The 100983-nt window shown below is 40.1% G+C and overlaps 3 protein-coding genes across 10 annotated transcripts; 1 reads left to right on the forward strand and 2 right to left on the reverse strand.

Moving 5' to 3' along the window:
• Nucleotides 1-335: 335 nt before the first annotated feature.
• atxn1l (ataxin 1-like) lies at nucleotides 336-8949 on the reverse strand. Its single transcript, XM_074618015.1, has 3 exons — nucleotides 8819-8949; nucleotides 4212-5411; nucleotides 336-2729 (listed from the first exon to the last, which is right to left on the reverse strand). The coding sequence occupies exons 2-3, from the start codon at nucleotides 5286-5288 to the stop codon at nucleotides 1269-1271; spliced, it is 2538 nt and encodes an 845-aa protein (XP_074474116.1). The 5' UTR covers nucleotides 5289-5411; nucleotides 8819-8949; the 3' UTR covers nucleotides 336-1268.
• A 3238-nt stretch (nucleotides 8950-12187) lies between these two features.
• On the reverse strand, nucleotides 12188-33376 carry mtmr10 (myotubularin related protein 10). Of its 7 annotated transcripts, none has more exons than XM_074618063.1 (17): nucleotides 33260-33376; nucleotides 32853-33122; nucleotides 29792-29852; nucleotides 27096-27232; nucleotides 26058-26130; nucleotides 24261-24403; nucleotides 21624-21717; nucleotides 20748-20895; nucleotides 19211-19298; nucleotides 18886-18974; nucleotides 18500-18630; nucleotides 18273-18342; nucleotides 17862-17932; nucleotides 17390-17562; nucleotides 17123-17293; nucleotides 16459-16641; nucleotides 12188-15416 (listed from the first exon to the last, which is right to left on the reverse strand). In XM_074618063.1, the coding sequence occupies exons 2-17, from the start codon at nucleotides 32907-32909 to the stop codon at nucleotides 14805-14807; spliced, it is 2301 nt and encodes a 766-aa protein (XP_074474164.1). In that variant the 5' UTR covers nucleotides 32910-33122; nucleotides 33260-33376; the 3' UTR covers nucleotides 12188-14804. The 7 variants fall into 7 exon arrangements, with proteins under 7 accessions (XP_074474164.1, XP_074474143.1, XP_074474173.1 ...); XM_074618042.1 differs by having other exon boundaries at nucleotides 12188-15419; XM_074618072.1 differs by having other exon boundaries at nucleotides 33273-33374.
• Nucleotides 33377-38985: 5609 nt separating this feature from the next.
• Nucleotides 38986-100219, forward strand: myo1ea (myosin IEa). 2 transcript variants are annotated; one of them, XM_074618085.1, is made up of 29 exons: nucleotides 38986-39266; nucleotides 56674-56814; nucleotides 57833-57922; nucleotides 59730-59824; nucleotides 64420-64507; nucleotides 66790-66879; nucleotides 67809-67940; nucleotides 68248-68382; nucleotides 68676-68808; nucleotides 75224-75420; nucleotides 75535-75615; nucleotides 76768-76854; nucleotides 76957-77040; nucleotides 78649-78816; nucleotides 79899-79984; nucleotides 82660-82741; nucleotides 82955-83061; nucleotides 84835-84933; nucleotides 86294-86438; nucleotides 89557-89671; nucleotides 89759-89928; nucleotides 90008-90153; nucleotides 92599-92745; nucleotides 93016-93173; nucleotides 94595-94687; nucleotides 94781-94985; nucleotides 95882-95917; nucleotides 97690-97859; nucleotides 98722-100219. In XM_074618085.1, the coding sequence occupies exons 1-29, from the start codon at nucleotides 39264-39266 to the stop codon at nucleotides 98796-98798; spliced, it is 3360 nt and encodes a 1119-aa protein (XP_074474186.1). In that variant the 5' UTR covers nucleotides 38986-39263; the 3' UTR covers nucleotides 98799-100219. The 2 variants fall into 2 exon arrangements, with proteins under 2 accessions (XP_074474186.1, XP_074474194.1); XM_074618093.1 differs by lacking the exon at nucleotides 95882-95917.
• Nucleotides 100220-100983: the final 764 nt, after the last annotated feature.

A 100983-nucleotide genomic window follows, 5' to 3' on the forward strand; every position in this document is an offset into this window, starting at 1 on the left:
GAGAACACCTCGTCACTGACTCACCCGCACGCAGGGTTTCTCTCTACAAGGCAAACTTCCAGTCTTCTAGGACTAAAGTGGCCTGCAGCCAGTGATGTGACAAGGTAATGTCTCATTCCCACAGGTGGCTTTGGTGATGACCAGCCAGTGCCTCCTCCGTTAATTACGCCCGTTTAAAATTGCATTTAAGGTCACCGGTCTGGTCGGGAAAGCTTTGAGGTATAGTGAGGAGGAGGAGGGAGGGTGTCGCTCAGGATGAGAAGTGATTCTCTAAAGGAGAAAAAGTTAAGTGATGGATATTCTCACTGATGATACTGGAATGCAAGATATCTCTAGTCATTAGAGAGCAAAGCATTAATCCAATCTGTGGCATTTATGCAAACACACTCACACGTTAGGACCCTCAGCCTACACCAGAGGGCATGAGCTGAATTCGTTTTTTTGAGTGGAAACTGATTGCTGAACAGACACACTGATTGACTTATCACTATTTCGATTGTAAGACAAGCGGGACGTGCCACACTTGGCCTGAGAGGGGACCCCGTTCTTTACAGACCGACCTCCTGAAAAGGAAGGAGGGGGGTAGGAGGGGGGAGTATCTCTGCTGACAGCAGAGGTTTTAGACTCCTGCCGGAGAAGCATAATGTAACATACACTGACAGTTAGCGTCAACAGTGCCAACATCACCGCAGGAGCTGCTGATGTCAGCAACTCCGCTCTTTTTTTGGGTAAACGCTTTTGAAGGAAACAGGATCTTAGGAATGGAGGAGATAGAAGATCACTGGCTGGGATCTTTTAAATGCATCAGAACCTGCAGAGTTGGTAGCTTCACCGTGCTACAAACACATTCTTCATAGTCCTTCCAAGGAGACGGTTTGGTCAAAAAGGAAGCAAGAGTGTTCTGAATGCGATGGTAACCTCCAAGCATGGGTATGAGGAAGTGGCGACAAAGGAGGGAGGGAGGAAGAGAAATGCAGTGTGCAAGGACTATGGTAGGCATTTCATCCGCTACATACTTTCTACTCGGCTTGTAATGTCCCCGTCAGACCTCAGCTGGCTGGGAAACCACAGGCTCGTATCCTTTGGCTGAGTGACAACCGAACCAAACCAGAACTCGCCAGATAGATCTTGTATTTTTGTATATTTTAGGTGTGCAAAATCTCAAACATTCTGAGGCTACATTCGCACTCTTTTTTTCCTCTTTCTCTCCTTGTCAGACTCATTCTTACTCATGGCAGTCTCTTCTATATTTGCTACCAAATGTGATGCTACTTCCCTGCATTAGAGCGCCCCTCAATGGACAGTTTGACCTCCTGGGGGATGAAAGAGGGCCTTGTGTGGCCGGAGGTGCTTATTTGAGGGCGTGGCCCATCGTCTCCCTTCATATTGCATCTTTGGAGGCCAGGTGAAGACCAGCGCCTCTGAGAAGCACCTAGAGCAGCCTGCATTGCTCCCATCCCTGCCCCTGCAAAAGCAGAGCTCTCTGTGTGCAAGTGGTAACTGCTCTGGCTCCTTGGATGCTCTGCTGAGGTCCTACTGGTTCTGATGGGCGACTCAGAGTGCCCAACAACCCCAAAATGTGTGGCTTCCTCCTTATCGACTGCATTTTCCCCATCCCTCTGTCTTTCTCTGTGGATGCGGTCTAGCCTGAAATGAGACGGAGGCCGTGACTGCTGAGGGGCAGGAGGCCCCATGAGCTGGTGACCAGGTCCTGATGTAGCGTTGGTTTTGCTCAAAGTCCTGGACAGGTTCTGCTGTTGTTGTTGTTGCTGTTGTGAATGATGGTGCTGTGGTTGTTTCTGCTGCTGTGCCTGAAGCTGCTGCTGCAGGGTGATGGACACACACACGTCTCCTACTTGCAGATGATGGCAGGCCAAGCCGTAGAGCTGGGCGGTGCGCTCGGGGCTGCAGGACGACCAGCCTTGCCCGAACACAAAAAAAGGGTGCTCCGGGGGAACATCGATGGTCACTTTGCTCTGCTGCTCCCCCACAGTAAAGTGAAGCGACACAAGACCTGGCCTCTGTTGGCTGGCACGGATGTCCACCACCATGCTGGAGTCAATCTTAAGCCCCCCACTCACCTCGGCGCTCCTCACAAAGTCCTGAGTCTGCAGGTCCTCCACACGCTTCAGTTCCCCAGTAGCCAGCTGGATAATGGCTCCCTTCATGAAGTGTGACGGGTTGGAGGGAGCCGAGGAAGGAGCGAGGCTCGAAGCTAAGGCCTGCGTCACATCTGCTGTAGGCTGGACAGGAGGCTGATGGGGGACCTGATGGGGGAGCTGCTGCTGAGCTGCGGTCGGATCCGCCCTTTCAAGGAGGCACACTCTGGCTGAAGAATCAGAGGCTTTAAAGCTTGGGTTAAGGGAGGCCATGGTGGTAGAGGCATGGCTGGCTGAGGCATCATTAACCTGCCCTGGGTAGTGTTGCTGTGGTGGTTGGGGGTGATGCTGCAGGTGATACTCCAAGGGAATAAGAACTGGTTGCCCGTTGGCAAGCATGACAGCATGGCCTGGTTGTCCTGATTGCTGCTGGAGACCGGTCAGTCTGGGATCAGTGTAACTCGCAGCCTGGGCCGTGTACGCAGTCCGTCCGGAAATTACACCTGTGCTCTCTCCGTGGACATCTCTGGCTCTCTGGGCACCCTGAGAGAGATTCAAGGGAGCAAAGGAGACCTCTTTCCGCACTCCACCTTGGCTAGAGGAAACAAAACGACCAACCACCTGCTGCACCTGGAAGTTAATAAAAGGAATGAAGTGTTAGTCAGACAACTTTTAGAAACACACATAATTCAAAAATGACTTGTGACACAACTTCCAACGAGACATCAATTTCCCACAAGAGCAGCCTGAATTACAGCATGTAAGTGTGAAATATCTGTGTGTATCAGTAAATAAATAAAATAAACATTTTAAGCATCTCATCCTTCAAGCCTCAAATTCAATCCAACGCACGCATGACATGCCTGAATATTGCTCTTGACAACAGAAACTTTTTTTTGACTTCTCAATTAGGCGGCCATATGTAAACTATAACGGCCATTTATGGCACATTGTAGCTAAAAATGAAAAATTTCGGTCTTACGAGTTTCCTTATTTTAAAACATTTTCCTAAGATCACAAGAGAATCTGCAGCTACTCACAGCTACTTGCACTGGCCTTTATTTGGTATTGTTAGTGTTTCTCCCTTGGTTGATTCAAATAAGAAATTAGCCGTTGATTATGCCAGCCAGAACAAACCAAGAGGACTGAAACTATTTTACTTATTTAGGAATCAACGTTCTTCCTTCACAAAAGAGGTACTTGGGGCTTCACTGAGCATCTCCGTGCAACCACAAATAATACAGCTTTGGCACAAAGTGGCAAATGTGGTTGTGAGAGATTGCCCAATTACCTACAGACCCACAGCACACGATAAAGGAAGGAAGCGGAGTCTAAAATTAACACGTGCGATAGAGTCCCACAAATACTGAGGTAAGAAGGTGTACAGTTAAGACATTGACATACTCTAGACTTAATAATAATGTAGGCTACTGAAATGTCTATACAAAATAAACTTAGATTATTATAACATTGAAAAATTGTTATTTTTTATTATGTTAGATATTTTAATCCTTGATCAACATGATGATTGTTTCCTTTTGGTCATGCTGCTGCTTGCCGTGTTGAATGATGATAATGATTTTCTGACAATTAACACTTCCTTTTCATTCACATGCTCACACTTGAAAACTTTTAAGAAAGCAAACTAATAAATGAACAAGTAATCTTGTTTTTTCTATCTGAAATTTATTAATTTTAGTGTACACTTCCAACACAAAATTATTCACATAATATGAGTTGCAATATGTAATAACATCATACACATGCAATGATTGAAAATGAGCAGGGAGAAGGAAAATCTTATATTACCTGCCCTCTGTGTATTTCATTTTTTCCCTGTTTTTTGGGGTTACATTTTTCCTCATCCGCTTTGAGGGTCATAAAGGACAGAGGGAGTCGTATGCTGTACAGATTGTAAAGCCTCCTGAGGCTTTATAAATTAAATTGATTAGATTAGACTATTTAGAAGTGTTAATCAGGTTATTCTTATTCCCTTACCATGTAAAATGGTTTTGCATTTGCATGATTCTATCACTGTTTTACTGCTAAAAGTTGGGAATAGAGATAAACAGAAGTCAAAAGTCACATTAGGAGGAAGTCAGTGTGTCTTACCTCGAGGTCGCTGTCTGGAGTGCTGCACTGGCCCGGTGAGCTCCTCTCCTCCAGCCTTCGGTTCAGCAGGCCTCTGTCTTGGCTGTACTCCTGGGCAACAGAGTTGGATGCTACCTGCAGCAGACGTGCATTTCTGGCAGTGTAGGCCGAGTCGAGTACGACCACCCTAGTTCCCTGCTCTTTATCGCCTCCATTCATCTCTGGTTCATTCTCCTGCTGGGCACCGTGGGGGTCTCTGGTGGCAGTGGCAGCCCTGGCGCCCTGGGAGTGATAGAAGACCGGCAACCCTCGAGAGTCGAGCTCTGTCGCGGGCAGGACTCCTAGGGTACCAAGGTGCTGCTGGGCAGCTTGCTCTGAAGGCAGCATCAGCGGGACACCGCTGATTCTGCCTTTGGCAAAGGTATGAGCAGCTACCTGGGCCTGGGGAGGTGGGGAAACAACCCCTTCCTGTATGACAGATGGATAGGGAACAAGGTGGGACACAGCATGGGACTGAGGAATGGTGCCTGAGGGAGAGATTAATGAACCCGGGACAAAGCCAGGGGGTAGAGCGTAAGGTACCGCTGCATAAGGGGAACTAACAAACTGGAGAGAGGAATGAGGGATCTGGGCGTAACCAAGAGGAGGATAGGAAAGGCCTGGATGCTGCAGGAGAGAAGAGTGTACAGTGTAGGCTGGAGAGATGTGGCTTAACACTGGGTGAAGACTGGTAGGTGAGTAGGTAACAGATGGAAGAGCCACTTTGTAGAGCATACTGTACTGGTCAACTGGCACTGCTGGTATGCCCTCAGGATTATCCACTCCATAATGAAGACCTGGCTGAGCTCGCAGCCACTCTCCAGATGGGGTCCCTCCCTGAGTGTCACAGTTGGCTGCAGAGTTCTGGATGGAAACCACTTCATCTTCTCCAACACCACCACCAGCACTACTGCCACCTCCACTTCCGCCACCGCCACCACCCCCTCCTGCAGCCCCAACTCCTCCTCCTGTCCCTCCAGCTCCACTGTTGTTACTAACTAGGAGGTCCCTCTTCTTAGGAGGCAGGCACTCCTGGTTGCGCTCCTGACCTTGTTTCATTGCAATCCTCTGACCCTAGCGAGTGGCTTTACTGTACTGCACAGGAACTGAAACTTGCAAGCCAGTCAGCCCGCACAGGAACCAGTTGTGAAATCACCTGGCTGACCTTGTCTGCCAATTCACCTGGAACAAAGAACAAAAAACAAAAGGATCTATAAGTACAATTCAAATCTTTTCCCAGGTTACATACTGCCTCATCACATCGGCGTTAAAATGATTGATATACATGTCAAATTAGATGAAAAAATATAACCATCTTTAGCTTCAGGATGGAAAGCACAAGGGCTGCAACTAACGATTATTTTCATGGTCGATTAATCTGTTGATTATTTTATCGATTAGTTGTTTGGTCTATAAAATGTCAGAAAATGGTGAAAAATGTTGATCAGTGTTTCCCAAAACCGAAGATGACGTCCTCAAATGTCTTGTTTTGTCCACAACTCAAAGATATTCAGTTTACTGGCATAGAGGAGAAAAGAAACCGGAAAATATTCACGTACTGTTATAGTATCATAAAAGACGCCCATCAGACCTGTTTCCCACCCCAAATTCACACACCTTGATCCCTTTATCCAGTTGTTCCCGTCTATTTGGGAGGTGGAAAAACCCTCTTATTCCACACTGACAGTATCATATATTCTGTATCTGTTTGACCACATCTTCTCTGAAGAAACACAAGAACAGTTTCTTCCACACGCCGTCACTCTGATGTACACTTAAATCAGTCATAAACTGTCAAAAACACCCAAATATTCACTGCTGCTGTTATAGACTATTACTTTACAGTCTTTAATGCCCATTTTTGTATATGTACATATCATCTGTCACTGTCAATATATATCCTACTCACTGTACATACAGTATATAGACATCTCCAAACAATCTTCCAGTCCATGTATATCCATTCAGTATTTATTTCTTTGCTAGTCCTGTCTACTTTTTACCTTCATTTGTCCAGCTTTCTTGTCCTTGTTCCTAGCTGTTGTTTATATTTCTGTGTAATTACATGGCAAATCAATCTGATTCTGAAGCTGTATAATGCTTACATAATATAATAAAGTTTTAATTAGTGAAACAATCCCAAAGGTTTTTGGCTGTACCATTCCATCAAAGGGACATTTTCTAAATGTCTTAAGCATGATTTACACTGAATTCAACAATAAAAATAAGAATATTCAGACACATTTGGTATCTTTGGAGTCTTAACTAGGCTTTGGCTTGGGTGGAGAGCACGAGTTTAAATGACTCACCCACCGGAGGTTCAAATACAATTTGCAATGGCGACAAGCGCATGTCTCCTTTTCCTTATGCAATGTAAGAAGCTAAGATGTGGTTCATCATGATCTGAGAGGGATGTAATTCCAGTGAAAAACGTACACCCAGGAAATAAGTAGGTACAAGTAACTGCATGTTAGTTACACTGAACTCACACACATGTAGATCTACAAATACTGCACCCTACAACAAGCTCGCAAAATAATGTCTGACCACTGACACCATTACCTCTCAGTTTGCTGTAATTAAATTGATTCTATTCTAACATAAAAATGACAAACATGCTCCAGTACAGCTGTGACTGGTCCACTAAGTCTTGGCAACCTTTTTAAATATTTAATTTTTTTACTACAGAGATCAGAATCTGAATCAGGTTTATTTCGCCAAGTATATACATACATGGAATTTGACTCTGTTTTTTATCCAGCTCTCCCAATGTAATCACACAGAATAGAAATAACAGAATAAAAGAATACAATAAGAAAAATAAAATGTCTATATACAAGTCAAGTGTTCGGGAGTTGTAAACAATATAAATAGTGCAAAGAAATAAATACCGGATGGATATACGTGGACTGGATTATTATGTACAGCATGTAGACCACAAACGCACCAAAAAACTGACAAGAACTGCACTTTACTGTACACCAGTGGTCTATCAGTACTATTCGGGTGTAATTCATACTGTGCAATATCATTTTCCACTTGTGCAATTTTGTTAATAGTCTGTTTATTGTCAATACTGTATATACTGCTCCTTTTTTTATACTTCCTTCTATTTAAATGGTTCATATTTTATTACACTTTGTTTAGCTCTTTTTTACTGTGTTAGCTGATGCATCTTGTTTTTTGTACTATCCCCTTTGCTGCTGTACACTGCACATTTCCCCACTGCAGGACTAATAAAGGAATATCTTATCTTACATGTGGAGATGTCTATATACTGTATGTACACTGAGTAGGATTTATATTTACAGTGACAGGTATGTACATATTACAATATGTACATAACGTGGCAGATGATATGTGCAGATTACAGAAAAATGTGCATTAGACTGTAGATTAAAATCTAAAAATGTGCATTAAAGACTGTAGATTATAATCTAAAATGTGCAAAAATGTGCATTAAAGACTGCAAGAATTATAATCTATGGGAGCAGCAGTAGATATTTCGTGTTACAGGGTTACTGACAGTGTTTGACTGATTAAGTCTTCATCAGAGTGATGGCCTGTGGATAGAAACTGTTCTTGTGAGAGTTAAAGGTCCCATATCGTGCACATTTTCAGGTTCATACTTGTATTATGTGTTTCTACTAGAACATGTTTACATGCTGTAATGTTCAAAAAACACTTTATTTTCCTCATCCGGTCTGCTTGAATATACCTGTATTCACCCTCTGTCTGAAACGCTCCGTTTTAGTGCATTTCAACGGAATTGCATTGCTAGGCAACAGTTTGAGTCCATGTTAACTTCCTGTCAGCTGATGTTATTAACATACACTGCAACAGGAAACAAACTGGGACACATTTAGACATGAACACCTCACTTTTTACAATATGGGACCTTTAAGGTTGTGGTGTAAAGTCCCACCTGATTCAACAGAAGTAAACAGAAACATGCGTAATTAATCTTGAATTAAGTTCTTGGGCTCGATCCAAGAAGCAGGTTTACTCATTTATCACACATTGTACTTGTTTTACATCAGTCATCATGATTCACACTCAGCTGGGTTCCTGGTTTCACTAAAGCACAGTTGTCCAGAAAACTCAGTCAACCTGCTTCCTGAAACAAACCCCTCAACAGCACCACTAAGACATATACACCTCTGCTTTATAAACGTAGTCACCAGAGAGTTTTCTCCCCCAGGTTAACCTCCCACACCTCACCTCTCAGTCACTGTGTTTACCGTTAGCCAGCTAGCTCAGTGGCTGACTTGGCTGAAGTTACCTAGCAACCTGGAGTCGTCATGTTCTCCGTTAACACAATAAAGAGACAACATGGCACTTCTTACACTAACACTACACGCTAGAAGAGGAGTTAAAATGATAGGTAATGTTACATGAAGCAGAGTAGTTATCAGTGTAATGTCTCCCAGAGGTTCCGGCTAGTTAGCTTCACGGCTAACAGAAGCTAACAGAAGCTAACAGCTAGCTACATGAACTGCCTGACTCACACTCTGCTCACAACCAGCCTGGCAATGAGCACAATGCCTGTAAGAGGTGTCGCTGCTGTGTGTCGGTGTGTGTGGACGTACCTCCAAATGTCATCGCGAACAGGCTTTTCTTTATAAAACAAAGTTGATATGTGCGGAGGGACAAGTGGAGAAATCAAGGCTAAGAGGAGTCAGCCCATCTCGAAGGCCAGCAGAGGCGCGCTCCAATGACGTCACTGAGTTTATTACATTTCCTGTTTTTTTCCCCTCATGTACAAATACATGGCACGTACACTGAGAAGACAGATACATATGGTTTCACTTCACCTTTTCGTTGTCCTACCAACATCCAACTACAATGACACATGTAATACTATATATATATATATATATATATATATATATATATATATATATATATATATATATATATATATATATATATATATACTCTCTCTCTCTCTATATATATATATATAATACTATATATATATATATATATAAAATACTATCTCTCTCTCTCTCTCTATATATATATATATATATAATACTCTCTCTATATATATATCTGCTCTCATGTAATTGCTTATCCCCATGTTGTCCATGTATCTGTTTTTATGTTTTTTCATTTTTTCCCACTCATGTTGTTTGAAGAAGTCTTTATAGATATTTAAATCAATATCCTCCTCACAAACACTAACCATGCAACACACACGCACACGTCTTTTTTGATATATTTACTGTATTGTTATTATTATATATTATATTGTCCTAATTGTTTTGTTATCACTATTATGTAGTCATATTATTTCTTTATATTAATCTTGTCTCTAGTTGGAGGCTTCAGATAAGCCCAGTGTTTTTTTTTGCCTCTTCCTGCACTGTATATTATTAATTTATTTTTTTGTTATGTTGTATAGTCTTAAATTGTGCAAAACAAATAAACAAATAAGCTCTCGATGTCATTATAACAGAAACTCACAGGTCATGTGCTTTTATGGCAGAAAGATAGTAAAAAAAAAAAAAATTCAAATCAAAGAACTGCTCATGCCCAGATTACACAAAATGCAAAATTAAAAGAAAGAGAACAGAGTTCGTTAAATGCATCTAATGTACATTGTGAGATTTTGTACAGTAGGGGGAGCTGGAGCCATATGCACTGAAGAGATTTCATTATATGACAGTGTTTTTTATACACCTTCTTCTGTGAATTTGTTTGAAAAACACAAAACATGACAGGACATTTCTGAAAATCTCTTGCTATTATCAGAGTAATTATGATAGAATCTTGTCCACTGTAGATGTTACCCAGCATTTCAGGTTTGTAGCCAATAAATAGCTGACTACAGACAATGATAGGACACACAAAACCTTGGCTGGATTGAGCTGTTAGGGAGCCAATATTGACCCCAATTTCTATACAGTATTCCTATTGCATGGATTAACATTACCTGCCTTCAAGTTTTCTGTGTCAATTCCTCTGTGGTAGTATGATCAAACATTATTTAGGAATATGCACAATGTGAGTACAACATAAGCTAAAATAACATCTTAAAATTTGATTTTGAATGTACTTGAGTGGTGCAAATTTGCAAGTAATCAAATTGCCAAAAAACAATTGACATGCAGTAAACAAAGGGAGCACTGCACTTTTAACATGGTTAAAAGTGCAGGTGTTGATACAGTAATTGAAAACACCTGGAAAAGGTCATGGTCAGTTCAAGGCCTTTAGGGGCCCTCCTAACAGCAGTAGTTTTCACACGTCATAGCAGGAAAACACAGGTGTAATTAATGACATTAACAATGTTTGCATCCCATTTAGGTGTTCTTGTTCCAGGGCTGTGGTATTGTGCACGGCTGGCTCACTGGAATAGTTTAATGAGACACTACAATGCAACGTAACCATTGTTAATGTTATTCGTATGCTTTTGCTGTTATCATGTATGCAGTGCGGCTCCTTCAGGTGCACTGTGCAGTGTGCTCAGTGCTGTATGCGAAAGACTTCAGTGATGTGAAATCTAAATGGAGGACTTGGTGATTAATTATTATCTTCTAAGTGACAATGTTCTTCAATTCAGCACTGTGATCTTATTTGAATTTTAGGTTGAATTTTGTTTTACTAAATAGATTTGGTTGCATTAACATCCTACAATAATGTTATGCTATTATAAACATAAAGTTCTTATACAACAATAAGGAACTAAATATTATACTTACCCTCTGCACCTGTGTTAAGAACTCTAGTGTCAAATCCATCTCAACTATTCATTAGCCTTAAAGCAGCCCAAAATGTATCTGCAAGGATTCATCCTGCAATATTATGTTCATTCAACTGAGCAAAATGATTCATCTTGCATACAATAGTTTTGTAAAAATTTAAATCACTTACAAACTAACAAAAATACTGTTCACGCAAAGTTTAAAGAGAACGAGCACAGATTTGACTCACTGCTCTTTGCTGTTTTATAAAATTGAACCACCAGTTTGCCATTTAGTTAGAGTTCATAACTACATATCTTCCAGAAAATTGATCTACATAACCTAGTGTCACTATAACACGCTGTATGTGCAGATTCTGATTCAGATCTGTAACTTATGAAGCAGTAGAGCTACTCCTGTATACCAGTTATTGAACAAATAAAGAATGAGGTCTGTAACGTCAGTGTTACAGAGAATATCCAGATATCTGGACACAATTTTGAGTTAATGTGCCCCGATAGTGAGGTCACTGCTCCATTTAAATTTCTCAAATAAGCCTCAATACTGTGCATCTCAAAAATAGATGTACTAATATCGCCACCATTTATTTTCAAACAATCTGAAAATACTTGTATATCTTTTCAGAGCATGTCTGACTAAGGAAGATTTATCTCATCAAGGAAGTGTGGATGACCCTGTGGCTGGGTGGAATGCTCATGCAGGTTTTCTATAATTGCAAATTCATATCCCACCTACTTTACTTGTACAGATGTGCAAATCTTCACAACAATTTCACTTAAAATTGGATCAATAGCTCGAGTGTATAAACAAGCTTGTTGAGCCAAACTACCATGATGTGGAGAAGTGTCATATCCATGGTTCAGTCGACACCAGGGAGGGACTGCTTGTAAGGAACTGAAACATCACCAGTTAGTACATGGGCCAGACCAGATACCATCTGAGTGGGAAAAACCCTTACCTATACAAAATTGTGTTTATGGTTAATATATTCTCCCTCCCTGTCAGTTGTTCACCCCAGAAGATATTGTAATGTATAACACACCAGGAATCTTTGTGAATATGTGAGCTGGGCTGTTTTCTTCACTTGGCATTAATAAATTGTTACCCATCCCCTCTAATTGTACAAACATTGTGTGAGAGGCCTTTTGGCATATTGTTCATATCATTTGTGATATATTGGAGGCGGGTTATACTGTCTGAGTGTAATAGACAAAATCAGTGGACTCAGTGAAATAAAAGCCAGAACGCAAATTCATTTGAAAAATAATGTAATGATTGGTTACTGGTACACATTTGAGCCTTATTTTCTGTTAGGAAAAAAACAGCTTCAGTGCAGTACCACTGAGTTTAACTAGATTGATAAATCAACAGTTTTAGAAAACTAAAATAAGTCAACAGATTTAGAATATAGTTACAAAAATGGTCAATCTTCCCAAAAAGGCACAGGGGATGTACAGTAGCACTTGCATCCCGATTAGAGAACATTTGCATAACTGAATAAATACATCTGCCGCTCATCAATATCAAACTGTGCCACAGTGGAAGCACGGTCATCATGCAATTACAGCAGAGTGCAACATCGTGAATTAGTGGAAAAGCACAGCATATAAATATCTCTCCAGACAATATAAAGACTAAATCAAGGATAAAGGTTATTTAGTACCATTAATCAAAAATATGAATTGGAAGATTTCAAGCATATACAGTATTTATAATATCTGCCAAAATTATATCCAACAACCACCTTCAAACAAACTGTCCTATATATCGAGTAAAATGTGCAATTAATAGCATTTGGGAGAGCAGGTTGTGCACTCACACTACACACATCTCTATATCAAAAAACACCTGATCTAGTTATTGCCAAAGAATCACGAGTTTATTTGAATATCATTGGAAACTGGTCAAACTAGCATCTAAGGATGGATGCTCCTGTGTAAGAGGACAGATGTTGAGTCTGTCCAGTGCTCTTTTAAATTAGAAAGGGCTTTGATATTAAATGCTGTATTGTTATTAAAGACATCAGGATATTACACAGTGCTAGTTGCTCACCAGTTTTAAATGGGCACGTATGTGTCTGAAACCACACTCTAGTTCAGCAGTAGTAAACTTCCCAGGCAAGACATCGTTAAGGGTCTCCAAATGACAAAAGTCTTTACAGCACACTTGGAAGTTTAGCTTTCTAGAAAATGTTCTGATTGCACCATAAAAACTTGTTAACATCTTAACTCTCCATCACTATCCTAACTGGAAGTACAGTAACTTCACTGCTTGTTTTCTTTAACATTATTCCTCTATGGAGAGTAGCATTATCTGAAAAAAAAAAACAAGCACAAATGTTAATAAAAACATAAGTATTGTTATAGCTACATACAGTATGTTAAACATTTCTTTTTGTACAAACATCAGGCTTTTCTTTAAGCAGCCTGTGTGGACTTTATAGCTGACAACTGACCTTTATTGTCATTTTATTCTGAAATATCAAAATGACACACATGGTGTATTTATGACACTTGCTGTCCAGATGATTTATTGCTGATATTTTCTCATGTGCTGCCTTAAAACTGTCACTTGTCATTGACCCATCACTCTGTTTCACTGGATCAGTAACTTCAGTGCCTGAAGTTCACTACATCTAAACTAGAGAGTGGTTTGAGTCAAAGCCCTTATTATGTCCCTTTGCTTTCAAATATTTACCCACTCAGCTACTGTTAATATGAACAGTTTCTCCTAGGTGCCTTACCAGAAGGCCTCTATAAAAGTTTAATAAAACCCCTTCAAAAAGAGAAGAGGGAATATCTACCACAGATTGAAGTCCTCACAGCTCCTCATTGCCGACTAAGTATCACCTGCTTTATGATACTAAAAATATAGGCCCTTTTCTCTGCTTCAAAAATAGAGTAAATCTACAAAGAAAGACCCTGAAATCACACGATTTGCTGCTTACAGTGAAACCTCAACACAACCATTCAAATATGGGCACTTGGAGCAAATAGCATTAAGTTTGTGCAAAGAGAGAAAAACAAAAACGCCCCATTACATTCAACCAGGCCAGATCCTCTTTGTTACTAACCACACAGTAAAATACTTGTTAGCAGTGTTATTTTCTGTTCCTCTTTCTGATTAGAATAAAAAAATATTATATTGTCAATTACTTTTCCTGGAAGGTAAAAACAAATTGAGTACTTGGAAATCAGTGTTCAGTGAAATGCATCATTGCTGCTGCAGTAAAAATAGGCATTTTCTAATTTCAAGCATTGCTATTTCGGATTACATTTTTCATTTCCATTACAGTGAGGAAGTCTTACTGACCAACAAGAATTTGACAAAAGGACAACTAAACTGATGGCATTGCTACACACATACTTAGTTAAATTTCAATTATTGCCTTAAAATGTGCATTAAAAAGGTCAATCTTGGAGAGGAAGCTCTCAACTCAATATTCAAATCTCCAAAAACCTTCTTTGTGTAGATCATACAGTACGCTCAGCAAAAAAGAGCAGTTATCTTAGCTAAATCCATTATAAAAATGAATTAAGTATGATGATCTTTCACAGTCAGAGAAAACCTCACAGTAACATCTCACTGGCCAATAAGGACGATGTGCTTTAATTCCTCAACTGTAATGGACAATAATGATTCAGTCCTATAGAGGACAGAGTTTAGAAATTACCTCAGATTTCGATGCAGCATCAACGGTGCAAATTCTAGCTTATAAATAATTCAAATCAGAAGTCCAAAGTTATTTTTTCCTATTTCTCATTTTCCTTCTTGGTATTTAAGAAAGAGGCAATAGAAAATAAGATGATTAAACTGTTACACAAACCTGCACTGAGCTCAGAGAAGTGAGCCCTAAAGCCCCACGTTTTCAGACAGTGTCATTATCAAGAGTCTCTGTAGAGAGCCAGATCCTCGCCCCGTTCAGAAATTTGCTAATGGGGGTCCCATGGGTGCTGCGGCGACACAGGTTTCCCATTGGGGTGAAAGGAAAGGAGGAGGTAAGGAAGTCTGGAGATGTAGGGGGGTCATGTGGGGAACTGGCCTTAAAATACATCCTCCTTTGGTCTGAGAGGGGCCCACTTGAACTGGGGAGTGGCGTGCTGCCTGGACTGGGTCCCTTGTACTGCCTGAGCTGGCTCTGTAGTATCTCAATTTCATCAACCAGTTGGGAGAGCTTGTGGAAGGCGGTGACGGGGCCTCCTTTGGTAATGCAGGCTTCAGGGACCCAGCGTAGAAAGTAGAGCTTCCAGAGAGCCACGTGCGACGGCGCGAGCAGGGGAATCAGAAGGCCCTGCTGGTCAACAGGTCGAGAGAACCAGTCTCTGAAGAAGCGCTCTGCCGGGCTTTCGGCTTTTACCGGTGAGAACTCAGGCCTCAGCTCCGACACCAGAGAGCCCCGTCGGGTCAGTGTATCCTCTCCACCCTTCATTCCATTGCGCATAGATGCAGACGTTCCTCGCAATGTGGAACTGTAGGTTTTCTGCTGGAGGAAGGACACAGTTTATCATGTTTAGTGAGAATAGTCTAACGCTATCTAACCAAAGCTCACTCGTTCCAGGTTCTCAGTTAAAGACGACCTGCTCTCTATGTAGATATGAAGGGCTCATTTTAGGCTAACGAAAACACAACGATTCTTATTATCAGGTGATTATACATTAATGAAAACATAGTTATGAATATCATATTCCATTTCTGCTAATAGATCCCTCGAAATGTCCCACACTGTTCCTTTAAGAAAAAAACAATGATTTATTAATTAATAATATTGTAATAATTCACCTTGTGTGCGTTTTCTGAAGTTGCTGATGACACGAAAACAAAAACGCTGCCCATAACATCTCAGCAGCAATAATCAAAACTGCTGACTGGATGGATTATTCATGTTAAACATTTACTCCATCAGAAATTGTGTATATCTCAGCAAAACGCGTATGAAAATAGTAATACCTTCCAGCCTGAGGTAATTGAAAGAGGGCAGAGGATTAACGTGGCCCATTTCAAAAATGCCTACGACTCATTATTGATCCTAGTCTGAGCTTGAAAATAAGAAGGCTGTGGTGTTGTATGCACCTTATATTAATTAGAAATCAGTCACAGAGGCAGCTTAACTGTATTTACACTCTGTGATATCTACCCTGCAAAAAGAAAAGGAAAGCACAAACCTACTTGACTTCTTGAGAAAAAAGGAAATAAAAAGTCTTTATGCGTTACCCAAAACCAAAAGACAAAACAAGAGTGTGATACTGATGGTTTTGGGTGTAGACGTATAAGTCCTTGCACACCAAAACTGGCTACATGACCGTGAACAGGAAGGTGAAAACCTTACGCCTTTCATTCAACATGGCTGAAAACCATTAAACTACCTACACAGAAAAAAGTGTTTGATATGTATCCAGGGTAGTAAAAGAGCATGTGTGTTAGTGTAAGTGTTTGAGTGAGAGTGTGAGTGTGAGAGCGAGAGAATACACTTGAAAAAAATGTGCTGCTACTTCTCTGTTAAACTTGTAAAGCGTGTTATGTACCTTTGTGCGTCTGAAGGTTTTCACTTCTCCATTCTGCACGCAGGCCGCTCCTTTGCCTACGTACATGGGGTTGTTAAAGAGGGTTTGGTCTTTGGTGGAGTACTGCTGTGACCAGTCCCAAACAGGAGGGAAAAACACAACCTGGTCTTCTCCTTGAGGGATGGCTTTATTCTTGGCAAAGTCCTGTAGAGTAAACAAAGGTTATTTATGCTCTGGAAGTTTTTTCATAGTTTACATTAATGTTTTCTGTGTAATACTATGTACAGACTTGAGATGACAATCCATGAAGGTAAACAAAACAACTGCTATAATTCACTTTGTCAATTCATTTAATTTAGTGACTTCCTTGACCACAAGCTAAATGTGTTCTTATCTTTGTGCATTACGTTGCACTCTTTCCTGTCAATTATCTGACACACACAGAAGGAAATTGTAGTCTTTGACATGAGAAGCTACCACAAAAACATGTTGCTTTGTTAAAATGTTGTTCACATTTAATTGATTTAATAATATATTCAGGATTATGGTGGAAATCTGTTGGTGTACAGCATTGTTCACATACATTTCCATGTATGTATATATGCATTAAACTCAACTAAATAAATGAATAAACAATCACGTGTGTGTGTGTGTGTGTGTGTGTGTGTGTGTGTGTGTCTCTCACCATCAAGTGCTGAGCTCGCTGTTTGGAAGAATTGAAGAGGAAAGTACTGAAGAGTGGGATCCACATGCTGTCACTCAGTACTGTCAGATAGGCCTCTGTGAACTCGAACGCTGCTGGGTACTGGTTCATCATCTGCCACACGCAGTCCAGGAACAGCATGAACAGCGGGGACTTGACCGAGAGAACAGAGAAAAACAAACAATAAGAAAAAGTGCTTTGGCATTTCTATTAGATCTGGGAGTTGGTTATTTGCAGTCAGACAAATACCTCCACTTTATCATTCTTCTTTAAGTGGTTGCATCTGTCCAAGAAGCGATGGCCAGCCATCACCCACTCCTTCTGCACCAAACTCTGAAAGCCAACGAGGCAGCGATAATGAGGGTCCAACATGAGCTGCACCAAGGAGGACACTACACAGTTCAGGTCTCGGTCTTCCTCCTCTGTACAGGTAGAAACAAAAAGAGAAACCAAAAGCTTAAACAAGCTGTTTGCAAGGAAAACACTTTTGATGACACTTTGATGGCGCTAATATGGCAGTGATTCTAATTTGGCTATAATTTGACTAATATTTTAAATGTACTGTGGCTGGTGTGCAGCATGTTTGAAGCCAAATGTTGGTACAAGTAAAGAATTAAAAAAAATGCTGTTGCTCTGTGACTCCTTGGCTTGAAACTGTGAGGCTTGACCTCAAAATAATATGGGACTAATGAAAAATGATAAAAACAACTTTTAGTTTTACCTTGAAGAATGACTGAAGTATTCTTTCCATCCAGTTGGTACACGATCTCAGCTGAGTGTTTCAGGAAAGCCCTAAAGTCACAAACAGAACATAAATGTTAACTGATTTTGAAAAACATGTAGTACTATTGCTGGGTAATTTGGCCAAAATCTTCTATCCCGATATAGGTCATTTCATATCTCAATAACAATATATATCACAATATAGCACATTTTCTGGTAATTCAATAAATAAATATGAAATAATCACATGGTAAAGCCTATTTTTGTATAATCCTGTATGAATTAAATACTTGACCAATGAAAAGTACAGAGTATTTTCTCATTTTATTAAGAACTTTAGTGCAAAATGAACTACGCCGTTAATTAAGTTTATAAACAGTTATCATGCAGTGTCAGGTTGTTTACATACCTGACGAACTCCAGCCATCGTGTGTTTTCAATAGATGTGAGCCACCTCTCCTCGGACTCCTCGAAAGGATCTGCACAAACGTCAGACACAGTCAAACACTTGTACACCTATAAAACTATACGCAAGCATGTCAAGAAATACGTTCCACTCAAAAGAAATGTGCATTGAGATATATTTCACACAGTGGTTATCTAACCGTTACGGATGAAAGTGGCGATGAGGCTCACCTACGACGCAGATCTGCCTGACTTTAACAAAGGCACTCTGGATGTCCTGGATGTTGGGGAGACATTTGTCTAGATCTGACTTGACGACTTCACTGCGCTGTGGGTGGCTTTTTGTGATGGCGGGGAAGACTCTACCACAACACAAGACAGACATCGATGACTGAGGTCTTAAAACAGCTGTAGCAACATCTCAGCAATACATCATACATATATAACCAGCTTTATTACCAAAAACCTGTACTAAAAAATGCATGTTTAGACTTATATCAAATTAACACTTTCTTATTCCACTGCCTGCAGTTGAACATCTGGTTGCTATTGAATTTCAGTGTGGAAGAGAGAGAAGAAACAACACAGTTAACATGTTTTGATGGAGTATGGCGTACCTCTGATCAATCTTCTTCTGCTGCAATGGATCATTTACGCTGGCCACGCGGACAAGAGCACTTCCATTTGGGTGATTCCAGCACCAGTGCTACAAGGATGACATAAATTAGGGGGCAAATAAAAAAGATGATCAATCAAACTGGACGGTACTGACTTAATCGACAGATAATGATTATAAATGACTCCAATGGTGGTGAATGGGATAATAAAATATCGCATCATGAAAGTAATATATTATAGACCTAACAATAAATAACTGAAAGAGATAAATGAAGCATTCTTAGCAAAGCGTGACGCTGTTAATGGAGATATCAGAAAACTCACGGGGATACGCTGATCAGTGAAGAATATGTAGTGCTGCTTCAGATCCTGATCTGCCAGAGAAACTGGGACCACAATGTACTCTGGAAGACTGAAAAGAAGAGAAAGACACTGGTGTTACACAGGAAACAAACACAAGACACCAGGAAAATATATCTAAGAAAAAAGTATTTTCATGTTTTCCACAACTTCCAATCCTAAAACCTGACAGACATCATAAAACAGAAAATCACTTATCACTATCACCATCACCATCACTTACCCATGCCCATATTTGTCCAAGAATAAGCTAATTGTGTTGCTTCATGCTGACATACCAGAATATTGTACTAAAAGACTTGGCTGATGTACTGTAAACAGGGTTCCCCACTCTCTTGTAAAGATCATTTTCCAGGACATTTTCAGTGACGATCTAGCTGGTATGAAAGAAAGGGATCGTGAAATACACTAATATGTTCTTCTCTGTGGAAGTCTAATTTAAAAGACATGCAGTCCATGGCTTTAACTCATCTATGAAATCATCTCTTACATGCTTAGAAATTATGACGAATTGATTCAAAGTTGAGTTTACTAGGATTATGAACTGCCACTGACTCTTATCAGTTTATCACACCATACTTTAGACCCTTTCCCAGTAATATAAAGTGGAGTCTTTAACAAGGCTAATCACACCCGAGCTACAAAAGTCAAACTTGCATGTACTACCACGTGCCTCGACTTGGAGGTGTGTTCACAGCGTTTCTACAACATAACCGAGAGCAGCCTATTCAAAATGCTCTCGTCCATAAACTACCATTTGAACGTTAATATGATCCTGAACATAACTTATCCCTTTAAGATGGCAGTGTTATCCGTTTTGGGGAGCTCTGGTAGAGAGCCTATGGTTCATTCTCAGCTAAGGAAAAATAGAAGAATGTTGAAATCATTTTCTAAGACCTTTTACTTTTTCTCTCATTTTCCATGTGTTTTCAATGACTGGAAAATTTATCAACTGTTTTCCAGGTTTTCCAGGACACATGGGAACCCTGTGTAAATAACTTGTTAGCACTAGATTTGTTTTGCTGTGCATGCGCCCAAATATCTAAGCTGGTGAGTATCTTTAGCGGTCAGGTTTTTTGTGATTGAGGGAAAACTGAATCAGAGTGCACTGCAAGTATTGTTTTAGTCCCACAGTCTGGTGCAAGCTACTATTATGTAATTTTGACTCTTTTCTCAAATTCCACATAAAACACAGTACAATCCTTACTTTGAAACGCACCATGATGTCACCACTGAATTCAGATGAATAGCACATATTGTCCAAAATTAACTTGCATGCTACACTGAGACATTCACAAATTTTTCTCCTTAAAGTCACTCATGAAGCGAGGAAAAAAGCTTACAGTGTAAATATACTGTCTTGCCAAAACATACCAGGTATGAGTAAAGGGTGAAATTTAGAGTGTCTGTAACAACTACGGCCGAGTGAAGGAGCCACAGACATCCTCTGCCTATGACGCCCATCATAAATTGCCAACAACACACAAAACGAGCTGAAAACCTTTGTGAGATGGCATAACTCTCGTTGATGGAGCACACTCTCCACTCTGATGCCCCGGTTCTCTTGATCTCCCGATCCCAGTCTGATGGACGATCAAAAATGGGGGTCCGTAATCCTGCTCGAGGGTTGGAACCATTAACTCGCTGCCCTGGAAATACAGATGCACTTTGAGATTATTTCTGGTGCATAATGCAGAGAAATTAAACATGGATAGTCAAATTTGGATCATTCTTAAATGTAGACTAACAGGAAAGACAACAGTTTCAAAAACAAGTTATGTCTTTTAGGGCACTTTCACAAGCCATAGTCCGTTTGGCCAGTCCGAATCAAGAGTGAAATTGATAATGTTGGTTTGTTTTCTGGTTCGGTTTCACGGTGCACAATTTAAAAGCTAACCAAATAAAACTAATTATTTGCTGAGGGGCATGTACGAAGGAGCAAATTTATCTTTTTCGTCTCGAGAGGGAATCATGGACTTTGAAATATTGCTGTCGAAGTTTTTTCTTTTTGACTCGGCACTGATCTCCTGAGCGTACGAATCCCTTCTCCTCCAGTTTATCTCAAATTACTTTATAAACCTCACTGTTTTTGTGTTCTTTATTTAGCGTATCCTGTATGTTCTCTTCGGCCCAGATGTCAAGCAAACATCGGACTTCTGCAGAAGTCCAAGTCAGTCTTCTCCCACTCATTTTAACCTGTCATTTACCTGTGTCCATCTCAAACTCTCGCAAGAGGTCTCGGACTGGTTGTTTTGGTCCAACTACAGTTGCTGCGTTCACAACCGCCCAAATGAATCGCACCAGAGTTTGATTAAAACAGACTAAATGATGGCTTGTGAAAGGGCAATAAAAGAAAAATTGCATGCTATATGTGTACCTTTAGATTCATGGTATCGCCGCCCTTGAAACTCAAAGCCAAACAGCAGTTGAAGATCAGCTGGATGGGAATAATGGGCAATGGCAAGGCAAACCTAGAATAAAAAGAACAAGAGAAGTACAGCTGAATGGATGAATCAATTCAACAATATCAAGGCGCATTAGGTTTCATCACAACTACTCAGCTTCCAGGTATACTCAGAGCGCTGAAATGAAGCATATTCTTTAACCATACAAACACAAGAACAAGTGAAACCTGGGGAAGCAAATGTTTAACTGACAGCCTACTGCTCTGAGTTTATAGGACTGAATCTCACTGTGGCTCCACAAGAGTCACACAAAGCCGTCCATTCAGTAGTAAAGCTGTGAATAACATGAGAGGACACAGAAAAAAAAGTGTGCGTGTGTGTGCGTAGACAAGGCTGCTCCCAACTCTGTAATTTCCTATGGCAAAATAAGCTGTTATAGGTTGGGTTAATTCCATATGTCACAAAGAAGAAAAAAAAGAACTGAGCCCCGTTTTAGGTTCACACTTTAATTACATACATGGTGTCCATAAATAAACTCACGAGGAGTGAAGGAGGGCAGACTCATTTCTATTTTGAGTGCTCTGCACATAATCATCCTTCCATATTCAGTTGTAAGCAGCAGAGTACATAACATAAAATGCATTTTGAAATAAATTAAATAGAGACTTGTAACACTGGTCATAAGACTGTCCATTGCAGTGCCATACTGTAATGCTGTTGTTAGCTAAATGTGCTGCAGGTATGTGCTGTGGAGCTCCAAAACCTACACAAAAATTGTTCCCAGATGACATGGGAGGAGATCAGACATGCACATTCACATTCACGTCCATTTCATTGGCACACTGTAAAGAGATATACAGCTGCCGGACTCTCGTGGGTCATGTAGTGAGGCTGCAGGGAGCCAAGAACTCCTGAAGACCTCTGTGCACATAATTCACAAGTACACATTTTTTTTCTTCAAGGACTTTTTCAACTCCAGATACCAACATGTTTTAAACACAACATCTGTGCCTACAGAACATGAGTGTTTATTTTATTACTGTTGGCTGTGCTTTGAGTTGGTTTAGTACAACTATCAAGCGATTACAGCTGCAACAATTAATCGATTAGTCGTCAGTAATTTTTAAAGAATAAAAGTCTAAATTCTGATTCCAGCTTCTTAAATGTGAATATTTTCTGGTTTCTTTATTCCTCTATGACAGTAAACTGAATATCTTTGAGTTGTGAACAAAACAAGACATTTGAGGATGTCATCTTCACACAACTAACAGATTAATCGCCAATGAAAATAATCGTTAGTTGCAGCCTTACAAGCGATCACATGTTCTCAGGGTCTGGCAGGTTCTGTCCAAAGGGACAATTTCCTGGTTTGATTTTTGCCCTAATAAAAAGGGCTGGGCAAATTCAGTCAAAGCCTGAATTGCTGCTAGTTGCCACAACAGCTCAACTCACTACATAACTGACTAATGTAACCAAGGAAATGCATGTTTTTCCTGGCCTTTAAGGCTACATTACAGTTGGGTGCCCCAAATTGCCCAATCACAAGGATTTTCTTTCATTTCCGTTGTGTGCAACTATCTTCTGAAAACATCTCTAGCTATCCCAAAAATATCAAAACATTACATCAATATAAACTGGTATTGAGGTATTTGATTTGTTAGTTGAAAACACATTATTTTAAATCTATGGCTACTACAAAAACAACAGTGACTAGCAGGTCTCTCAACTGAGATCTAGTCTGAAGAATGAAACATCTGTCCATCTAATCTCTCTGTGCAGGAGATGAGTCAGAGTCACGCTGCCAGTTGCTGCTACAATCAGGATCATTCTGAGTTTCCTTGCCTTGAATGAGCATTGTTCTCAATGTCTGTTATTCATTGTTTGGCTAATGGATACACTGAAATGCATTTAGAGAAGTTAGTTGTTTCTATCCAGATGGAGGGTGAGAGAGTGGCACATCAAAGTTTGTATGATATAAATATCCTTGTCGCTGAGGAAGTGGTCACAGCACTGAAGCAGAGTGCGTGTGTGTAGCAAGCTCACTGAGTCAGGAAAGGAAAAGTTTGCTCAGCAACAAGTAACAGTGAAATGGGCAAGAGAAACTGAGAAAAATGGAATGAACGGTTAATACTGAGCAATTGGTCATTTGGAGGTGTGGCATTAAGAGTTAAGGCCACTACGTGTAAAATCTTTATGTGATTCGTTCAAAATTATTGTGACGGCAAGTTTTTCTTTGCACAAAAATGAGCCAATTGTGGTGAAAACTAGTGCTATCCGTTTTGCGTTCAGCCCATTCATCTCAGTGTCCCTGGGTCGGATACATGAGAGAAGTGGGATGGCAGCATGCGTTTTTTGATGCTACCACTGAGGGCGCCAAAGTCAGAAATTTAAAATTTTTACTGAGTGGCTTTAAATTGTGATCAGGATATTTTTTTTGTCATGTGATTTGAATCAAGTCAATTACTTTTAGACCTGCCCATGACTCACCTGTATCCAAAGTTGATGAGAGTCTCACAAGCTAATTAATCTGATATTTTTTAACAGCCTCTCTAAAAAGACCAACATCAAATTACTGGATATGATATAAAACAAAATTCAGTATCTCTCACCTTTTTGGCACTCTCAGGCCCGGCCTCATCAAAGCAGAACCTTATGATGCGCAAGTCTTTGCAGTAGAGGATGAGCTCTGTCGGGTTGAACTTCAGCTTCTGGTTTGAACCCAATACTTTCTTCTTCCCCTTTGTATCATTTACTGAGAGGAACAAACACAAAATATGAACTTCCTACAATGCAGATGCCAATGCTTAGTGATGTAAGAATGGATTACAAAGCATCCCCGCTGGACACAACAACAACAACGTTAACTACAAAACTCTCAACACATTATCTCTGCCAAGAAAGGGCTGTGCATTATATCAATATTAGGGCTGTCAAAGTTAACGCGATAATAACGCATTAATGCAAATTCGTTTTAACGCCACTAATTTCTTTAACGCAATCGATCTTTCAGTGGTTGACAAATTTCCCTTCAATTTACATTTTGAACAGATAAAAACATGTGCGTTTAATTGTGATTAATCATGGACAATCATACGATTACATATTTTAATCAATTGACAACCCTAATTATATCGATATTGTGATATGAGACTAGATATCGTCTTTTTGGATATCGTAATATGGCAAATATTTCCTGATTTTAAAAGCTGCATTACAGTAAAGTGATGTCATTTTCTGAACTTACCAGACTGTTCTAGCTCTTCCATTTTTCCCTTTACCCACTTGGTCATTATATCCACATTACTGATGATTATTTATGAAAAATCTCATTGTGTAAATATTTTGTGACACGGCAACAAGAACTTGGTAACCAATTATAGAAAAACTGTATAGCATATCCCCCCCCCCAAAAAAAGCTTTTTGGGGCTCAACCAAATCAATACATCTTACAACAAGTTGTAGGAAGAGTGCTGCACTTATGCAGAACAGTAACCAATGACCTTGACCTAAACACATGCTATTATGGATCATATTTTAATTCTAGGTGTAAATGGGGCCTTGGGGTATTCATTATTATGTATTATTATGATTTATTAGTATCAATATGAAGCTAAATATCGCCTGGGATTTTGACTGTAGGGCATTGAGACCATACCACCTGACACGGTTGTAGATTACATATTGTGTGAAAGCACAAGCAGTCAATATCAGTACAATCAAAACATAGATATTTTATTTTATTTTATTGATATTACCCAGCACTAGGGCCTCATCTCATTCTTTATGCTCCTATACTTGTGCAAATCCCATAATGATAATGTTGTCAAAAAGCAAGCTGGGTAAAACAAAGCCTCATGCCTCATGCTTCATCACTGTAACACAACAAACCTCGCTCTGGGCAGTTGCCCTTGCAGTGTCAGCAATTGACAGCCGTGAGATATATAAACAAGTCTAATCCCAGCCAGGCCGCACTGCCACTAAACACTGCCTTAGCTGTGACATCACTTGTTATCAGATTGCTGACCAACAAAACGAGACCAGTCAACCAAGCTGTCAAAGATTAATGAGGGGCCCATCTAACTTTAGTTCTGATGTGCAGATCACTCTTGTAAAATGACTGGTTAGGATGCTGACTGTTTTTCCTGAAACAGTCGATTGAGTAATAGATTAAACATGCGCTGAATACAGTTTAGAAATGCTGACATTAGCTTGCTTTCATTTCTTTAATACCGCTTGGAAATTCTGGCTACGGGTTAGACAAAATGATAAATTTTGAGATAAACATTAGGGCCCTGGTAACAAGAATTCCTCATGTGGAAGTCAGTAGGTGAATGTCTGCCATGACAATAGCAAATCCGCAGAAAAAAATTAAGGTTTGCCGCAAAGTTATGTGACTCCAGATGTACCTGTTACTACCTGCTCCAGACAGGTGAGGGGGATGTCGTGTTCTCCAAGCAGCAGGTGGGACAAATGGGCCTTCTGTGGTAAAGAAAAAACAAACAAAAAGACGTACATGTGACATCCTGTAGACATTATGTTACACCCATACCTCACTGAAATATTATCTCAAATACTGGTGGCTAGATCGAGTTGATCCCTTCAGACTGAGTAATGATCAAGTTCCATTTTGTTATTATGGCGACAATCTGCTGCATAGCTGGAAATGACGTCTGTTCTCTCACTTCTTGTGCGATAAACACTGACAATGTAATGCAGGAAAGAAGTTTTCCTTCCTCGCTGCCAGCTGCACTGCACATACAAACATGGCTGTAGAAATGCAAGTATTCAAGCTATTCAGCAGTATTCTGGTGGCACCAATAGATTTCACAAATATAAAGCTAAATCTGTAACCATGGGAGGCCATGCTTTGATTCAACCATTATAAAACTGACACGTTTAAGCAGTGTATGAGGAAGTTAAAAAAAAAAACCCGTGGTTTTGACTTCTATGGTATCATAATGACAGATCATCAAACCAACAGCCTTGTATCTTAACTAGTTCAAAAGGCCTTTACACTGGGGTGTGATGAATTCATGACACTAAAATGCAAAATACTTCAAATATTATATGTCTAGGGCTTTTATTGTGAAAGGTAAGAACCTTTGTCATGGTTGAAAGGCGTAGTAAAGTGAGAGTAGAGCAAAGTTTGGGGTCTTGGTTCGGACTACAGAGCCTCCGTGTTATTGTTTCATAAATATAGGCGCTGCTCAACCCATTCCACACAATTTTATTAGTCGATGTCTTTATTCGCGGTGCAAAAGCTCAGAAAATCAACCTTGTTCTGAAAAAAAAAATGACATTGCTTTTTCACCAGGTAATATTCGCATTCTGTGTGAAAGTATTCATGACAAAAACAACAGTTTGAAAATCTGTAAGGCCTTAAGAATTAGTAAATATTCAAAACAGCACAGTTTGACTGCTTTAAAGTCAGACTACACAAATACCTGTTTAGAAGAGGCATCTTGAGGGATGAAGGAGACCTTAAAGTTGGTGCATATCAACTTCCCCCAAAGGTCATCCTGGCTGCTTTCAGCACTGATGCATTTCCTCACAAAGTTCACCTCATTAACTACTATCTCCCCTGGGGACAAACAAATGAGAAAGAAAAGATGAGTGTAAAACATACAGTCTACCACTGCACAGTTCAAGGAAGAATACATAAAGTGAAGATTATACAAAGTGAACAAGATGAAGATTTATTGGCTTGACCTTTCTGAACATACCAGTACGTTCTTGACGTTCTGCATTGAATTTAGTTTCAACCTGTTACCAGGCTTAAATGTGGTACGTGCAATCATTTATTTTAATTTATTGTACTCAAACAAGAGATAACACTTATTACTATTCAAGCTATTTATTAATAAAGTTGTTATTTGAATAATAAAATGAAATCCCAGTGGTATCCAATGGTTACTCACATGTATAAATATGTTAAAACATCTAATATTTTCAGAAAAAGTACCTCTAATTTAAGAACATATTGCTTTGAAATAAAAACACACTGAACATCCAGGTTTTGTTTCATGAATTTTAGATCCATCGTTGTCGTTACAGTTATGACCTAAAGTTTCAAACGTAGATTTGATGCTTTCTTAGAGTAATTATCCTTCTCCATCTCCCCTCGGTGATTGGTATTTCCTCAACTGATTTCAACACGGCTGCCGGGTCACAAACTTTCTAATTTTACAGCTAAACAGTACACCACAAGATGTTTCTGAAAACATTTGGGGTGAAAAATAGGCATTACAGTAACAGAATATTGATTCATATTTGATCAGCGCTGCCTAGTTTGACCGTTTGCGAGTGATTGACAGCTGCCTCCGTTGAATGAACAGCCAATAAGAACGCTCTCTCTCTGAAATTACCTGTGATTGGCCAAAGTCTCCCGACACACACAACACTTTGTTTGTTTTTTAAGCCTGAAAACAGAGCCATGAGGAGGTGCAGAAGTCTAATTTTCCCTCAGAACACTTGAATTACAATATGCTGAAAGGTTATTATGGTATTTTTGCAAAAACTTTCTGCCTACTGCAGGTTTAATTAGTTAATTATTGTTATCCAGTTATTCAGGGATTCTCCAAAAGCATAGCAGACACTGTATAACTTTATAATTTTCTTTATACAATAGGTATGTAGCTAAGCAGGAGTCTGGGGTCACTTGCCTCATCTCCAATGCTTTTCTGTAAGAATAGCATGCTTGTGAAAGGCTCTGTTGCAAAAACAAAAGCTAAATGATTTTTAAAAAGCTGAAGCTACTTTGCTCAGAGTCTCTGTTGGGCAGATAAAATCCAAAATGCCCCACACAGTGGGGATGCAAGTTTCTGTGATGACAAGTGGGACGGTAAACCCCTTCAGTTCTACTAGATGCAAGTCAAATTATAGATTTTACTTAAGCTTTAGGCTAACAAGGCATCTTTTCATATCTTTTATGAGTAACATGACCCTTATCTCTTAACATGACCACAGAACAATTAATGCTGCTATAAAAGGTTGCCCCAGGGATTTTCAAAAGATGAGAGCTGGGGCAGCAGGGTGGAGTCCTACAGACACAGTTACATCAAAGGTCTGCCTCAGTAAGTTAAAAAAGGGCTGATCATGAAACCGGATTGTATGTCCGGCTCCAAAATCCAGACGGAAAAGAAGCGACAATCCCTAAGTGGTAAACGCTGGGAATGGATGGAAAGTTTGTTTTACCAGCCATTTAGTACTCAGTGAAAATTCTCACCTTGACCTAGACAAAATACACGTCACTAAAGTACAGCAGGTTTAATAATTAAGATTTTTTTTAAGAGTAGCTCTGAAGAAACCAATTATAACTTACAACTAATGTAAGAGTGCTCTTACTTTTACAGACGACATCACTGTATATTTACCACAAATAACACACGTCACTATGCAAAGGGTGTGTCGAGTCACTCCCTGGTAGTCCCAAAACAACTTCTCAGACCTGAACCAGAATAAATCATTGAAATGAAGACTTTCCTGCTGCTCCAGGTAATCAACTGGCAACAGTTAAGACTTTGGTGCCATAATGCGAAAATAAGCATTGATTGGCACAGGATTAAGAACTACATATTTAAAATCCACTTTTATGATGGAGTTTTAAAGCAGTTGTTTCCTGTAAAAAGGTAACTTTCCACAACTGAGAGGTGGAAACACCACATGGACGGCGAGGAATGGTGCTGCATGGCATTAAACTACTGCTTGTGCAAATATCACCAGCAGGGTGATGTCTCTAAACCCTCATGATTAATCCTCATGAGGATGCATCGTGAGAAAGTTGCAAAGAAAACAACTGAACAAAAGACTGTTTCAGCGCCTGCACTCTAATAGTGCGGTGAGGGCGGTGCTGATCAACACATTGATGTTTGAAGAACAATAACAGATTGCACTCTATATATTTGCACAATTTCCTACTTGCAATTTGTACTGCTGCACAACAATTTGGGGGTGAATAAAGTTCAATCTTATCACCTTGCCTCCTAATACTTTGGTGTGTGTTATATATTTATAGAAGTAACTGGGTTAGAGCCCTAAAAGTGATGCTTAAAGAACAAGAATCTGATTATGTATCAAGCAATCAGTAAACATTTTTTTGTGATGCCAACGATTCTTAGGATAATGCAGAAAATAAACTTACCTTGAAGTAACTTGGGCTCCAACTTTTTAATAGGTGGTTCAATAGTTTTCTTCACATCAGTCTAGAGAAAAAGCAGAAGTCACATCAGAGTTAGTTACTGTAGTTAAACATTACTTTGTTAGATGGTTAATGAATAATGGCAAAAAAGTGTCAGTACAAGGTGGAGGGGCTAATAAATTAAAACTTATGTGTTCTTGTAAATAAAGCATGACATTTAAATTGCTTCTAAGTGTAGAACTGATTCAAAAAAGAGAAGAAACTTGTAATATGGCTTGCAGATTCCCAACATACCTAACATCCATGGCTGCCATAAAACCATGTTGAACAGCCTGAGAGCTTATGTTTTTCTTGGTTGAATTTATGTTGCAACATTCAATAAGAAATGATAAGCCTGGTGCATTAAGCTGTTTACAGAACCAGAAGGAGCCAAAGATACACAGCATCAACTAATGCTATTAATACTGTAACCCCAAATACTGCTCACACTTGTAGATACAGTGACAGCCTATAAGTGTTTTGACAGTCATGTGTTTTTCATTGCTGGCTCCACTCCAGCACACTTGGTTAAAGTTAAACCTTTACGAGGTTAAAGTGCTGACTTTCAGCTTTAAGACTGTTTGGGGTGGAAGTCTAGAAATTATAGCATTTTCTACACAGTTCATCAGCTGTGGGTGTAAATACATGAAAAAGCAAAAATGAAATGGTATGGGCATATTTTGTTTAATAAGCAAAGCGCTGGAACTTACCAACATATAATACATCCTCTGAGAGAGTGTAAAGGCCATTCATTAAAACTGATCTGGGTTAAGTGCATCATTGATATTCTCTCATAAATGTGGAATCATTGCAATGTTTGTTGTGCATTTAATCTTAGATTGAAAGCGTTTACCTGGACACAAAGGTAATCAGTATATTTTTCATTTATAGTTTGCCATTTTTAAGTGACCAAGACCAGAGCATGCCCATAACAATATGATGATTAAACTAGAATACAATAGATTGGATTGCATTTTTTTTTTTAAACAAAATGGTAATGGGATTTTTTTTTTTTTTTATCTAAATATGCCATCTACAAACTTCTACAATCTAAAAACACTTCCCAACACTAGTCTTGACCTTGCCAGTACAAACACTGGTTTTGTTTGGGTTATTGCACCAGCGTCTGTAAGCAAACGCTTAGACGTGCTGTCTGGAGAAGTGCAGAGACCTGTGTGTGTGAAAGGCAAATACGAGCCCCATACCTACACATTGGATGTCAAATTATAGCTGGGTACTTATTCTCCTTTTCAAAACGGTATCAGCTTCCCCATACAGGTTTCAATTCTCCAAATTAAACCGGAAAAGGGAGAAAACTCTTACTACTACTACTTCTAACCGGTGACATTTCACTTGACATTAATAATGAAGATGCAAAAGATATGTATACTAGGTATATATCCAGATAACTTTAACGTTAACTCAAAACAGTTAATTCTAACTGACTTTGGACTCCTGCAGGCCAGGAGAATGATATAGCTTTGGCTTGGAGAAAAATGGATTTACCTTCGATACATGTATGGGTGAGGGAGATGGCATCTTATGTTGTACTGGAGAGACTTACATACATAACCAGAGGAAAAGCAGCTGAATTTGAAGAAGTGTGGAAACCTTTGGAGTTTCTTGAACGCCAAGGGGCACAGTCAAATTGAAACTGCTGTGTGTTGCTGAGTGCTGTTGTTGAAATTTTGGTGTTTTTTTTGTTCTCCTTCTTTGAGGTATTTATTTGTTTTGTCTTATCTTTTATTTTATTTGTTTTCTTTGTTAGATATGTGAAATACATGAAATGTCATGTCCCTCTTTCTTTGATTACTGTGGAAATTCTGACTAAACATTTCATTGTATAATTTAATTATTAATATTGTTAGTCTGTCTGTATATATATATATACGTATATATATATATACGTATATATATATATATATATATATATATATATATATGTATATATACGTATATATATATATATATATATATATGTGTAAAATTCAATAAAAAATATTGTTTGAAAAAAACAAAAAAAAACAATGACAATGCAGAGAACAAGCAATCTGGTTAAATGCCTCTGCAACTTTCCTTCGTATGTGTATATTTGTATATATGTTTATATGAAAAATTCAATAAAAAACAAAAACAAAAAAAACAATGAAGATGCAGAGAAAAAGCTGGTTAAATGCCTCTGCAATTTTCCTTCCGCCAAACCACCAATAACCACCATTTATTTTTTACTATTACTATTTTTTATACAATTAATTATTACTATTGTTAGTCTGTCTGTATGTGTATATATGTAAAATTCAATAAAAAATATTGTTTAAAAAAACAAAACAAAAAAAACAAATACATGAATTGTCATGTCTCTCTTTCTTTGATTACTGTGGAAATTCTGACTAAACATTTCATTGTATAATTTAATTATGAATATTGTTAGTCTGTCTATATGTGTATATATATATATATATATATATATATGTTTATATGTAAAATCCAATAAAAATATTGTTTAAAAAAACAAAACAATGAAGATGCAGAGAAAAAGCAATCTGGTTAAATGTTAAAAGCCTCTGCAACTTTCCTTCCGCCACACCACCAGTCATCCACAATTTATTTTTTACTATTATTTACACAATTAATTATTACTATTGTTAGTCTGTCTGTATGTGTATATATGTGTAAAATTCAATAAAAAATATTGTTTAAAAAAACATAAATGAAATGTCATGTCTCTCTTTCTTTGATTACTGTGGAAATTCTGACTAAACATTTCATTGTATAATATAATTATGAATATTGTTAGTCTGTCTGTATGTGTATATATGTTTACATGTAAAATTCAATAAAAATATTGTTTAAAAAAACAAAACAAATGAAGATGCAGAGAAAAAGCAATCTGGTTAAATGTTAAAAGCCTCTGCAACTTTCCTTCCGCCACAACACCAGTCATCACAATTCATCCACAATGTACTCACATTATTTGACACATCCACCATAATAAAAAGTTAACTTTGCCATCAGAAACACCTACCTGTACAGGAGGAAGATAACTCTTGAAGGTTGGTTTCGTGGGTTTGACAGAAAACATTGTTTATGTCCGCCTCTCAGCGATGTGCTCTTGAGGTGCCAGTAGAAAAAAACAAACCAAAAAGGAGCCTTCAATATAAAGTTTAGATCAGCCCTTTAGCTGAGTTAATCCGACACGTCTGTGTGTGTAATATTCATGGAGACAGCCTGGCCGAGCTCTCCTCCATGTCGAGCCGCAGTCACGTAGCAGATTAGTCTGTAAGCGCTGCAGCAGCTGGTGAAGAGGAGTTGACAGAAGTTAAACAGACGTCGGCGTTAGCTTAGCTAGCTGTCATAAAGTACTACTTTAAGTTTATACAAGCCGGATATAACACTATGAAAGTACTTTAGAGGCTTCCGTTGTGTGTCTACATCTTCTTTCCACCTGTTCCTGTCGTAGTTTCCCTCCGGGACTTCCTGAATGTCTTCAGTAACTCGGTGTAACGCAGGACCTGATGCTGCTGGACGGTCTAACGGCCATGTTTATAACGAGCTCAGGTCCAGCCCTGCTTCCGGGCTGCGCTGCTGAGCTAACGTGACCTAGCTGCGTATTTATACCAACACGTTCTTTCATCTAACTAAAGAAAAAGCTGAGACAGGACATTGGGGTACTCGGCTCATATTCTAAGTCAACTTAATATCTACTACTATACGTTATAATACATAGTTATAGCCTTGTTATTTGACATATAAAACAAGAAGTATTCTGTTAGCATTCACAAATACACCACCCATGCACTACAACTCCCATGAGGCATTGGGAGAGGCTTACAGGGTGTGAGCTGGTCTTTTTTTCTTCTTTTTTTTTTTTACAGTAACTTTATTTCACAAATTATTATGCAAAAATCACATTCATAACACTATCATTAAATTATATATTTCTTTACAGACTGTCCAGATAAAACTACAATGTTATAGCCTATTATACTATTTGTCTTATTATACTATTTGTCTCGCACCAACAAAGCCAAAGAAAATTCCTTGTGTATACCCCTTACACCTGGCAATAAACACCTTTCTGATTCTGATTCTGATTCTGATTCTGAGTTAAACACAATCCACATAAATATACACACTGTGCTGTTTTTTGTATGTATTACATTGTTTTTATTTGATTGTTTTCTACTGTTTGGTTAGGTTTTTCTGCACATTTTGTGTACTTCTTGTTGTTGTTAAACTTTTGTTGTATTTTAAAAATATGCTAGTTTAGATCTTTCTTCCTTTTTTGTTATTGTTTTTTTTCTCCTGGGGTTGGGGGGAGGTCCTTTGTATAAGCCTGTGGCTTCTTGACCTCTCCTGACACATTTCTTGTTTGATTTTTTCATTGACTGGATTTTGTGCAATTTTATATATATGCAAATAAATAAATAAATAAATAGGTAGAGGTGTACAACAAACGGTGCCCTAATAAACCAACAATTACAACAGAGCAATAGCAAATCAGTGCACATGAAGTATATTTAAAAACACGCTTATGTATCTATCTATATCGACCTATCTATTTCTACAGGACAGATAATAATGCACACAGTGCACTTTCATAGACTAAGCTACTGGAGTTACCCTGCACTATTACCCTACATTACTTGACAGATTGCTGTGAGGAAAGCTATCTAGGTGACATTTGTTGGTATTTCTTGTATTATTGGCATTATTCTGCAGGACAGAAAATAATGCACTATACTCATTTTTAACAGTCTCTTCTGCACTATATTCACTTTTTTAATAGTCCTGTATCACAGCTGTTACCCTGTTCTGTATTCAGTTTTAACAGTTTTCTTCATCTCCTTGTATTTTTATATCTGGTATATTTTTTTGTACTTTGTACTTTGCACTACTGCCTTTTTTACTAACATGTTTTGCACTATGGAACTGTGATGCTGGAAACTTGAATTTCCCTCGGGATCAATAAAGTTACTATCTATCTATCTATCTAATATTTGTGCTTCTAATTATTAATTAAAGCCAAATGTGTATATCACAAATCCAACACACCACACATTTTAAACAACAAAATTAAACATGATTTTTCTACAAAATAATTGTGTTCACTTTATGCTGATATTTAGACCATAAATATCAGCTCATCAGTTCAAAACAGGATGTTTTAGGTTGAACTTCCAACAGAAATACATTTACTTTAGTAGATTCTATACACAAGGTGTCACTATTGGTTAATTACTGGAGCTTTTGTATAATATAATCTGGAAATTACACATCATTGAAAAATATTTCAAATATTTGCCATAACGTTTCAACCATAATTGTTGCATACATTTCAGTCATCTAGTATGATAACAGAGTTAATAATATGTGTCTTTATATTTAGTGAATAACAAGTTAAATCTCACATAGTGCAACCTCTTAAGGTAGAACTCATGAGTTATTTATAGACTAATTGAGTGACATCTTCCTGAATCTCCTGTTAGCTCTGTTGCACCTGTTAGGGCGGAACAAATTACACCTTTATCATTGTTACTAGTATAAAGATTTGTGACCTAATAAATTCCCATCAAAGCTCCAGCCACCTTCAATCTGAGCAGAGGGCTAATCAGCCAGAATAACTGAAAACACCTGTATGTGAGTGTTCAAAGGCTTTAAAGTTAGCAACTTGAAGGCAGTGACATGATCTGGCAGAGGAGAAAGTGGTTGGCATTCATAGTGGGGCTTGATGAGGTAATTAGGAACAGGTGTGCAGGCGGAGACAGGTGATGAGGAGAGGACGGTGCTTGATGGACAGATGGGGGATGGAATGATAATACTTAAAGTATTTAAGTGTTAATATTGCACACGAACAACAGACTAACCTGAACAATTATTAGGATTGTCAGTGCTGCCTCACACACACTGTTAATGTCCATTCAGCCATACTCAAGCCACATTTTCAATCAATTCAATCAATGTTTTTTTTTTTAATTGAGTTTACATTTATAATGAAATCATTTATATTTCAGTGAAAATTCAGAAAAAAAGTGTGTGGAAGACTGCAAAGACACCTGTATACATTTTTCATAATGCTCTTGGTAAATGTCCTCCCCTTATCACAGATAACAATGTTCTGGCCAGTGTTTTCATATTTTCTACCTTGTCCTATAATGTCCACTAGGTGGTGACGAAACACTGCACCAACAGCATCACCAAAGCTCTGAATCATAACTTACTTAGCTATTATTCATACATTATAACAGCTCTCTTTGTTTGACTGTGTAACTTGCCACATCTGCTACCGTCTGTCAATAGAAGTGGAATCACTGTATTTATACAACTTCAGATGACAAATACTGGTCAGTAACATGTAATACAAGTGAGTCCTCAATATGTTGTGGTGAGCAATTCACATTGACTTGTGAATTATTTATTTTAGATATAAAAGTAGGCCTAGAATAAGACTTAGATGTGCAGCACACACACACACACACACAATGTGTCTACTGCGTACAGAGGCAGCCTGTTAGACAGGTTACACCCAGAGAGTCGCCCAACATCATTTCAAGGCGAGCCTCTGTCTGGCTGGAGACTGGTTGTGAGAAGTGGATACCAGTGCCACCCATGCACTTCAAAAGAGCTTTCCTTTGAGAGGGCCTTTGAGTTGCACTTTTATTTGTCTGAGGAGGGAGTGGGACTGGACTGAATTACTGTACAAAATTTGGGGACTACCCTTAAAAAAAAGTAATTTATTAAAGGGACTGTTTGTAAGAATCAGAAATGCTTGTTAACAACGACACCTGTGGCTGTTAAGTCAACGAAAGTCAGCGTCGGGCTCGCGCTTGTTCGCTCTAAATAGACATGAACGAGCATCGCTCAAAATAGTGAGGCTGTTTTTTGTTTACATTTTCATTTTTATTCATCATTGTTGTAGGTCTATGGTACAACGATATGATGGAGTATTAGGGCCACATTGAGGAAAAAAAAAGAAATCTGTGATTTCAAGAATAAAGTCATAATATTACGAGAATAAAGTCATAATATTATTATGTAGTAATTTTACATGTTATTTTCTTTTTTCTCGTAAAGTTATGACTATTCTTGTAATATTATGACTTTATTCTGTAAATCTCAGATGTTTTTCCCTCAATGTGGCCCTAATACTCCGTAGTACATTTGCACTTTGGCCCTCACTGCATTAGACTTATATACTATATACTTAGATTATAAACTGCGTTACCTTCATCACAATGCTCAAATGTTTTTGCGGCTCCAGACAGATTATTTATTTATTTATTTTTGCCTAAAATGGCTCTTTTGATAGTAAAGTTTGTTGACCCCTGCTCTAGGCCCTCGATTTCAACTGCGCAGACTGGCTCCAAATAACATCAAAATATCATGGCAGCTCCAGTATCCGGGATATTTGGCTACACTTTTGTACAGTGGAAGTGGAGACACGTCGTCCATCTACGACCAATGTCTTGGAAGCTAGCGCTCAGCCTCCGGTTCTCCCACAGGTAAAAACTGTTAGCTCTGCCAGCACTGTTGCCGTTGTTTGCACTGTTAGCGCTGTTAGCACAGGTAGCAAGCCACAGGTGTCGGAGTTGAAGTCTGTTCCCCCGTCGAATACTGTTCCCTCCTGTTAAAATAGCGCCCCCCTCGGTGGTTGGTTGAGGTTCAGGTAGGGGGAAACGCATATCGACGGGGGAACGGTATTCATCAGAACACCTGCTCAGCCGTTGGTTGCCAGTTGAGAGCCAATAAATATGCACTTGCACTCGCGTTTAGCACTTTACAGAGGCTAAAAGGCTTAATAGGGACCATATAAGTTACATTTTAAAGCACACAAAAAAAGATGAATGTGCAATAAGTTTTGATAAATGTTGTTATAAAAATTTAAAGGGACTGTTTGTAACTTCTTACACGTATAAATCACCCGGGTCGGTGTCCCATGCGCGAAAAGCCAACACTAGGATCAGCAGTGATTCATGGAGAGACCTTCGTCTGGTCAGCTAACATTACTGCCAAGCAGATGAAATATAGAGTGATATTGTGGTTTTAGCTGACGTGTGTCGCCTCACTGTTTTGAGCAATGCTCGTTCATGTCTATTGAGAGCGAGCACAAGCGCGAGCCCGATGCTGACTTTTGTTGACTTAAAGGGACTATTTGTAACTTTCAGAAATGCTTGTTAACAGCGACACCTGTGAACATGAACGAGCATCGCTCAAAACAGTGAGGCGACACACGTCAGCTAAAACCACAATATCACTCTATATTTCACCTGCTTGGCAGTAATGTTAGCTGACCAGACGAAGGTCTCTCCATCAATCAATGTTGATCCTAGTGTTGGCTTTTACTGCTTCAGCGTAGGCTGAAGCAGCGTGGCTCCGCAGCAAGTAACGTTGTCGTCAGCCGGAGTGAGCAGGGAGACGCCGGCACCCGGTTGGAGACGACAACGTTTCTCGCTGCGGAGCCCCGTCACTTCACAAGACACGGAAAACCTCTGTTGGTCTGGAGGAGCTGCAGCAGTTATTTCTGCACAAAAGTCCACTGTACATTCAATAGATATTCTCAGAGCTAAACTAACTCTTCTGCAGTGTGTGGTGAGCGCGCATGAACCTGAGGTGGAGCGAGAACACGTACGTTGTGTTAGTGCAGGCAGGCAGAGGAGCAGCCTGAACAGCGTAGCCACACGCGAGCGTGCATGGGATCCCGACCCGGTAGATTTATATGTGTAAAAAGTTACAAACAGTTCCTTTAACGGCCACAGGTGTCGCTGTTAACAAGCATTTCTGATTCTTACAAACAGTCCCTTTAATGGATGGTTGCTATGCACACACAAGAGAGAAAGGCGTGTAAAACAGCAAAAAAACATCAAAGGAAATCGTCTTTACTTTTATGTTTTACAATGTAACCAACACTAATGTACTTTGGGATGTACTGGAGCAGACAGTGAGTAAAACAGAGAGTTCAGGTTGTATTGTATTGTACTGTGGCCCATTAGAGTCTGTTGTTAGGAAGTCCCTAAACTGCGCACGCGCAGTAGTGTCTCTCCCAGTACCTCATGAATATTTAATCATGTTCCTCACGCAGCGTCCTCTGATTGGACCTGCTGGCTCCGTTTCCTGTGTTATGTTTTAGAGCCCAGTTCTGAGGACACTGCTCCCTCCGTGAATCACCATCCAGCTCTGTGTTTGAACATTGCTCCTGCTGCTGCTGTCACTGTAGGACTCAGAGATCTGTCTGCACGATGGACGGAGGACACCGCTGAGGATCCATGTGTCCATGCTGTCTGCTGGAGTTTATCAGGATTATCTGCTGGAAACTGGGATTTTTGTTCTCTGGCTTTAGAGACAACAAGAGAGTTTTTTTGAAACAGTGTGAACTTCACTGAGGTTCGCACAAAAACTGGATCGCAGGGAATACGACAGAGAAGACTGAAGGCAGAGGATGGTGAGTGATATTTACACTGATATTATGACACTATTTACTTATGGACAGCCAATATAATCCAAATATTTAGCCACAGCCGCACTGAAGCTTCCTTTATGACCCATTAGCTGTCCAATAAACATCTATTTTAAATAGTGTTATGGTTATCTCTTCACACTTTTAAATGAACCAAATCTAAAATTAAATTATTTTTCTTTGACATTACTTGACAGATTGCTGTGAGGAAAGCTATCTAGGTGACATTTGTTGGTATTTCTTGTATTATTGGCATTATTCTGCAGGACAGAAAATAATGCACTATACTCATTTTTAACAGTCTCTTCTGCACTATATTCACTTTTTTAATAGTCGTGTATCTCAGCTGTTACCCTGCACTATATTCAGTTTTAACAGTTTTCTTCATCTCCTTGTATTTTTATATCTGGTATATTTTTTTGTACTTTGCACTACTAACTTTTTTACTGCTTTTTACTAACATGTTTTGCACTATGGAACTGTGATGCTGGATCAATAAAGTTACTATCTATCTATCTATCTATCTATCTATCTATCTATCTATCTATCTATATTTATCATCAATCCATAATCAGTAAAAGTCCCCTCAGTCTGTCTGACTCCTCAGTCTTCATCCTGTTTTTATGGGCTATACAGTGAAAGTCAATAAACAGCATTGACCCAGAGAGCTGTTGAATTTGACTTCTCTAAGTGACACCCAGAGAGATGCCACTTAAAAACATAACTCATTAGGTGCAGCTCTTGCTTTAAAACAGGTTAGTCTTGGAGGAAGAGGCAGCCAGGGAACATGTGTCAGGTGGAGTGTGTGTGTGTGTGTGTGTGTGTGTGTGTTGTAGCCTCTGTGTGCAGCATTTTTGTTGTTGTTGTGTGTGCATAGCATGGAAACAGGTTTTCCTGGTTACGAATGCCATCCCTGCAGCTGACACGCCTAGAGCTAAGTTATGGAGCAGGTCGTGTGGCCTCGTCGTTGTGTTTTGGCATCAATTCCTCCAAGCCACAGTCTTCTGTTGCAGAATTCCCACTTTGGCTGTTGAACATAATACAGCTGTGATGCAGCTTTTAAGCACATTTTTTATGTGGATTTGACAACATGGATGCCTATTTGTTATTGGAGACATCACTTGAATCTATCTAAACTTTCTTTATAGTTTTAAATTTGCCTTCAGGAACAGGAAGAAAAAAAATGTTAACAGAATAAGCAATTATCCTTCTAGTTATGAGCCTCTTGTTTCTGTACAGTGTGTTTCATGACAGCTTCAAACCTGTTGCTTTGTTCACATACACATAAACAATGTAAATTTAAAACAGGTAGGACTGAAACCTGTTGGCATTCGGCTATCCAAAGTTTATTGTACCTGTAGGTTGGGTTGCCCAAAGACAAACCCAAAGGACAGAAGTTGCATAATATGCAGGCAGCATAATAGAGCTTTTGCCCTTGAGCTACGATGTAATATATTCCTGCAACATTCCTGATTTTGTGGAGTTATCATTAACGCACTCTGTTAAAATTTTACCTTACTCTAAGAAAGAATGAACAGTCAGAAGAGTTGTTTTCTTATTGTGAGGAAACCTGAAATACTCTCCAGATATGACAGCATACAGCTATAACTTAACATCTACAAATAAATAGGAAGGAAGTTTCAAGAATGGCTTCTAAGATGGCAAAATACCTGTTGTAGGTTTTGTCTTTAAGAGATTATAAGGAGAGTATCAGCTCATGTAGAGAGTAGAAGAGAGAGAAAATAGTCTGATTGTCATCCTAACTGTCTGGAATAGCAGACACCAGCATCGCTCACTGCTTCCTTCTCTGCCAGATGCTAAATAGCAAGTCGGTATGACAGCAGATGGTTTGCATTAGTTTCTCCTACAGGGAGGTGCGTATACTGAGTAACCCCCATCTCCCTTCATTTCAAAGCTGGCGCTCCATTTTCAAACCGATCACTGCTGTAGAGATTTGCTCAGGAATTCAGGCCCTCTCTCTGAAAACAGGACGAACACCCATCCTGTGGACCTGGGGAACTCGTTAGGCTTGTCGCTGTGATTCAGTACACTCACACACTCCTGATCAGTGCCATACGTCTTTGTTACAAAGCGGCAGCTATGTTCTCAATGTTTGGCTGTTTGTGATGACGGCCCTCACGAGCGTCGACTTCTTCTACCGTTGCACTTGTTGTAAATCATTCTGGATATTAAGAAAAGCATATAAATTACACCTTGTAAATTCAAGTTTCAGTCAAATCTGTTTTTTACTTCTTTTTGCAACTCTTGTTTTTTTTCCCTCTGTTTTCAATGTATATGGAACATTTCCATCACTTTTATTATTTAATCTTTGCATTTATTGCAAGCAGATGTGGTCCTGTTTTCTTTTCCTGCTTTAGATTTTGTTGCACATGCAGTGATGAAAAATGTTCATGCAACAACAAAAGACCATAATAGTCTTATTCTCTGTAGAGATGGACGCCACACTCGCAATGATTTACTCCATCACTTACCTCATCTTCTTAATTGGCCAACATATCTTGTTTTTCTTAGAACTCAGGCATGGAGCAACGTATCTGCCTTGTACTGTGGAACATTTTACAGTGGATTTGATTTATTGAAATCTTAAATTGAATATTTAAGTGCTATATTTTCCTGCATAAATCCTCTGTGCACATGACACAAGAGGCTGGATCACTGACAACAAATAGGTGGAGTCATGTCTTCTTTATTTGTTTATTGTTGTGCAGTAGCTGTTCGCTCTGCCAGATGAAACATTACAGACTTAAGACGAGGTGGAATGAAACCTTTTGATTTGGTTTCATCCAAAACAAGTTGAATGAGAAGGATGACAAAGCATTATTTCCACAGAAACCAAAGGCTCGGTGGATGTCGTCACTTACAATAAAAGCAGATTTTTATACTCGTGTCTCATCAGTGAGTCACCCAGAAGGGACCTCAAGTGTTCTTGTAGATGTGAAACATGATATTGAACCCTGGAAGTGATGAGGTGAGGAGCACCCAGCGGTTCTCGTGACTCAGTTTGTTTACTGTAGTGTGTGCTACCCCTCCTGTGGCCAAGAGTAGCCACACAGTGTGGCTCTATATGCTATGTTTTCAAAATGACTACCAACCAGGGACGCCTTTCCTCTACTTGTCTACTTACACTGCTGTAGTTCTGTAGCCTCTGCTACCATGTTTTCACTGTGAATGATGGGGAGAGGATGCAGCTACTTCAGCTAATTCACCATAGGTCATAGGTCACACAGCAACTGAACAGAAATATGTGTGATACATTTTCTCAGAGATTAGCTGGACCTGGCCAATAATTACACAGTAATATTTTATGGAGTCATCATCATGGGTTGTAAATGTAATCACACATCAGCTGAAGTGTGATGACAGTAAACACATGTTTAGCCATGCTAAACAGGCCCTTTAATGCTTGTTGAGTTTGTTTTCCTTGATCATGAACCAAGCAGTGTCCTGTCTATTTGCATGTATGACTTCCTTCATTGTGGACGGGAAACAAGTTCACACTCTTGCACTCTTGTGTTCTGGTTGTCTGCTCCGATAGCTTCCCATCGTCACATGCCAACCAGCGTTCACCCTCTTGCTCTGTCCAGTGGAAACCTCATCTGTCTTTATGTTGTCAGTTGCTGTCTGTTTGGCTTGTAGATTGCTATTGTTTAACCTTACTTCCTCACAGAGACCTTGTACTGGCTCGGTTCAAAATGAACCTTTATTTATCCAAGGGCAGTTGTAAGGTGTTCAAATGAACATCTTCTCCCCAAAATATCAATTTGTACATGTGTATTTTTTGACACAGACCATATGGGAAAAACATGGTAGACAGAACAAGAACTGAGTCAAAGCTTTTAAAAGGCTCGTCAGCTGTTGTTTCTCTAGAGAAACATGAAGTAACTGACTGGAAACAAAGTTAAAATTAGCTGGTTTGAATTAGTTGTCTTTTTTTGGCACATGCCCCATGGCTGAGCTAAGTCAGTGCATTTCTCACTGTGGAATCATGCACTGACGGGGGTTAGACTAGTATCCTCTTGAACTTGAGGTTATTTTCATCCATGAACACTGGCTTTACAGTGTACTATACAAACTGCACTGTACTCTGTGGGCTAAATATAATACTATGGTTACTTACAGCAGCTAGGGTCACAATAACATTAATACTACTAAATACATTACAGTATATACCATTTAACATGCCCTTAACAGGACATTCACCAGCTTTGTTTTCTGATGATCTGATTGAAATGGGCTGCCTGTGGTCGAAATATGAAAAGATATTGTGTAGTGGTAAAATCTCAGGAAGATCTTTTCAAATTATTTTCCTCAGAAACTGTGATGAACAACAGGATGGATCCTGCTAAATATGTTCAACATTGCAGTAAACAAATACTGATTTATGTGAGGTTTAATTATACTTAAATGAACAGTTCATCTTTGAGTTGCAACAATTAATCGATTAGCTGTGAACTATTAAATGAATCGCCGACTATTTTGATAATCGATTGATCAGTTTGGGTAATTTTTTTAAATTACAGCTTCTTAAATGTGAATATTTTCTGGTTTCTTTACTCCTTCTATAACAGTAAACTGAATATCTTTGAGTTGTGGACAAAACAAGACATTTGAGAATGTCATCTTGCGCTTTGGGAAACATTGATCAACATTTTTCAACATTTTCTGACATTTTATAGACCAAACGACTAATTGATGAATCGAGGAAATAATCAACAGATTAATCAAACAATGATATTAATCAGTAGTTGCAGCCCTAGTTTACTTTAGAACATGTCACAATGAGAAATAATGTCTCTAATGGCAGCTAATGTTTCTATTGGTAATAAAGTCGCACAGTATATCTACTCAGTACTAATGATCTCTTGTGTGGTGGATGTCCTGTCACTCTGCTTTTTTCTCACAACCCTACAGTACGATTTAGTTCTGATTGGAATACAACTTTTCCATTCCTGTACTCAGAAAGCTTGTTATTGTTCATAAAAGACGGATAAATTACTGACGTGAAGCCGAGGAAGCAAATCAAGCTGAAGGCAAACTTTGATGCACTTCTTGTTTTAAGTCACCACCTGTAATTTATCAGAGTAACAGGCCTTTTTTGCCCTCTTTTTTAGATACCCAGGATGCACACATCTGTGAGTGCATTGTGTAATTTTGTTTAACACTTTTAGCACTGCTCTTTAATTAGGAGAATTACAGTATGCATCAGAAACCAGTGCTTGCTGTTGCTCCGTTCACCACATACTGGGAAGCAGTACCGTCAGTGCATGCATTAAACAGCTGAGTCATTCTTTTAGCTACATCATGACTGTATTCACTTTGGTGCAGTTGAAACGTCATCATTAAACTCCCATTTGTCATGCAGTGCACCACACCCCTTCACCCAATGAACCTACAATAGAAAACACTTATGCACTTGTCGCCACAGTCATAAATAATAAATGGAGTCCAAAGCTTTTTTTAGTTTCGGTTACAGTAAGTTACAGTGTTGTCATGCATATTAAAGTTTATAGAAGCTCCTATTGTTTTTGAACAAACTCTTGTAACCACATAATGTCTGGAAAATGCATTCTTGCTCATAGATTAAAGCACAGGCCGACCTTAAGCGACCCTTCTCACAGTAAAGTGAAGCATCTTTGACCAGTGTCAGCCTTTTAGCACTGTACTCAAGACCTAAACAGTTTTGGCACACAGCGAAAGAATTCCTATAATTTGGTGTGTTTGTCAGAGATGTACTTTTGTTTTCTGACCGAGTCCTGGAGGTGTGTTTCAAGTTTATCTGTTATTATAATATCTAGAGATATTAGATTTACAGAGAAAACAGAAGCAAGACTTCTGATTCAACAGGACTTTGACTTCAGTAATTTGCTTCTGTCATGTCAGCTGTTTAATAAAGTGAGCTGCCACTGTGGCTTCTTAAGGCCCAGACACACCAAGCCGACATCAAAGAACTAGTGGCAATAAAGGCCGACAGTTGCGTCACGTCGCTTTTGTCTTGGCCGACAAGTTTCATTTGAACATATTGCTTAACTTATTATAAGACTACAGCTGACGACCAGTTAGCACGTACATTCTGCGCATGTATGAGATGAAATAACTCTCCACATCAGCATGCGGCGGTAGTCTGTATTCGTCATTCAAAAAGGGAATCCCGGAAGACCGAGGACGGCGGATATACAAGCTGTTGTTATGATACACATGAAACAAAGCGGCGTTTGCCGACCATTTTCACACCACTCTCACTCACCACTTAGCTTCATTCCAGATGTCGTTGTGAAAATATCCGTGTGTTGGAATGATCAGATGAGATAAAGATGAAAAATGAGAAGAGCCTTCTGTGTTTTTCCTCTTGACTTTACTCGTTGGCTTGCTTTCCTCACTTCCGTTTCTCTTCTTGTGCACTGATTCATTTAAGCTGAACAGCCAATCAGAGTGATTTCTCTCACCGACATGCTGAATCGGCCAAAAAGCGTCAGGCACGGGCGGACTAGAGCCGACGGTGTGGGACACACCGCAAAAACTAGACTGACAGACGCTCACCGACGGCCCCAAACTGTCTAACGGCCAGCTGTTGGCTTGGTGTGTCAGGGCCTTTAGTGCTGATACTAGTGGGCCTTTCTGTCCGTGGTACATTATGGAATTTTGGAGGCATTATTATGTAGTCAAAAACATAACCTGGGTTACTGGCAGTATCAAAGCCATCTTTGGTGAGTTGCTAACAACCTACTTAAAAAGATTTCTTCTCTAAATGCCAGATTCTGACTTTTTATGCTCAATTTATTTATCAAAAGTCAAATTCAATGACTCCATGATTTTCCTTTTTACATTTGAAAAAGTGATGGATGCATTAAAAATAACTCACAAGTTACAGGAAACACAGAAAGCCCTGGCATGTTTTACCAAACCAACACTTCACTCGGTCAAGCTTCTCCTCAGTTTCAGATTGGAAGAGTCTGCAGTTTGTGTCCAACACGCATTTGCATGTATCCTGTTGCTACGAGGGAAGATGCTGGTTTGGATTTCGTTGATTGAAACTTGAGACTGCAGCCCTGTTGTGGTACAAGGCACGGCTATGAATGAGTTTCCACTGCAGCTGGTTTGTTTACATTCAACCACTACTGAGGCTGCTTTAAAAAGAAAAGGCAGTACTTTGTGACACGTCTCTTGTCTAGGATTTCAGCTGAAATCCCCCCTAAACCACATTGTCTTTGATATGATGTTTTATTAGCAGCCTTGTTGCTGTGTTGTCGTTTATTTAAGAGACTCAAATTTCCGAAGTTTTACTCTACTCGGATAAAGAAAAGTGCTGCCACTGTAAAGCTGAAATTTTGTGTAGTTCAGTCTGAATGTGTTAAAAGTCATCCAGTATCTCTTTAATCATTATGTCCTCTTTCTTTGGGAGGGACGGTGCTGAGCCCTGCCCTGCAGGCACAGCATTTTACTGTAACATCATCACAACCAGTCAGTACTCATGTTACCAAATCCTAGCCGAGTAATATATTTCTTTTCATTCTTCCCTTGTGTTTGACCTCGAGCAGCTCAGATCCATAACAGCGTGAGAAATCTAGACATGGAAACAGAGAGCGAGGCTTGTTGGTCTGCATTATTTATACTGCTTCTGTCCCATTTACATGCACTGTCACCATTCAAGTTATGAAGTGCATGGATGGTGCAGGTGCAGGTGTTTATCACTTACAGGAGAAAAAAAGTGTATATTCATTATTACTCATATTTCCTGTGCCCTATTTCCAGTGACTTTGGCTCCAAGCCTTTACATTCATAGAAGATTATTGTTACCCAAAGAATTACCAGGTCAGAGCTGCTTTGATTGTCAAGACAAGCTTTCACCTGTCTGGCGAGTCTTGGCTTGGATCACTAGAGCGGCTGCTTTGCTGCCCTGCTTGGAAGTGACCCAGATGTAGTTTCTTACAATTGACTGACACTGTCACGGCTGATAAGTACAGTAAGATGTTTAAAAAGACAGACTGTGTATCTTCAGAGTTTTGTATTTGAGACTGCAGGCTATATATTTCTCTATATAATCAGAGCAAACTTTACAGAAATTTTCCACAGACTGTTGGCAGGTGAAGCAACAGGTTGCTTTCTTTCCTGCTCCTCCTCCTCTATATGGCGTCTTGCCAGATATGACAGCATGTTGGTTGCAGTAGCACAAAATGTGGATTTGCTTCTAAAAAAATGCTTTAGTTTTCAAGCTTTCACTTGTCTTTGACTTTGAGAAATTCAAAGCTGAGATTTGATGGGTTGTCATGCACTTTACATTTTATATTATATATATTTTTTTACCATCTTCAGTGGGAATTTTCAACAGTTTCAGTTTAGAGAGAGTTGTGCATGGTGTGGATTTACTTTTTAATCAAGTTCCTCATCTGGAGTTTTCAGCACTAGGAAGATCCTACAGTGTGTGTGTGTGTGTGTGTGTGTGTGTGTACAGGGCTCAGTTTGACCTTAATGAGCATCCCATCCCTTAGAAGTTCAGACCGGATCAGACCGCCTCACACTGTGGGTCATTGCTCCTCTGACAACACTCACACTCACACACACACACACACACACACACACACACACACACACACACACACACACACACACACACACACACACACACACACACACACACACACACACACACACACACACACACACACACACACACACACACACACACACACACACACACACACACACACTTCTTCTCCTCTGTCTCTCATCATTGTTTATCCTCTCCCTCTACCTTGGAAAGGCCAACCATCTCAGTCAGCAGTTTATCTGCATCTGGTCCGATTAGACGCAGTGAGTGATTTTGGACAAAGTGCAAACGCAAGCAACAGAGAGACCAGGTGGAAATGCTGTTTAGAGAGTAATACCTCCTTAAACCCTGTTTAGTTTAGATCAAACCAGATATGTTTTGGATTCCAACAAGGGGTAGGGGAAAAACTCAGTCAAAATCAACCCACACATTACTGGCATGAATGTGTGTTGGAGCTATTCCCTGATCTCTTTTGGCACAGTTCAGGAGTGGACAGTCCTGGGAGATATTATAGCCCCTTTAGTAGTTTGAAATGGTGTCCTGTACTTGTATTAGACAAAAATAATGATTTACAACATAAATATGTTTACTGTACCAGTATGTTTTAGACCAGGGTTGCCCAAAGTGAGTCCCACGGAGACCTGCCATAAGCTTCAATTTGGCCCGTCAGATGTTTCTAGGGGAAAAAATTATTAAAGAAATATAGTAGGAATTGCTGTTTTATTTTTCTGAGGTAGAAATGCTCTTTAAATGTAGTATCCCTAATTATTGATTATTTTTCATAATTTGAGCATTGTAGGCAGAGTGACACTTTGCACAGGAAGTCGGTTTGGTGCGAGTGAGGTTATAAAAAAATGAAGAGGCAGAGACAGTGGCATTTGAATTAGGAGAACTTGGCATCCTAGTACCATTTTGCATCTTAACAATACAATACAATAGGTGTTTGCTTTTGGCCCATGGCCCAGCATTAAGTTTCAGTTTTGGCCCCCCAAGGGAAAAAGTTTGGGAGGGGAACATTGCTCTTGCTTCATTTTGGTGTAGCAATGAACTTGCAGAGGTTTCAGACTTAAGCAGACATTTTGGTTCCTTTTTTCCTTACAATTTACCATGTGACAACACAGTTGTGAGCAGGGACTGTTTTGAAAAGTAGTCCTTGTTGATGCATTCAAGGAATCTCAGAAATCTGATAATTAGAGAGTCCGCTTCAAAAAGCATTGCATTCACAGGGTTTTAGGATTGTTGGAAAAGTAAAGTCAGGGTGACAAACAGTGGTGTAGTGGAGGGTATACACAGGTATTCACGGTATAGCCACCTCTGCCAAAAAGCCATTGGAATATACATAGAGAAAGTATACTCACTTCCTCCTCTGTAACCTAGTACCCATCTACCTCGTAGTACATCCGCCTCATCAATTACCAACACCACTGGAGACAAACAATAAGTGAACAAGAACATAATGGACAGAGTTTCCCAGAAATGTTTGATCCTATCACTGAGGATCAGTTTTCCACACATTAGTGTTTGAAAGCTGACTCAGCTTACATTATGATGGATTGTCTATCACAAGCAAGTTTTTCTTTTAAGTCTCTGTACATTGATTTTCATACTGAACTGAAATGAACTGCCTGAGGGTGGGAAATCAATAAAAAACCTTTGGAACTTTGGAAAAGGGTTGTCAGTAGCGTAAAAAACACATCATTTGCAGTTAATGGGCTAAAACACACAAAACCTCTGGCACGGTGCTTGAAGACTGAGTGTTCAGCCTGCTTGCTGCATCAAATACTAAATATTTAATCTGTCAGAATATCATTTGTTTTAGGTCAAACCATCAGAGCATTTCCCCCTTATTCACTTCTCCACTTAAGGAGCAGTGCTTTTACTGTGATTGTAGATGCCAAGCCCAACATATTCTTCTGACGGTGAGGCAACTCTTTTGTCTACATTAGAGCATTTATAAAATTACTCTAGGTTACCAAAACAAAACTAAATAAATTTTTTTGGAAACACTCCTCCATGACTTATTAATTTGTGCTTTAATTTGTGGCACATGTTTACCAAATTAGATTAATTGGGTCTCTTTCCCCAGCAGCCTTTTCATCACAGTCATTGGTGAGTAATTGATAATAATTTCGAAATAGCCGTCCCATCTGAATCATTGCTGTTGGCCAGTTAATCACAGCCCTGTTTCCACAGCCATCTCAAAACAAAGCATTATCATTTCTTTGACCACCAGCTGCTCTTTAACGATTAACAGCAGTATATATTGTTATACAAGTGCTAGTGCATCTGAGAAATAGATGACCTGTGTGTAAGGAAGGAGAGATATTTTGTCACAGTCAACACAACTACAATAACATGCATGTGTATATTGTCAAAGCTATAATTTTTGAAAATTGTCTTTATGACAGGAACATGACATTTTAAGGGTCAAGTGTGTAGGATCTAGCGGTGAGGTGAGGCCTCAGTTGCAACCAACGTGTGCCAAACATGTTGGAGAGCTACGGTGGCTGACGCTAAAATGCAAATATCCCTCTCTAGGGCCATCTGGAGCAGAGCCAGTGCGTAGTGTGTGTGTGTACTTGGGAAGTGAGTGGTGAAGCAAGTAACGAGTAACGTTATCAACTCCGGCCCAAGCAGGAAAAGTTAACTGTGTTTGGTTTGGCCGTTCTGGGCTACTGTAGAAACATGGCGGTGCAACATGGTGGACTAAGTGGAGAGGGGACCCGCTCCGTATGTGGATATAAACGGCTTATTCTAAGGTAACGAAAACACAACGATTCTTATTATGAGGTTATTATACACTAAAGAAAACACACTTATTAATGTTATATTCCATTTCTGCCAATAGATCCCCCTAAATGTTACACAATGGTTCTTTAAGGCGGACTTTAGAAATCAGGTCAAGTACGCTGGTACATGGTGGCACTGCTAATCTAATACATGAGGGTTTATCAGGCATGAGGTCTCTCCTAAAGCGGTCCACTCCAGGCCCAAATCAAATTCACATCCACTGAAATGCTTTGGGCATTTTCCTGGAGTTGCAGTACATGAGCTATAAGTCTGCCTTGTAGCACTAAGAAGGCTGCGTTCTTAACCCAGATTTAGCTTCAGAGGCTTCAACCAACATATCCTGCAGTTTGCGTCATTAAAAAGGCCTTATCTAATCTGATGTTGACAACCAAGAGACTCAGCGTAGTCCTGGGCAGAAACTAATATTTAACCAGTATTCAATTGTGTCAGCTTTCACATGTCGTCAGCTTTACATATTTTTCCCCATTTGCCGGTATCAAAGTTGTGCAACTTCTCCAGACATTTGGAAGGGGTCGATTAACGACTTTATACTGCTTATTTTAGAACAGAGGAATTTGTTCTCATGGCTTTTCTCCAGATTTGTCTCAGAGGGCAGAGCAGAAACGTAGTCCTCACGCATCGTGGACTGTGTGTCAGACCCTGGTGTGGAAAAGGAGAGCGGCACAGAAGGGAGAAATGAGGGGAAAAGTGCCGCTTATGATACTGAATCAAACCCAGCCATTTCCTGTACCCCGAGCCAGAGCTGCTCAGCACTCTCCATATATGGTAATGGTATTTGCATGGAGGGAAACCCTGGGCTTATGGATCAGGACTGGTATTGAAATTCCTTTGTATTTAACTTCTGGGAAATGGTCTGGTCCCATAGTTTGGTTTGGGATGATCTGAATGTCTTTGATTTCCACAGGGGAAACTAATCGAGTCAAAACTGTCTTTTACTTCCATTGATAACTGTTGTTATAGTGTCTGTCAAGATATCATATATTCTGATCAAACTGCCTCTAAACACAATAGTGACTAGGATGCTTGATTCATTAATAAGAGTCTGTGTGTTGCCGTGCTCAGGAGGAAGCCTGTTGTTCCATGGTGACGGTGTTGTTGTTATGGCCACCATATGTGCCAGACATCCCTCGTGTGTGTGTGTACACTTATGACGCCTCCACCACAGGCCTTCAGTAACATTTCAATTTGAGGCTATGGGATTTCTGATCATAAAACCTACAAAAAACAACCGTGTTTTGTGTTGTGCGTTGTTATTTGTTTTAGGATTACTGGTTTCAATGGATGGACTTTGGTTCTTTTTGTAACCAGTAAGACACATACTTCATCTACTTGGACACTTCTTTGTGAGCGAATCCTCCCTGCTGCCATCAAGTATTGATGGGCTGCTGTTATGCTTCACATACTGTACCTGTACGTGAAAATAATTTACTTTATTCTGGCAATTTAACATTAGGTGTTACATTTATCTTTCTTAATTGTTATGCTTAATGTATAGCGTGTTGTTGGGTGTTGTACTGCCAAAACAAATATATCCAATTCACCCTACAGGCATCAATAACGTCGGCATACTTGAGTAACATCACAGTGTTACTATAGGTTTAAAGGTACAGTGTGTAGGATTGTACTAGTGGTGTGGTTGCAGATTGCAACCATCTGAGTACCCCTCTGCTCACTCCTCCCTTTACAAGACTGCGGTAATGTGAGCTGCCGAGTACAAAACGTGGTAACGGCGTCCTTACCATGATAACATAACTTTAGGAGCGATGGAAGTCAGGCGGCGACTGGCGATACCATGGTTTTGCACTTTTTGCAGCTCACGTTACCACAATTTTACAAGCGTGGCCTTCAGGTAACGTAAAAAGGTGAAAGGCTCTCCCTAGAGCCAGTGTTTGTTTTGTCCGTTCTGGGCTACTGTAGAAACATGGCGGAGCAGCATGGCGGACTCCGTGAAGAGGACCCGCTCCCATGGACGTATTACAAGAACTGGATACAGCGTTGGAGGCGGGGCCCCGGTCATTCCTCTGAGAGTTGCTCATTGGCGCAGAGTTGCTAAATGGCTCGACTTCCGTCTGGAAAAGTACCCAGATCTTGGCGGAGTAGAGTCCGAGATGATTGGCGGAGTAGCGTCCGCTAGGTCACATGACTTGGTCACGGTTCCCAACGTCATGCCGTCGTCACGGCTTGCGCTCCAGCCTCGGTCTGAGTCTCACTCACATGAAAGGAGGAAGGGAAATAACTCTGGATTCAGCTATTAGTGTGTTTTCCAACTTTAAAAACGTAATGATTTAAATAAGGACTATTAGAGTGTTTGTACTGGGAAGTTGATTCAACTCAAAAAAAATTATCCGCTGAGTTACAGATGTCTCTTTCCCAATGTAAGTCTATGGGAAAAAGTATTTTTGGGCCCAGTGCATCACGTGACTGACACGGAAGTTGCAGTACCGCCGTTTGGCCACTATGAAAGTCGGAATCAACGACCGGCGCCCTTCATGGGGGCTTGCCAGCTCCCTATGTAGATATGAAAGGCTCATTCTGAGCTAACAAAAACACAACGTTTCTTAATTTCAGGTGATTATACACTATTGAAAACATAGTTTTAAATATTATTTTCCATTTCTGCTAATAGATCCTCCAAAATGTTACACACTTTTCCTTTAAATAAATATAGTAGTTAGTGAGCAGCTACTGACTCACCGGGTTATGCTTGTTCCAGAATCCAGTAAAACATTTAGGAAAGGAGTAATATCTTCATCATTTGCCAGATTGATAAAAGTACATTTTAATGGTATAGAAGCATTTTCATGAATAGTTACTGGTTCAAAACTGGTATAGAATAGAAGTCTTTGTCGGGGAAGTGGCCCTCCAGCCCAGTATACCGACCCTCAACCCCTGACAGCTCTGGTGCTGCTCAGCAGCCAGCAGCAGGAAACCTCCCAGAAGCCTTTGTGTGTACATATGCCGCCCTCCTTCCCCGTGCAGCTACTCCCTTAGTTTGCTGCTGAGTACGAATATTTTCATAGTCCTCTTGCCTCATTAAACAAGGCCTGAATTAAAACAGATGAAACAATCCTCAGAATATTTGACGTTTGCCTCCTACGTGTCCAGCTTATTACCTCTCCCTTCTTCAATCTGCACACTTGTCATTCCAGACATAGCAGAGAGAGGTTAAATATAGCATGTTCAATTGTTTTTCCTCTGTGGTTGGGCCAGCACTGTCTCTAACGTCTGTTTTCGGAGCAAAGGTTTTCATCTGTCAAAATACTACTTTTAATAAGTAGGTGGCAGCAAAAGAATAGCTAGTAAATGCCTGAATGAAGAGCATTTCAGGTTATGAGTGATACAAACAACAGTGAATACAGGCTCAATGTCCACATCCACAATCTTCAGTCCAAACACTTTACATTTATCCTGAAACTCTTGTTTTACACTTGATATTTGCCTGATATTATACAGTATGTGATTTACTTAATGTTGTCGTTCTGTGTCTCTATTTTGTAATTTTACTTTACCTCTACTTTTGTCTACTCTGTATGAACGACACCTATTGAATATCTGTTTATCCTGATTTCTTCTTTGTTTTCCTCCCTTTTTACCGATTTTTAGGGAGTTTTTCCTTCACTGAGTCGAGGGTTTTAAGTGTTGTAACTTGTAGATTTTAGAGCAAAATTGACCTGACTAGAAAGCCAGAGCAAGAGCAACTATGTTTGTGTGTTTTTTTGCCTGTTTATCTGTGTTTGTACCTTTCTTCACAACATGAAATTGCTTCTTTAACTCCTCTCAAATGTTCCTCCTCTCCCTTCACCCATTGTCAGGTGATGCTTTTGTCCCTGAGAGTGACATCAGCATTTCATCGTTGCTAAGGAAGGAAGGATGTCAGCATCTCCCTCTGCCGCACCTACAAAGCAGTAAAACATGTTAATGGGTGTGATCTGGAGGATTAATCAAGCTTTAATTTGCTGCTTCCCTCCTGAGGGGAAAATACACACTGAATTAGGGTGAAAAGCTGTTAACATTCCTCGTCATCTCCCGAGCTACGACCGAGTCTGTAAAGTGGTTTTCATTTTGCTGTTGTAAAGAATAAAGTCACCATGGAGGATATTAAAAGCTTGCTGGTCCTCCTCCTCGCTAAGTAATTTAAAGTTAATTACTAAATGCAAAATGAGTTTCCACTGGTTTGTTTTGTATTGTGGTGTTACGTTGTGGACTAGGGTTGTGCTTTTTGCTGTTTTTGTTTCATCTACTTGATATCTGTGAGAGCAACTCACTGTGTTTATTGTTGCTTTACTCACAGCTTTGTAGTGATTGTTTCCACTGAACTACTAAAGATGATGTTAGTCAGTGGAAATTCAGACCATATTCATGCTTTGTATGATATTATGTGTGCTGTATAATATTAAAATCAGCAAAACGTCTGAAAGTCAAACATTAAGTAGGAAACAAAATACAGTTGAGGTTGTAAGTTAATTTTTGACCTTGGAAACAGCAGTTGAGAAAAAAATCTCACCACAATGTCTGTTTAGGAGCTGATCTGGATCACTTTACTAAAAGCCAAACATATAAACCTCATGGTGGCGCTAGAGGAAAAGTCAGTTACGATTCATCCTCTGGGCACCACTAACGTCTGTGCACTATTTCATGGCAATCCATCATGTAGTTGTCAACATATTTCAGTCTGCACCAAAGAGGTGGACTGACCGACTGCCATTGGCATCCAAAGAGCCATAGAGAGCTACAGGGATGACGTATTTTTGTGGGCCAACCAGGAAGTTAGCGTCGCCATTTCCATTGGGTTTTGGATTAATGCAGAAAATAAGCTCTGTGACAAACCAACATTTTTGATACTTATACGTTTTGTTCCTTAAGATAATCTTAACAAATGAAAACCACTTTCATGATTTTTGAAGTGTGAATGCAATCACCAGATGTAAAAAACTAACGTTAGGCTATAAAGGAACTACACCACGGTGACATGAGCGTGAGTATACACAACGAGGCTGTAAAGGCGGACGAGTCGGCGTGATGACGTTTAGTAATCTCATTTAGCCACTTGTTGGCAACCGCCTTTTTTAAGACACATAAAGGCTTCAAAATTCACGTGTGGGGTATTTATTGATGTATTTTATATCATAGAACAAAACGTTAAAATCTCTTAAGCTTGTGTTAACCACAGACTTATTTTAGGCAACCCATTGACTTTCAGACGAGGGAACCGGAAGTGCTAAAATGCGAACTCAATTCCGGGGTTTAGGACTTGTAGCACTCTATTCCTCTGGCGGGGCTAAAAATACAGATAAACAATATGTTATGACAAGAATATATTGTCCATACACCTCTGCTACATAGAGTACAGCATCTTGCTGTTGAAGTATGACTGAAACCTTTACCTTGAGGCTATTGTTTAGATTACCCTCTGCTCCTTCCTCTCCCCACGCTTCCTCACCAAAGAGGGAGGAAGTCAAGAGTTAACTTGTGTGTTGACTAATGTTCTGGATGCTCTCTGCGGCTTTGAGTGGTTCTCCGTCCAGGAGAAAGAGACTCACTCCTCCTCGCAGCACATTGTGACCCTCGTCCACAGTAGCCAGACAACACTGACTCATAGCGCATGATGAATGACCTCAGTTCTCCGGAGTCTCACTCAGCTAAAACAAAAACAGGAATGTAGGGAGAAACCAGATTGTTAGGATGTGGATAGAAGTTGGGTCAGAGCATCTTTAACACTTGGACAAATAACACAAAGCACTTCTGGGAATCCTGACCCTGCACTATTTCAGAGTAAACACAGCTCGTCGTGCTGCTGGGATCACAAAATGTGCACACTGTGACTTTTCGTTGCTGTGATAATAACCAGTTTCCCCTTGGCTTTCATTTGTGTGATAAAACCGCACCACCTCAGCCTCTTTACAGCTGCTATTCACTCACATCGCAGTCACCTTGATGTCAGACTCTCGATTAGTCCACGCCATCTCATTGTGTCTTACTAACAATCGTGCATTGTGTGTGTTTGTTTTGTTGCAGGGGAGCCGGGGGCACCGGTACCACTGGCAGAGCCACAATGTCAAACTCAGCGGAGTGGATGACATGGTGCTGCTCAGCAAGATCAACGAGGACGCCATCGTGGACAACCTCAAGAAGAGATACATGGATGACTACATCTTTGTATCCTTTGCTCACAATCGCACCCCAGCGAGAAATAGCCGAGGCCCCGTCTCATCCCCGCTCTTCCCAGAATAGCTGAATGGTCGTTCACAGTGTTATTGTAGCAGTGAGTAATGGGTCAGTGTTGGGAGGTAACGCCTTCCTTCTGAGGCTCTGCCGTGTGCAGGGGGCCTCTTTGTACGTTACTCCACCCAGACTTCCAACTCCTGCCCCTTCACCAACTAGTTTTATCTCACTGTGGTGCAAAATGTGAACAAAATGGTGTGAGAAATATTGCATAATGGTGAAATCTACAGTCTTTTTTATTTAATCCGAGCACATTGCTGCTATCTTTTTTGAGCAGCCGTAACTTTTGATTGTGGCGGCGATTTAAAATGGCGAGCTGTCATTTTCATTTTCGCACAAATGCTAGGTTTAGGTTTCTGAAGCGCAGCTGTGGCTACACACACATAAGCCGTTCATCACATGAAATGAGTCAATGGATGAATGAATGAATAACCCCTTTTGAAAAGCAATGCTGAGCCGCTCATTACATAACCTTCATCCACGCTCAAGTTTAGTAAATGCTGGCACTTTTAGGTTCTCTGAGTCAGGCCTTTGATTTGGGTCAGTAAATAGCCGTAACTGTGAGGTCTTCTTGCCAAGCCTGTGGGTCACTGTAGGCCACCCACAATAGCAGCTTTATTTGCCTTGAGCAGCGTTTTGGCCTCAGGGCATAAAACCTCACAGTGTTACATGGTCGGTCTATTCTCTGTCATTTGTAAGCACTGTATACGTATTTAGCCTCTGCAGGCCTGATCACCAAATACTCCACTGTTGCACTCTCTTGACGTCACGACATTAAGTCATTCTTCCTTTACAGTTTTATAATCTCTTTATAAAAAATGTATTACAGATGTTTTGCAATTCATACACAACTTTTGCACTTCCAATAAGAGGTGATCTTAGTTTGGTGTCATTTGTTTTTTGCTGATTTGTTTGTCTTCCTTGTATGATCTTTAATATACAACCTCATCAGACATATATCGGTCCTGTGCTCATCTCCGTCAACCCTTTCAAGCAGATGCCTTACTTTGGGGAAAAAGAAGTTGAGATGTATCAGGGAGCAGTAAGTATATGACCTATGAACACATTTTAAATATCTTTTGTTGTCTCAAAGATTCAAACCGTAAAACTCTCTTCATACTGTAAAAGTACTGATGTGTCTGCGGGGTTTAAGAAGGCAAACAGTCTGAAGGACAAAGGCTTTGAAATGAACTGGGTTAGTTGCAGTGTGAAGTTTCCAGCAGACTGGCGCAGATGTTGCTGTCAGAAACTTGACTCAACCATTGAGAAGGCTTGGCAGTACCTTCACAGAACAGCCTGTTCGAGTCTGCCTCCTCTCTTGGCCAGCCTGCTGAGACCGGGCTTGTCTCCTTAAGCCAGGAACACACTGAAAGACTTCTAATATCCTAACTGACTGTGAAAACACTCGGCAAAACACATGCCAAATTTAACAGTTTGGCAGATTACAGTTTAAGGCAGGGTCGGTGATCTTGAGGAACTAGCAAGAGTACACTAGATTTTTAAAAATGGTCCAGCGGAAAAAACGAGCCCACCGTTACCAACTCTTTTCCAATGAAAGTAGTTAGAAGCACTCGCTCTAAAAGTCCCTCAATCTGGTGAGAAAGTCGGCACGTCGGCAAGACTGACAGTCCGTCCCTTCAGGCCTCCCTCCAAAGCCACTCCCCCACTATTATCATTATGAACGTAAACATATCATAATGAACATAAACAGCAAACATGGCTATAGAGTGCTCCAGGGATGACGTATTTTTGTAGGCAAAACTGGGTTCAGGTTTGCATAGTGTTATCAGCTCAAACTACTATAGAGGGGAAAGTTCAGATTTGTTCAGAAACAACCGCAAAGGCACCGACTTGGTTGCTCAGTTGGATGGCAACAGGTTTGACATTCGTAACCTGTCCTATTTTGTCCTATTCTTTTTTTTTTTTAAATGCCGGAATTAGCCAAACAGCTATTTTTCATCTGGAGTTCCTGGCCAAGGTGTTACAAAGGCCTCCTAAAATACATTAAAACATAAAACAGGGCATACAGTTCAATGCAGACTTTTCACAAACTTGGAAATAAGTCATCATGGTCAAAGTGGGGTTAATATATACATTATTCTATATTTTTTATTGTCAACAAATTCAACAAAGAGACCCAAACCGACCATGTGTTAATCCATCTCTCAGTGCTTCCCGTCCCTTTGAAAAGGCTTGGTAACTTCCTGAAACAGCTGGGCATTGTAGCTTTTAGCAAATGTTATTCAAACAGTAGTAAGTAGTGCATTTGTTGAGGACTATTTTCAGCAGCGTATTAATACACATTTGGTGCTCTCGTGAGTGTTAATGGCAGCAAGATGCTGTATGTAATGCTGTAATATGCCACCCAGTGCAACAGTGTGGCTAACTGATATGTTTTTAGACAACAATTGAGGTCTGTGACACAAAGAAATAATGTACAGCGAGAGGGTCGTTGTTGTGAAATAAACCCTGACAGGGTGATGAAGGAAGGAAGGGGTCTTGCATCGCCCTGAAGGGGTTTATTTCGGAACAATGACCAACTCGCTGTACATTATCCCGCTTATTACACGACTACTTACTTAAGAAATCAATAATTTGACACAAAAATTATCCACCAGAGTCCAACATCAGAACTGTATCCATAGCAACGGTCTGTTATACATAGCAACGGTCTGCTATAAAGAAATAACAGACCAGAGTCAGAATTGAGTATTCAACAAAGCCGTGTAATAAGCTAAATTAGACTTTGGCTACACAGACAATACTTGTTTTGGATTAACAACCTCTACAAAGTTTTACAAAATCTGTTTGACTATTGATTTTAACTAAATTCTTTTGTCAACTCTCAGGCTCAGTATGAGAACCCTCCTCACATCTACGCTCTGGCAGACAACATGTACAGGAACATGATGATCGACACTGAGAACCAATGTGTCATCATCAGGTAAGACTTTGAAAACTATAATCACACCTTCTTTATAAATAAAATAAATTCAACTTATATAGCACTTTTCAGGGACTTTACACATCATAACAGGTCACTATTGACATGTGACAACCAAAACTGATTGTGTTATTTAGGTCCAGGATGGGAGAGAAAGTGAGACACAGACTGGAGATAATAATCTGTACAATGTGATCTGTGAGGTGTTGTAACAAAGCTGAGCTGCTGCAGATTGTGATAATGGTTGGGAGGGGAACAGGAGAACACAACCGGTTCCACCACATCATTTGGTACAGCTGATTGACTGAGAGTGACGTGTTTCTTTGGTGTTTTTCCATCATATCACTTTCAGCTTGAATGCAAATCAAGGGAACAAATGCGCTAATACCCAAATATTAAAACAATGCACAATTAAAAACTGGATCTGGCCTCAGTTCAGGATGTGAGAAGGAAACAAAGCAGCAGTTATAGAGGCTATTTTTGAAGAACTTCCTGGTTTAAAAAGAAATAAAACCAAGCAGGAAGAACACCTGCATGGTCCTTGGCCCAGAATCTTTCCCTCTGTCTCTAGATTTAGGGAGTTTTTAGGTACTTTTACAGCCTGTTTGAGTTTGTCGGTGAATGTTTTGGAGCTGCAAAGCTGCGGAGAGAAAAGTGTTGTGTCATGATGGGGGCAGTCACCTGAGCAGCGCGGTTGCTATAGTGCTTACCTCATGATGAATGACCCCTGCTTCAGCACTTTCGCCCGTTGTTTGGACAGCCAGCAGTTGCTAGTTCAGTTTTCCCACATAAAGGCACTGAGGTGGATTTTGTGATCGACTAAATCAGCAAACAAAAGCATGGAAGTGGTTTTATGATGAACCAGGTCTCGGCAAACAAAGGCTGCTGTGAACTGCTGGCCAGGCAGGCAGTGTGGTCAGCATCGGCCTGCGTTAGCGCTTTTCCACATTTACTAAGAAAATGTGTGAATCAACCATAAGGGGAATTCAGGATGAGGTGGTGGAGCCATTTTGACTATTGTTGGGGAATTGTGACCTTTTCCCATATTTATGTAGTTTATCTACCTGACATCTGCTTACTACAGCACATGATGAAAGGGATGAATTGAGGCAGAAGTTTGGCGCTCCCCATCAAACTATTAGATGAAATCAGAGCCGTCGTCTGAGGGATAACCGCTTCACATCTGTTCCCAGCACATATCAGAAATACACGATCAATAAGTTTGTCGACAGTTTCAACAAAGAGCCATGATTTTCTGTCTTTCAGTCTGAGCAACCGCTCTTTAAACCTAATCCTACAAAAATGCAGGTTTGTTCAGTATTGGCTGGCTTATTACCAAGATTATTGCTTTGTTTTTTTACTGTGCATGAGTCGGATGTGGATGATCTTCTTGATTCTCCTTCAACTGTCATTTGAATATTGGTCAATGGCTTTGATCCATATTAGAGGGAATGATAATTTTTACATCATTATCTAATTTTCATTGAAAAACACATTATAATGACTAAGACGTTTTCTTAAGTCTGTAGAATATGATGTGTAGGCCAGGACATCTCTGCAGCACGACAATAGTTAATTTAATTTTTATGTGGTGTTTTGACACACATTTCGCCTTTAACAAATATTGCGCCTCCTGTGATTGCGACATCAGTTGATGCTGTGACTGGCTTCACAGACAGCTGATGGTCTCTACTTGCAGTGTTCATTCAGTCTTTTGTCCAGAGGCCTTGCTGATTCACCGATGTAGTGTTCCCCACAGCTGTTGCACATGATGTCATACACCCCTAGAGTCTTTTTCTCCTTCCTCGCCAGGGAACTGAATTGTTTTGTGAATTATTGTAGGCTAAATGGACGATCGATTGTGCTGCTTTGAAGTGGCCTGTTCAACAGTTCAGATGCTGTATTGTACCAACAGTCAGACGTCTTACTATCATCGTGTTAGTACTTCTGTACTTCTCCGTTCCGATCATTTTTTACACTGCTTCACCCAGTCTGCTCACTTTCTTTCATAAAATCTGCTGTAATTAAAAAAAATGATTTAATAACACAACCACAGTTATGATTGGTTATGGTTATGGTTTTGGTTTTGGTTGATTGGTTGTTTGTCATTTCAAGTTTTGTTAATTAATTTGAAATTGAAAAGATGTCCAGTTCCTTGACTCCATCCTCTTCTTTTGGACTGGTAAAGGGTAAGTTCGGTATTTTTTCAACCTGGATTTTTCAACCCTATTTTCCTATATTTCTGTGTCTAACTGACTGATAGCGACAATAATTTCTGAAATTGGCTCAGTATTGAGGGTGATCGCTGTAAAGGTGCTTGTTTTTGCCATGACAGGCTCTGATTGTTATTATAAGTGTCTGACATTATCGAAAGTCTCGCTCAAGGAGAAGTCTTCTTCTAGTCTGAAATCTCGTGAGGTGACATGTTGCCAGAAGACAACGGTGGAATAGTGGAATACATCCAGGGTGGAATTCAATGGCTGCCCGTATTTATTTGAGCCACAGTATACGGATATTCAGATTTCACAACAAGACTTCTCTTTAAGCGGGACTTGGACACGAAAGCAAACAGACAGGATCCAGGGAAAAGTAGGAAAATCTTTTTATTTTCCTGTAGTGTCCTTTCCATAATGTTGTCAGACACTTATAATAACAATCTGAGCCTGTCAGTGGCAAAAACAAGCACTTTTAGTGGACGTAATGTTACATTGACACTGCTTACTTGCCTTTGCGTTTCACGGCTGCCGGTTACAGCGTTCTCCCTCAATACTGGACCAATTTCAAAAAGTGTTGTCCCCATTAGTCACTTAGACACAAATAACATGGGAAAATAGGGTCATGGTTGAAAAATACCAAAGTTACCCTTTAAATTGGGCTTTAAACCAGACGAACACAGGCTCCCTAATCCTAAAAGTCTACTTGAACATACTGTACATGTACATACTTCTGTAGGAATGCAGTGTGCCTTATTAGATTTATAACCACAAAACTAGAAGCCAGTGTTGAGGGTGCATCCTTCTCATAGCTAACGTCAGTAATGATTTATGAAAGTTAATGCTCAAACCTTCATGCCTCTCTATGGCATTGTTGAACTCATGTCCTTGTTTGTTTAATAAATCTCTGCCGAAGTTAACAATGCCTTCAGCGCCACAACAATGAGACTCGCCCATTTTGGGGGCTCACAATAAGACTCCAACTCCTGCTGCAGCTTGTGTTGAAAATAGCTCTTCAGAGAATAACTTTCATGAGGAGAACCAATGCTCTCAGATGGAGCTCTGGAGGGTTTTATGACATTTAAAAGTAAAACTCAGCTTATGAGTTTCTTGTTGTTACTTGAGAAGTGAGTGTGCAGTGAGGTAGCCCAGACAATGCTAAAGGATTTGGAAGAAACAAGGAGGTAATAGGGGGGAGGGTCAAAACCATATAGAGACTGCTGTGTAATAGAGTGGCTCCCATGACTTCCTCTGGCAGCCTCTAACAGTCTGCAGCTGTGCTTCTCACAGAGGCATTACCAACCTGACTCTACTTTAAGGCACAGAAAGAAAAAATAACAGACTCCACTGGCATCCACTGCCAAACCACATATGTCAAAATAAATATGACACTGGCAAAGTGAAAGGCCGGGAGGAAAATAGACAAATGTAGGGTGACGGGGAAAGAAATGAGGGAAAATCTGTGGATGTGACAAAACAGAATTAATGTCCTTGTTGCTGCAGCATTCATCTGGCCAGATGTGCTGTGGCTTAACACACATTTAGCCTCTGAGTTGAAATTTGCTTCTAGTTGCATGAACACATTTTGGTTTGTACTGTAAACGGAGTTTGTGCACATGAAAGCAGGAGCTGGGATTTCACCTGTTTATCCAGCACATTCAGCACAACTGATGGGTTATAGGTCATATTTGTCATATTTGTCTATTTTTGTCTGTAGATTTCTCCAAAATTCACCAGAAGTTAGCATTCGATAATGCCTCATTGGCATAAATTAAGCGTAACATTTCAGAAAACTTGGAATACAAAGAATAATTGCCTTAATGTAAGTAATCCACTGGGGAAGCTTCATGGAGATATCTATTAGTTGTTTTTTTTACCCTATTTACCTGGGGTGTCTCCCCTTAAGTGTCTTAAGTGTAAATGTTTGCAGTGTCTTCAAACATTATGATTGAGATCAATAGTTGGTACTTGATATAAAGCAGGATTTTAGCATGTTAATAAAGAATATGTACATATACTATTTGGATTGGTGGGACCTGGAATCCAAAAGTAACCTCAAATATTATCATGATAATGTTTACCACATACATTAGCTCAATCCTGTTCACTGCTGTGCCCTCAGTACAACACATGCAAACAAAACACCTGCAGCTTAAAAACTGTAAGGTATTATTTCCCTTTCACATTTTGTGAGAGCCTGAAAATAATGGCACCATGAAAAATGCAGTCACTCAAAGCACATAACTCGCCTGTTCTCCACACCTGATGGTTAAAATACCAAACAACCACCCATGTCTGCATGAATGAGCATAAACACAGGTGTCACATGCTATGATTGCATGAATACGATAACATGTGCGTACATTTTTATCTGTTTTTCAGCGGAGAGAGTGGAGCAGGGAAGACTGTGGCAGCCAAATATATCATGAGCTACATCTCCAGAGTGTCAGGGGGCGGACCCAAAGTACAGGTGAGAGGAGCTGCTTTCTTCCCCTTTGAGGACGGTATGTAATAGATGCATGAGATGTCTGAGACGTCTGAGATGTTGAGCTGCGTAGATGGAATGATAAAACTTTCATTCAATTCAGAAGGTCTTTTGTGATGCACGATTTTATGGTCTGAATTAATAATAAAAAGCAAAATACTCTTCTCATTAAGGTTTTGTAAGGTTTTCTACACAATAAAGGCTTGTTGGACGTGCTGGAGCTGAAACTCAATGTAAAATGTTGGGAAAAGCACCCAACACTTAATAATTCCTAATATAAATCAATTCAAGAAGATACACTAAAATATATTTAGAGGTATAGGGATGAGGACGGGTTGGTAGGATGAACGTGAGGTAATTGTTTAAGTTATTTCTGATTGATGGGTGGCTATTTGGGTCGTACATAATAGCATTGATGTAGTTTTTTGTGTGTATGATAATTATTAAGATAATTGTTGTTGTTATGGAGAAGGGGTAGGATCATAAGTGTGCACTTCTTCCTACTTCCGACATGTCATATGTATTTACATTGTTTATTTGTATTGTTTATGATGAGTTTAAGAGTTTGCTACATGTTCATTTTATTTGTTCGTTTAGTTTTGTTGTTTTTTTTACTTATTTGTTACATTTTAAAAATAAATAAATAAAATTAAATCAAAAATCAAAAATATTAATTCATAGTGGAAAGCTTTAGATCAAGTTGAGGTTGAAGGCTGTGTGTACTGATGCTTTTTCTATCGTCATTATTAGTATCATCATGGAGCGGAAATTAATTTGATTATGTAACATTTTCAAATGAAGGTTTATCTTTCTACATCAATGTCATAATAATTATCTTGGATTGCATTTTGCCCGTCCTGCTTGTCGAATCATAACGCCACTGCAGACTTGTATGAAATCAAGCAACCTGTTGCTGCTTCATTCCTGCACTTACTCCTCTTCTTAGGACCCAAATCTTCCTCTTATCATCCTCCTCTTTATACCCCATTATCAGCCCATCAGCAGCCTCTTATTCGCCCAGCCCCCCTCAGCCATCTGGCTGCCCCCCAGACCAGCAGATGTCCACTCCCTAAGCTCGATAAAGATCTAAAGTTTGATGAGGAAATGCCTGTAACATGATGGCAGTGGGATTTTTATATTTAATCCACTCAGAGCTGCTTCCACCAAGGCAACGTTAGAAATCATCTCCAGGCTGTAAATCTAACGGTAGAACTGGTAGTCTGACTAAATCCCATGTGTTTTACTTATGTAGCGTTATTATTGTGTTGGATGCTCCAAGTTGCAAGTCACAGTATAAATGTGCACATTTACAGCTAGTTATGAAAATAACTCTGTATTGTTTGTTTAAACAAATGTGGCCTTTACTGTGGACACACACACACACACACACACACACACACACGTACACTTTATGTCTCCACCTCTTCCAGCTCCTGTTCAGCATCATTTCCCTTTCACATGGATCCCTTCAGCACTGCCCACATTGTGCGGTACGCTCAGTACAGCACATGCATTCTTATGCAACGTGTTTATGGTGTGTGTTCACATGTGTGTGAGAATAGTTTTGAATAGATAAAAACTCCCTGCCAGCATATATATATATCTGTTCATCTGTCTGAGCATTGTCATCTTCACAAAGACGTATCATATCTATCAATATTCATAAAATAAAAAACGTATGGATATAGGCTATTTATTTTATCATCTTGACACCATGTTGGAAATGTGTTCTCACTTTAAGTTGTCCCCTTGGAGTCAGTGGGTTTAGAAGCTCCATAAATACATCAAGTCAAAAATTAGTCAAATTAGTGTAGGAAGAACCTCCTCTGCCTTGGAAGAGTAAAATATGATAAAGTAGTAAACTAATAACTGTATGGTTCTCTATAAATATCTTGAAGTGAGAAGTGCAGCGTCTATTTTTTCCTTTCACACAGGACTAAATTTAGAAACGCAAAAAAAAAATTCTGAGAAATAACTTCCATTCAACTTCTGTGTACAATAATGGAAGTAGGAATAGCTCTGTCTGCTGGACCGATTTAAAACTCACGTGCTTCTGACATGCAGATGGCTCACAGGAAAAATAATGTCCTCCAGACTTTGTGTGTCTGTCTGTAGCTGTGCATTTCTGTGTGTGTGTGTGCTCGTATTTGAGTGGAAAGTTCCAGAGACGTACACACCAGCCTGTCAGCGAGGGTGTGAAGTGTGCGGTATCCCTACCTTGCTGTCTGTGACGTAGCTAACAGCTCATTGCATCTGTCTCCTTGCAGCACGTCAAAGACATCATCCTGCAGTCCAACCCGCTGCTAGAGGCCTTCGGCAACGCCAAGACCGTGAGGAACAACAACTCCAGTAGATTTGTAAGGCTTTCAATTCCCTTTTTGAGAATCAGGGTGCCTACTAGCATTGCGGCTCAACTCGTAACTGGTTCTTATTAACCAAAGAAAAAATCTGAAAATCCATTTCAATGAGCGTAACCCTACAGGCAAAATTAAAACCTGGAGTGTATTAAGAAGTGAACTTTAAAATCATCCTCCAAAGACACATTTTTTCAGCCTCATTTTTGTTGTGTGTGCAAAGACAAAATTAGAATAACCCGCTCACATTGCTAATCCTGAACGGTTTTGCTCGGAGATAAATACATGCAGTAGGTACTACTTACCCCAGAATAATTTGAGGACTCAACTTTTCTGTGGCGCACCTTTGGATCCAAGCGGAGACTTTTGAAAACAAAGATTTGCAGTAACAGCTTTTCTGTTTTATTGCATGAGGAAAGGAAACCTCTTGTGTGTCCTGGTTAACCAGAGCTGTGCTGTCAGGACACATTGCATAGAAAGACATACATACAGAACCACTGAGGCACATCCTGCACTGCTTACAAAGGAACTCAGTCAACAAGGGCTTAATAAGGCAAAATTGGTTAAATGTTTAGCATACAAAGCAGTATTGTCTCAGGAGTTGGGATATTTTTAGATCCCGTTTTGGAGGAAATGAGTTTGGTTTGGCACTAATGGCCTGAGATCACTACTTTTTTTAGATACTGTCTTTGAATAAATAGTGTCTCTGTTCACTTTTGTAGCCTGGACCAGATATGATGTTACAGGCTTGTCTGGAGAAGAGAGCAAGACAAAAAGCAGGATCAGATTTTTATATAAATGTACACACACACACACACACACACACCACTAGTAACAGGTGCCAGTGTTTCCGATCTTATAGCTCTGGTTTTAACCTTTATTGCAGCCCACTCCAAGACTGAAAAAATAAAAAACGTGCTTTGATCCATCAGGGGAAATACTTTGAGATCCAGTTCAGCTCCGGTGGCGAACCAGACGGAGGGAAAATCTCCAACTTCCTCCTGGAGAAGTCACGTGTCGTCATGAGGAATCCTGGAGAGAGGAGTTTCCATATATTCTATCAGGTGAGGCTTGTTTTTTTTAACCGAGGAGTGAACGGAACACATTTGGCCTGCAAAGAGGGTCTGTGAGGGAATTTCAGGACACGTTGGGTTAGACGTGCCATTTGGCTGCAGGAAGAGGGTCAATCTGTTTTCATTGTGGATGGCTCGAGGTCTCTGAGAGAGATAATTCATTCTGCAGTTTTGTTCACATGCAAAGTGGAGCACAGATAAATATAAGCCTGAAAATGTATAGAAGTGACACTACACACAGGCTTTGTGCTAAAACATGTCTGTTACATCCACAATACTATTCATTTCTGCTCTGCAGTTGATTGAAGGAGCCAGTGGAGAGCAGAAGAGCAGCCTGGGAATCACAAGCCTGGATTACTACACTTACCTCAATCAGTCTGGTTCCTACAAAGTGGACGACATCAACGACAAGAGTGACTTCCAGGAGACGACGGTACGGTCAGATTCCTTCTGTTAAACGGGCAATAATAACACCCTCAGTGGTGTTGTGTGTGTGTCTATGAATCTCATACCAGTGTTCATGTGGCTCCCAGACTTCTCTTTACATTCCTCTCTCTCCCTACCAGTCCTCTTTTGTTTTCTTTTCCAACGATCTCCTCCTGTTTTTGTTTACCAGTGAGACCGCAACAGGAGTAATTAGAGGACATGAGCTAGGTACCACAGGAGCGAGTAAACCCACACTGCAGCCCTGATTTTAGCGTGACCTTTTCCTTTGCTTTTCCCCAGCATGCCATGGATGTGATCGGCATCGCAGCAGAGGACCGCTCCATGGTGCTTCAGATTGTGGCTGGAGTCCTACACCTGGGAAACATCAGTTTCAAGGAAGCAGGCAACTACGCTGCTGTGGAGAGTGAAGAGTGTAAGTAGACTCACACCATGACTTCTGTGCTTAATGAGGTTCACACCAACACAGGTAGTTAACTGCTGTTTAATGTTCGATGCTCCAACAATGTTTCACCACCTTCGAGACGGTGATGTTGTTGTTCAACCTGATCAGACTCTGAGAGAAACATCTTATGTAACTTATAAATGGGTAGCAATTTCCAAGGAATAATTAGCGGCATGAGGTGAGTGTTGGCTTTGAAGCTGTGCTTGAAGCTGCACAGCTGTGCAACATTCTCATAATGACAATGCTAACATGCTTATGGTCTGTCTTCTAATTGCATACAAGACTTGGCGTCTACGGCCATGCTAGCAGCTGTGTGAGGCTGTATACCATAAACTGTAAATAAGAAGTGGACGTAGTCACCGTGATGTCACCCATTGGCTGGGGACTACCGATTGCCATCTTGTTTTTTTGGAGCCAGAATTGACCATATTTGGACGAGAGGGTGGAACTGGGGAAGAGCAATGCCCGGCGGGGCCCGGTGCCGTTAGCATAGCACCCACGGCACCCCCCAGTCACTCAAAGTGGCCACACTCTTAATTAAACATTACTTTAAGCCTTAAAGGGACTCTTTTTAAGAGTCAGAAATGCTTGTTAACAGCGACACCTGTGGCCGTTAAGTCAACAAAAGTCAGTGTCGGGCTGACGCTTGCTCGCTCTACATAGACATGAACGAGCATTGCTCAAAACAGTGAGGCGACACACGTCAGCTAAAACCACAATATCACTCTATATTACACCTGCTTGGCAGTAATGTTAGCTGACCAGACGAAGGTCTCTCCATGAATCACTGCTGATCCTAGTGTTGGCTTTTCCTGCCTCAGCCTCCCGACCGCGGCCAGGGAAGGAACAGGGGAGACACCGGCACCCGGTCGGAGACGATAAAGTTTTTCGCTGCGGAGCCCCGTCACTTCACAAGACACGGAAAACCTCTGTTGGTCTGGAGGAGCTGCAGCAGTTATTTCTGCACAAACGTCCACTGTACATTCACTAGATATTCTCAGAGCTAAACTAACTCTTCTGCAGTGTGTAGTGTGCGCGCGTTCACGTCTAGAGGTGGAGCGAGCTGAGTGAAGGCAGGCAGGCAGAGGAGCAGAGTACAGCAGAGACTCCGGCCCTGGAGACCGAAGCTACGGTCTCCCCCGCGTCCTCCGACCGCGTTCAACACTGTTTAACAGACGGGCTTCACTAGATAGAACTTTGTGGTTTTGGTGCTTCCGTGTAGTTTGTGTTGGAGTCTGATTCTGAACAGCGTAGCAACATGGGCGCGCGCATGGGACACCGACCCGGGTGATTTATACGTGTAAGAAGTTAAAAACAGTCCCTTTAAGCCTTAATATAATTAAAACGGGTGATTTATAGAAGAATTCCCCCCCCGGACAGTTGTCACAAATGGTAAAATTAGCTATAGAGACCAAAACCGTTTTTACCGTTCTACCAGGGGTGCAGTTGATAACTAAAATGATGATGGGAAGGGACAAGTTTGTTGTTATCTCTTAGCAAGCTACCGTAGTTAGCTAAGGCACTTGCAAACATAATACTGCATAGCTTTCTGATTTATCCACATTCCACTATATCACAAGTTGCACATTGCCTACTGGTAAAATGCTTTAGCTTCACTTACAGAAATATTGTTGGCTTCTAACTGACATTAGGACAAAATGCTTTCTGTACATGTAACATTAGGCATGACGTTGAGAGCCACAGTTTCCCATTCTTACTGCTGATACCTCACTTCTTATCGCCTGAATTCTCAGTTTTTCGGTTTGGCAGTTTATAAAAACTTAGTTCTGGGCTCTTTACTGTGTTGGTAGTGCATCCCACCACACGGCAGCTTTTAGGCATCTTTCTGTTTGCTAGCACACAAAAGTGACAAGGAGGCACCTTCACGCAATACAAATTGCGCTCTGTCTCTATGCTAACAAGCACGTGTAGTGTTTAGCCCATGTATTGTTTACTGTGCTCGCATGCTAACATTTGCTCAGGAAATCACCAGATCTAGATCTAGATATTAAGTGAAAACTTTGACCTGGTGGTGATGCTAGAGGAAAAGTCTGAGGATCACCAAAGTCAGTAGGATTCATCCTCTGAGGACCATGAATGTACAAAAGAAATCATGGCAATCTATATAATAGTTGCTGAGATATTTCAGTCTAGACCAAAGAGGTGGATGACCAACATTGCCATCCATAGATTCAGCAACTTGGGCTAAAAGACACAGATACAGTTCTTGGTTCTAACTGAGGCTAAAGACAACAGTGCTGATGTTCAGGTTGAGACTGTGATTGCGGTAAATTTCTTCTTCTCATTATGTTCTTGCCTTTCCGAACATCTCTCCTCTCCTCAGTGTCCTGAGCTGCCCTTCTCCGGTTGGTTTTGGAAGATATTTCTCTCGCACCACTTTCACTCCCTAAAGTTTTATTGTGTTAATGCAGGGCTGCAGCCAACTGTCTGCAGTAATCCAGGCCACGCTAGATTACCAGAAAAGAAAACACTATTATTGAAGGTCTGGACATATTTCGCCAGACTAAAAACTACTCGGAAAAATACTTCTCCTTCTGTCCCCTTCCCTTTTTGCCTTCTCTTGCCTCACTTTATTCTTCTATGCTTTATTTCTTTTCCTTTCTCTTTCCTTCTCATGCTGTGTCTGTATGATGCAGATGAGAGTGCAGTAGCCAGTGTACAAAGCCCCGGTCTGTTCTGTGCAGACGTAATAGCGGGACTCCATAATCTCTGCCTTTCCTGTTTCCTCCAGCCTCACTTACTGTGCGCTTTAACTGCAGTGTGTTGCACATGTGGGTTCACATCGACTTGCACTCAGCAACAAGAGTCAGTGCGTCATCTGTTATTGAAAGAAACGCTGAGACTCCTTGTGAAAATAACTTGGACATTATTTTGGCTGGATTATTTAGTTAGAAGTAACTTGATCCGGACAGTGACGTGCTGTTTATAAAAATGGCTATTTTAGGATCTTAAGCTTTTTAATAGCATACTTATTTTTAGCATTATGTGTTGTCAGCAACAAGGTTTTTATACTACACTTGTACCCTTACCTGCGTCACAACATTCATTGCATATACATTCTGTATCTGCCTGTAATTGTGCCACCTTGAAGCTGTATAATGAGTAAAATATTTATATTCAACATGTCATTTTTTTATGGCAGCATCATTCAACATGCACCTTTCACATAGGCCTACCTTTGGTTTTGTGTTAACGTTTAGCTAAGCACAAAGACTGTCGCACAAAGAGGTCACTGCGTCCGGTTGCAAAATAGTCCCACACACAACCCCCAATAAAATCACAACATGACGTTTTTAAAAAAAAAAAATCTTCTACGAATTAAAGGGACTGTTTGTAACTTTTTACAGGTATAAATCTACCGGGTCGGGATCCCATGCACGCTCGCATATGCGCGCGCATAAGCGCGCTCGCGTGTGGCTACGCTGTTCAGACCGCTCCTCTGCCTGCCTGCCTGCCTTCACTCACACAACGCACACGTACTCGCTCCACCTCACGTTCATGTGCGCACACTCCACACTGCAGAAGAGTTAGTTTAGCTCTGAGAATATCTAGTGAATGTACAGTGGACATTTGTGCAGAAATAAATGCTGCAGCTCCTCCAGACCAACAGAGGTTTCCCGTGTCTTGTGAAGTGACGGGTCTCCGCAGCGAGTAACGTTGTAGTCTCCAACCGGGTGCCGGTGTCTCCCCTGTTCCTTCCGGCCGCGGTCGGAGACGACAACGTTACTCGCTGCGGAGCCCCGCTGCTTCAGCCCCGGAGGCTGAAGCAGCGGGGCTGAAGCAGGAAAAGCCAAAACACTAGGATCAGCACTCATTCATGGAGAGACCTTCGTCTGGTCAGCTAACATTACTGCCAAGCAGCTGAAATATAGAGTGATATTGTGGTTTTAGCTGACGTGTGTCGCCTCACTGTTTTGAGCGATGCTCGTTCATGTCTATTTAGAGCGAGCAAGCGCGAGCCCGACGCTGACTTTCGTTGACTTAACGGCCACAGGTGTCGCTGTTAACAAGCAATTCTGAAAGTTACAAACAGTCCCTTTAAACAAACAAGATATAACGTGTTAATTAGTGAGCTTTATGCCAAGTTCACACCAGAGCGGCGACGAAGTGCGGCCTGCAACAACCTGCCATGCAATGTCTATGAAAAGCTGCGACGGTGACTCTCGAGCTCAGTGAGTTGCAGCTGTTTGATTCCGCAGCGAAGTGCGGCCAAACTTTTAGCAGCGAAGTGCAGTCCGAGAAAAACCAGCAGCCAAATCAGTAAACAGATCCTGTGACTCCTGTGACATGTTGACCCATGTTACAAAGAATTTCTTCCCGCCTGAAACACATGAACACGCTTCCCGAGCGCAGAAAAATGTAATTATGTATTATTGCGGCGAGCCACACTTTGCTGCTGCTTGGTGTGAATTTGGCGTTAGAGATTCGGGAAGGTGCGTTCAGTTACCATTGAACAGAGCCATGCTAGCTGTTTCCCCCTGTTTCCAGTCTTTATGCTAAGCTAAGCTAACCTGCTGCTGGCTATAGATTTATATTTAGTGTACAGATATGAGGGTGGTATCAATCTTATCATATTTTGTCAAAAAAGCAAATCAATCCCCAAAATGTGAAACTGGTTTCAGGTTTGCTTTAGTTCTTTATGTTCCACGAAAGAAAAAGTCTCACACCTGACCTTAAACATGCAAATATCCCAAATTTTCCTTTTGGGTAAAGCTGAGTCACTATTGTGGAAATGAAGCACTGAGTGACAGGATCATTGTATGTGTCATATCTTATGGGATGTGGCACACTCACTCCTATTCCTATCATCATCCACTCCCACTTTGACTAACAAATTTCCTGCAAGGGGAACTTGTGCTTATATGAGCATTGTTCCCGAAATTCTAATACTGTAAACGACCTTTGTAAAAGCCTTTGTATACAATCCATACACTTTTCCTGCTGAACACAAAGAATGACTTTTCCTCCTGATTTAAGCGGGCGTATGGTCAGTCACACCCTCATGTCCCATAAGGGGAGCTACTGCAGTGGTCTGAAGCATTCCCAGACGCAGTGAGTCTGCAGGCCTGAGAGCCATTTCCTTTTCAGGGAAGTGAGTCACTGTAATAAGGCAGGGAGGGGCTCTCAGGGGAGAATATCAACGCCAGGTCAGGACAAATGATCTGCGGTGCTCTCAACACTCTTATTTTCAAGGGTTAGCCCAATACGATTCTTCTCTTTTGCATTCACCTATAATTCAAAGCTCCTCTGCTCTGAATTTTTGTGGCTTTGCACCACAATTGTGTGCATTGTGATTGTCAGTAGAAGCTTTTCTGATTTTGTGAGACTTTATGACCGGTTGATAAGAGTAAATGCGGTGCAAAAGGAATATTGGAGCACTGTATTTGCAGTGGTTCTCTCTGCTATGCAAAGGTTACGTGAGGCTGCCTTTCGAATGAATGCAATCCTGCATGTTGATTAGCATACTGGTCTTCAGAGAAATGTCTCTTTGCTGTTTCAGAGTAGGACCCATTAACATGCTGCTTCATTTCTCAGTTTATCATAATAGCACAGCAACAACATAACATACATTTAGACATGCGTGAACCGCCAAATTGACTCTAATTATATTATTTTAGCTATATCTATATATTGTATCTGTCAGTGTTTATATATATATATACAAAAGACTGTTCTGTGCTGTAGCATGCCGTTGTTCCACTTTTTAAGTTTTTTTTTTTTACCTGTGCAGTCTGGAAAAAATGCCAAATACAGATTCAGCTAGGAAAATGAACATATATAATTATACCCCCGCGACAACGTAGTCGGGGGTATATAGCGCTCTGCGTGTCCGTCCTTTCGTCCGTCTTTCTGTCCGTCCTTCTGTCCGTTCGCGTGTCACACTTTCATTTCCGGAGCAGAACTCGGAAACTATTTAACTTAGGAACTTCAAATTTGGTATGATGGTTGACATGTGGACTAGTTGTGCCTTTTGGGGGTTAGAAGGCCAAGGTGCCCAACATTTTTGTCATTTTGGCCAAAACCTGTGATTTTTTTCGACTTCAATTTCCTTTCCGGAGTCGAACTCGTTCCATTAGTTCCAAAAGGGCAAAACCATTGGTCCTACTTTAGTAGGGGTCAAGCAGTGAGCGAAGAGTATGTGAGCCATGCTCACTTTTGCCTCGTTTTTTATTCGGGCTGTCAAAGTTAACGCAGTAATAAAGCCAATAAAACCAAACTTATGCTACATTTTGACGAGGAAAAACTGCCATGGCGATTTTCATGCCATTAATCGTGATTACATATTTTAGTCGATTGCCAACCCTATTATTTATACATGTTTATTTATACACACTCCTCTCCTTTCTCTTCTGTTTTTTAACAGTTCTAGCCTTTCCTGCGTTTCTGCTTGGCATTGATCAGAACCGTCTGAAGGAAAAACTGACCAGTCGGAAGATGGATAGCAAGTGGGGAAGTAAATTGGAGTCCATCGATGTGACGCTGAACGTGGAGCAGGCGTGTTACACACGTGACGCCGTCTCCAAAGCCCTGCATTCACGAGTGTTTGACTTCCTTGTCGAGGTATGGTTGCATGTTTGTACAGTTTTAGAGTTCAGTATTCAATTGTGATAAGTAAGAAAGCTGTGATAACCTATAATGAAGATTTATTGTGGTAACACGATCCTTTGATTTCAGTCCATCAACACAGCCATTGTGAAAGATCATCAGGATTTTAATATCGGAGTGCTGGACATTTACGGATTTGAAATTTTCCAAGTGAGTGTTTTTGTCCTTTTCTCAGGATGACACATGGCTACTGGAGTTTTGCTCTGCAGCAACACATAAATTAGATTAGCAGGCATTAACTTTGAGCATTTAAACAGATTAAACACAAAGGATAAGGCTAACTTATAAAGTATGTGGATTAAGTTCTATCTCCTGATTGAGACAGCAGACCTCAACATGCTTTTCTAATCTGATTACTTGTTTGTTTAGTTTGCTTAATGAGAAGTCCTGGACTTGTTGATAAGATCGGACAAACTAAAAGGAAGTTTTTTTGTATTATTTTTAGGGCTGTCAGTCAATTAAAATATTGAATTGAGATTAATCACATGACTGTCCATAGTTAATTGAGATTAATCACACATTTTGTTTCTGTTCGAAATGTACCTTAAAGGGAGATTTGTCAATTATTTAATACTCTTATCGATTTGGGAGCAGACAAATATGCTGCTTTATGTAAATGTTTGTATATAGTAATTATTGGAAATCAATTAACAACACAAGACAATGACAAATATTGTCCAGAAACCCTCACAGGTACTGCATTTAGCATAACAAATATGCTCAAATCATAACATGGCAAACTGCAGCCCAACAGGCAACAACAGCTGTCAGTGTGTCAGTGTGCTGACTTGACTATGACTTGCCCCAAACTGCATGTGATTATCATAAAGTGGGCATGTCTGTAAAGGGGAGACTCGTGGGTACCCATAGAACCCATTTTCATTCACATATCTTGAGGTCAGAGGTCAAGGGACCCCTTTGAAAATGGCCATGCCAGTTTTTCCTCATCAAAATGTAGTGTAAGTTTGGAGGGTTATTTAGCCTTTTGTTCTGACAAGCTAGTATGACATGGTTGGTACCAATGGATTCCTTCTGTTTTTTCTAGTTTCATATGATACCAATATCTTCACTCTAGCTTTAAAACTGACTGATCCACTACAGCCTAAAAATCTAAAGTCGCGTAAATGCGTTAAAAAAAATTAGTGGCTTTAGCGTTATTATCGCGTTAACTTTGACAGCCCTAATTATTTTAGTTTGCAAGAGCTCTAGATTCCTAATATCAAGTAGAGGTACTTCCAGGATATCTGCACTCAGCTCACTTAGTCTGTATAGATTTCATTAACTGTGTTGTCTCTTCATCAGAAAAATGGATTTGAACAGTTCTGCATCAACTTTGTGAATGAGAAACTGCAGCAGATATTCATCGAGCTGACTCTGAAGGCAGAGCAGGTAAACTTCCTCCGCAGTGTTCTTCTGTATTTGGTCTGTAATCTTTTAATTTCCTGCCTCATTAGATGTTTTATATTTTGACTCATGTGTTTGTCTTTGTAGGAGGAGTATGTGCAGGAGGGCATCAAGTGGACTCAGATTGATTACTTCAACAACAAGATCGTCTGTGATCTCATCGAGAGCAAAGTAAATAAACCATACATAAATAACAAAGTGTGCAACTCCCACTAAGGGCACACAATCCTTAAAATGTTTTATTTTGATAATATAATATCTGCATGTGGATCTGGAAATGATAAGTTGAAATGATAAGTTGATTAATCAATTAGTTGATTGTCAGAAAATAAATCAGCAATTATTTGATAATTAATTAATTAAATATTATTTTTCAAGCAAAGTTTCAGTGGGGCTTTAGGAAATTGTGATTTTTAATTGTTTTCTATTTTCTGACATTTTATAGACCTAAAGATTCATTGGTTTATCAAGAACGTAATTGGCAGATTAATCAATAAGTAAAATGATCGTTAGTTGCGGCTCCTAATCATGTGATACACGTGCTAGATTGTTTTATAATTCATTAGAAAATAGATAAAATGTATTTAAAATGACCTATTTTGCAATGTCATCAAATTTTTATCTGATCTGACTTAATTTTATTGTCATAAACAACATACACAAAACACACTTGCACTGCAATTATTTACAAAAAAAAAAAATGTAAATACAAAATGCACAAATTCAAGATTCAGATGTCTCTCTAAATAGCAAACAGGGTTAAAAATACGACCTTCTTGGAGGTAATAAACAAAGTTTTACTGAGAGCTTGTTCATGTAAAAACACAGTATTATCATTCCCTCAATCACAACAAACTTGGATATGATCTTTAATAATGAACATTTGTTATTTTTATTGACCCCATATTGTAAACTGAGTTGCAAGCTCCCGCCAAGTTTCTGCTCTGTTGCAGCGACTTGCATCTTAATTTCCTCCAACATGCCGACATGCCTCTTAATTTGATTTATCTGTCCCACTGAGAGGTCTAATCCATGAAATCTGCAACAAGGGCTTTAAAACAAGCCTCCATCTGAGAGGAGCAGGGGATCTGTATCAGTGCCTGACACTTCAGACCCACTTTAGTTAATCCAGTGACAACTTTATATGTGTCCTTTTAACAGAGGCTTGTGTTCTCTGAGTTAGAGACGCTGTTACCGCTGTGCAAACTGAAGGCCATTGATTAACTGAGCACATTATGGAGCCAGATAGGGCAGTCAGTGTAAGAGAGGGAGGCCGTGCTCAAGCTGCTCCACTGTTTATTTACAGCTTATAAAATGTGTAGCTTTTTTTTCATGATACTTGCTAATAATTAGCAACATCTAATGGCAAATATTAGGGCTGCAACAAATGATTATTTTCACTATCCAATAATCAATTGTGCGATCTATAAAATATCAGAAAATAGTGAAAAATGTCTTTTACAATTTCACAGAGCCCAAGGTGACGTCTTCAGATGTCTTGCTTTGTCTTTGAACCCCAAAAGATATTAAATTTATTAGCATAAAAGACTAAGAAAAACAGCAAGTAGAGATGCTGGAACCAGTGAAATTTTGGCATTTTTTGCTTGATAATTGACTTAAAATTATTATTCAATTATCATCATTTTCTCTTGATGGACTAATCGATCAATTGTTACAAATCAAACAGAAAAAACATCACTTTCAAACTATATAAAATCCAAGCTAGTAACGTCTGGATAGTGATGATATGAATGTGAAATGTTTTCCTTGTGATCCCAGAGTCCTCCTGGCATCATGTGTATCCTGGATGATGTGTGCGCCACCATGCATGCGGTGGGCGAGGGGGCCGACCAGACGATGCTGCAGAAGCTCCGAGTCGCGATCAACACCCATGAGCACTTCAACAGCTGGAACCAGGGCTTCATCATCCACCACTACGCTGGCAAGGTCAGTCTGAGGAGCGCACTCAGTTATATCACACATTTTTGGGGGGAGTTTTGTTTGAACTTTTCCTTGCACTGTGACAACTTGCATCATCTTGTTTTTGACAGACAGTCCCATCTGTTTTGAATACGTAGTCATCCATATCTCATATAAAGTCGGACATAAACATTTATGAATACTGGCAACAGATTTTCTTACGAACACGCACAGAAAAACGTACTCGTATTTCTTGGTTCACAAAACAGAAAGATTACGACCTTCAGTATGAGGTTTACTGCAACCTCCATACACTTGTCTTTACCATGGTATAAACTGTTATGTGTTATGCATACAGTTCTCAGCAGGGAGCTGACAGCAACTTCTGGAAATAGAAAGTTATTAGAAAGTCATTTTTTAATGGTGTTGTATGATCTGTCATAAATACCAGTTTTGCAGCTGGTACTTTAATTCTGGAGTCGGTGTCGTCATCTTCGCCCTTTTTAAGTTTTTCCTGTCTAAACTAACACCACCTTTCTCTCTTTCTCTCTGTCTATTTATGGTTGCAGTCCCTCCTCTTATGTAACTGTGTCTAACAACGTCATACATGTTAATCAGCCTTATGCAATTCATACATTACAGATCGCCAGACGTCTCTTTTTTCATTTGTTTTTCATTCTGGTGGTCTGGGCCGAGGTTGTCCCGTGTCATTCTCCAGATGTGCAGTGGCTTCAGCCTGGCACACATGCCGCAGGCTTAATGAGCCGTGCCATAAAGACTTGAGGGGCTCCCATGACTGGGCTCAAAACATTCCTCCGGTCTCAGGCAACAGTATAGCAGAAATAACACGGTTTAATTTATACACTTTTAAACCGACGCTGGTTTTATATGGAGGCTAATCCTAGGGAGGTGTAAAGCTTGGATCTGCAACCCTTCATTTTCTTTTCCCATAAAATTCAAGCCATTGATTTAAGCCAGAATATCAGTCACAGATTTTTATTTTCACACAGGTGTCATCTTTCATTTTGTTGGAGGTTTCAAACAGTTCAACCTCGGCCTCTTTGATAAATATGGCTCTTTAGAAATCCCTCTGTGTGTCTCTCCTCCAGGTGTCCTATGATGCCGAGGGTTTCTGCGAGAGGAACCGAGACGTCCTTTTTTCTGACCTCATTGAGCTGATGCAGAGCAGTGAAATGTAAGTAACTCCTATTTGCACATTGCACCGACATGTGGTGAGGATTTCTATGGCGCACACTTAAAGGGAGTCTTCTATTGTGATGCAGATGGTTATAATTGAATACATCTGAATGAGAGTTTCAGACGTTCCAGTGCATCTGGAAACTGGCGGGACATAGCAGAAGTGTGCAGGGCCGTGTTGTGTCGTGCCCTCTGCCCTGAATCACGTCTGGCTGCTCCAGATATGTGGCTTTTGGGGTCTACCCAGTCTGGTCTTGCAAGTGGAGTCTCCCTGTGGGGCTTCATTGTGGAGTCTGGTCCCCCCTGTGTTTTGGTTTCTTGGGCTTTTTCTTTGTGTCAAAGTGGCCATCTGTGCAAACAGCCTGCATTGTCTGTGTAACCCCTGCAGGCCTCAGCCGCTGCTTGCCCGCTTTGTGTGCACGTTTTGTGAGGCATGAAACGAGGTTATATCAAAATCCCATTCAGACACATGCTGAAAAATATATATGCACTTTACATCAGAAACAGGCACACGAACATATATATATACACATAGATAAAAGAGTTTGGCACTGTCGCACATAAAGGAAGCCTGAGTAGGAAGGAAGCAGATTCCTTAGAGCAGCAGGTCTGAGTAGAGAAGAAAGGAGTGACCAGTATTGTCAGCTGGACAGTATTAACAGAGCTCTGGTCTATTTGTACACACAACCTGCTGATCCTTTCTTCTGTGTCCATAGCTTTGAGCCAGAAGTTCAAAACCAAACAAATACCAATGTGGGAGAAAGAGGACAGGATTTAAAAAGTACCAACATTGAAAAGCACTGAGAAAATTAATAAACGCCAAAGGCGGCAATGTGCAAGTTGAAATAAGTCCAATGTTAAACAGCAGTACGTGTCATCTTCAGACCAGGCCTGACAGTCACCACATTTTTATGTGAATATTCAAAGGAAAAAAACAGCCGACACAGTTCAAAGGGAGACAAATACTTGGTGCCTGAATGACAGATGTGCTGATTACAAATTTTTCATTCATCAGATTATCTAGGCAAGCATTTTGAATGTATAGCCTTTAAATAAGCCATTTAAAACGTGTTGATTTTACAGCATAACTGTGAAGAAAAACTACACAACATCATCAATTTACATCGGCATCATTCAATCTCAAGGGAGAGCCTCCACTCCGTCTTAAAAAGAGGGTGTGGTACTTTTTCCATAATACAGGAACGTGCTGATACACAAGCACGTGAGACTTTAGTAAGAACTAAAAAGTCAAAATTGATGAGATGGTAAATCATTGTTATGAACAGTGGTGGAAGAAGTACTCAGATACTTTACTTAAGTAAAAGTAGAAATACCACAGTCTAAAAATACTCCATTACAGTAAAAGTCACACATTCAAAGTGTTACTTAAGTAAAATTACAGAAGTATTATCAGCTAAATGTACCTTAAGTATCAAAAGTAAAAGTACTTACTATGCAGAATGGCTCCTTTCAGTGTTATATTACTATAGAATATTATATTATTCTGTTTTTATCACTAACACATAATTGTAAGAGCATTTTAATGTTGTAGATCCTCATCTTGGAAACAATTGTAGATATTAGTTTGTATACTACTGGGTAGTAGATGTAAAGTATAGTACTGCATCCTATCATGTGTTTCTTTATGTAAAAGTAACTGTAACTGTAAAATACATGTAGTGGAGTAAAAAGTACAATATTTCCCTCTGAATTGTTGTGGAGTAGAAGTTTAAAGTAGCAGAAAATGGAAATACTAAAGTAAAGTATATGTATATGTACTTGAGTAAATGTACTTAGTTACATTCCACCACTGGTTATGAATGGCAACATTGTGACTCAGTCCATAGCTCCATGGCTTTAAATGTACCTTTGTCACAATTAAAACCCCCACTTTCCTCTCTTTTTCAGCCATATATCAAGTTCTGTGAAAACAAACCAATGAACTCTTAGTCTGTAAACTAAAAGGAGCTTAAAAGCACAAACCTGAGCTACGTTCCTTCAAGATAAGAGTGTTTGTCTTCAGTAGAGAGAAACCTGAGGATGTGGAAACTTCACATACATCTGCTACATTCTGACCAGCAGCAACACGTCATAGTGTAGCCATGATGTTAGAGAAACACCACATCTATAAATTGTATGTTTAGGATTAGACCGAAATGTTATTCCTTGAAATCCAAATGAACTGGGACCCAGTATTCTTGCTGGAAGGAGCATAGATCAGCACTGGTTGACCGATCCCACGTATGCTGTTATTGTCCATAAATTCAGCCCGTGGGGAGAAAGTTAACATTTTTACTTTTTTTACTTTTATCGGGCAAAAGGCAATCCATTCTTTTATTTCACCAAGCGTCAGATAATAGTATACATTCCTCTATAGAGCAGTGGCCTTGGTGAGAGGTGTTTGTACAAATACAGCACAGTGTGTACACACACAGCTCTTGTTTTCCCACCCGCCCCCAACTCAGACCTTCCCAAGTGGTTCAGGAATTTAAACCAGTGACCTTCGTCGAAAGGTCCTTGGTTCTCTAATCATTAACTAAGTTTTTTTTTGTTTTTGGCTGCCACGGAAACTCAACATCATTTTCAGCTCTACAACACTTTGTTTTTGTTGATACAAGGATGATACCAGCCTTCCTGTGTCAGTCCTAACTCCTCACCTTTGTTTTTTCACAGCGCCTTCATCAGAGGACTGTTTCAAGAAAACCTCAACGCTGAAAAGAAGGGTCGACCCACAACTGCAGGCAGCAAAATAAAGGTTTGTGTCCAGCAGAGTGTGTGTGTGTACAGTATGTACCTGTCCCTCTTCTTTATCAGGGTCGCTGTGGGAAAAGGCCTTTGAAAAGATAATGTGTGTGTTTGCTGTCCTTCAGCAATTCTGTCACAGCATTTTGGGTTATCATGAAACATCATTATGATCATCGTTCTCATCATTACCTTTCTTGATCTTTGCTCTTACTCAACCCTTTAGAAACAAGCCAACGATTTGGTGAGCACACTGATGAAATGTACTCCACACTACATCCGCTGCATCAAACCTAACGAAACCAAGAAGCCCAGAGACTGGGAAGAGAGCCGGTAAGTGACTGACTCGCTTTCATCCTCACAGTCTCTCATGACACCAAGCATCCAGAGCCTGTATGTATCAATAAAAGACACATTTCATCAGGTGGCTCACTTCTTCTTAAAGCAAAGTGTGAAAGTAACATTTAAGAGTAAAACACATGATTTGTCACATGTATGCTCTGAGCAGGAACAGCAGATTAGAGACAAGGATTTACCCTACATCCGCCATATTGTTCAGTCTTTTAAAAATATATATATTCAGAAAAAACAAGTTGTGATTTCAAGTTTTTATTTGTATAAAATCCTTAAAATCTTCAGTAGCAATTAACACATGAAATTCACTACAATCTAATATATTTATGATGTATAAATTAATGTGAAATAATAGAAAACTGGCTGAAATGGAAACAAAATAAATCAAACTGGAGCAGGACAATACATTCTGCTGCTGGCAGAGGAACTAGATCAGAGAAAATAGATGATGAGGAGAATTTAGTACCACATTGAACCAAGCGGTCGAGGCAGATGTCCACCCACCCGGAGCCCGGTTCCGCCCAGGGTTTCTACCCGTTAAAGGGGAGTTTTTTCTTGCCGCTGTCGCCCAAATTTCTTGCTCATAGGGGATCTCTTGTTGGGTCTCTGTAAATGATTTAGTACGGTCTAGACATGCTCTATATGAAAAGTGTCTCAAGATAACTTCTGTTATGATTTGACGCTCTATAGATATATTGAATGGAATTGAAATTGACAAGTGCAGACAATAAATATGTATGGAAGATGATTGCAAAGAAAATCAATGCCGCCTTTAATCTTCTTGTGGACCCGTGACAAATACCAGTGATGTTTTGTAAAATCGCTCTTCCACTTAAGTTTGATAAACGGTCTCTAACTATTCTCACACAAAAGCTAAACACGATCATTGTTCTGATCCATTCTGCCACCATCTGTTTTATTTTTTGCTCTTTTTTGGATGTTTTCTGTCCGTCTGAAGACCAAGTCCCGTGAAACATGTTGCAGACGTTGCCCCCTCCCCTCTTTATCCCTTTGTTCCAGTGTCCCTGCTCTTTCTTCCTTGCTCACAGGCTTTGGGTACTCCATGTTCAGATGCAGAGTGCTATTGTATTGTTCAGAGCCTATGACCTTCCTGTTGTGAGTCGGGCACAGGGTGGCTCATTAATTAGCACCGGAACTGCTGTTTTCACAGGAAGTCTGAGTGTACTAAGTAGTGCTAAAGGTCTTTGTTTGAAGGAAAAGTTAGCAAAACGCAGCTGTTTTGCATACAATGACCTGTGATTATCATTTCCGCTAGTGGAGCGGGGACTTCAGCCACCGTAGACCGGGTAAAGGAAAGCTGATAACCCAAACTACTGATAGTAAAATGCAAGTTTGTTGTGGTTATAAATCAAAGTAAATCACATTTGGATGTTTTTTTTAAAAAAATCTTTTTGTTTCTGGATTTTTTTTATGTCTCATGCTATTAACTGCTTTATTCTCATATTTCATAATTACATACAACACAAAAATATCACAATGTCAAAAGTAGAGAACAAAACCTTAAAACATGAGGGTGGAAGGAAGGGAAACCCAGCCAGGGTAAACTTCCATCAATGCAATGCTACCTTCAGATGTCAGCATGTATGAGTTTATATTGTGTTTTACTCCAATTTAAAGCTGAAAAAAAATCAGTCGATCGACATGAAATTAATCGGCAACAATTTTGATAATTGATTAATTAAAGAACAGAAAGAAGTTTATCCTAATGTTGATCTTTTTTTCTGTCTGAAGAGTAAAGCACCAAGTGGAGTACCTGGGTCTGAAGGAAAACATCAGGGTGAGGCGTGCTGGCTACGCCTACCGCAGAGTTTTCAAGAAGTTTCTACAAAGGTAACCCGCCTCAGACTCACAGCAGTCATACTTATTTTTACTGTAATTTGGTTTTTAAAAAAGTGGTGAGCCTGACGGGTATCTAGGCTGATTGGGCACCAGCCATGATATGAGTGATCCACATTAAATACAGTTTCTCTATCAATGTCTTTATTGAGTGCTCCAGGGATGACGTATTTTTGTGGGCCAACCCGAAAGTTAGAATCACACAGGTTCTCTCCACAAAAAGCCAATGGGATTATTCATTGTATTTTGGATTATTGCGGAAAATAAGCTCTGTGGCAAACACACGTTTATGATACTTACACGTTTGTCCAGTAAATTAATCTCCTCAAATGAACACCACTTTTATGATTTTTGAAGTGTGAATGCAATCGCCAGAAGTAAAAAGCTAACGTTAGGCTATAAACGAACTACACCACGGTCGCATGAACGCGAGTATACACAATGAGGCTGTAAAGAGGGACGAGTCGGCGTGAAGAGATTTCGTAGTCTCATTTATTACACGGCTCTATTGAATACTCGATTCTGATTGGTCAACCACCGCGTTCAACGGTCTGTTATTTCTTTATAACAGATGGTTGCTATGTATAACAGACCGTTGCTATGAGCGCAGTTCGGATGTCGGACTCTGGCGGTCCGTTTTTGAGTCAAATTATTGATTTCTTAAGTAAGTAGCTGTGTAATAAGCGGTATAATGTACAGCGAGCCGGTCTTTGTTGGTCGATGCGGGGGGGTCTTGCATCGCCATGTTATTTTGCAACAATGACCGGCTCGCTGTACATTATCCCTTACTTAGCCACTTGTTAGCATCCACCTTTTTTTAAGACATATAGAAGCTTCAAAATTCAGGAGTGGGATATTTACTGATGTATTGTATATCATAGAACAAAACATTAAAATCTTTTAAGCTTGTGTTAAACACAGACCTTATTTCAGGCACTAAAACTAAAAACCCATTCAAAAAACCCCATTGACTTTGAGACGAGGGAATCAGAAATGTTAAAATGTTAACTCATTTCCGGGTTTTTGGACTCATTCCTGCAGCACTCTATAAAAGTGCTTCCACTTCCATTTCCATTCATTCAGTCTTGATTTTAAGTACCATCTCTGGGCTCATGTTACCTTCCACACAGTGAAGTACACAGATGTTTTTATTTTGGAAAAAGAGAGCACTGGTATCTGATTGTTAAATACTCTCAGTTTCTGGAGAGAAAATGTTGGATAAGTACATCATCATTAAAGTTTGTCCAGTTTGGAACTGGTGTCAAATTATGTAAATGACCCTCCATCCAAACCCATGTAACCGCCCCTCCTCATGTAAAATACTTTTATCTCTAATACACTTCCTGGTCCTCAGGTACGCCATCCTGACCAAAGAGTCCTGGCCAACGTGGCGAGGAGACGAGAAACAAGGCGTCCATCATCTCTTAGGGTCTGTCAACATGGACAAGGATCAGTTCCAGCTTGGACGCACCAAGATCTTCATTAAAGCCCCCGAGTCGGTATGTTTGACATCCTGTTCCTTTCTTTAGTCCTTACCCTTCATGATACCACGTCTCTGTGAGAAAGCAATCCAGGAAAATGCACTACGAAACAAAAACGTTCTCATATGTTATCGTTGTACAAACGCAGAACTCACATCACATGTCAGAGTGTCTGCTGGCGTGCAAAAAGCCTTTTTGTTAGCAGGGAAAAAACTGAACTTACACTAAACACCATAAAAGGGCACTAGTGTCCCAAATCATGCTCGAATCCCTGATGTAGGGGAGGAGATTGAACCCGACCCTGGTACCACGTCAGCACTGAGTCAACACCGCTCTGGAGCTAAAACACCAGCACAGGCTGTGGTTGCAGAGTTTGGGGGGACATCGTAAAGGCTTGTCTTTTTCCACCATAACTACTTTTTTTTCATCATTCCTATGAAAGCAGCACTTGTGCAACGCCCGGGCTCTCACTTATTAACATTTGTACACATCGTGCACGACGGAGCATGCGCATGCACACACACAGATGTATGTTTAGAGGCTAATACACAGACATCTTAGTTTTAATTCAGGCCTTACAGCTGATCCTGAATGCCTTTACTTATTCACTGCAGCCGTGCATGCCAAGACTCCCCCATCCCCCACGCTGCCAGACTGAGAGTCCAAGTCATTGAGGTGTGCTTGTGAAACGCAAATATCACACAGGGCGGACCGCTGAAATGAGCTGCCAGGCTTCTCAAAACAAGCCTCTGTCTGATAAGACACTGACACCAGCTAATTAGTTGAATGACTGAAGCGTTTTTTTTCCTGTTGGATGTAATAAGTAAAGTTTGTTTGACGCCACGCCAGATGTTTCTCCTTCAAAGTGGTGATGGATGAGCCGTGGCTTAGTGTCTGTCAGAGGTCTGACAAGTGCTGCGTTATGAATTAATTAAGTTAATTATTATAATCTATCTAACTCTGTGGAAACTTATTTGATGTTCTCTTTATTTTTTGTCACAATTATGATAATAATAAGGGCTGAAATTATTTTTTTCAATTAATGGATCATCAGAAATAAATCAGCAACAATTCTGATGATCAACTTATTGTTTACGAAAATTGTTAAACATTCACGTTCTTGCTTTTCAAAAATATATATATAATATAAAGCTGCTTTTTCAGTTTTGTGTTATAAATCTTTTGGATTCTTGGACAAAACAAGTCATTTTATAGATTCGATAGTGATTCAGCATTTAAAAGCAGTATACAAACATTTAATAATGCTTCATAACACACTATATTTTATTTAGTTGTAAGGAGGTATAAGGACATTTTTTAATGTTTATGAATGTACAGTATTTGTATATAGTATATACAGTATTTTTATAAACCATGTATTAAATGTTTGAATGGTGCTTATAAATGCTAAATAGGGGGCTTTAAGTAAAGTGTTGCTGACTAACTGATTAATCAATTAATCACATTTTTATTATAATCCATTTATAATGAAAATAACTGTTAGTTGCAGTCCTAATGATGATCATCTTGAGCTAAATTCGTCACAGAGTAATATAAACAATATAAACCAGCTGTTTGTTCTTAGATTTGTCACCTGGTTAGTTTAATCAGTCACCTGGTGAAGCCTCAGTGATTATGTGGTGTCACTGTCTCAATCAATACATTTAGCTGTTTGTGGTTTGTTCCCGTTGCGTCACACTGCGGCCTGTGGTGGACATGTCGATGCCAGGCCTGTTACAGTGGGCAGGATGTTTAGTCTGGGTGGCGGAGAGGGCAGCGAGTGTGATTGCGTGTCTAGAGGCCCATCAGGAAATGACATGGACTGATGGTCTGTTGGCACAGAGTCAGCTCCTTGTGCAGGAAGTGGTGATATGACTTCACAGTTAAAGAATAAAATAATATTTTATATAAAATATAATAATATGTGTATACTGGTAAGCGTTGTATTAGTCATAACTGAAGAACAATGTGTTGATAAATATTATACAGGACACAAAGTATGAACAGCATTTTAAATCTGAGACAAATCAAACATTTTGCAGTATTCCAGTAAACCTAATACAAAGTTATCCTGCATTAAAGGACAGGTTCACATTTTTTCTAGTCATTCTTAAAACACTACTCGTAATCATCCTCCTGTTCTAACTGACAGTAGAAATTCACTTCCTGACACATTAGAAGGTCAGATAGATCTCCAGCTTTACTATGAAGCTTGATTAAACAAGGAGGAAGTAGCATTGGCTTTAGTGTCAGATAGCCAGACTATAGACCGTACATAAGAAGTGGACGTAGTCACCGTGACGTCACGCATTGGTTTGTGGACTACCGTTTTGAAGCCTCGAGTTTGGCTTTTTGGCCATCGCCATGTTTTTATTTTGCAACCAGAAGTGACGCGAGAGGGTGGAGCTAAGCACTAAATGAACATCATGCTGTATTAAAGAAGACTTGAAACTAGCGATTGAGACCATAAACTCATGTTTACAATGTTTACTGAGGTAATAAATCAAATGAGAAGTAGGGTCATTTTCTCATAGACTTCTATACAATCAGACTTCTTTTTGCAACCAGAGGAGTCGCCCCCTGCTGGCTATTAGAAAGAATGCAAGTTTAAGGCACTTGGCTTCACTTTTCAGACTCGGAGGTTGCCCACTGAGCCAGAGATCTCCACGGTGCTGTGTCAGCGCTAGAGAAAGGTCTGGCTTTTCAAACCAATCACAATGGTCTTGGCCAACGCTAACCACAGGATGCAGCGATGGTACTCTGTCAAAATAGATGGCGAAGGGGAGGAGAATGCCGGCTGAAATAGGCAGCTAATAGGCAGGCTTATACCCATAGTCTACGTCCAGTGAGTCAGACTAGACTAGACCAGACTAGACTTGATCCCTGCCAACAATCCAACCAAAGTGTTGCTCCTGCTGTCAGATTGTAACTCTGCCTGTACAGTAGTTAGGAATAAAACCTTCCTTCTCACACTGAAAAGCTATAAAAATCGAAGTGTTATCAGTAACAGCAGAGCATCACAGGCATGTTCAGTATGTATGTGCAGTCGTTCCTTCCATTCAGTGTGTTAAGGTGTGTCTGTTTGTGAAGATCTCTTACCGTATGTCGTGCCGTTTCTCTTTGTTTGCTTTCACAGCTCTTTCTGCTGGAAGAGACGAGAGAGCGCAAGTTTGACGGCTACGCCAGGACCATCCAAAGAGCCTGGAGGAAATACATGGCCCGCAAGAAGTATGTCCAGATGAGGGAAGAAGGTGAGTGGAGCAACTGCTTACAGCTTTATTGGTCTGTCCAACTTCCTCTGTCTCCATCTCTCACTCTCTTTCTCTGGGTTCATCTAGCTTCTGACCTGCTGTTGAACCGGAAGGAGAGGCGGCGACACAGCCTCAACAGAAACTTCGTAGGTGACTACCTGGGCATGGACGACAGGCCGGAGCTACGGCAGTTCCTGGCCAAGAGAGAAAAGATCGACTTCGCAGACAAAGTCACAAAATACGACCGCCGCTTCAAGGTTGGTCTCCTTCAGTCTGCAGCCTGTTCCTGTCTCTAAACAACCGACAAAACATTCATGGAGTTCTTCTGTTTTTTAGGGGATCAAGAGGGACTTGATCCTGACCCCAAAGTCTGTGTACCTGATCGGAAGAGAAAAGGTGAAACAGGGACCAGAGAAAGGGCAGGTGACAGAGGTGCTGAAGAGGCGGATTGATGTGGACAAGATCTTGGCATTGTCTCTCAGGTACATTTCCCTCAAATCTGGGACAAACTGGGTTGTCAAGTATTATAACATCTGTATCAGATATCAACATCAGGTCCCTGGCTACAATACAGGTTCCTACAGCTTTTCACTGTTGCTTTCACTTCTCTAGACAGGATTATATTCCTTTAGGTGGTTTTAGTGGAGCCTTACAATAGTTTAAGCAGCCACCAAAGACATGTTTTAGTCACATGTTCCCCATACTGTTAATGCATTCATGAACACAACATGTTCCAAAGAAAACCCGTCCATATAAACAAATTGGTGCTCGTTCTATTTACATAAGTCAACTTTAGGCACTGCTTCCTGCTGCTACATCACCAATTTAACCTCTGCTGCATTTGCATTTAGGTTTATTACAATAACATTGTTTATTTCAATATGTTTTCAGCTATTTTAATTCGTGGAGGTATCCAGCTCATGGACAGTCTTTGTCAAGTTGTCAAGCTTACACAGATTAGTTGAGTAGCATCACATTAGTCTACTCAAATGCATATTATTTTTGCAACAAATGGTTAAAACCTTGACAAGAGATTCCTGATTGAAAGAGCATATTGAAGGGAAAAAATAAAATAAAACCAATAAGAAACAGTGCCCGCATACCAAGACTTTCATTACCTGACAATATGCTCTGGTGTAATTGTTTCATTGATACTTTACCTGATGGGTATTGACTTTTTTGTAACTGAGCTACAACATGTTCGTTCTTGGTATGTCTGTCGGACAGGGCTCCCTTGGAAAAAAAAAAGATAAAAATCCAAGTTAAATGCATTTCCAAACTCCATCCCACTCGGCTGAATACAGTGAAACTTGCCCATGCTTTTATTTTAAAGCTGATGTCTTGATTCAGAGAGTCCTCACTGGGACCAGTGGGATACCTCCAGGGCTGAGAAGCGAAGCCTTAAACCTGCATTCTTTCTAACAGCCAGCAGGGGGCGACTCCTCTGGCTGCAAAAAAAAGTCTGATTATATAGAAGTCTATGAGAAAATGACCCTACTTCTCACTTGATTTATTACCTCAGTGAACATTGTAAACATGAGTTTATGCTCTCAATCACTAGTTTCAAGTCTTCTTCAATACAGCATGATGTTCATTTAGTAAATTATGGTCCCATTTAGAGTCAAATAGATCATAAAGCAGGGGATGCTTTAGGGCATGGTTACCTTGTGGTTGACAGGTCGTTACCACGGCGTTGTCCCGTCTGGGAGTTGTCCGTGTTTTCGTCTCAGAACTTTAACCCTTTCACAGTGCGTCTTCAGTTCATGAAAGTTAATTGTAACCTTTAGGTCGTCTAAAAATGTCTTATTCAGCGTTCGGTTGTACTTAGCTCCACCCTCTTTTGTCACTTCTGGTTGCAAAAAGCCAAGATGGCGACGGCCAAAATACCGAACTTCAGGCTTCAAAACGGCAGTCCACAAACCAGTGGGGGACGTCACGTTGACTACGTCCACTTCTTATATACAGTCTATGACTGGGACCCAGAGCTCTCCAGACTGAGGCATTATGGGGCTGAAATCAACACAGTTCATGCTGACTTTGTGTTTTCACTTCATACACAGGGCACAATATGTTTCTGTAATGTGCTGTGGTTGTGAGGATAAAATCTATTTGTATGAGCACAGGAAGATACCAGTAGGTAATTAGTTGTTTCCAAAACAAGACAATGGCTGCTCTACATGCAGATTGTTATGTAGAGACACCATATAATCTGAACTGCAGTAAATCATGAATCTACTTCAAAGCCACAGTCTGGATTTCCAATCACACAAGTTCCCATCTTCCTGTAAATGTCACACAGGGGACATTGAAAACATGTGGAGTGTAATAAACATGCTTCTTGTATACTGTATATATATATATATACTGTATGTCTGTGTGTCTGTCCCTTTGTGTGTGCAGACTAGACTGACGGTCCACATCTCAGAAAATAATATGCAACTAGTTTACTACAAAGAAACAAAGAAAAAAGAAAAAAGAAAAGGAACTGAGAGACTTTGTTGTTGATGAGGACGCTGTATATCTTGTTTTAGAGGTAGAAATCACAGAGCTGTTTGGTGCGAGCATGTGGCTTTTGAGTCAGTGGGGTAATGTGGACCAGGTGGTGCAATGAGCGAAAGCAGGAGTTGTAAAAAGTTCATCAGAGGAAAAACTCCACCTCGCTGGGAACAACAAAGTATCCTTGTGTGGGTCGTGGGCACAAGCTGTCTTCCCTCTTCAGATGTGAGCCGCGTTGTGAGCCCCCCTCTGTTTCTATGCAAATGTGAAAGATGAGTCTGACTCTCCATCTTTACTTCCATCAAAGCAGAACGGTGCAGAGTGTCTTTAAAACATCAATAAAACAATCTTGTGAATGCATTTTTTTGTTACGACTGATTCAAGGAATGTAAGTTTTGAATTTTAAGACTGTTTATGTTCATGTTTTTCAGTACGATGCAGGACGACTTCATGATACTGCACGAGCAGGAGTACGACAGCCTGCTGGAGTGCGTCTTTAAGACGGAGTTCATCAGCTTACTGGACCGCAGGTTTGAGGAGAAAACCCAGAGGAAGCTACCACTCAAGTTTAGTAACACGTAAGTAAACACACGCAAAATTAATCCTCGACCAAAGACGGAGTACAGACAATAAATCACTTATTGTTGTTTTAAAGGACATATCTTCTTTATGTGTGTTCATTCACACCTCTTAAATGTGAGTTTAACTTTATTAGTTAGACTTTAAATCAGACTGGTACTGAACCTTCATTGTTAAGCAGAGTTAGCCTCCTCAAAATAATGTCCTAATGAAGTCACAGGGAGAAAGAGAGCTTTAAAGAGAGCGTCATTTCATTTTTTGTCCCTCAGACTGGAGTTGAAGTTGAAGAAGGAGAACTGGGGCTTCTTGAGCGGGGGTGGCTCCCGGCAGGTCTTGTTCGTCGGGGGTCAGGGAGACCAGCCTGTACTGAAGCCGACTAGCAAATCTCTGCAGGTCAGCATCGGCCCCGGGCTGCCGAAGAACACGCGTGAGTATTAACAGACCACAAAGTACAGCAATGTACCTGTTATACCTGTTCTGTACCTGTTATCACTGCACTGTGATAACGTACACTCAAGGACTCAAGTCACACGATGAAATGGACTCACCTAACAAAATCATCACTTGGATTTGAGCCTTATTACTTGAGAGACATGAAAGCAGTTGGTCTTGGCAGCATATTCAAAGACAGCACCGACATCCCAGGATTCAGAATATAAAATAATAGAAGTATATAACCTATATATGACCAGGAATTCTTATTTTGATATGCTTTTGAGTGAATGAATGCAACGTTATGGACCCTAACGTATGCTCTGTCTGTAGAGAGAGAGGGATAGACAAAAAAAAAAGTGAGAGACAATATTGATATACCTAATATGAAAAAATAGATACAATCTCAGTTGTGTTTGCAGAAGTTGATCAGGTTTTACCTCAGATGAGAAGTTCTCAAACTCTGATCGAAGTTCACGTATTTGAATTAGAATTACTGAGCGACCGATCCTGATCTCAGATTCATACCACTTTATTAAAATAATTTAATTACTCATTGCTTTTAATGTCTAGTTTAACCTAATTTCGAGACATTTTGGCAGGTTTGTTAGGAGACTCGCTCACTCATCGTGCAGTCAACCGGAAGAAGTTATTTTATTTAGTTTAGTCTTTAAAATAGCCTACATCTCATTTTATATATTCTTCATGTATCACGAACTTTTTAAACATTCATGATTATCATTATTCTGAATTGGTACTAGTAATCTTTTGCTGTTATCATTGATTTGATGAAGGGGCGCCCGCTCTAACGGGTGAGCTACCGGGGCGCCACTTCATCATCAAATGTAACGCTTTACCAAGGCTGAGTCCTTACCGCAGCGGCCCGGGTTTGAATCCGACCCCCCACGGCCCTTTACTGCATGTTGTCCCCTCGCTCTCCCCCTGACTCATCACTTTCAAATAAAGGCAAATTAAAAAATGACCCCAACAGATCTTTAAAAAAACAAACATTTGGGCGGCTGGTTAGTTCAGTCGGTAGAGCGAGCGTCCATGTATTGCCAAGGCTGTGTCCTAGCAGCGGTGGACCCGGGTTCGAATCCGGCCTGTGGTCCTTTCCGCATGTCATTCCTCTCTCTCTCCCCCTTTCCAACACTCTATCCACTGTTCTATCAATAAAATGATTGAAAAATCTCTCCAAAAAAATAACTTTAAAAAAACAAACAAAAAAAAAAACATTTGATGATGAACTCATTGAAACTTTTTCGACTTCAATGTCAGGCCTTGCCATGTACTTGTTGACTTTCACAAAAATGACTTCCCATCTCTAAAGTATACACATCCATTTCCAATAGAGCCTAAAACCTTCATATATCCCATTAATTCATCCCCTCTCCTCTTCATTTCCTTCATCCTCAGGCCCCACCAGGAAGAGCTTCTCTCAGGTTCGCTCCTCCAATGCGTCCAGACCTCACCAGAATACCCCCTCGAGGGCGGCACCTGGACCTCCAGGTACAGCGTTTACATCAACCATCTCGCAGTGTTTGGCCCGGCCTCTCTTACATCCATGTGGACTGTCTAAAACTGTTTGTTTTTTTGTTGCAGTTGCTCACCAGAATGGTGGCCTTAAAAACACCAACCACGCAGCCAATCAGAGGAACACGCAGCATCACGGCCAGAAGCATCCCCCGCAAGCCAACGCAACGCGCCCCTTCCTGCCCAGCAACGGCAACGAGCTGAAGGAGCGAGGAGGCAGCCGGCAGCAGCCCAACCTGGACTGTCTGAAGGTCCCTGAACAAGGAGCTGCAGGGTGAGACATTCACGCTGACACACACAAACATACAGGAGGAGATAACATAACACACAGATGCATTTCTGCTTTACTGTATAAAGGTGTAACATTTGGTCATCACTGAATCAGTATCAGTCATCCCTTCATCCTTTAACAACTCTTGCTAACTGTCTCTGTTTGGTGTACACTTTGTTGTCATGATTTTGGAGACATTCCCTTTGACATATTAAATAGTTTAGCAGTTTTGTTATAATCTGTGTGCAGGTCAGATTGTTTTTTGATCTCTTGTATACAAAACTCTTCATATTTTATCCACCAGAATCTCGCGTTGGTGTCTTTGTTGACATCTCACTGCCTAGAAATGGAAAATCTCAGCATCACACTACAAAAGAAAACTAAAAATGTGCAATTTGAGTGATAAAAATGTTGTTTTTCTGCACCAGAACTGAGTTTATTGGTTCTGTGGCGTTTTAATTTTAACTGTGGCCTGAAAAGCATTAATTGTCATTTTCCCAAAAGGCCAGACCCCCTTTTCTATTTCCATTGCAGGGGATTTCACAAGTATGACTCACACGTTTATGCACTGAGACCACTTTAATAGCTGACGTATGCCTCTAATTATCATTCGGCCTAATATGACTCCACTTTGTAGCATTTATCTCACACTTAGAGGAATGTTAAGTACCTAATGGGCTTCGTCTGCTCTTTATAAATACATGGATTAACGCATATTATCATTCATATTTCTTTATTTCTACAATGTGTATACAACTGCTGAATGTGATATGGTTTTTAGGTAGTGTGGTGTCTCACGTCATATGCACACACTTATTGTTTTATGTCCACAGCCACACTAATACACACACTTGTGTTTCTGTAATTTGGCATAATTTGGATAATTTATTCTTTTGTAGCAACGGAGACAGACGACCAACTTCAAATGGAGGAATGTGAGTTTGAGTGTTTGCCGTGTTTTGGGTGGTGGTTCAGGACTAGAAAAGCTTTCAGCGGCAGGATATGTTGACGCTTCTTCTCTTGTACATCTTAGTTACAGTATTATAACGCTAAAGGAGCCGACTGTAGTCCGCAACTAATATTTCATCCTCTGCTGCTTCTCAATTTCTTTGATATCAAATGGGAATTCTTTTAGAAGTCATCTTAATACGGTCGATCCTTCATTTGCGTAATGAAAGATCCTTGAAAGAGTTTTTGTGATGAAAGAATCCCGGCTGCATTGAAGATGTGAGCTTTCATGTACGCAGACCTCAGTGGGAGGCCGAAATATTTCTACTCAATAAATGCATAACATATTGCATACGTATAAACTAACTATTGACACTTCAACTGTTCTGAATTATTTGATCCTCAGTTAATTGAACAGTTGAGTAACCTTAAGTATTGAATTTGGCTTTGTGTTAAAAACTAATTTGTAAAGAGAATCTATTGTATATATGCAGTATACATACGCAGTTTTCCAAGTAAATGAAAACAGCCAGTATACAGAATAATAAATGGAGACCTTAAAGCTACCACTGACTCTGGATCAACACTCTGCTCTTAAAAACATTTTTAGTCTCAGTTCTTCTGTAGATAAATGATAAAGTGTGTACTCAATCACCATCTTGTGGCTAATATGTGAACAGCAACAGCATTATCCACACTGACAGCCACTCTCGGGTAAAAATAAAAACCTTGAACCTTATTGAAAGCTTGATCACAATGTGGTTCTGGCGGCTGTGGAAAAATCTAATTGGAATCAAAAGGTTTTGACACAAGATGGTGGAAGATGGTGATTATACACACTTATAGTATTTTTGAGATGTACTTTGTTAAAGCTGCAGTCATGAGGCAAATATGATAAAAAGTTATTTTTATAAAACGGTCACTATATCCTGACAGTAGTGCATGAGACAGGTAATCTGAAAAAAATCGTCTTCCTCTCTCTGTATCCTCTCGTTGCATTCGCAAGATTTCACCACGCCCGAACACAAACAACCAATCAGAGCTGAGACTTCTCTAACACAGCTGTCAATCACGAATTCAAACTAGGCAGCGCTGATCAAATATGAATCAATATTCTGTTACTGTAATGCCTATTTCTCTCCTCAAATGTTTTCTGAAACATCTTGTAGTGTACTGTTTAGCTGGAAAATGAGAAAGCGGTGCTTGGTCTTCTCTCGACTGTTTTCAACACGGCTGCCGGGTCACAAACTTTCTCATTTTAAAACTAAACAGTACACTACAAGATGTTTCTGAATACATTTTAGATGAGAAATAGGCATTACAGTAACAGAATTGATTCATATTTGATCAGCGCTGCCTAGTTTGACCATTTGATCGGATTTCATGAGATTCGCGAGCAGTGATCGACAGCTGCTCAGAGACTGCTCGGCTCTGGTTGTTTTCCTCCGGTCTTGCAAATGGCATTAGGAAAGCTAGGAAGAGGCAGATTTTTTTTAGATTACCTATCTCATGCATTACTGTCAGGATATAGTGACCGATTTTTAAAACAAACAATAAAATCGTTTTATCATATTTGCTAAAAGTTACCGACTTCAGCTTTAAAGTGTAATATCCCATAAAAACACCTCACCTAAAAACAGCTTCTTCTGACTTAACTTCACAGCCAACTGCAGCACAGTGAACTAAACTTTTTTCACCTGCAGATGTTGACAGTTGTGTGGTCTCCCTCTTCTTTTTTCTTTTTCTTATAATGCCTCAGAGCCCACAGACCATCAGCCAGCAGGCCTGCGCCGGGAGGAGGGCGACCCAAACCTGCACCCAAACCCAAACCCCAGGTGCCCCAGTGCAAAGCTTTGTACGCCTACGACGCTCAGGACACAGACGAGCTCAGCTTCAATGCTGACGACATCATCGACGTCATTAAAGAGGGTAAAATGCATTGCTTTATAGGGGTGGGAATCCCCAGAGGCCCCATGATACGATATTATCACGATACTTAAGTCACAATACGATCTTATTGAGAAATATTTGCGATAGATATATTGCAATATATTGTGATTTATTACCTTTTTTACAACTGCAAATCATGCAGTTTTGTCAACATCTGTCTTATCTAATAAGATACAGTTCTCACTCTGGTCATCTCAGAGTTTTCATTCACATATCTTGAGGTCAGAGGTCAAGGGACCCCATTTGAAAATGGCCATGCCAGTTTTTCCTCGCCAAAATGTAGCTTAACTTTTGAGTTTTAGTTGGCGTTCTTCCCAACAAGCTAACATTACATGGTTGTTACCAGTCAATTCCTTAGGTTTTCTAGCTTTGTATGATGCCAGTATTAGATTGTTAAGAGGTATTTAATACACAGCTTTGCTGACTCCTCGATTCTGATTGGTCAATCACAGCGTTCTACGGTCTGTTATTTCTTTATAGCAGGTCGTTGCTATGTTATAACAGACCGTTGCTATGGACGCAATTCTGATATCGGACTCTGGCGGACCATTTCTTTGTCAAATTATTGATTTCTTAAGTAAGGAGCCTAGAAATAAGTGGGATAATGTACAGCTAGCGGGTCATTGTTGTGAAATAAACCCCAACAAGGCGATGCAAGAGTGCCCTGAAGAGGCATAGAGGTTATATAATAAAAGATTGATACTTGACGTCGGTGTGTCGATACAATATTGTCACGCAAAATATCGCGATACTACGCTGTATAAATTTAATTAAAATGTTTGTGAAGATCTCAGATGTCGGCTTAAAACGGGCCTCTAATTGAGTCATGTCTGTTGGTTAGATGCATCCGGGTGGTGGACAGGACGACTTCGTGGAAAGCAGGGACTTTTCCCCAACAACTACGTCACCAAGATCTAGGAGCTGCCGGTTTACAGCTCGAGCCTGCTGCGACCCCGCTGACCCTCTCCGAGGACAGGATGGAGCCTTACAGTCAAAGAGAGAAGCACTGCGAGACTCCTTGAGGAGACAAACTTCCTCCACTGCTGCCTCGTAGTAAAATGAATGTAACTCTCGGTTACACCACCAGACCAAAAGACCGTCAGGCTTGAAATGAGGCTTTAAAAGACAAGAGGACTGTTTGACCCTGGGGTCTGTTTTTCTCCACAGTCCCACTGAGTACTGAACAAAACTATTTATTGTATTTATAGCTTTTCTGTGTTCTCCTTACTGTCATTTATATCTTGCTGAGGATTTTAAGCTCAAACATTTTTGAAGCGTTGGAATGAAGTATGCTTAATCTGTGGGACCAGGCTGTGATTTTTACTCTCAGATGAAGGTTTGATCGCTGAATCAAAAGCGATCGTCTCAGTGGCATAAAACTGAAGCGACTGCTGCTTTTTCCAGGAATATTTATTTTGGTGCAAAACTGTAACTACTTACAGGGGACGGCTTTTCAGTAAATCATCACACTGTGATTTTTAATGATTTTAAATACCAAAGCGATAACAATTTGTCTGTTCCACATGTGCAAAAAAAAAAACATTTAGAAGGCAAGTGGTGAATCACCTGGAGAGAACCATCTTTATTTTGTTGTTGTTTTTGTTTATCACACCAGTATATTTTAGACACAGAGTAGAGGCCATGTATACTGTAACCTGAGCATGCTGTCTGTGGTGTATTAGCACTTTATTGGTACAGGTACTACCTTGGACACAGACATCTTCACTCGTTCATGCCACAGCCGGTAAGTCAAGTCTATATGAAGGTCGCAAAGCGAGCAATAAGCTGCGTTACTGAGGAGAATCATTTGTTTACATGAAATGATAAAACAGGCATTTTAGATCTGATTCTGTATATGTGTTCATATTTTAGGAGTACGCCTGTTTGTCGGTTACAATTTAAATTAATTGTTTTTTTTGTATTTTCTCTGAAGGATCTTAGTATTGTAATTTTTCTCTGCTGGGCTGCTTTAGTTACAGCTCCGCTAGATAATAATGGTTATCACACATTAGGGTGAATGGATTTTTGTTTGTGCAAAAAGTTGTTTTTAGGTGAAAGAAAATTTTGTTGACATTTTTTTCCGTGGCACTACAAAGAATTCCTTTTTGCTTCTGCTAAACTGTTTCTGCAGATCTTTTGCACTGCTGTTGCATTACTTACACATTCCTTAGTATTTGTTTTTAATCAAATAACCATATTATGCTAAAAAAACAGCTGGGACTTCTGTCATAGATCTTCTGCATCATCGAATATAGTTTGATCTTGGATGGTTGAAAACATCCTTGTGCAATACAAAACAGTAGATGAGTCTTTTAATAAAGCATGTAATGTATATTTAACTGCTTTGCTTTGTTTTATAATCAGAACACATTCAATGAACAACGATCAATCAGATGTTTATTACCATATTCACATGCCATCAGGACCGTAGTCCAGCATTTTACTAATACTGACATCATTAGTTTAGACTTTAGATATTATATCGTGATATGATACTAGATATCGAAATATGATAAAGTGTTCTTGGTTTTAAAGGCTGCAATACAGTAAAGCCATATACTTTTCTGAACAAACCAGACTGTTCTATTATTCACCTTTACCCACGTAGTCATTATATCTACATTACTGATGATTTATCAAAAATCTCACTGTGTTCATATTTTGTAAAAACACCAATAATCAAACCTACAATATCGATATCAAGGTTATTTGGTCAAAAATATTGTGATATTTGATATTCTCCATATCACCCAGCCCTTGTTCAACCTACTCCAACAGACCACTAAATAATCTGTCGTTTTTAGCTAAGATATCTTTTTCCACATTTCGTAAGTTCATTTAACTGTTCAGATGTATAGTTCTTGGTGAATGTAATGGTTTAATGAGAAGCATTGCCACAGAGTTTCCCCACATGAAAACCTTTTTCTACCTTTTCGGTACGGACTACAGTTCTGGTGAAGAAATCACTGAATTGTATTTTTATGATTTAAGCAATTTAAAATATTCAAATTTAAAGGGACTGTTTCTAACTTCTTAAACGTATAAATCACCCGGGTCGGTGTCCCATGCACGTTCGCCTATGGCGCTCGCGTGTGGCTACGTT

Source organism: Sebastes fasciatus, chromosome 2, assembly GCF_043250625.1.
Source record: "Sebastes fasciatus isolate fSebFas1 chromosome 2, fSebFas1.pri, whole genome shotgun sequence".
Taxonomy (NCBI): Eukaryota; Metazoa; Chordata; class Actinopteri; order Perciformes; family Sebastidae; genus Sebastes; species Sebastes fasciatus.

Bases quoted from the DNA above. Each gene is read 5' to 3' on its own strand.
- atxn1l (XM_074618015.1), bottom strand. From the start codon at position 5,288: ATGAAACAAGGTCAGGAGCGCAACCAGGAGTGCCTGCCTCCTAAGAAG. The intron at 2,730-4,211 runs GTAAGACACACT...ATTAACTTCCAG, and splicing joins CTCCAGACAGCGACCTCGAG to GTGCAGCAGGTGGTTGGTCG.
- mtmr10 (XM_074618042.1), bottom strand. From the start codon at position 32,909: ATGTTTTCTGTCAAACCCACGAAACCAACCTTCAAGAGTTATCTTCCT. The intron at 19,299-20,747 runs GTTTTCAGCTCG...TCTTCTTTTCAG, and splicing joins AGTTATGCCATCTCACAAAG to TCTTCCAGAGTACATTGTGG. The intron at 15,420-16,458 runs GTACATAACACG...TCCTTCCTCCAG, and splicing joins AAACCTTCAGACGCACAAAG to CAGAAAACCTACAGTTCCAC.
- myo1ea (XM_074618085.1), top strand. The intron at 77,041-78,648 runs GTAAATAAACCA...TTGTGATCCCAG, and splicing joins GTGATCTCATCGAGAGCAAA to AGTCCTCCTGGCATCATGTG. The intron at 94,986-95,881 runs GTGAGACATTCA...ATTCTTTTGTAG, and splicing joins CCTGAACAAGGAGCTGCAGG to CAACGGAGACAGACGACCAA.